The following is a 133,448-nucleotide window of genomic DNA, read 5'->3' as shown; positions in this document are numbered from 1 at the left end:
CCTCACTTTGCAGTGTTTGGATTGTGTTACTGCAAAACACAACATGAACGAATTTCAGTCATGTTTGTATTTCACATATACATTTTATTTTTCACAACCTAAAGCGTTAGAGGTCAAACTGTCCCATCCATAGGACCCCTCTTGGGCTCCACTAGGACATTATTAGCAATCACGTTACCAGAGGACTGAATGAATGTCCATGAATATATGTGTATTTACTTTACAATACTGTTCAAAAGTTTGGGGTCACTAAGAAATTTCCTTATTTTTGAAAGTAATGAACTGTTGTTGTTTTTCAATGATAACACCAGACTCATCAGAAATACACTACATAGACCGCTTTTGTGGTAAATGACTGTTCTTGCTGCAAATGTCTGGGTTTTGGTGCAATATCTACATAGGTACATAGAGGCCCATTTTCAGCAGCTATCACTCCAGTGTTCTAATGGTACAGTGTGTTTGCTCATTGCGTCAGAAGGTTACTGGATTAATAAACATTAGCCTTAGTAAATGCTTGTGCAATCATATTAGCAATAATGAAAACATTTTAGCTGGTTAGAGAAGCTGTAAAACTGACTTTCCTATGAGCAGGTTGAGTATATGGAGCATCACATTTTTTGGGTCACTTAAGTGCTCAAAATGGCCAGACAAAAAGAACTTTCATGTGAAACTCAACAGTCTATTCTTGTTCTGAGAAATGAAGGCTATTCAACCAGAGAAATTGACAAGAAACTGAACATTTCCTTAAATAATGTGTCCTACTCCCTTCAGAGAAGATTGCAAACAGTCCCTAAGCGCAGTAGAAAGAGAACTGGAAGAACCCGCTGCACAACTGAGCAAGAAGATAAGTACGTTAGAGTCTCTAGTTTGTGAAGTAGACGCCTCACAGGTTTCCATCTGGCAGCTTCATTAACTAGTACCCCAGTGTCACCATCTACAGTGAAGAGGTGGCTTTGGGATGCTGGCCTTCAGGGTAGAATGGCAAAGAAAAAGCTATATTTGGATCACACAGAAGGACATTCGTGAGAGGCAGAACAACTGAAAGGTTGCTGGAAGACTGCCTGACACCATCGGTCAAGCATGATGGGGGTAACGTGATGGTCTGGGGCTGCTTTGGTAAGGTAAAAGATATGTTCAGGGTAAAAGAAATTTGGAATAAGAAGGGCTATCACTCTATTTTGAGAGAGAGAGAGAGAGGGTGGGGGATGGTTCATGGTGTTACATTTGTGATGTAATAAATTCACGTTGAATCAGATCTTCCTCACCACAACATCTCCCACTGGTGGGAAGGACGGAGCTCTGCTGCAGGACAGCTGCTGCTCTCTGATTTGACAAGACACCTGCCAGTCTCCAGATTGCCAACCCCCTAGATCAAGAACACACATTCAGTTATGTATATACATACATCTGGTACTTGTAGGACAAGCAGTTTTGTTTGTTGAATCCAAGATACTTGTGAATGAACCTCATATTGAATCAAGAATAACGATCATAATAATCAATAACAATCATTCATTCCACTTGTGTTCAGCAAGATAAATGGAATAAATTGATCGTGCCAAATATTTTCTGTTCAGCTCAAGGACAAGGAGTATATTGATTTACTGTAGATAGAATCATTTGACGGCACCTGTGAGTGACTCAGTTCTTTCACCTCACGGGGGACAAAAGTAGGGGTGAGGTGAGGAGGTATGGAGGGAGGAACCTCATGGGTGGGCTGCTCCTCCTGCTTATGATGCACCTGCTCCTTTAGCTCTTCTAAATGCTGACCAAACAAAAAGATCACCTCCTCCAGCTTCCTGTTACAAACACAAGCATTACAAAACAGCAGAAACAACTGAGTGCTCGTCAGTACAGAATGTTAAATTTCGTCTCTGACCCCCTCATCTTACCTGTCAGGGTCAAACTTCCTCTTATCCACATTTTCCAGCTGCTTGGTTTTCTGCTTTTTCTGCAACAACAGGTATCCTTTTTCCAACCATTTGAGTCCTTTGCCAAGCTCTGACAGGCTCTGAGACAAGAGTTGTTCAGCAGTCTGAATGTGAGGTGGGTTTTTAAAGTGCGTCCGTCTATTGACAATGACTCGAATCAGTTCTTACCTTCACCTGTTGAGCAGGCTTAAGTGACTTGTTCTTCAGGAGATCCTCAAAGCTTTGTAGCTAAATGCAGAAAGACAAACCAGTCATATCTCGTTTCTTTTCTGAGTCGCATTGTTACAGTAAATTTGTGACTTCCATCCTTCTTGATAGCTTTAAAAAGTGCCATTTCACCTCCCGGACAAACCGGAACGCCTGATGGTAGAGGATCCTGTCTGGCTGGTGTACTTGCTGAGAATCTGGGCCTGTTTTGGACATTGAAGAAACTGATATTTCTATTCATTTGACAGACAGATCCAGATGTCACAACAGCCAGGTGATAAAACATAAGCAGCAACGAGGGTGCCGCGATTAGTCAGTTGGTCACAATTACATCGACTATTAAAGACAGTAGCAGACAACTAATACGATATCTCTTGTGTTCTTTTTTCTCTCTCGATACTGCTGCTGCACCTTCCACTAGTGCTTCTGCTTTTCTGTGTTTGACACACATACGCAGTTGTGGTAATCAGTGTCAACGGTGATGTCACCTGAAGTTACACCACACAGGCTCTGGTATCATGGCTACCCGGGAGCAATGTAGCTCAATGCAATCCAATATTTGTAAGACAGAACTTGCCTTCCACTGCAGCACAACTGTGATGCACGAGCATCTCGAAAAGGAAGCACCTTGTGGATTGTGATAAAGATGAAAAGCGAATTTCATTTCGGTAACCTAGCCAGCTAGTTAGCTGCAAATATTAGCGAAAATAGAAAGCTTACTTACTATATTAGGAATGAAGATTTGATTCTTTATCCAATCTTAATGACAATAATTATTAAGGTTGGATAATGACCCTTAATAAGAATACCTTATGTTGCTGTGTTTATGTCAAAGAAAATGTAAGGAAAGAAAAAACAAACATGAAATATATATTTTTGTGTTGTTTGCCTTTTCCTTATTTTAATCAGCTGTTTGCTGAGTAGTCCAATGGACTCACCCCCTATCGAGGGAACCGGACAGGACTGGGGCATTGGGATTTGGGTGGAAGCTCGATGACCCAATCCCTAGGCACAGAGACTGGCTCTTGAGATATAACATTGCATGGAAGTCAGGAACAGTACCTCTGGATTGGCAGATTGGTGTAGTGGTCACCCTTTTCATGAACTGGAGGGTATGGTTCAACAAAAGGGGGATCACAGTCCTCAGCCTCCCAGGGAAAGTCTATTCCAGGGTACTAGAGAGGAGGATTAGACCAACAGACGAACCTCAGATTCAAGAGGAACAATGCAGTTTTAGTTCCGGTCGTGGAACACTGGACCAGATCTACACTCCATCGAGTGCTCGAGGGTCCTGAGGAAGTTGCCCAACCAGTCCATATGTATGAAGTTGGAGCTTGGTTTTTCATTGCCGGCAGTAAGTCAGGCTCGCTCCAGGTGCATGTTGGACTTCAGCAGCACTGACCTTTATCATTGGTTCTGTTCATAAACTTCATGGACAGAATTTCTAGACCCAGCCAGGATTCTGAGGCAGTCCGGTTTGGGGATGAAAGGATTTCTCCTCCACTTTTTTGCAGATGATGTTGTCCTGTCTTGACCGGAAAAACGCGGTCTGTCTTCTTCAGGTCAGTGGGGAGTCTTTGCCCCAAGTGGAGGATTTCAAGTATCTTGGGGTCTTCATCACAAATTGGTAAAGACGGACAGTGAGATTAACAGACAGATAAGTGCAGCTTCTGCAGTGATGCAGTCTTTGTGTAGGTCTGGGTAGATGTTGATTGTTTAGGTGGTAGTAGATACAGGTTGTGTAGGTAGTGATTTACCGATTTACTGGTAAATCTACGTTCCTACTCTCACCTATGGCCATGAGCTTTGGGTGATGACTGAAAGGACAAGATCCTGGATTCAATCAGTTGAAAGGAGACATCTCCGTAGAGTGGTTGGGCGTACCCTTAGAGACAGGGTGAGGAGCTCAGTCACAAGGGAGGAACTCAAAGTAGAGTTGCTACTCCTCCACAACATGCGGAGCCAGTTGAGACGGCTTTGGCATCTGTTTTGGATGCCTCCTGGACGCCTCCCTGGGGAGGTGTTCTGGGGCATGTCCTACCGGGAGGAGACCTCAGGGAAGACCTAGGACACGCTGGAGAGACTACATCTCTCAGTTGGCCTGGGAATGCCTTTGGATCCCATGGAAGAGCTAGATAAGGTCTCTGGGGAGAGGGAAGTATGGGCATCCCTGCTGGGGTTTCTGCTTCCGCGACCCAGTTCTGCATAAGCATTCGATGGATGAATGGATGGATGGATGGATGGATGGATGGATGGACAGATGGATGGATAGATGGATGGATGGATAGATGGATGGATGGATGGATGAATGTTTGCACTTTATGCTACACTGTTGATCAAATGCTAACATTTATTTCATCAAAGGTTTAATGAAATATGTTCTTAATTGTCATTATTTTTAGTTAGCATGTACCTTAAACACTTCAAGCTGAAAACTAATGATGGTTAAATAAGAGCATCTTCGTGCTGGAGGGAAAAGGTACATGTATGGCATTCAATTTACATATGAACCGATTCGTCGACTAACTGAAAAAACATTAGTGATTAGTCGGCACGGATGCACAGTGGGTCACGCTGTCGCCACACAGTAAGGCAGTTCTGGGTTCGCGTCCCTCTCTGTCTGGAGTTTACATGTTCTCCCTGTGTATGCCTCGGTTCTCTCCAGGTTCTCCGGTTTCCTTCCCACCTCCAAAAACATGTCTGTGTCTGTGTAGCTCCGCTGTGACTGGCGTTGCCCCTGGAGTTTCCCTCGCCTCACACCTTAACCCAGATTGGATAGACCCCAGCTCCCCGCGACTCGCGATAGCGGATGAAGCGGTGAGAAGAAAATGGATGGATGGATAGTTTAGCTTTCAAAACAATTGTTTGTGACAGCCCTGGCAGTTATGTGATGATCTATCAAAGCCAGGTGACTTGTTAGCATTCAGACTTTGAAGAGTATTTCAAGAAAAGTATCAAAGCATTAATTCGTTGATTTATATCCCATGTGATGCATGGATCTCAAAGCAAAGAAGAAATGAAGAGCCTGAACGTACCCTGAGTAGTGCTGCGTGTGTCTGGATGAAGAGAGTTGCTCTCTGCTCTTGGACGCACCATGTGGTTTGTGGTTGGAGGATCAGAGCTTTGTTTCATCTGTGGAAGGGACAAAACATTCCAACATGTAAATAAGTCATGTTAAATGACATGAATTACTCTTGGCTCAAACACTGATCAAACAGCTTCTAGATTTACAGGTCTGCTGGTATGTACTGTATATATGTTACAGCTATTTACCAAGGCTTTCACACGCAGCTCATCTATGGAGTTCTCGATGTCAGCGTTGTCACTCAGCATCCTCACGCATCTCTTCTGCAAGGACAGGAAAGACAGAGGAAATAAGTGGGCAAGAAGGTGTGAAGTTGATAAAGACAGTGACTAAGAGAAGAAAAAAGGCAGAAAGCAGAGCGAGTGGAGCGTGGAACCTCTTTGGGTTCCCCAGCTTCCTCCCACCTCCAAATAAATGCACTTCAGGTGAATTGTCTCAAATTGTCCGTAGGTGCGAGTGTGTGCATGTGTTTGTCCGTCCTATATGTGGCTCCGTGGTGCACTGGCATCGTGCCCAGAGTGTAGTCTGCCTCACGCCCTAAGTCTGCTGGGATAGGCTAGGGCAAACCCACGACAGCGGAAGAAGTGGATACTGAAAATCCTGAAGAATGAATGAACTGACTTTCTGTTCAGTTCGAGGGCAGATTGCTTCATTACAGGCACAGTTATTTGATTGTACCTCAACTTGATCTGTGATTTGCAACTCAGAATGGAGAAACAAAGAGGTGGTTTGAGGACGTCGAGCAGGAGATGGGGTTGGTGTAGAAAGAGGTGGACTGGGCTGTAGCATGTGATCCACCTGCTCCTTCAACTCATTCAAATGATGATCACACCGAAAGATCATTGCCTCCAGCTCCCTGTTACACACACCAACACAAATCAACAATAACTGAGTGCACATCAATACACAATGTTAAATGTCATCTCAGGTCCTCTCATCTCGGACATCACCCTTACCGGTTAGGGTCAAACTGGCTCATTTCCACATTTTCTCTTGTTACCAGGTATGATTTTACCAAAGAGACAAGCATTTTGCCAAGCTGTGACAAGCCCTGCAGACAAGAATTATTTTTTTATCAATCTGAATATGAGCCGGACATTTAGACTGATTTTTTCTCATGATCATGACTCTAACCCGTCCTTACCTTCACCTGTTCAGCATGCATTAGCTTCTTGTGCTTTAGCAGGTCATGAAATGTCCAAAGCTGTTTGAAAAAGGCCACAACAGTTATGTCTGTTACTTTGCTGAGATGCATCATGTAGTAAATCTACAGGATCCCTGCTGATAGTTCCAATAGGTGTCACTGTACCTGCTGGACGAACTGGTTAACCTGATCAAGAATCTGAGCCGGCTGCTGTCCTGCCTGAAGATCAATACATCAAAACATAAATTGCGATGATTTGTTAATGAGGTTGCTCATAGCACCATAGCAACTTCATGTTGTGTTTGTTTTTTAAGACTAGATGACATACACACAAACTGTTGTGTAAACTACACAAATGAATGAGTTCTGTACGATATAAATCAAATGCCCTGGGTAAGGCAGGGAGAGATGGATGGTAAAATATGGACCAAGTCAGTTTTTAAAAAGTATAAATAGCTGCTCTCCTATGCCATACTCCAAGAAAGTACAAAAAGCTCAAAAGAAAAAAAGAAAGAGAAGAAAAAAAGAAAGAAATCGATTAGGGGACATGAGTCATCATCACTAAATTACATTGATTCATTCATTCATTCATTGTCTACCGCTTCATCTGCTGTTGCGGGTCGTGGGGAGCTGGAGCCTATCCCAGGTGACTGATGGCGTGAGGCGGGGGAAACTCCAGGCGCGATGCCTGTGCACCGCAGAGCCACCTGGATGGTAGTCGTGGGGTGTCCATGTGTGTCCTCCAACTTGTGCAAAGCCGAGAAGGATGAGGTGGTGATGGAGATGCCACTTGGGAGAAACACTGAAAGGAAAGTTGAACAATTCTAGACAGACAAAGCGTAATACAGTGTGCCCTCGTAATGTGTTCCAGGAACCCCACGCGATTAACAAATTCTGGGATAGTACGACAAACTTTATTTTATTATTTACGGTAAATCAAAACGTTTATGAATCCTCCCCATACTGATATTAAACCACATTCTATCTGTATTACCCTTTCCAACACTCTTATAGACTGTTTAAAGCACTTTTGTGTCTCACGAAAGTCTGAGACTCACAGAGCAAAGCGCATTTCCGGATGCCGTCAGATTGCGCGTACAGAATCACGTCACTGCCTACCAAAAATCTGCGATGAGGTGAAGTCACGAGCGTTGATTCACGAATAGTCAAGGGCACACTGCACTTTAAAACTCCATAAAATATCTCAATAACTCTCATAGTCGATGGAATACGGATGCTATAATTTCTATATTTAACAAAGAACTATCACTTTGCATGTATTAAAAAAAATAGCTAAATAGACTAGTCCATTGATTAAATAGTCACACAAAAGGTGTAGTGTCGCATGAAGACAGTTAACCGGTTATACAGTCTGGAAACGCTGGTGCAGGAGAATCAACTTGCTTTCTGTCTCTCTAGAAGTCATCCTGTGTGTCTCGGTTGAGCTGCTCTCTGTGTGAACCCCTGCTTTCGTACTGGACTACTGGTCCAGTAGAACCAGCGCCTCTGTCACGGAGCCTTTGTCATCAACAACTTCTTTTTTTATGTGGCTTTAATGTGTTACCTAGCAACACTAAAACACAAAGATCAATCAGAGCAACGGCACTACAAACTTTGATCTTGAAAGCAATTCTCCTGGAAAACTTACGCATATACTGTAGGTAACTGGTGATTTTAATCTACATGTTGATGATACTTCAGATACATTATCCAGAGAGTTCTCAAACCTTTTAAATTGTCTTGATTTTAAGCAGGACATCACACGGCCAATTCCTCTGTTGTCCTTGTGGCTATGTCTGAACATTACTGTGTTTTTAACATCACTATTTATAACCTGTTGGAGGGCCCGGTGAGAACAGTGAGGAGATCTCATTTCTCAAGTGGCTGCAAATTTTATTGAAATTTTATGGAGCACTCCTGCTGAAGTTTTACCTGCATCCTTGTGATTTTATCATTAATAATTTTAACAGTAGACTCAAGTCAGCTCACGACTCAGTGGCTCCACTAGTAACTAAAACAACAATACCCTTCAGCTCCATGGAGAAAAAAAACAATATTAATAAACTGAAAACAAAATGTAGAAATACTGAAAGAAGAAGAAAGAGCAAACTGACCATTCCTTATGAAATTTTACGCCAACAACTCCAAACCTACAATAATGCAGAAAAATCTTCAGGTTCTTGAATACTCATCACCAACCATAAAAAACAACCCCCAGTTACTCTTCACTTCTATATTTTGATAGGTATTGACTTTATTAAAATTCTTATGACACCAACAAGTAATCTTTGTCAAAATTTTGCAGACCACTTCAGAATGGAAATTGAAGACATTAGATCCAGCCTATTATCCAAGAAAGTTGAGTTTGTTGTTTCTGTTGACACGCGTGCACTTTTGTTCTTGACGAGGAAACACTGGAGTTTTTCCCTGGTTGATGCAAAGACACTTGGTCAAATTTTCTCTGAAGTACACCCAACAACCTGCCTTTTAGATCCCATTCCCACTGTCAAAGACATTTTATGGTTTCATTGAGGAGCAATTTTTAAACATCACGAATTGCTCTCTTCAGATGTGTGTCCTTCTCAACACCTGTAGGACGGTGATGGTGAGACACGTTCTGAAGAAGAGCAAGCTAGTGTTCCTAATAATTATCAATTTGTTAATTAATTACTTTTTAAATAGTAATAGCATTTTAGAGAAACATCAATCTGGTTTTAGGAGGAACCACAGTACCAAGACAGCTCTTTAAAAAAAGTGTGTTTTTTTAAGCAACATCAAGTAGATTTTATAAAATGAAAAGCTTACAGTGTTGGTTCTACTGGATCTAAGCCCTGCTTTTGATAAGATCATATTTTATTAAAAAGACTCAGATATCTGGTTGGCTTCTCCAGTATTGCTCTCACCTGGTTTTGTTATCTCACAGACCGATGCTTTTAATGATCCTCAGGAAAACCATGACATTGGATGTGGGGTTCCCCAAGGCACAATTTTGGGCCCACTTCTTTTTAATCTGTATATGCTTCCCTTTGGAGGTGTCATCAGCAGACTTTTCTGGTTAGGTATTGTTTTGAAAAAAGAATACTTCAATAAACCAGAATCATCCCTCCTCAAGCTGCACACTCATATCAAAAATATCAAAAAGGCCTTTGCTTGCTTGCTTGATAATTAATGACTAATTTTTTTTTTTTAAAAAGGGCCAGTTGTATTTCAGTATTGTATCCCTTCAGAATAGGGCTTGTCTTTGGTTAGTAATGATGATTACCTGGGCCATGGAATGAGGAGTGTTGTGTATGTGGCATACGTTGCTGTTTTAGTGTCTCACTGTTGACTGGTGATCTTTGAAGTAGTGATACTTTTCCTTTAAAAATGCCAACGTGAAGCCAATGTTTAACTGTAGCTGTTAATCCTGTGAAAAAGATACGTCCATCTTTTCTTTATCAACATTCTCTGGTGCAATGCAACACCCTCCAGTGATGAATGGCTTCGTATAATTATTTTAAATCCGAAATTTCCTCTTTTTATTTTTATTTCCTGTTTTATATTGCAGTACAATGCATTTTCTATGAAGCGAAAGCTTGACTTTTTTCTTTTCTAATGTAATTTTCTGTTGTTTGCATGGGTTTTCTCTGGGTTCCCTAGCTTCCTCCCACCTCCAAAAATGTGCACTTCAAGTGAATTGATTGTTTTGAAATTGTGAGTATGTGTTTGTCCTTCAGGTGGTTCTGCAGTGCACTGGAGTCGTGCCCAGAAGTCCGCTGGGATAGGCTCCAGCAACCCTACAAACCGCGACAGCAGAAGAAGTGGGTACTGAAGATGTATGTATGTTTTAAAACATGACATAATATCCCTAAATAAGGGCGGCACGTTGGCGCAGTGGGTAGCACTATCGCCACACAGCAAGGCGGTCCAAGGTTCGAGTCACGCTCTGCGTGTAGTTTGCATGTTCCCCCTTGGTCTGTGTGGTTCTACCTGAGTTCTCCGGCTTCCTCCCATCTCCAAAAACATGCGCTTCAGGTGAATTGGCCGGTCTCAAATTGCCCATAGGTGTGAGTGTGTGCATACATTTGACTGTCTTTCATGTGGGTCCACAGTGCACTGGCATCGCAGTCGGAGTGTACCCTGCCTCACGCCCCAAGTCCGCTGAGATAGGCTCCAGCAACCCCACAGGCCGCAGCAGTGGAAGAAGCAGATATTGAAGATGAATGAACATCACTTAGTGACGGAACATTCTGACATCCCTTTTGCCTCTACAGTGTCCAAAAAGCTTGTCAGAGGAAACTAAAGTCCCAAAAGGCACTAAAGTCCAAGACTGGAGTTTTCATGATGGGTTCAAAGTGTTCAGTCCTCGTCTCTCCATCAGGAGATGACACTGGCTGCAAGCTGCTGCATGTTGAGGAGTCTGTGGATCTGTGACTGTCTGGGGATCACAAACCATGAACACTGAATGCTGTGACTGTGCTGAACAAAAAACTATAGATTACATTAACAAGGAGGAAGGTCAGATGGACTTACGGATAACACGTTGTGGTCTCTGCCTGTGAGAACAGGGTGATTTGTCATCAGCTGTTTGCCTCATTGGGTCCAACTCAACTCTTGTTCCCCCGCTGATGTCTCTCAATCTGTCCCCAGACCTGAACAATGGGAGAAGACTGAATCACTCAAAAGCTAGTGTTTAAACACAGATAAACAGTCAGCTATGTGCTGGATAATCACCCTGCTAAGTGTTGAAGGACAGGTGGACTGAGTGGTTCCAAGTAAAAGATTGAAAACCAACCTGACATGAGCTGCAGATGTTGTACTGTGAGGAATATTCAACTCATCTGATCTCACAGAGGTCTGAGCTGATTCCTCAGTGCTATGAGACAGCGCATCTCCTGCAAATCGCTGCATCATTTTCTTCACTTCAGTCACCTCGTTCTGCAGCGTTTGGATTGTATTACTTTGAAACACAACACAAAATAAATTCAGCGTTCAAAATCACATCAAACTATCCAGTTTGAAGTCGTGTCTGTACTTAACAAGTATGTTATATACAATATTTCATAACCCAAGTGTTAATGGTCAAACTGTCTCATTCATAAATTGTGGGATTTATTGCTTTATCAATGGGGTTGGTATCATCAGTAGCGTTGTGCAGAAGTCAGGTCAATACACAGCCAACAGCCCAATTGGACAACTTTTAGATTTCATATTATGGCAAGAACCAATCAGCTCACTAAGAAAAATGAGTGGCCATCATGACTTTAAGAAATGAAGGTCAGTTGGCCAGAAAATTGCAAAAACTTAAAACGTGTCCCTAAGCGGAGTCGCAAAAACCATCCAGCACAACGAAACTATGTGCTAGCTTCAAGAGTCACCTCTGTTTCCGAGGATAAGTTCATCTGAGTCACCAGCCTCAGAAATCAAAAGTTAACAGCAGCTCAGATCAGAGACCAGATGAATGACACAGAATTCTAGTAGCAGACCCATCTGTAGAACAAATGTTAAGAGGAGACTATGCGAATCAGGTCCTCATAGTCGAATAGATGCTAGGAAACCACTGCTAAGAAAAGGCAACAAGCAGGAGAGTTTTGTTTGGGCCAAACTTGAGATCTTCGGTTCCAACTCTCATGTCTTTGTAAGACACAGAAAAGGTGAACGAATGGATTCCACATGGCTGGTTCCCACTATGAAGCATGGAGGAGGAGGAATGGGGGTGTTTTGCTGGTCACACTGTTGGTAATTGGTTGAAAATTGAAGGGACACTGAACCAGCATGGCTACCACAGCATCTTGCGGCGACATGCCATCCCATTCGTATTGTGTTTAGTGGGACGGTCTTTTGTTTTTCAACAGGATACTGACCCCAAACACCTCCAGGCTCCAGGTGTAAGGGCTATTTGAACAGGAAGGAGAGTGATGGAGTGCTGCAGCAGATGACCTGGCCTTCACCGGACCTGAACTCAATCAAGATGGTAAGGAGTGAAGGCAAAAGGGGCAACACCTCTGGGAATTTCTTCAAGACTGTTGGAAAACCATTTCAGGTGACGGCCTCTTGAAGCTCATTGAGAGAATGCAAAGAGTGTGCAAGGTAGTAATCAGAGCAAAGGGTAGTTACTTTGAAGAAACTAGAATGTAAAACATGTTATCAGTCATTTCACCTTTTTGTTGTATTTAAACTCCTCATGTATTGATCATAGTTTTGATGTCTTCTGTGAAAATTGCGGGCGGCAGTGGCTCAGTGGTAGAGTGCGCGGTAGAGCAGGTCGTCCAATGTTCTGTGATCGGCGGTTTGATTCCCGCTCCCGCCCAAAAACAATCACCCTCTGCATGCATACAGGCCCCTTCTGTGTGTGTATTTGTTTGTTCAGGGCCTGTACACACTAACATTTGCATGTGATCTTACTGGACTAACTATAGTTTGCCACTAGTTTCCCTTCCGGGATTAATCGAGTATATATATATATATTAAAAAAAAAAGATCTTCCTCACCTCACCATGTCCCACTGGTGGGAAGGACGGAGCTCTGCTGCAAGACAGCTGCTGCTCTCTGATTTAACAAGACACCTGTCAGTCTCCAGATTGCCAACCCCCTATATCAAGAACACACATATATATATACAGTATATATATCCATAAATTTGGTATCTGTACGACTAAGCAGTTTTGTTTAATCTGTGGAATGTTCTAATGTTTAAATGCTTAATATTAAAATAATATAATATAATATAATATAATATAATATAATATAATATAATATAATATAATATAATATAATATAATATAATATAATATAATATAATATAGTAAGGCTCCGCGGTGCACTGGCGTCGTGCCCGGAGTGTCCCCCGCCTCACGCCCTATGCCGCCAAGATAGGCTCCGGCTCCCCGTGACCCGCTGCGGCGGATAGAGCGGTGGTACTCTGAACATGACTGACTGATAATACAGTAATAGACATGCAGTAGGACCTAAGACCTGAGTCATTGTATTGCTACCAACATACCCCAGGACATGGCTAGTAATATGATCTGTCTTACATAACGTGCAAGGATGACCTGTTAAGGAAAATATTCTGCGTACACATATGGTCAGTTTCCAGTAATTCCAGTAACTGCCCACTCACAGACACAGCAGAGAATTGGAGCTATAAACACTATTGAGAGTTCAGTTTTAAGCAGTACCACGCCAGTGATGTCCATATCAGAGATCTCGTTATATTAAATAAGTAGCTGTGGAAATTGTGTTTTTATCATCAATGATACAGTTGGATTTCTCCTCAACCCATGCATGATTTGAATTGACAAATAAATATTTTGTACTTATGTACATTGTCTTGTCTTAAGAAAACCTCTCTCTACCACAAATCCATACAAGTTATCTGTGAATTGTACCTCATATTGTATCAAGAATAATAATTATAATAACAAACTAGAACCAAAGCAATCAGACTGTAACATCCCGCGACACCCCTGAATTCAAAATTTTACCCTGACCTACTTGCATAGGTCAAAGATCAAAGCTAGTGCTCTGACCTACTTCCATAGATCATAGCACTAGCTTTCATCTATGGTCTTGCTTGCACTGGCCTTCTCACTCGTCTTTCTATCTTATCCAGTTCCTGAGTGTACAAATGTTTAAATTTGACCTTGACCTAGTTTTATCAAGGTCAAGGTCATCATCTAATTTTCATCCCCTTTGCCCCCCAAGTAATATGCTTTTTGTTTCATCTTTCTGTCTGCAACAGTTACAAAGAAAATTGGTAGACATACTAAGGAACGCACAGATGGATGGATGAACGGATGAACACGAACACTGCCAATTACAATACAACACCGCTTTGAAGCGGTATGTAATAATAATTATTCATTCATTCCACTTGTGTTCAGCAAGATAAATGGTATTTCTCATGCCAAATAAGAGACTGATTTTCTGTTCAGCTCAAGGACAATATATATATTGATATAGACAGAATCATTTGACGGCACCTGTGAGTGACTCAGTTCTTTCACCTCACGGGGGACAAATGTAGGGGTGAGGTGAGGAGATGCAAAGGGAGGAACTTCATGGGTGGGCTGCTCCTCCTGCTTATGATGCACCTGCTCCTTTAGCTCTTCCAAATGCTGACCAAACAAAGAGATCACCTCCTCCAGCTTCCTGTTACAAACACAAGCATTACAAAACAGCAGAAATAACTCGTCAGTACAGAATGTTAAATTTCGTCTCTGACCCCCTCATCTTACCTGTCAGGGTCAAACTTCTTCTTATCCACATTTTCCAGCTGCTTGGTTTTCTGCTTTTTCCACACCGACAAATATCCTTTTTCCAAACATTCAAGCGCTATGCCAAGTTCTGACAGGCCCTGAGAAAAGAGTTGTTCATCAGTCTGATTATGAGGTGGGTGCACGCCTGTCTATTGACAAGGACTTGAATCAGTTCTTACCTTCACCTGTTGAACAGGCTTTAGTGACTTGTTCTTCAGGAGATCCTCAAAGCTTTGTAGCTAAATGGAGAAAGACAAAGCAGTCATGTCTCATTGCTTTCCTGAGTGACATTGGCACAGTAAATCTGTGAAGACTTCCATCCCTGGTGATAGTTTCAAATAGTGCCATTTTACCTGCTGGACAAACTGGTCAGCCTGATGGTAGAGGATCCTGTCTGGCCGATGTACTGGCTGAGAATCTGGGCCTGCTGTGGACATCGAAGGAGCTGATATTTCTATTCGTTTGACGGACAGATGCAGAGGACAACAGCCAGGTGATAAAACATGAGCAGTGACTTGATGATACATAAAAGCGAGGTAGGCAACTTTAGACTTTGATGAGCATTTCAAGCATATGATTAGAGCACTAATTCATTGACTTATATCACATGTGATGAATGAATCTCAAAGCAGTGAGGAAATGAAGAGACTAACGTACCCTTATGAGTGCTTCGTGTGTCTGGATGAGAAGAGTTGCTCTCTGCTCCTGAACGCACCATGTGGTTTGTAGTTGGAGGATCAGAGCTTTGTTTCATCTGTGGGAGAGACAAAACATTTCAACATGTGAATACATCATGTTCAATAACATGAATTGTTCTTGGCTCAAACACTGATCCAACAACTTCTGGATTTACAGGTCAACTGATATTTATGTATGTTACGGTTATTTACCAAGGCTTTTACACGCAGCTCATCAACAGCGTTCTGAATGTCAGCATTGTCAATCAGCATCCTCACGAATCTCTTCTACAATGACAGGATAGACAGAGGAAATAAGTGGGCAAATATATGGGGTGATAAAGACAGTGACAAAAGAGACAAAAGGCAGAGCGAAGGGAATGACAGTGTATTATAAAGGTCACAACTGACTTTCTATTCAGTTTGAGGGCAGATTGCTTCATTACAGGTACAGTTATTTGATTGTACCTCAACTCCATCCTTGACTTCCACCTCAGAAGGGAGAAACGAAGAGCTGGGTTGAGGACATCGAGCAGGAGATGGGGGTGGTGCAGAAAAAGGTGGACTAGACTGTAGCATGTGATCCACCTGCTCCTTCAGCTCATTCAAATGATGATCACACCGAAAGATCATTGTCTCCAGCTCCCTGTTACAAACACAAACAGAAACAAGAACCAATGCAGTCAGAGACTGCAACATCCCTGAATTCAAAATTTTACCCTGACCTACTTGCATAGGTCAAAGATCAAACAGACGGACGGACAGATAAACGGAAAAACACACAAACGCTGACAGTAACAATACATCACCGCTATGAAGCGGGAAGTAATCAACAACAACTGGGTGCACATCAGAATGTTAAATGTCATCTCAGGTCCTCTCATCTCGGACATCACCCTTACCAGTTAGGGTCAAACTGGCTCATTTCCACACTTTCTCTTGTTACCAGGTATGACTTGGCCAAAGACACAAGCATTTCGCCAAGCTGTGACAAGCCCTGCAGACAAGAATTTTTTCATCAGTCGAAATATGAGCTGGACATTTTGACTCATTCTTTCTCATTATCATGAATCTAACCCGTCCTTACCTTCACCTGTTCAGCATGCATTAGCTTCTTGTAATTTAGCAGGTCATGAAATGTCCCCAGCTGTTTGAAAAAAAGACCACAACAGTTATGTCTGTTACTTTGCTGAGATGCATCATGTAATAAATCTACAGGATCCCTGCTGATAGTTCCAATAGGTGTCACTGTACCTGCTGGAGGAACTGGTCAACCTGACCCAGAATCTGGCACAGCTGCTGTCCTGCCTGAAGATCAATACATCAAAAAATAAATAGCCACTTAGTGGTCACCATAGCAACTTCATGTTGTGTTTCTCTTTTAGACTAGATGACATACACACAAATTGTTGCTTAAAATACACAAATGACTGAGTTCTGTACAATATAAATAAAATGCCCTGGGTAAGGCAGGGAGAGATGGATGGTAAAATGTGTAGGAAGTTAGTTTTATAGTTGCTCTCCTATGCCATACTCCAAGAAAATACTTTTTTTGTGTGATTCTGTAATTAAGCTTCCAGATTTCCAACTACGTTGTATTTGAAATGTTTTGTCCCAATCACAAATCACAACATTTGTTAATAGTTAAAAAATAGTCAACTTTTATGGTGTTTCTTTGGCTTTGAAAGTATTCTACCTGGCTGATATTCAGAGGGTGTCCAGTTTTGTCCTCCAACTCATGCAAAGCAGGGAAGGAGGGGATGGTGATGGAGATGCCACTTGGGAGAATCACTGAAAGGAAAGTTGAATAATTTCAGACAGAGAAAGCACAATACTTTGAAACTTACAAAAATCTCTCAATAACTCAGAGTGGATGAAATATGGATGTTATCATTTATGTATTTAACAAAGAACTATCACTTTGCCTTAAAAAATAACTAAATGAACTAGTCCATTAAGTACAGGTCCCATATCATTCATTCATTCATTCATTCATTCATTCATTCATTCATTCATTCATTCAATTTCTGCAATGCTCATTCCACGTTGGCAGGTCACGGAGGTTTGTGGAGCCTATCCCAACAGACCTACAGGCATTAATCAGGGAGATGCTCCAGACACGTTGTGAACACATCAAGGAGGAGATACTGCAATACCAGGGATTTTTTGAAGTTTTATATACAGCAATCACTTCCTTATTTGTGCTTCAATATGCACGGCTTCACTACATGGCAGATTTTTAGTAGGTAGTCACGTGATACCATTCGTGCATTTTATTGGCTGACAGCATCCAGAAGTGCGCAGCGTTCCGAGCCTCACGAAACGTGGCGTACTTCCGGAAACACAAAAGCGCTTTAAACAGTCTATAAGAGTGTTGGAAAAGGTTATACAGATAGGTGGTTTAATATCAGTATGGGGAGGGTTCATATAGATTTAAATTACCGTAAATAGTAAAATAGTTTGTCACTATATCGCGGGATTTTGTTTTTTGCAGGTGGTTCTGGAACGCATTAACCACGAGTAACGAGGGATTACTGTAAACCACATGATAGTTGTTGGTAAACATGTGTATTATGATCCATGAACAAAGCAGCTGTTGCTCTGATGTTGATGAGCATCTTCCAGTCACATCTTCATTTAAACTTAGATTTGAAGACCATTCCACTCCCATTCCAGCCACAAGTCAGTGGTCCCATATTATGCTTTTTTCATTAATGTCATTCAGCTGCCAGATGTTCAAATGTACTGCATTTGAAATGTCTTTCCCCAAACTGATTTCTGGTCCTCAATACCTTTGATTGAAAATTGTGACCTGAGCTCCCTGTTGACACAGGGTTGACACAGGATTTGACACAGGGTTGACACAGGATTTGACACAGGGTTGACACAGGATTTGACACAGGGTTGACACAGGATTTTTGGAGAAATACACTGTTTACAAATGAGACAGAAATCAGTAGAGTAGACATCGGATGAGTATGGAGAGGAGATAAGAAAGGCCATGTCTCCCGATAACTGTTTAGTGATTAGCTTTCAGCCAGGATGGGGCAGCAGTGGCTCAGCAGTAGACTGAGCGGTAGAGCGGGTCATCCAATGTTTCAAGATCGGCGGTTTGATTCCCGCTCCCGCCCAGTCACTTTGGAGTGTGAGCTGACAGTGGGCGGTGTCAGCTCACCTCCCAAGCACTGCCGAAGCACCCTTGAGCAAGGTGCCATCCCCTTTACACGCTGCTCACTGGAGGCGCACCACGAAGGGGCTGCGTGCCACTCTACCTCCCCCTCACCTGCATGCCTACAGGCCCCATGTGTGTTACGGGCCGGTACACACTATATATGCATGTACCCACTAACCTGTAAAAGAGAACCGCTATGTATATGTAAAAAAAACCCAAAATTGTATTGTTATAATATGACCCCTTTAAATAATGACACAAAAGGTCTAGTGTCACATGAAGACAGTTGATCAGTTATATAGTCTTATCATAGATAGAAACACTGGTGCAGGAGAATCAACTTGCTTTCTGTCTTTCTAGAAGTCATCCTGTGTCTTTTAGTTGAGCTGCTTTGTGTGAATCACTGCATTAATGCTGGACTACTGGTCCGGAGAACTAGCGCCTCTGTCACAGAGCTTTAATATACTTTATATCAGCAACAACTTCTTTGTTCTGCAGCTTTAATGTGTTGCCTGGCAACGCTAATGCAAAAATCAATCAGAGCAATGGGACTACAAACTTTGATCTTGGAAGCTCTTCTCCTGGAAAACTTGTGCTGGCAGTTTCAGGGGTTTGTGCTGCTATTGTAATTATAATGGATAATGATAACATTGGGAAAGAAAGTTAAATGCTTAAAATATTTTGATTCATCTCTGAAAGTACCATTATCAGCTTATCTTTGCTAGCCTGAACTTTTAGCTTGCTGTATACAGCAGCTCTGCTAACATCAAGTACATTGCGGCTAAATATTTGAATAACACACAGACCAAAGCAAAAAAGTTGATGTTAGTTTTATACAGTGTGTCCTCCCTCATAGCCTTCACGTGCAGCTTCTGGACAGAGCAGACATCCTTGTCTTATCTTACCTTACCTTACCTAATATCTTATGATGTGACAATTCTGGGCTCAGGTCAACCATCAATGCAGAATTTTCTTAGACATGACGGTCCCTCTTCCATCTACTTCCCAATTGCATCACTGAGGACGGTCCTTCCAGAATTTGTCAAACCTGTTCTTGAAGGTGTTTAGGTTTGGGGTTGTCACTTCTTTCGGGAGACTGTTCCATACATTAACATCATGAACAACACAGTATTTGAATAAATGATGATGAAGTGTCTGTCAAGTGTGCTTCTTTTGAGATGATGATCTTGACCTTGAGAAAGCTAGGTCTAGGTCAGATTTCAACTTTTGTATATTCAGTGTGCTCTCGGTCTTTGCGATTAATGCATTTCAGGAACCACATGCGATTGAAGAATCTGCGATCGAGATCGCAATCTATTTATCTTATTATTTACGGTAATTTAAACATTTATGAACTCTCCCCATACTGATATTAAACCACCTTCTATCTGTATTACCTTTTCCCACACCCTTATCGACTGTTTAAAGCACTTTTGTGTCTCACGAAAGTTCGAGACTTACGGAACGAGCGCACTTCTGGATGCCGTAAACGAATAGAATACGCGTACGGTATCACGTGACTGCCGACCAAAAATCCGCATTGAGGTGGAATTGCAATCATTGATGCGCGATCGCATGAGGGCGCACTGTGCATACCTATTGCCCTCTATTGTATGTGAATGAATTTGTAATGCTTTTAATATATATTTGTAATAAAATGAACTGAAATGAACTGAACTGCATATATCCATCCATCCATTTTCTTCCGCTTTATCCGCCTCAGCGGGTCACGGGGAGCTGCAGCCTATCCTAGGTGGTGCATATATATATATATATATATATATATATATATATATATATATATATATATATATATATATATATATATGCGCACTACATGAACCAAACCCAAGATTAAAAAGCCTAGTTCAAACCAATGGATGTCAATCCAAGATACTTCTTCAGTTCTGAAGAAGTCTCTTGGTTGAGAGACGAAACATCTCTCTTTCCAAGTGAATTGACTTACACAGCTTTGGATAACCATGACCTGGATAACTGAGAACCTACACAGACAGATAGAAAGATGAAATAAAAAGCACATTACTCGGCAAAGGGGATGAAAATGAGATGATGACCTAGAGAAAACTAGGTCAAGATCAAATTTTAACTTTTGTACACTCAGGAACCAAATAAGATAGTGAAGGAAAGGCCGGAAAACCTGGTCCTGGAGGACGGCTGACCTCGTGGCCTTTTGGCGTATTCGTTGATCTTGAACTAGGACAATTTCTTTTCGAAGTTAAATAAACAGGACAAAACCAAGTAAAGCTGCAAAAGCAAAAAGTACTTTATTTGCAGAAATTTCTGGGCACAGAGACTAACAGGAAAGAAACTCCAAGCTGTGTGCAAAGAGCCATAATATACATACAATATTTATACCCTTTCTAGTAGGTGTTCACATGGGATGATCTAACTCTCATTCTATCAGAAGATGCCACCACAAGATGTTCTACATATTCCCACATTGTGGCCAATTGTGGGGAGGCTCACTCTACTATCTCGCAGCTGCAGGATCCACTCAAGGACATGCTGGCAGAATCACATAATTCTTCAGTCAGAGGTCACATTTAGGATGTTGTGAGTTATTGTTATCTGTAAGGTAAAGATGGTTTAACAGGCACACTAACTAAAAAGTGGTGATTTACAATAGTGAATTATAAGATGTGATTCAAAGTGTTAAAAATGGTGCAGTTGTAATGCAAAGTGTCAAAAATGGTGCGTTAACATATATGTACAGCATCAACAGAAAGACGAGGGGGAAGGCCAGTGTGAGTAAGACCATAGATCAAAGCTACTGTTTTGATCAATTACAGTAGGTCAGTGCAATAGCCACGATCTCTGACCTACGCAAGTAGATCAGGGTAAAATTTGGAATTCAGGGGTGTCGCGGGATGTTACGGTCTCTGACTGCATTTGTTTTGTTTTTGTTTTCCACCTGTAGAATATTTGAACCTGCAAGTAATTTTTCCACAACATATAATTAAAGGGCCAGAATTTTGTTTTATTTCAATTTCGTATACATTTGTCTTCAGGAGAAACGAACAATGACTTAATTTGTGACATTAGCTCCGGGGTTGAATAAACCACTATGAGTGAGCTAGCTCGCTAGCTGTTAGCTGAGTGACGCAGCCAGAATTCACTTCCGGTTCGGACAGCCGTGGATAACGAGTAAGCGCGCGCCGGAGTGTCGGACTCGCGGCGGCGCTGTGCGGACAGGGCTGCCGGTGGAGAGGGCCGCTGGGCCGGGGGCGAGCCTCGGTGGTGCGGGGGGGCCGAGTGCGTCCGCTCCACCAGCATCACCCGTGAGCGTGAAGGCGCTTTGTGAGTCGCTAATCCGCTCTGATGTCACGGCGCGAGAAGGAGGAGCCGAGTTCTCCACTTTAATCAGACCAGGCTGTCAGCAGGGACGAGCCGAGCCGAGCCGAGCCGAGCCGACCGGAGACAAGCGCACAGCCCCGGGATTGGGGAACGATGTGGACTGCGGCAGCCGGAGCCGGGCCTCTCCTCCGCCTCTGACCTGCAGGTAAACGGGGAAACACCGCGTCCGGCGGCCGGAGACAGGTACCAGCGTTCCTGGTGGTGGTGGTGGGGGGGCTGTGTTGTTCTGATGGCGGATCGGACACCTGCGGGAAATGTAATGCCTCTGGATGAGGAGGTCTGACCGGCAGCAGCTTTTACTCCACTTTTTAAAATGGATGTCAGGGATTGAGATGCGGGGAAATATTTGTACATGATGTATCACTAGAGACACAGCAATCAAATACCACCAACACCATGTTGATCCATGGCATTACATGACTGATGTTTAGCATCCACAAATTAAGGTTTTGTCCTTTTAAAGGTACTGAAATCACCAAATTAATGGGAAAGGGTTTAAGAGGGCCTTCAAAATAAAAGCATTTGCTAGTGTGGTGCGTGTTGATGGATTGGGCTGTTGATGGAGCAATGGCGCTGTGTTAAACATTAAATATAAACACAATGTAAATAATAACCACTGGTGTATATCATTCCAACATGGGCCTTAAGCTGGATGAGTGATGTCTAACAAAAAGGTCTGAGTCGTATGTGTGAGAAAGGAAGAACCATCCTCATGAATAAAAAGATGAGTATGTGTTGACAATGACATAAAATTATTTATTCTCTTTAATGTAGTCCTCAAACAGGACCATGTCTTTTTCAAAGATATCTCACTTTGCTTGTTTGGCCCAAAAAACCCACAAGTTTTCAACTCATTTCACCACTGGTTCACATTCCATAAATGAAATCCATTTTTTTATGATGATGTGCTGCAAGATTTGAGTGCATCTCACAGCCTGAGAGAACCTGATCTGTAGTCTGGTGGCACGCCAGTGAATATTAATGTTCTACCAGACAGCAACAGAACGACTGACATGAACATAGCAGTTCACGCAGCTTTACCATCAAGCTGTATGTTGCTGTTGATTTTATATTAATGTAATGAAAACATCGCAATACTTATCGATCGATCTATCTATCTTTGCCACAAACAGGGTGAGTGTTTTTCTTATTTGATTTGTAGTCATGTCATATAACAGACATATCAACCATCTATTCATTCTCATCAGGTTATTGACATTACACAAGAGATGGGAGAGATTGTGATGTTCTTTCAAAAGGTTTTCTACCATTTTACATTCATTCTTTTATTTTACAGACTCAGCTAAAGTGTTGCCCACTTAAAATATGCTTGTTTGGGAGAGTTAATCTCTGACACTTTATAATTTACATCCTTAGGTCTTGAACAGTGGGCCGTTACGAGCAAACGTATGTCACAAGTAAAGAATGCGACATGTTGCTAACAGTAATCTGAGTTTACTTCAAGCAGGTGTAGTACATGAGTGTTATTGTCAGTGGGTGCTTGTCTGTGACTGTAAGATCAACCAGTTAATGGGCTAGTAAATCCCCCGCCCCGCAGCTTTCACTGCAGCTTGACAGATGGAAGTGCAGCACTTGGTTCACAGTTCTGCAGGTCTTTACTTTGCACCGCAGGGGTTGCCAGGGCCATCTGTGACCCGGGCAACCCCTCCGAGTCACCCAGCCATTCTCATCCAGTCCCAAACTCCCAGCAAGGAGGAGTCCATACTCTCGCTGCGTCTGTTGCTCTTCCCTGCCAAGCAGTCGTGGTTTGTGCTCAGATTACAGGAGCAGCATTAACCTTTGCCCCCCATCTCCTTTCTGTTCTTGGTTTGGATTTTTCCGTTCAGAATTAATGTCCCTGCCCAAGTAAAATTACAACAACGGGAAACTTTGTGATGCCTTTTAATCCAATCCTTCGCTTTCTTTCTTTAAAAAATGTTCAGTATGCAGTAGGTACACTGTTCAAGTGTCAATGCAGTCACGTATTTATACGTTCTTCTAAAATTCAATGTCAGAAAAATAACGTATAAAGGCAGCTTCAGCGACATTTATGGAGACGAAATGATTAGAAATGCTTTTAAGCATTCACATTGGCCTCCCCAAAGGTAGCTCTGGAGTTTTTTTAAATCAAATTATAAACATTTGTCTGCATCATTGATGTGCTAGTACAATTACATTCTAGTGTTCCTTTTCAGCTCGCTGGCATAGGACATGGTGAAGCCTAAGAAAAGGAGATAACTGACATTTACCCTGATAGCCTTGTCTTATTAAATGCATTTCCAAACTGTGCTCCTTGCTCTCAGAGGACGTTTATTATTCAGATCGCTGCCCTATACGTCTCTTTCTGTCAGCTCTTATCTGATGCCGGAGAGATGTCCCTCCTTGTCCTTCTGCCCTACCTACTCCTCCTCTTTTTCTCCTGCTGCCGTCCTGAGCCATCTGCCAGCTGTTGGTGGATGGGTGAATGTGGCTCAGATTAAAGTACACGGCACACTCAGGCCAATCCAGAGAATTTAGATTTTTGCTGTGAGCAATATAGTGAGAGGAACTCGCGTGTGTCTGCGTTCACGTCACAATTTAGAACCACCAGTTAATTTAACCTGTGGGGAGGAGAAAAAGAAAACACTGATACCATTGAATATAGTAGTGTTAAAATTTGTGGGTTTGAATTTGGTCTATTTTTTATTTATTACATTTTTACCAACATAGACAGTTGCTATACAACATCCTCATATAGATTGTCTTCTCAGAACTAAAATCCACAACCAAAAGTAGTCATTTATCATTTGAGTTGGCTGATGATGTGATTAAGCGTTTTATAAATAAAGGTTGATTGATTGATTGATTTGTCAAAATCAGCTTACATATAGAAGTTTTGAAAAATGGAGAAAGGAAAAATATTTATATATTGTGTTTTGTTTGCCATTTCTGAAACCCTAATGATGATAGTAATCATACAGTAATCCCACGTTACTCGCGGTTAATGCATTCCAGGACCATCTGTGAAAAACAAAATTCTGCGATATAGCAACAGACTATTATTTACAGAAATTTAAACGTTTGTGAACCCTCCCTATACTGATATTAAACCACCCTCTGTCTGTATTACCTTTCCCCCAACTCTTATAGCTTGTGTAAAGCACTTTTGTATTGACGAAAAGTGTTTCTTTGATACACAAAAATGCTTTGCGTTTCATGAGTCTCAGAACGCAAGTGCACACACGGATGTTGTCAGCCAATAGAATGCACGTACCGTATCATGTGACTACCTACTAAAAATCCACGAAGTAGTGAAGCAATGCAGCTTGAAGTGCGAATAAGTGAGGGATTACTATATTATAAACCAAATACTAGTGATTGGGTAGATTTGACTCTGTGAATGTGTTGATGATCAATATCCAGCCCTCATAAGGTTTCTGTTTTATATGCAAATTTTTCTTGGACTTTTCTCAAGTGTGAGTCACAGTACATCCTGTTTCCGTCACTCCCAGGCTGTGCTATGAGGATTTTCTGGGAGACAAGAGGAGCATGTTCTGAAAATTGGATCACGCCCAACCATGAGTCTCAGCAATCAGGGAGGAGCGTCTGGGGACGCGTGTGAGGAGAACAAGGTTCTCCAGAGGAGCAGGCAACCCAATGGGGCAACGTTGGCTGATCCCCCCGTACGTCGGTCTTGGCGGCCGTGTCAGATGCTCAATCAGGATGGGGAACCAGATCCCCATCATCATCATCATCATCACCACCCTCCTCACCGTTACCACCACCCCCAGACGGGCCGTGGACCACCTCGGTATCGACGGCGACCTCCCTCAGGGCAGAGCCAAAGTCACCCTCAGCATTCTGGGCAAGTCCAGACAGTAACTCCTTCAAGGCCAGATGGTACAGAGAGTCAAGATACCGAGCCTCGGCCCATCCAGCAACCCCGTCCTGCTGTTGCCCGATACCGTCGTCATGGTGACCCTAACCCTAGACTCAGAGGTCAAAGGCGGAGGCAACAGGTTGAAGAGGTGCAGAACTCCTCAGATGGTGCAGATAAGGAAGGGGTTTCGTTAGAGGTGCAGAGGCAACAACAATCCTCTCCTGATCCTATAATGGACCAATCACAGGACAGGAAATCTCCTCACCAGACTCAGGATGGTGCTGTCACCCCCGTTCACCTCTCACTGGGTCCTTCAAATCAAAACCCGCCCACACACCCTGGACAGTCTCCCTCTGTGGAGAAGGAGAACATCCAGGGGTATAAAACTGAGTGCGGAGAAGAATTTGTGGAAGTTAAGAAGGAGGATGAACAAGAGCAGGCGGACGACGATGGCGGTCACCGCTCGGACACATGTCGCTCCAGCTGCAGCCATGAAGACATGCAGGCAGCCAATGATGAAGCAGAGATGTGTGCTGAGGGGGTGGAGGGGGATCAGGAAGCGGTGACGGAGGTAGCAGAGGATGTTGCAGCTCAGGGAAGTGAAATCACCGATCTCTGCTCTGACACAGAGAGCGCCGCCTCGCTTAGCATGGACGGACCTCTCCATAGCCCGCCGCCACTCCACTCGCCCACTCCTCCTTCATCCCCCGATGTTCCAACGTTCCCCCAGCTCCACCACTTCAGCGAGGACGCGAGTTTGAGCCCTCTGCCCGACAATGACCTGCTACCCGAAGAAGAAGAAGATGATGATAATGAGGATTGTGCTGAATCATGCTCACTATCTCATTTCACTTCCTGTCCTGAATCGTATCCAAAAACCTATGCAGATTTCTATTCGGAGTTGCACCAAAAACCATACTCTGAGCCTGTCTTTGAAGCAAAATCACACCCTGACTCTTTTCCTGAGCCCCTGAAGACCTCCTACCCTGAGCTACACAGGGAACCTCACAGGTCATCTGGTTGGAGGACTGAGCCCAGTGAAGTCCAGCATGAGTCCCGCCAAGAACCCTTCACCAACCATAGACATGAGAATGTACAGAAAGGAACTCCATCCTCTCATCATGTCTCAAGGCAGGGCAGAGATCGAGCTTCCCATCATCCCCCTTTGGACCGCTCTGTCGGCTGCCGCCTTCACCACTACGACGGGAAGTCAGAAGGCGAAGACAGTGCCGACCAAAGTCCTGTTCACAAAAGTCACAGACTGACCCACAGACAGGCAGAAACACAGGTCAGGAGCCCCGAGTCTGGGGAAAACGGGCCAGACGTGGCCCGGGAGGAGCAGAACACGGTGGGTCCGCAAGACGAGGAAGGTCCAAGGGTTTCAGGAGACGCCATTACCCTGGCAATCAAAGACATCAAGGAAGCGATTGAGGAAGTGAAGACTAAAGCTGTTCGCTCCCCCTACACACCCGACAAGCCTGTGGAACCGATTTGGGTGATGAGGCAGGAGTTCAGCCCCACTGAGGATGTATACCCATTGCAAACTGCAGGATGCCATGTAAGTGCGACTTAATTGGTGATCATTTATGGATTACATCCTGTTTTTATCATCAAAATAAGGACTCAGTTGTTTTGACACGTGAGTTTTAAAACACTTTTTTTCTTTTTATTCCACATTTCTTGTTTGCTTCCATCAGTCTTCACCTCACACCCCGTCCCAGTCAGAGTCTCCATCCCGCTACGCCTCATTTCCTACCCGGGAGCCGGCTAGTCCATCGAGAGACGAGTCAGCCAGATCTCTTCATCCTGAACATTATCACCACCAGCAGCCCCAACACGACCCCCAACACCACAAGAGCCTCCATTCAGAGCAGAGGGACACTGCGAGGCCTCCACAGCCTCACGCACACACTCCACAACAGATGCAGCATCAACAGCAGCATCAGCAGGTTTCAGCCCACCAACCACAACCACAAGTTCAGCCGCGCCCTCCTCCTCAGCAGCCATCGCTCCAGGAGGTGCCAGTTTCAGATTAACATTCGTGAATTCATTAAAATGTAGAAGTTTTCTTTAGTATTAAAGTAATTCAGTGACAGTTGCCTGCGTATCCATGGATACTTTTGCAAATAAGAACTTCTTATAGCAAACTGATCGTAGGTTTAATGCTGACAATTTGCCAAAAAGGTAAACAAATACAGACAAAAATAGCTGAAGTTGCAGACTCCAGCATATCTCAATGAAGCTACAACAGCATGGACAATAAATCTTGCAATGGCAGGCAGGAATCTTTTACTAGGTGTTTATCTGCCAGCAGCTAAACAGCTGACAGCAGTAAAAGTCTCGTAGAATTTAAATGAGACGGGAGAGAAATAAAATGGAAATTGATTTTAGTTTTTCTCTTTTGCGCTTCTTCAGATTCGCAGATCCCTTCCCCAGTTTCCGACATTCGTGGACGGTCAGTGAACTTAACATTTTAAATTTCAATCATGCTTATTGGCCTTCCAGTTGCCAAATGTTATCTTCACCTGAGGAGCGTATGTCTAATAAAGATGTTTGATTCATGCAGTCCCCGGACCATGTGACCCTGAGGACCTGATTGATGGCATCATCTTTGCAGCCACCTACCTGGGCTGCACCCACCTGCTGTCAGAGAGGACGCCCACAAAGAGTGCTCGCATGCAGCAGGCACAGGAGGCCATGAACAGAGTCCGGGTGAGTGCGGAGGATTTCATTCAGTTAAAAAGTGGCAAAAGAACAGAAGAAGATGTTTGTTTGATTTGTGACTATCTCTTACATCAATATACTGTATATCAGTCTGAACTGAGTCCGTACACCAGGGGTGTCTCATTGTTACTGAGGGCCACATCAGTATAAAGCAGTGGTTCTTAACCTTCTTGGAGTTACTGAACCCTGCCGGTTTCATATGCTCACTCACCAAATCCTTCTTTAGTAAAAAAATTTTTATTTTTTTTTCAAATTTAAGACATTAATATATGTTTTACTGGTGTTTTTATTAATTTTGAATTAATGTCACCTTTGCAGAATGCTGACTCCCATCACGTTCCGTTATACAGTACATGTCAATTCACGTTGCACATATACGTCCGACCACTTTCTTTTTTTGCTCAACATACTGTAGTTACTATGAATTAAAATATTAAGGAAGCAATCAGATGACGTACCATCACGACAGGCATAAATCGACTACTGAGTGCGCAAAATCCCATGTAGCACAGGTAGGCTAATCGATGTAGCGTGATCTCCTGCAGCCAGTGACGTCTAAGGGGGGCGTGTCTTCGCGAATTGACACGATGTGTCAAACGAACACAGTGATTCGTGTATGTTCGGCAAAAACACCCGACACATTGTTTTGTCTTGACCTTCGTCTCCGCTGAACCCCTGAGACCGACTCACCGAACCCCTAGGGTTCGATCGAACCTAGGTTAAGAGCCACTGGCATAAAGGCTGTCCTCGAAGGGCCAGATGTAACTGATAAATGTAACTCAGTGTAATGTAAAATAAATGTAACTACTTCTTAATGTTAAATAACTAAATTTATTTCTTATGCAACTTACAAATATTACATTTTCACAGAAAAAAAAGTGTTTTTTTCTCTGTTATAATATAAATCCTTAAAAAAATTTGTTGGGTTATAAGTCCATCAATCAAGGACTAAATTATCCAGTGAATAAGGAAAAATAACATCAAACACGAGTTAGGACATTTGCTTTGGTCAAAACATTTTTGTCAATGTTAAAGTGGGCTTAATTACTGTATTGTGAGAAATGTAGTGTTTGCTCAAAGCACAGTTTTGACCTATTATTTTGAGACACTCTGACCTTTTATGCTCTCATGGGCCACATAAAATGATGTGGGGGGCCACGTTTGGTCCCCGGGCCTTGGGTTTGACACATGTGCTGTACACGGTCAAGGGTTTGAGATCATTTTCATAAGCTGTATATTTTGGGTTCACATTGTTGAAATAATAATAATTAGCACATGTAACAAAGATCAGGGAGCTCAAAGATTATATCCAGTACGTTTGCCTAGAAACTACATTTTATTAAGTAACAACTCTCGCACACATCATCAGTGGTGTAAAGTTTCCTTCATACGCCTACAGATCGCTGCTCTTGTTCCAGCGTCACACAGGCCTTCCTCTGCAGCTCCATGGATGTTATATAAAGTCTCGATCAGGGCTGTGAAGCCCAGGAGACTGCTCACCCTTCCTGCTCCAGTGCCAGCACACAAAGTCAAATACGTTAAAAGAAAAGGAGGACAATCACAGCAGTGGTGTAGCAGTAAATGTCAAACAGAAGAGGTCAGCTAGTCATTGGTGGATAGATGATGTCAGGGGTAGGTGGCTCTCATCCAAACAGAACCGTGTGAGCGGATAAGATGAGCAAAGAGATTCAGAGGCATTTCTACTGCATTCTGCAGTCTGATATATCAATGTCACATAGCCGCCAGATGTTCAACTACACTGTATATGAAATGTCGTGCCCCAAACCGATCCATGGTGCAAAATATCTTCTATTGAAAATTGATGAATTGAGCTCCCTGTCGACATGTTCTTTTTATCTGGGCCGGCTACTAAATGTTAATGAGCTCTTTCTGTCAGCGCCTGCGACACGCTCCCGTTGATGTGGTGCACATGTGCAACATTCATGCGCCACCGTCCACTCACGCTTAGCACTAACTCCAGAGCTTTTAAAATTTTAGTATTAGTATGTGATTCCCTTTTTTTTTCATGTCTCATATTCATACTCATATTTTTCATTATATAACTTAATTTCTTTATGGTAATCATGCAGCTACTTCCTGAGTCAACCAAACGCAATTCTGTGGCTCTATTGTGTAAACATGAGATCAGCTGATCTCATGTCAGCTGAGATCGACCGGTGAACATCACGGAGAATTTACCGGTCGGTAAATGACAAATGAGAAAAGAATCAGCGGAGGAGACAACAGAGGAGGACGGAGGTGATAAAAGCTGTGTCTCCCAACGATCGTTACGGACGATGAGAGATGGCTGGCTAACAGGAGGGGGGCGCTAAGCTAACGCAGTCTGATGTGCTTCGGTGAAACATGAGTCACACACAGGAGTCACACACTGAGGAGGAGGAGTCACACTGAGGAGGAGGAGTCACACTGAGGGGGAGGAGTCACACATTGAGGAAGAGGAGAAGTCACACACTGAGGAGGAGGAGTCACACACTGAGAAGGAGGGGCACACACTGAGAAGGAGGGGCACACTGAGGAGGAGGAGTCACACACTGGGGAGGAGGAGTCACACACTGAGGAAGAGGGGTCAGACACTGAGGAGGAGGAGCCAGACACTGAGGAGGAGGAGTCACACTGAGGGGGAAGAGGAGTCACACTGAGGAGGAGGAGTCACACTGAGGGGGAGGAGTCACACATTGAGGAAGAGGAGAAGTCACACACTTAGGAGGAGTCACACACTGAGAAGGAGGGGCACACACTGAGGAGGAGGAGTCAGACACTGAGGAGGAGGAGTCACACACTGGGGAGGAGGAGTCAGACACTAAGGAGGAGGAGGAGTCACACACTGAGGAGGAGGGGTCACACACTGAGGAGGAGGAGTCAGACACTGAGGAGGAGGAGTCACACACTGAGGAGGAGGAGTCAGACACTGAGGAGGAGGAGTCACACACTGAGGAGGAGGAGTCACACTGAGGAGGAGGAGTCACACACTGAGGAGGAGGAGTCACACACTGAGGAGGAGGAGTCACACACTGAGGAGGAGGAGTCACACTGAGGAGGAGGAGTCACACTGAGGAGGAGGAGTCACACACTGGGGAGGAGGAGTCAGACACTGAGGAGGAGGAGTCACACACTGAGGAGGAGGAGTCACACTGAGGAGGAGGAGTCACACACTGTCTTCGGGGTCGATTGTGTCACATTGATGGAGACAAAACTTTTGAGGAGGTTTGCTGCTGAGGCCTCTGGCTGCCTGCTGTTGTCAGATGTGATAGACAGAAACGTTGCTGTCCTCCCACATGCGCACACACACACACACACACACACACACACACACACACACACACACACACACACACACACACACTTAAGGTTCCTTTGTTCCTCACGTTGTCGTTTGACTGGAGACAGGCTCCGGTGGACGAGGCGAGCGCTTTGGGTTTTCTGTTGCTGTCGTCCTGACTGGTGATTTGCTCTCTGTTCGCTGCAGGCAGCTCAGAAGCAGGCGAAGAACAGGAAGAAGGTAGGTGGGGTTGTGTTTGTGTATGTAAGTTAAAAACAGACTTTTGTGTGCAGAACTCACGATACTTAATGAATGATTTTTATTTTTACATTTCTCTTTTCTCATGTAATCATGTTTTTCTGTCTGTCCTCCATCTGTTACCACCCCGTCGCTCCTTCTCTTGCTGTGCAGAGTCCTGACGGCGAGGTTCCGTCCACAGCCGAGGTCGATTTATTCATGTCCACTCAGAGGATCAAAGTTCTCAACGCAGACACTCAGGTATGAAACCATCCTTCACATCAGCAGCGTCACCCCAGCGTGTAGAACCGTTTGACTGAAGAACCTCCTGTCCTGGTCGTCAGGAGTCTCTCATGGACCTGCCCCTGAGGACCATCTCCTACATAGCCGACATCGGTAACATGGTGGTGCTGATGGCCCGGGGGAAGATGGTACGCTCCCGCAGCGCGCAGGACCACCTGGATCACACGGCCGAGCAGACCAGCATGACCCACGACGACAGACGGCTGTACCGCATGATCTGCCACGTGTTTGAGTCTGAAGACGTGAGTCCCCGATCGTTCATTCGATGCGGTCGTGGTAGTAAATGAAAATAAAATCTAAAGGAGCAGACGCAAACGGGCCACGGGCGGCCGCATATCCTCTATTGACCTGAAGCTACATGTTCTCACCCCATCCAGGTTTTGTGCTAACCTAAACTAAATTTGTCATGACCTCTGCGAAGAAAATACATGCTGAGAAAACAAACAACATTTCCCCGTAGGCCTCAATATCCGTCATGTGTGTTCTAGATGGATAGATAGTGTTGTGTTTGGGATAGTGTTGTGTTTGGGATAGTGTTTTTTGTTATTTTTTTTGATAGATAGATGTACAGATGTACTCTCTCTCTCTCTCTCTCTCTCTCAGGCCCAGCTCATCGCTCAGTCCATCGGCCAGTCCTTCAGCGTCGCCTACCAGGAGTTTCTCAGGGCCAACGGCATCGACCCCGAGGATCTGAGCCAGAGGGAGTACAGCGACCTCCTCAACACTCAGGACATGTACAACGACGACCTCATCCACTTCTCTAAGTCGGAGAACTGCAGAGATGTAAGCCGACCAGCAGGTGGCAGCACAGGGGTCCACTCTGTCAGTACACTACCTTGAAAAATGATTTCTTTTGGTATTTAATCAAATCATCCACTTTACAATTCGATCAGACTCATTTGTACAGATTTTATACAACAGAACATGTAAGGACGAGCTCAGGTCAAATCATGATCGTATGAACAGAACTGAGTGTTTTTCTGGTCGTTCGCCCTCCGGTGCTTCAGCTGCTTCTGAAGTCACAGCTGCTAAACCCCGAGACCTGGTGTGACCTTTGACCCTCCTCCTTCTGCATGCTTGTGGTCTAAATCATTCATTTATTCATCGATTTATTTTGATTTGTTTGTATATTTGACAATGGAAAAATGACAATGAGGAGCTGACTGTCACAGCCAGTCGTGTCTCCTGGCAGGTTTACATCGAGAAGCAGAAGGGGGAGATCCTGGGTGTGGTGATAGTGGAGTCCGGCTGGGGGTCCATCCTCCCGACTGTCATCATCGCCAGCATGATGCATGCTGGTCCAGCTGAGAAGTCCGGTCGACTCAACATCGGAGATCAGATCATGACCGTAAACGGGACGAGTCTGGTGGGTTTACCTCTGAACACCTGCCAGAGCATCATCAAGGTACGCGGCTGCTCTCAGATCAGGTTTTCTTCTGCTTCGACGAACCAAAAATGAAAACCAGATTTTTTGCAGTGTGTCTCATCGGTTTCTCTCCGTCCATCAGGGTCTCAAATCTCAGTCCAGGATCAAGCTGAACATCGTCAGGTGTCCCCCCGTTACCTTGGTGCTCATCCGCAGGCCGGACCTCAGATACCAGCTGGGCTTCAGCGTCCAGAACGGCATTGTGAGCTTGATTATCCTCAGAGTCACTGTTTCTGGTGTTTGGAACGCTATCCTGTGTCTACCGGACCCAGTTGTGTTTTTTTTATCGGTGTGTGTGTGTGTGTGTGTCCTCGCAGATCTGCAGCCTGATGCGAGGAGGCATCGCAGAGAGAGGAGGCGTACGAGTCGGTCACCGCATCATCGAGATCAACAGCCAGAGCGTCGTGGCGACGCCTCACGAGAAGATCGTTCAGATTCTGTCCAACGCGATGGGAGAGGTAGGAGGAGACTCCGCCCTTCATCGTCCAGTGAAGCATTTCCTGTTTCACAGGAAACGGCGTATTGAAAATGTCCTCCTGTTTTTTTTTTACCTTTTATTTTTGTGTTATTTGAATACAACAGGTTAGGGGTATTTTAAGCCCCTTCAGAAAAAGAGCGCTTTCCTTTTTGTATTTCATTAATTATTTCCTATGATTCTATTCTGTGTTTACTTTTTCAAATCTCTGCGCTGTCACATTTTCATTCTAAATCAAAAAAAATTGATCAAAATGGGAATATTTATTTGTTATCTGAAGTTTTTTTTCTCTACGCTTTGATAAACTTGTGAGTGAAAAATGAAAAGTAACCGACTTTGGTTTTCCGACTCCCTTCCTCTCCAGATCCACATGAAGACGATGCCTGCAGCGATGTACCGTCTGCTGACGGCTCAGGAGCAGCCCGTCTACATCTGAACACGAGCTCCATCCATCCGTCAGCTGACCCAACACTTCCCTCGCCGCGTCCTGTTTTGACATCACTCGACTTGCCTTAATCTGTACAGTGAACTGTCCTGTAAACATGAACATCAATGTGTGACAGCAGACAGATTATCTCATCAGGCTGAGCTGATATCTTTAGGACCAAAGAGAAATGGTTGGGTTTTATTGTGCATATCTAGGTGGAAAACAGAGTAAATGTTCCCTTCGGTTAGCTGTAATATCTGAATGTACTCTAAACGTGGACCTATAAACTCATGTGATAAAGGAACTGTTAAACGGAGGTCAGGTTGAAGGGGGGTGCATGAACAACACGGCTGAATAAACTCAGATGGTCAGCAAAATCTGGTTTGTTTTGTTCACCATTTTAAACAATGAATTTTGATGTGAATTTAGAAACTAAATTCAGCTTCATCATCTGATGTCATCTTGGAATCAGCCTGTGATAAATTCTTAAATTTAAAGCTTCTCTTCACGGTCAGTCGAATCAGTTTGTTTCTGAATCAGGAGGCGGCAGAAATGTTAGTTAAATGTTAGTTTTGAGGTCATTTAAAGAGAATCTTTGTAAATATAACTTCAACTTGGATGTTGACTTTTAACACATAGTACATAAACCAAAATGTTCCTGTATTACCCCAGACTGCTTGTACAACAAATCTTTAGGACATGATGAATTGAGCTTTTTTTTTTGTAGACATCCATCTGAACTTTTAATTTACCTGGATCAGTTCCTGCATCTCTGACATGACCAAGAAGACAAGCCGTTAAAAAAGAGTTTAAAAAAAAAAAGATTTATTTAATCATTTGTTTTCAGCAACACTAAGTTGATCACACACAAACAAAAGAAATCACAAACATTTAGAATGAAGACCATCAGCCAACAGGATTGTCGTCACACTTCCAGTAGAGTCAAGAATATAAAAACAATGTATGATTGTCTCTGGGTGGAAGCAGCGAATAAAGACCAACATGTATGAACATCGGGTTGAGGGTTTGCTGCACACCTTCAGTCTAATTCCAGCTTCGTCGTTATCATCGTCATCAGAGCATCGTCAAAAAAACCCCCAAAAAACGGCTTTTGCAGGGTCAGAATATGTAATCAGTTTAAAAACGCCCTGCAGTCTGTGGATGTTTCTCCACAAGCCAACAACAGCAGCGAGGCACTTTAAAATCTTTACAGTTTAGTGTCTTTACAGAAGTCGTTTCAGGGGTGTGTGTAACAAACCAGTCGATTTGAGAGCAGGAGGAGTAGCGACAACTGTTTGACGTCAGAACAGCTGCAGGAAGACACAAACACACACTTTGATTTTTACTCTAACAGCTAGTTTACAATAAAAAGGAAGAGGAGACGGGTGACACAGAAAAGGCCAAAATCTGCTCACTAACTGGGTGTAAAAATCTAAAAACTGAACACGGGCTACAGTCCTGGTTCGACCACAGGATGGCGTCAACGCCCGTTTCTGCCTCGCATCACAATTCAGTTAGAAAAACAAACTCATTTAAAGTCAAAGGTTGTCGATCAACACTTTGTTCCAGGATCCTAAAAGACTCACGGATGAAACATTTTATCTGCTGCATGATGAAGACTAACTTCAACATCTGACCTCATACAACATCAATTCTATCATTCAATCCGTGTTACTCTTCACCATATTCACAAAACATTTCAGGATTTTCCTCTTAAGGGTACTCCAGTTACCAGATTTGGGTTTTTTTTCTTATGAAGAGCACAAAATAGTTTTTTTGTGGTTTCTATTAAACTAAAAAAACTGAGTTTCGTTAAAAGTCGTCGGTGCAGCAGCAGCACACATCAGGAAAACACATACAGCCAGAAATCAGAGGAAACGTGGTGTCAGAAAATCTGTCCTTTCTTTTTGTTTGTGATGTTTGTGTCTGGTTAAGATGACGTGACGAAACATCAGGGGAGAAACACCTTTCTTTCCTGGGGTGCAAAGTTCTCAAAGTTTACAGCGAGCCACTGTAACCAAAGGCAACAGTCTTGTGTTCGTAGGGATGCGCACTTTGATGACATCACTTCCTGGTTTCCCCCCGCCTACAGCTCAGTGTCTTTGTATTTCTGGGGATTGTAGTATCCTTTCTTGGTCTGCTCGGCCAGCTGTCTGCGGTACTCGGCCTCGTCATCCTCGTGTCCTCTGCTCTCAGAGAACGGGGGCCTGAAGGGGGGCGACTGCTCGGGATTGGAGCTGGAACTGATAACACACACACAAACACACACACACACACAGACAGACAGACAAACACAGCAGTTTAGCTTTTCCTCTGATAAGGCTAAAGCTCTTAAACACGTCTCACGTTGATGACATCAGAGGGGCGCTCTAACCCGATTGGCTGGGGGCGGTTCAGGTTGGGTTTTGGGAGTTTGACTGGGATGGCGTAGATGTCCGGATGCTTCTGGGCGATTTCCAGCTGCAACGGAGACGAGAGCAGACCCAGATGTGTCACGACTAATAGAACCTTCAGGACAGACAGCAGCTTCCAGCTCGGTTTACGTAAACAGTCAACAAAACCAAAACCCTCGTGTGTGTGTAGAATCAGTGATTTTCACTCATTCTATCTTATTATGACCAAGTTAGACAGACTGTAGCCTTTAAATACCTAAAGTACTTTTGAGTTTAATTTATTCATTGAACACTCAGTAAATAAATCACAACACGTGAACTCTCCCTGTTGCGTCGACATGACGGATCCGCGTTGAGACGAGCTGCTTCAGGCCCCGGACATGAACAGAAATGGTACTGACCCGAGCGCTTTCTGCCTCCTGCAGCTCCAGCATCCTCTGGGCTCGGGCCTGGTGGTCCATCTTCTCAAAGGCTTTAATCTAAGAGGAAACAAAAAAAGATTCAATGAAGATTCATTGCAGAAACTGAGATTCACATGAAGATGATTGTGACGTGAGACAGCAAGTTTAAAGATTCTATTCATTTTGATCAGATTACTGCTTTTCAAGAATGTTTAATGTCCAAAGAAAATAGAACTTGTTGGGTCCAGATGCTGATTCCTTTCATTTTGACTCAAGATATTTACAGAACTGTTCTGGAGAAATCCTGCCGACAAGCAAGCAAACAAACAAACAAACAAACACACCAGCGGGTGAAGACAGGAAATGCTTGGTGGAGCTGATGATGATGGAGAGACGTTGTCACAATAATAAATGTTAATGGATTCATAAAGGAGGGTGACACAAACATGGATGTGCTCGGTTACCTGCTCACCCATTCTCTGCTCATATCAGAAGCGTAAAGAACAAAGGATGAAGGTAGAAGAATGAAAGCGATCGATTAACTGAGGGAAAAACCTGAAGGCTTTAACAGCGATTTAACGATCGATCACGTGAGTCCTCTCACGACGCTAACCTTTCCCAGGAAGGATTTGTTAGCAGGATCCTCCTCCTCCTCCACCTCCTCCCTCTGCTCCTCTGGAGGATGGTTCAGACGGGTGACGCTGGGCTTCGTGGCTACGGGTGGAGGGGGGAGAGGCTTGTTCACACCCACCGCGTCGCTGCTGATGGTGCTGCTGGAGTGCGAGTCGTAGCTCCGCGTCGAGTCAGTGCGAGTCTGAGAGCGTACCTGTCGCAGGAGAGGAGAGTCAGGTAGTTCAGATGATGGGCGGCTGCTTCATGGGCGGGGCGGGGCGGGGTGGGGGGGTGGACGGTGGGACAGCTCACCTTTGGGGGTTCAGGGACAAAAGAGGGGGGAGGGCTGGGATCTCTGTTTAGCATCTCTCTGCTACCTGACCTTCTCATACGAACACGGGGTTCAGGCCTCTACACACACACACACACACACACACGGGTGGTCAGACTACACAAACACAGTGAGATCTGGGAGCTTCGTTCTCGGCGGTCGCCCCCCCCCACCTCGTCAGGAAGGACGGGCTCTGACGACCGGCCGATGGCCGACACCGGGTGCGACTCCTCCGGCGGCTCATCCAGCTCGTTGTCGGTGTAAGCCCCGCCCTCGTCCGCCGTGTCCTCGTAGTCGCTGGTCAGACGGCTGTCCATGCTCAGGTAGTCGGCGCTCATCGCCGACAGGTAGGACATACGGTCGTCATGGAGATCCAGGTCTTCTTCTGAACCGTCCAACTGAGAACGGGAAGCAGATGCGTTCTCACACCGAGCCAATCGGTTCCGTTTGATTCTTGAACGGCCTATCAGCAGCTGGAGGCGGGAACTCACCTTGCCCTCGCACACCCACACGGCTCTGTCCTGCTGCTCCCGGATGGAGTCCTTCACGCTGCCGTACCACGAGTCGTTGGCCGAGTTCAGGTCGATCGTCGCTGAACAAACAAGAACAAAAACATCAGAAAACGGAGATGATGCCCAGGTGTCGTCACGTCATCCGACACTGAAATCCTAGAAAACATTGATTTTAACCCTTGAGCACTGTTTTGGCCCAAAAGTGACATTTTTGTTGTTTTTATGCGTTTCTCTCCCAATAAATCAGTCAGTTAAAAGGCTAAATTTATTAAATTTTGCCAGTAATTTTCTTTCATCTTTATGCAATTTCCTCCGGGATTAATAAAGTATCTATCTATCTATCTGTTTTATAAATTCCTTAATGTCTGTCATTGGAAGTGTATAGAATAGCAGATTTTCACCGTCTACACACAATACCCGATAGGGTCAAAAATGGTCCAATGGACTCCTATTATAACCACATATTTTTGATATACTATAAGCACACACACACATATATATATAATAGTCACAGACCCACTGCCTGTGTTCACACACCTGTAAAAACCTTCATCCAATAGTTGTATTATCTTCATCAGAAGTATTAAACTGTGCACTAACTTGGAAATATTACATATTTTGTGTTTTTCCCATTTTAACGAAAACAGGCAAATTCTAAAGGCAAATTCCATATAAACATATATCATAAAATATATATGAAAACCTTTATATCTATGGATAGGTCTGGAGTAATGGAAAAGATTTGATGCATTGAAAGAAAAAAAAAGAAAAAAATGCAGTACAGAAATAAACACTTTTATGAGACGGCCCTTTTGTGACCCAACTAGGTAATGTGTGTAGCCTTTTTAAAAGGTCCCTGAGGATGAATGACGACAATCTGTCGGCTCGTGTTAGCAGCGTTACACTAACTCTGAAGCTAGCGTAAAGGGTTAAACCCACCAGTGAAGAGATGGGAGCAGGTCTTCCTCAGCTTGACGGCCTGCTCGTAGAGTTTGCGTGAGCTGCGACTGGAACCGGGGACGAGCCGGCTCCTCATGGTCTTCACCCCCTGCTTGCTGTCCGGGTTGAGGAAGATGACGATGGGATACCACTGGGTGTAGTTCAGAGTGTCCACAGCTTTGGGAGTCACGTCTAACAGAGCGTGGAGGTCCTGACGGAGGAGGAGAGGCGACTGGATGTTGGAAATCAGTTCGTAAATAATTTCATAAAGCAGAATTTGATGTTTTTTTACCTGTTCGATGATTTGCCTGATGGTGTTGAGCCTCACGACTCCGGACGATTTGTCACTTCCTGCATCCTTGGGCTCCGTTTCTAATGACAGACGAAATGAATCACAATAAGATGACCGACTTTACCGCGTGACTTAAAACAACTGATGTTAGCACTTACTGGCGATGACGAATTCATCAGGCATGTCGCTGGCTAGCTTTTCATTCACCCCATCGGAAATGGGCCCAAATATGACGACAGGCCTCTTGAAACCAGCTGAAAAACATTCAAGGGATCCAAGTTCAGTCCCCAGCAGACGGAGAGCGACTCCACAGACGACCGCTGCGCTTCTCTGCTACCTTCACGTAGGACCACTCGCTCGTACGCTGGGAAGCGCGTGGCGAGTGGAGCGGCGCTCAGGTCCTCCCGGCTCTTTCGTAAGTCTTTCTTCTTGGCTGCCCTTTGACCCCTCAGCCTCCAGAAGTCTCCTCTGTCGTTACCCGCTGCTGCCCGAGCAGCATTCTGCACGTTGGCCATTTGTTCCGCTCTGTGAGACGAAGGGAAAAAGAGCTGCGTCACTTTCCTTTTTACCTGCAGGGACTCTTGACGACACGGGACCCTGTAATGTCTCTTGATTTGGTCACATGACTCCAACACAACACACGCTACCAACACACCTGCTCTTGTTGGGGATGATTCCCTTCTCCAGCAGCTGGTTGTCGCTGCCGGTCCGGATAGCCAGCCAGTTGCCCAGTTTCCCATCATACAGCGTGTCCGTCACTTTGAAGATCTCCCCTCGGTTGAAGGCGAGGCACTGAGGAGCCTCCTTCTCAAATTCAAAGTGAGTCCTGACGAAGAAAGAGTCTCCTCTGCCGGACGAAAACACGTCTTTGTAAACTGAAACAGACGACAAAGCCAGGACAATCGGTGCCAATCCTTCCACGGAGTCACAACAGTTCTAAACAGAGTCTTTTTCTTCAAGTGTTGCTGAGAGAAAACCCAGGCGTGAATGTGTGTGTTCAGTTGTAATATTTTATCCTGTATTTATTTGCTAAGATACTTCCAGTTGTGTTGGTGAAAGTCTTTCTGCAGTCGGTCAGAGGGTTTTTGAAATCAACACCAAACACTTCTGTAACGTTTACAGTTTGGTGACTTGAACGCATCACGTCATCCGAGGTGACTCTTAGCTTCTTAAGCACTGGTTAAACTTGCTAACGGTAGTTAGCTGAATCATTTCTGTTTTAGGTTGTTTTAGGGGATGATTGCTTTTAATTTCACCGAATACAAAAAACAAAACTCTAGAGCCAGAGTAATAAACACGGTTACACGACTGTGAAAATGTCTTGTGTGCATGTTTAGAGAATTTCATCAGTTTCAGCCCCTTGTAGCCGGTCGTGTTGCTGATGGTGTTCAGAGCGTCACGCTACCGTCAGGTTTGCTTTGTGCAAGAATGGTCACATCTTCTCCTTTGGGAATCTCCAGCAGGTAGAGGACAGCATCCTCACGCACCATGCCTCTGAAGTCCACGTTGTTCACCTGAAACAGACAGAAGTAGCTAAAGAAACAGTCCAGCCCTGTAGAACACATGGATACATCACCATCCCTGTAACACCACTGGAGCAGACAGTAAGTTACACATCATTGTGAACTGTACATTGTTGTAAAACAGTTGTTCAGTCCTATTGATCCTTCTCTAATGACTGATCGGGTTCTGATGCGGAACAGATCCGAGCCTCACTTTCATGATCTGGTCTCCCGTGCGGAGACCTTCCTGCTCAGCCGCGCTGTCCTCCTGAACGCCAGCGATGAAGATGCCGACATCGTTTCCCCCCGCCAGCCTGAGACCCACGCTGTCCCCTTTCTTGAAATGCACCATCACTGTGCTCGGCCTGCACGAGGGAAGAAAGCTCTGTGTAACCTCAACACAGGAAGGAGGGTGGAAGATGGAGACAGCATCTCTACATCACGACACAAACGGACCCGTATAGTTCCAGGTCTTCTGCGCTCGGCTTCATGGGCACCTTAGGAGGAGCACGAACCTTCGGCACCACGGCAACTGCTGTCAAGGAAACAGAATAAACTTTCCCGCTTGTACAATCGCTCCTACGTGAATCCAGTATTACAATCCAAACAGGTCTACCTGGTGGCGTCTCTGATCGCGGCACTTCCCGCTCCGCTGGCGAGGAGGGCGTGTCCTCCGGGGCTCTGTCAAGACCTCTGAATGGCGTTGCTCTTGCACCCATTTTGGCCAGCCTGCTGGGCGGGTCATCTCTGGAAAAAAAAAATTAAATGATCAAGAATTGACTCAAAAACTGAAGTTTGGTTGGGAATTTTTAGTCGCATGTCTTCCTGAATCAAACTGCTGCCTCAGAGGGTTTCCACCAGACAGTTGAGAAATAAATGCAGAGACAAGTTAATGATACCGCTTTCAGTTAAGAGGAAACTCATTTATTTAATGCAATGGATTGATTCGGCTTTGAGAGACACACACATCAACATAATCCTGCATTATCCTGATCCACTGCTGTTTATAACAACGAAAAAACGTGGAAAGATGTTGTGAAATCTCCATTGAAGCCCCTCAAGTCTTACCTGGGAATAAAAAAGTCCTTGTCGTGACCTAAACTCTGACATCTCACCTGGGTTTGTCTCTAAGCCTTTCATTTGAGGAGTGGGAGGAGAGGTCGGAGTGGGGGCCCCGCCTGTCGTCCTGTGGAGAGTAAGAGCGGTACGACTCGATCTCTGAGATATCTGAAACAAAACAGGTTGGACAACATCACGACCTTTCTGGATCGACCTTTGTAAGGGGTGGGTGACCTTCATGTTCAGGTGACAAAAACATGTGGAGGAGGAGCAATCAAAGGACACACACACACACACACACACGAAGGTTCCATCAGGGCAGAAGGTGGATGACGACCATCAGGAGCATCACAGGGATGATGAGGACAGAGAACACACACATTCAGGAGCTTTGACTGATTTTCCTTCAGGATTAATGAAACAAAACCAAATTGCTGCAAAGATAAATTAAGAAGATGTACTTCAGCTAAAAGTCTACACACACTGGAATGTGACGACTCGTCACAGCTGCTCAGAGCGAAGCTGGACGCGGCCCGGGGAGGGGCTGTGACACAAACCTTCACTTAATGAAATTTTGTCACAGGAGGATTACGACGTGAGATTAAATCACCCTGTCTGAAGCAAGTCAGCTGTTATGCACACACACACACACAGTCCCAAAACCAGACAAAATGGGTCACAGGTCTGCCCCCCACTCACTCACACACACACACACACACACACACACACACACACACACACACACATTTGGTCAGCGAACATAAACAATTCTCTCATACTCAGACCAATCACAGCATGTGATTTTGTCATGTGACATTAAAAAGGGTATAAAGGAGTCAGGAATGATGGGTGAGGGAGGGAGTGATAGAGGTGAACGACCCCGTGGGGGTCGGGTTAGCTCCTGCCGCTGGGACAACGTCGTATAATGTTAGTAGACATTTAATCAAATAATACTAAATACTGATGTGTGAGTAAAACTTTATTTATGAAGGGTTTGCGAACAAATACAACAACAATGGTTCCACAGTTGATTCTTGTGACATTCACATGGATTATATATATATGTATATATATATGATGATGGCGGCTACTGTCCAGGTTAGCTTCTACACTGGATAGGACCGGCTGCTTTTCAGTGTCGAAGGTGTCTCACCATCGAGCTCCGAGTCGCTGTCCACCATCGGGGGGACGCGGATCAGCACCTGCTGCTTGTCGCGCTGCACCACCAGCTGCAGCTTCCCACGAGACTTCTCGATCAGCTTCCCGGCGTCACTGAGAGACAGATTCTCTGTCGCTGTTCCGTTAATCTGACCCAAAAAAAAAAAAAAAAACAGTATAAATTCTGAGCAATCACTACATGTAAGAGTTCTGAAACTTCTTGTAAGTGAAAGAACAATCCTTTCTTTGGAAATCTTTTTGAAAAGCTAGCAGCTAAACTAAAGATGATCAACTACAAAGTGGATCAACTCCATCCTCTAACTGAGAAGGTACATCATTTTTTTGGTCACGTTTATCCATTTCATAAAACATCACATGTTTTAGAAGTCAGGATCCTTTGCTCGTGAACGTCAGTGTGTTTATTAAAGCATCACACCAGAGAAATCCTGTTCCACTCTGCTGCAGCGCTCTTCATCATCTGCTCAAAAAAGGCTGATGATTATAAACATGGAGTTTCATTTTGCTTCTGTAAGACGCGTTTCTTGATCGTTTGTGAAATCAGAACACCAGATGTCCACTCTCTTTTACATTCCGTCAGGTAATCCTCTGGATTAAAATTCCTCACTTTGGTTAATTAATCTCAGTCTGCCGTCCTGCTGCTCTTATACTGATCTGTCTCAAACCATCAAGCTAAAACACAGAAGTGTGTGGATCTGACTGACGAGAAACCAACACATCAGATTACATTACTTCAGTCATCAGATTGTAGTCACACAACACACTGAGTCACAGGGGGTTCACTTTGATCTAATACCAGTCATTTTTTTGCTGAGGAATTTTTCCTCGGTTCAATTTCCAGTTCTCAATCCTCAATATTAGCTCTTTAAGATGAAAATATTACACAATACTATTAAAGATGTAACAATAATAATAAAAAAAACCGCGCGCAAAATCGATACCAAGTCAAAGCTTCACAATATGCATGTTGAGATAAAACCTTAACTTTACCTTTAATATAATGTCTCCTTCCTGCAGATTCCCGTCTCTGCTGGCCAGTCCAGTGTTGGTCATCTCTTTGATGAAGAGTTGGCTGCCCAGACGAAGACCATACTCTGGAGAAAAACAAAAAAGAATCAGCTTTAGTAAACTGACTATAAAACTCATTTTTCCAGAGTAAATGACTGATCGGTTTGTGTTAACACACAATCTCCCTTCCACAACAGCAGCAAGAAGAATGGACGCCCTTCAGAATCATGTGGATTTCCATATAAATCGGTTATAAAATGTGTTCTGATCTTCATCGAAGTCACAACAATAAACAAACCCAGTCTGTGTAAATTGCAAATTGACCTATTGTAGTGATTTTATTGAACATAACATGTAAGCATTCACAGTGCAGGGTGGAAAAAGTATGCAAACCCCAATCAGTGTGATGAGATTGATTGTGTTGGTTGAAGCTGCCCCGCTCTATAAGCAGCACACACCAGTGTGAGCTGGCTGCTCTCCAGTAGCATTGATTCACTGATGTGAACCATGCAGCACAAAACAGCTCTCAAGACGACCTGCGATCAGGACCTGTTGACTCGCATGAAGCTGCTAAGGGTCAGTAACTCTAAAAGCCTAAAACCACCTGTGGCCCAGTCAGAGTCCTGACCCCGACCCTCAATCAGGTGTTCAGGTCTGATCTGAACCTACAGAAAAGGTTTGGTTGAGGTTGTTGCTGCAATGAAGGTCAACCAGTCACTAAATCCCAGTATTTGCATACTTTTCCCACCCAGCACTGAGAATGATTACATGTTGTGTTCAAGAAAACATAAAAGCAACTTTTTGTCCATTGGGTTTGTCGACTTTTGTAACTTCGATAAAGATCAGAACGCAGAAGAACAAGTAATCACATTCTTGCATACTTTTTTTTTTGCACCTGTATCCGGCTGCTCAGGACTTCACCCATCAGCCATTGATTAGTAGTAATTGTTTCTGTTTGCAGAAAGTAATTCTTTGACCAGACAGATAGGGACTCACAGGATGTGAAAATGAAAACTTAATTTCTTCTGAGCTGATGTTCTTAAAGACTTCCAAGACAATAATAAAAAACAAAACTTCCTGTTTTTCGAGACAAACTGCATATTTCAAACTTTCCAGATTGGTGAAAACACAGATCTGCGACAAAACGCCTTCAGTTCAGATTCAGTGTGACACTTAGAAGTAATAACTTTGTTGGTTTCTCACCTTCGTTGGGCCGGTTCTTCAGCAGCAGCACGTTCAGAGGTTTCTCCAGCGGTTCCACGTCCCGGGCGGCGCGGGGCAGAGGGATGGGCACGGCCACGGGCGACGGCGAGCGTTCCAGACGGTCTCTGCTGCCGCTGCGCTTCATCGGTTCCTCGTACTTCCTGGGGTCGGGAGGGCCCCGGTCACGTCCTCGCTCGAAGCTGTGGTCGCGTCTGTTGCCTCGCGGCGGGCTGTAGCTGTCACGTCTGCGCCGCAGGTCGGGGCTGTTGGTGCGGTCCAGCGTCCGATCGCTGCGGTAGCGTCTGTCTGGGCTGTAGCCCCGGTCCAAGGCGCGCTCGCTGCGGTAACGCCGATCAGGACTGTACTCTCGGTCTAAAGCTCGATCGCTGCGGAACCTCCTGTCGGGGCTGTAGTCGCCGCGGTAGGGGCGGTCCGGGCTGGGCTCGCGTTCCAGAACGCGGCCTCTGCTGCCGTCCCTCCTGTGCCGGTCCGGGCTGAGGTCTCTCTCCAAACTCCTGCCGCGCTCCCGCCGGTCGAAGTCCCTGTCGTAGTCGCGCTCGCGGGTGTGATAGCCGGAATCCATGTAGCCCCCGCCGGCTCGCTCCCTCTCCAGGCTGTGGTCCCGCCCACCGCCGCCCTGGCCACTGTACACGCTACGGCGGTCCTGGTCGTAGTTGTAATCGTCGTTGTAGTCGTTGCTGAAGACTCTGTCGTCGGGTGACGGGGGGCGGTTCATCACGTTGACGGGGACTTTCCTGGGTCTTTTCACCGTCTGTTCATACGAGAAATAATGTTTCAACACAACCAAAAAATAAATCCAAGCTGCACCATGATCAAATCAATCGTCCATAATTAATCAATAACAAAACAACAAGACTGAAAAGGTTTACTCACAATTTTGGCTACTTTGCCACATTTCCTGAGGGTGTTAACGGCAAAGGAGTGGATCGCCCCCTCCATGGGGATGGCGTTCACCTGTACCACTCGGTCTTTCTCACTGAACACACACACACACACACACACACACACACACACACAAGTTCATTTAAACGTGCAGACGGTCGTGTTTAAATGATGGTCAGATTCACAACCAGCAGCCGTACGCACAACAACAATCCATCGGCCGGCCCCCCTTGGAGAACGTCGGACACCACGATGGACGTCTCGCCGGTGTCCTCGTTCGGGTTGTCCCGGCCCCCGGACACGGCGATGCCAAAGCCCATCTTTGGATCCTGAGAAAAAGAAAAATCATAAAAATCCTTTGTAGCCTCCAACTATTCTGCGTCACAAAGGTCAGATAATCCCTACGTGTCCGACTCCTGCAGCGTGTGATTAAATATGATGCTGATCCTTCTTAAAGTCGCCATTCATGTATGAGAATGAATGCTGGTGGAATAAAACCGCTCCACGGACGAAAGGTCATGCCGTCAGACGCTCCCCGCTTCTTTGGAACAGGTTTGGGCTTTAAGCAATTCCACCTGCCACTGCTCCAGTTTGGACAGATGAGATGAGGTCAGAGATTTGATGGCCCTATCTCTTTATCCTCCCCCCTTCCATCTGTAGTCATACCCCCCCCACCCTCACCCTCACACACACACACAACTCCACACTTCCCTGTGTGCAGCAGACGGCTGTAGAGGCAGATGGAGGGAGAAAGTACAAGCTGAGAAACAAACTGAGTTGAATGAATCTGTGTGGTTTTAAGCGGCTAGAATATTCTACATCAAGTAAAAATGAGCATGTAGTTTTTGAACCGGGGAGAATCCAAGAATCCAACAGTCATAGACAAGATGACATCAGAAATGACATCAAAGTCTCACATTACTGTTCCCACCACAGGTCCAGATCAGACAGGATGGACTTTAATGCTATGAGGTGACCTTCTGCTGCCTTACTGTACATCAATATTCAGGTGCAACCTGCGATGCTACCTGTGAAGTGTTGTCTTACATACGGCAGGTAAATGTGGAAACGCTGCATAACCTCCAGTAACTTGTCTTTATTTCATGATTATCGTGTAAGATAATCTCACCTCACGCTCAGGGAGGACTCATAGACACATGCCTTTCCGTAATAAGCTGAGAAAAACAAAAATGTCTGTCGTTCATTTCCCGAACGCTCAACGAGGATAAAACCTGACGGCCAGAGCGGAGCTCGACAGCTGGCCTCGCTGAGGTGGAGAATCCGGGGTCACAAGCCCGAGGCGGGAGACCTTTCTGCGCTAAATCTGCTTTTCTGGCTTCAGTGAACCTCTGCACGAGACATTGGGCTCATCATCGTGATTGCCTGATTCATTTTTTTTCTTATAAAAAAAAAAGAGTGGTACAAAAACACAAAACTGTCAATTCTCGGAATGATTCTACGAAGGACAAATTAGATATTAATATTCTAGTTAATTTTCTTACAAGTATTCACTGGGCAAAGCAAATATATTAAGAATTGTTAAGCTTACATTACACAAAATAAAAAACTAATTCATAATGTTTACAGAGATTCTGTCAAACAAAACAATTGGTTAACCTTTTAGGATGACTAAATGTTGGATTCAGAGCCGATGCCTGCCTTTCTGAGACATGACTGTCACAAGTCTAAACATATACTGTAAGGAATCTGAAGATAATTTAAAAAAAACACTAAAGTTGGTTTTTTTTAATCAGTTTAAACTTGGATTTTCTGACACCTGGACCAAAACAGCATCAACATTAAACCACTTAGATCAGGAAACTAAACAAATGTGACTGTTTAGCTGTCGAAGTCTTTCTGCGTTCATAATATTTGATTTGCTGTGTTTTTGTTCCTTCATATTTAATTTTCCTGATTGCGTGAGGCGACTCTGGCTCCCGTTCAGTCGACAGGAGCGTCTGCCACATCTGTAATCTGAGCGTTCTGAACTACTATCCGACCGCAGCGTGACAAACTAATCACCTAAATGGCCCCCCCGTGTCACCGCGAGGCTTTGCAGCTGTGGAGGGAAACACTGAATGAGATGAGGTGCGTTGTGTTTGGATGCGTCTGGACTCACCCTCTGCAGGGTCACGGTGTACTGCTCCCACACCGTCTCCTCCATCACCGGGTTCTGAGGAGAGACGGGGCAGATTACTGAGGGTGGTTTCATTTCACTGGACAGATTAATAATGTATTACATGATGTAACAAACAACGACCGTTCATTAGCCGATGCCGTCGTTACACAACCAGGAGATCCCAGACGAACAATGATGAGACACTGCTGGACTGTTTACGACAACTTACAGGCTGATCAACAATAAATATACTGCTGTTAGTTTGCGAAACAAGCGCTAGGAAGCAATATTTCACGATGGGAGTACAAACGCAACATAATCGACACCCACAAATCAACTCAGTAAAGTCCAGGGTACATTTACTAATCATGTTTTGAATTATTACCACTAGAGCCCAAACGCTCCTGATCTGATCATGAGTTTGGTGTCCAACAAAGCTAAAAATACCCAAAAGGTGTTCAATCCTGACAAAAAAACAGGGATAATCTGTTTATATGTCATTATTTTTAGATCATTAATCAAACCAATCCTTCCATCAAACTCATGTTAAAATAACACTTTAACAGATCAGGTGAATGTTTGCTTTCTAACATCCCAAGATTCACAAGTCACACTTCAGAGCGCAGCACCGATTAATTAAAAAGTTTATTCTGGACAGCTCAGATCTCACCGGCCTTACTTCAACAATTCTGTTAATAACCATCAAACAATCACTTTACAACCCATGATGCCACTTTCCTAGATCCCGCCAGTCACAACAAAACTCATCGCAACTCGTTTCAGAACCGCTGGAGTCCGACTCTTGCCCCAAGAGTTGAAGTGGAGAGCTGGTTTGAGAATCACTCACGAGTCCCTGAAGGATACGTATGGTCTTGACGGCGTGGGCCCATTTCCTGTGCAGACTGAGGACAGTCTTCATCGTTGGCGCTCTCCGTTTCCGATCCGCGTCCCTCCCTGTTCACAGCCAGCGGCGCACTAACAGACTGATGTGCGCCACTGCCTCCTCCATGGCCACAGCTGCACCACCACCAGCAGCTCCCTTCCTGCATCTGCCCGCCCGCCTTTGACGTAAGAGGGATTCTGCTGGCCTACATTCAGGACAAATCCCACCGTCTGCAGGCGGTGCAAACACACTGACACACCAACTCCTCACTGTTCACAACCACAACGCCAAACAAAACCTACACACACTTTGGGTGTCATGTTTGGTCACAAGGTTTGTTAGCAGAGATTCACACGTCAGCAGAGACAAGCTGACACTGAACACGCGTCGAGTGGAGGTTGGGGTTAGTGACGGCACAATGGGGGGGATGTGAGGGTACTGAGGTTTTTCAGTAACTACACAAAAGTGAAATCTGTGTGTCAATCAATTACCCAGGTGTAAAGAAACAGAGGAGTGGCCGCCTACTTTCAAGACTTAACTTCAGGTGAGGTTAGGACAATATTAAATTCATGACAAATGAGTCTTCAAAAATGAGCCTGATTCCAGTATTATTGAGGTTCCACTGTCATTTTTGTCCTTTACATTTTAAGCTTGTAGTTTTGGGATGAAAACTGTGCAATGTTTTTCATTTCGTTTAAGCAAACTAACAGCCTAAACATTGTTCTCTCAACTTAATCAACTGTCTTTAGTGACCTGAAACAAACATGGGATTTATTCAGGGATGATGACTTGAATGGAGACGCACAATACACTCCTATTCTGTAATGATGTAACAATCGTAAAACGGCACCTAAAGATATTTTTTGGTTCCGTAATTGTAATTTATGCTGCTGACAGAACACAGCAACATCATCCCTTTAATTCAGGTTCATCCCTTCATTCTTGTTCAACAAGAATGAGAGAAAACGGTGTAGGCAGTTCTTCAAAAATTTGTTGTTTTTGAAAAACCAAACCATGACAGGTTTGGGTTAAAGCAGATTACCTTTTTTTTTTTAAATAAACAACTACTTCTATCTTTTTTGAAAAAGCTCTGACTTGACATGATCCAAACAATGACTTAAAAGCATTCCTACACTCCCCGCAGTGAAATAACAGTAATTAGGGAAGCATAAAGTGCATCTGTAACAGCTCAGAATTACCGGGTTTACCCTTCAAAATAGTGAAAAATGATGCATATCACTTGAATGCTGATTTTAAAGCTTGTAGCTACTAGCAAAGCTCTGAAATTTATATCTTCTTTCAATGTAATAAAAGTACTTCTAGTATTAGATTGATATGTTTTGTTGTCCAAAAACAATTGCCTGGATAAATTCCAGATTGCCAGTGGCCTAACAAGATGTAACATAACCCATGCAGCAGAGCAGAATGCAACTACGTGTGGACAGAACAAACATTTCAGCTCATGACAGTCAGAGAAACATCTTGGAAGCCTGATGTGAGGCAAACCAGCTTCAGCCGGGTCATCTTGTGCTACACGATACGACTGTGATGGGTGCCTGAGGCTAGGCTAGCTGGATGAGCCTTGGCTTCCGGAACGCTGGCTGTTACATAACAAAACACACATTTTCACTAATGAGGTGAGAAGCTGAAATAATGGGCTTTTGAAAACAAATTATTCAGACAAATTATTCAGAGCAGGGGCCAAAAAAACCCCCATACAAATACTGTAAATACAAAAATCATTCTATCAATTATTTGCATGTCTGAAATGGTCTGTCTCAGAAATTCTGAGAGATCTCACTGATTTTCTTTCATTTCTTTTCTTGGAAATGTTGATAATTCTGAGATGAGAACTAGATGAATTCATATGATGCACAGCAAAATTAAGTGCTTACGTATTAATCTTAACACAGTACTTATGGCATATGCAGTTTGTTAGGGGAGTTAGAGTTGCTTTTACTGTATGCCTGCACCACCCAGCAGCTGTCCATCAAGCGGTCCGGCTGACTGAACATTGCTGCCCCCTGCTGGGAGAACAGCTGCTCTGCACGCAGCTTCAGCGGAACCACACGATAGATCCCCGACAGTGATGTCCTTCAGGATACTATCAGTGTCACTTTTTTTTTTTTTTTAAATACATTTATTGAAGAAAATTCAGTACAGCATACAAAAACAGTATACAATACAAACAGAGAGCATATAAAAGAGTTGCCAGGGGGTATGACCACATGTCCTTACATTACACAAAAACACCTAAAGCGGAACATATGTTTAAGGTCTTCACAGCTTTTTTGTTGTCAGAGCCGTCAATAAGCTGTATATATTGTTCGACATCTTTAAGAAAATGAATAAAATTAGGGGTTTTTTTGCTGAATTTACATTTATGAATAAAAAATTTAGCCAGAATTATTAACAGATTTATAAGAAAATAAGCCTTTTCCTCTTTCTTAGAGCACTTATAAAAACAAAAAACAACATTTTCCCAAGATAGGGTAAAGTCCTTGGAAACATAGTCTATAATGAATCTACTGACATCCTTCCAAAGTTTTTTCGTATAAGGGCAATGCCAAAATAGATGTAGCACAGTCTCTGGGTAGTCCACACAGAAAGAACAGTCTGTATTTATGTCCCTTTTGAATTTAACCATGTAGTGATTTGCAGGATAGTATTTATGAATAATTCTGAAGGAAACTTCCTTCACCTTATTGTAGATGAGATATTTGTGTGGAATCATCCAGACCTTGTTCCAATCAATGTTATTCACAAAACGATTCCAATAAGAAACAACATAAGAAACACAAACAACATCTTTCTGGAATAGAGCACGTATATGTCTGTTGTTATTACGGGGAAAGGTCGAAAAACAAATTATCCCTATGTGAGAATCAATTGGATTAGGTACGGAGATTGAGGGGGGTGGGTTGGGAAGATTTCTGAAAAGCATTAAAGTACCTGATGGGATAGCGTCAAACACTATGGCGAATTCCCTGGGAGTAACAGGAAATTCATACTTGGATAAAAATTCCCTATAAGTAAGCAAAAGTCCCTCTCCATTAAACAGCTGACTTACCAGAAGAATTTTGTTCTGAACCCATCTGTCCATAAAAAGTGATTTATTCTTGAAAAGAATATCTCTATTATTCCATATTAAGTACCTGTGAGGAGAGAAGTTATGTTTATAGATTAGAGACCACGATAGAAGAACTTGCCTGTGAAAAGCTGACAATTTTACAGGAAGTTTGTCTACATTATAATTACAACTGAGAATAAAGTGTAAACCACCAAAGCGAGAGAAGATGTACTGAGGAATGAAGTTCCAAATTGAGACAGGATTTTTGAGAAAGTGTCGAGCCCAATTTATTTTAAATGTATTATTAAGAGTATCAAAATCTAGGAAGTTAAGCCCCCCATGTTCATAGTCGTTCATAACAACTCCTTTCTTGATATAATGTGTACGATTTTTCCAAATAAAATCAAAAAGTAAACGGTCAATATTTCTGATAGTTTTATTATCCAGATGTGTGGGGAGAGCTGCATAGGTGAGCCGAGAAATACCTTCAGCTTTAGTGAGAAGGACTCTGCCTTTAAGGGACAGGTCCCTCTGCAACCACTGATTTAGTTTAACTTTGGTTTTTTGAATGATCGGGTCAAAGTTCAAAATACATCTCGAATTCTGGTTTTTAGAGATCAAGAGCCCTAAATAAGTGACTTCCTCTTTGACAGGAATATTACAAATGGAATTTGCGTTACTATTTTTAACAGCTAATAGCTCACATTTATTCAGATTAAGGCATAGGCCAGAGGCCTTAGAGAAATCATTGATTACATGAAGAGCAACGGGGACTTGGTTAGCATTTTTTAGGAAGAGAGTAGTATCATCAGCCAGTTGGCTGATAATAACAGATTTGTCAGCTATAGAGATTCCTCGCACTGCACTGTTAGTGATACGGTTCGTGAGAATCTGAGTACAGAGTAAGAAGAGGTAGGGGGAGAAGGGGCATCCCTGGCGGTACTATCAGTGTCACATTAGTGGGACACACACCGATGGTGACATGGTAACTGAGAACATACGAGAATTTTTTTTATTTTTTTATTTTTATTTTTTAAAGATGAGCCTCAGTTATGAACACAAATGTCACCTTGTAAATTAGACCTGGTGGAAAAAGACAAAAGTCGATGAATCCAAACGAGTTATCAACGTTTTAAAGGAGATGTTAAAAACTCTGAACGCGACTGAAATCACCATCATGATGCTAGCTGCTACCACAACAGGTGGAACCGGGGCTCACCCACACTCCAGTCCCCACAAACTACTTCCAAGACGCCGCAACAAGAGTTTCACCGTAGTCTCGGGTACTTTTTTTTATTTTTAGTAAATATAAATACTACAGAGTTTACTATGAAGTACTTACGGTGAAGTAGTGAGTCGCATATCTGCTGAGGGAGAGCGGCCCTCCTCCGTTCACTGGCATCCCGCACTTTGAACTGTCTGGTACCAAAGATTAAACCAAAGCTCCACCGCTGAGTTTACGTGAGGTTATAGACTTGAGTTTGAAAACAAAAAAAAACAGTTTCAAAGTTCTGTAGTCCGTGTATGTCTGGTCTCGTTAACATTAGATATCACCATAGAACTTTCTAAAACATGAAAATTATACATTCGGGACAAAAGTTAGCGGCGACGTCTCCCTGGGTCGGTGCAGACCGAACCAAAGGAGAATGGGGGTGACGCCGGAGGCTAAAATTAACAAAGAGTACGTATATGACAGGAAAATACGACAAAGTGTTATTATATAAACCACGATTGAGTCATAAAATGTATGTATTTGTGTAACTGCGATGACGAAACGATAATATTATTGTAGATATATAACAAAAGAAAAAAAGACCACACCCGTACTAACGCGGAAATGGATGCGTCCAAAATTCCCATCGATTTTCGGAGCGCGTCCTGTGAGACGGAGACCGAACGCATTTCACAAAGCTTAGCGCAGAAACCAGACTAGTACTGCAAATGTTATTAGTACTTTTAAAATATTTGGTGAATCTAACAAATTTAGAAACAGGGACAAACAACAACTGACAAATGCAGTTCACCCAAAAGATGCTGAATGAGGTAGTGAGTAGGAAAAATGATTGCTTGATGTACTGCGTTTCCCCTTGAGCAAGACAGCATTATCTTGAAATAATAAAAGACTTGAAATAAATAAATGCAGCAAAATTAGAAGAATCAAAGAGCTGAAGCATCATTATTTTCAATGAAACTAAGATGCTTAAAGAATGCAAGGTTTCTTTATATATGGGCAGCTGAAGGAAAGACCTGATACAACTAGACAGCAAGTACAGGTTCTGCACAATAGCCTATTGTTTCTGTGTGAGTGTGTATTCAAGTCAGCCTTTATCTGGTTTTCCATCAGCTGCACAGAAATTACAGAGAAGAATGCCTGCTGTCTCCACACAATGTCAAACGATCTCTAATGAAACTGAAGTTTATTTGGAATACCACTACTTAAGCAAGAGTGGAAGCTTTTCTGTTGTATTTCAACTTCATAACAGCCGTGACTTACTTAATGACAAAAAAACAACAAGCAAACAAACCAATAAATAGTGTCATTCAAGTAAAATCACCCGTTTCTAATCAACTGAAACATGAGACATATATTTTTAATAGGCCATCAAAATGCAAAAAATCCCTCGTAGCACAAATAATTTATGCAAGCAATTCACCAGAACAATGGTGCTTCCAGAACATGGAATGTCCCTCTGCTTAATCATCATCCTGGATGCAGGAGGGGTGACTAAAACAAAGCTGTGTCCACATAATGAGATAAGTCTGGGAAATACTGACTTGCTAAGTTTCACACTGCCAAATCCCCCATGTTTCAGGTGAGGGGGGAGCCTTGTTTGCAGATTACTATTTTTGGGGAACTAAATTTATTCTTAATCCACTGACAAGATTATAAGAGTTTCATAAGATAAAAATTCATGAAATTTAATATGAGAAAAACACTGTTTTTCAAAGTGTTATAGCATGAAATATCACCACAGCTGGATGGGGACGTGAAGGTGTGTGATGTTCTTCTTCAACAAACCCATGTTTCGCTATTTGCATTTTGATTTAACATCATGTAAGCCCGTACCATCATGATAGCTGAGAAGCTGCGTGAAGACAGGCGGCGCAGGTACAAGTACTGGGCTTCTCTAGACCAGCGGAACTTGCGGCCGGACTTGAGGAGGTCAGTGCTGGTCTGATCACAGCCAGGCTGCTCCCTGTACACACAAAAGCACAGAGGCAAGTGCATTGTTAGGAACAGATGGAACAGATTGTTTGAAAGACAAAAGTGGGGCTAATAAAAGACCACGTGAATTGTGGGAAAGGCGGAACTCTGTACGCTAGAAACCTGACCCCTACCAAGGACAAAAGATAAGGATGTCTCAGTCTCCGCTGCATCACTTGGAGAGAGTGAAAACAAATAAGAACACTCTGGAAACTGTCTTGTGTTTATCAATTCGGTAATCAGCTTCTGTCATGATAAAACTTTGATGGCAGGAGTCCAAAGGTACGTTTTTAATGTTTATACTGTAAGTAGAAAAGATGCTTATAAAACGCAAAATCAACAGCAGGCACCTTAAGTCAGTTCAGTTCCTTACAGAGTTTTATTTGAGCAACTCTGTTTTTAAGTTGTAAACCATCTATACTTTACCTGAATATTTGTTTTTCTACTGTTTCTCTTTCACTCCTTAGATTTTAAAAACAAGCACTTGTAAATTTTACTCCTTACATTTTCAGAACAAGCTTGTTACTGAAGAAGGTTACTCTCACATTACATCATTGCGCGCTGTTGTGACATCAAGAGTGATGTCAACCTAAATGGAAGGACATCAATTTGACTATTTAAGTAAACAAAACAAAAAAATGCACACAAGCTGCAGCTGCGTTAACTTTACATTAGGACAATACCAGGAGGAACCTCCTGGAACCTCATCTCAAAACAACAGCAGAATTACAATGTTGATGTTAAAACTGGCCTCTGATATGAAATGAGCTTGACCAGATGAAAAACTCTTGCTATGAATGGTCAATAAAATACCAACCCAACTACAAAACATCTGCTTATTGCCTAGAGTGCCGACTACATGCAGTTGGGACAACAAGTACTTGGCCAATTTGAGCTATTTCCATTCCAACCATGCCATCAGTTTCTCACTAAGCTGTTTTCCGATTGTTCTGTAGCCCCTCCCAACCTTGTGCATGTCTAAAAATGTGTCCCTGATGTCCTCACACCCCTCTCTGATCTAGCTCATTGTGGAGAGGTTGGAGTCTTTTGGAGTGAGTGTGTGGACAGGTGTCTTTTATATACAGGTGAGTTCAAACAGGTGCAGTTATAACAGGTATTGAGTGGAGAACAGGAGGTCCATTAGAGCCGGAATTCTTACTGGTTGGTAGGTGATCAAACACTTATCTCATGCAATAAAATGCAAATTCATTATTTCAAAATCATACAATGTGATTTTCTGGATTCTGTCTCACAATTGAAGCCTGCTTATGATAAGAATTATATACATTTAAATGCTTTGTCAGTGGGAGAACCTACCCACTGTAAATGAAGTCTATTTTCCGAGGCAGAATACGTGACCTGAATGCTAACAACATGTCCAGACGTGTGGTGCGCTCGCTGTTTCTCAACTTATGGTAATGACTCAAAGGCTTGTGATTCGTTACGGTGTCTCAGTGGATTTAGCAAGAACAAACTTGTGGGGCGGGATTGTCAAACTCAATTTCACCGAGGTCCACATCAGCATAATGGATGTAATTATCAAAGGGCCAGACATAATTTATAAATGTAACTAAATGTAACTCAATGTAACGTAAAATAAATGTAAAATATAACTACTCCTTAATGTTAAATAACTGACTTTATTACTTAAAGCTACAAACATTAGTTACATAGAATAAATGTTTGCTTGTTGCTCTGTTATAAATCCTTTTAATCTGTCAGGTTATGAAATCCACAGAACTCCATCAATCAAGGATCAAACTATCCAAATGAATAAAGAAAAATAACATCAAACACAAGTAAAGACATTAACTTTGTTCAAATTTTTTTTGTCAAAGTTCAAATGCGTTGAATTACTGCTTTTTGGGAAATGTAGTTTTGGTCAAAGCACAGGTTTGACCTATTTATTTTTAGACACACTGACCTTTTATGCTCTCATGGGCCAATTAAAATGATGTGGGGGCCACATTTGACCCCCGGGTCTTGAGTTTGACACATGTATTGTAGGGGGTTGTTGTCTTCAGCAACAGTTAATCATCTACATTAAAAACTACGTAAACCGTAAAACATAGTGTTTTAGTCAAGTAAGTCAGTTCTGAACTTCCATGAGATCGAAGATTCAGAATTTTATTCTAAATTGTATTCCTGTAAATGCTCACGATGCAACATTTTGTTGAAACAAGCTGTGTTCATGTGACTGTGCACATTTACAGGCCTCTTTACACATAATGAAGTACACTACGAGCTGCTCAACACACAAGTCATATGAGATACAAGCTGTCACGCTGTCCATATTTTTGTTCAACATACAAGCAAATCTGAGATATGTGCTTCGTGACACCACCACCTTCTTCTCTTTTGAGGCTTTTCCATTTCTTTTCATTCATTCTTTATATTAAAGGGGGAAATGTTGTTTTGAGTGAGGAGTTGTTGGACTCACAAGCTCGTTCACAGAACAAATTAAACTCGTATCTCAAAGTACTACTGTATTAATCTGCAATGTCATGAACATCAGTGACATAAACTCAACATGTAGATTTAGTCTAGATTGAGTTAAACATAAACATCACAGTCAATACCAGTAAAATGCAAAACAGTCGATGAAGTGGTTCCAACAGCAGTGAGTCCCGACATAGAGAGGTGAATAAATGAGCTAATGGTAGTGTCACAAGAAGAGCTAGAATGAAGTTACCGACCAAAATATACAAAACAAGTGAATACAGTTATGCAATATCCAGCAACAGAGCAAGTCAGTTTACAGTGCGCACGGTCTAAACATCTGCGTGAAACGTATACGGTACTATAATGTGTAAAAACAATCATGCCAAGAAGCAGCTTTCTTCAGGTCAGATCCTCAACTAAATGAAACCGATCTCAGACCAAAAACTGGATCTAGTGACTTCCTCTCCTCTCCTCCAGTATCATCCAGAATCAATGTCCCACTTGTGACTTGTTCACACCTACTGGACTGTTGAAGGGACACAAGAACCAACCCCATAACACCTCCATCATTGCCCCTGCATTCATATATGACCAAATCACTCTTAATTTTCATCCTGTCAGCCTCAGTCTTACCACAGTTGCCACGTTAATCATGGTCGCGTCTGTGCAGTCATGACCGATAAAATTGGGAAGACTTCCGCGCTTCCGATGGGCTTCAGAACATTCTTACGATTGTGTGGTGTTGCTTGTGTCACAATCCCAGCGGCAGACAGCCTCAGACTGTCAGGCAGGAACTTGATGTCAGCTCATATTTACAGACAAAAGGAGCCAAAATGTTTGAAAGTAAGTTCATCAGCTGTGGAATGAGGAAACCGCGGCGAGCTAAGTATCTACATGTCACTTCTGGAGACTTGTTTATACCAACGACTACATTCTAACTTCGATGGGAAAACATATTCAGGGGGTCCAGTTCTCAACTGATTGGTTAAATTTTCCTTTGACGACTGGAATGTGAAGATTTTCACATTCACCTATGTTGTATATTTCTGGGAGGAATCTGGAGAAAACAGAGGGAACATGACAACTCAACAGTAAAGTCACAGGGTCTCAGGTGGAAATGAACCCAGGACCCGATTGCTTTGAGGTTTCCTGAAAACTTGGTGTTTGGATGTGATGATGGAACATCTTTGGCGCTCGCTTGGTAGAACACGTCTTTACTGAGGACGAGTCCTTCAGTCTAGGCTCAACACCATCCTGTGGGTCTTCGCTGAGTGTCCCCCTGCCTCTCTCACCCACTTTCTGCCTCTAAAGCTGTCACAATAATAAAAACTCAGAAATAACTTAAAAAATGTTGTGGAAAAAAACACAAGGATCTAATGATTGTTAAGTTAGTATTGTTAACTTCTTTTAATATAGGAGAAACAAAACAAAAATATGCCATTAAATTCATTTTTATGTTTATCGATGCAGGTTTGGAAGGATAAAATGACGCAGAAACATTAGTCAATGCTGTGAGGACCACGAACTGAATTCCATTTATCTCTGTGTGACTGTCAAAATAAAAGCACAACTATCTGAGTGACCAAACACCAACAGTAGTAACAATGTTCTGCTGAAACCCATCTTTTGCTTCTTTGACTTAGTCGTTAAAAGAGGAATTCAGAAACATTCCTGATGGATGTAAAGACCTGAAGCACTTCTTACAACATGCAGTTCACTATGTTTTTACACTATAAGATGCAGTGACGTCACTCACCCTGGGGGTCGCCACAACTTCCTGCCAGGAGGCAGAAGCTCCCGTTTGTTCAGGGGTACGACCCCTATGGCTGCCTGCATGATGGTGATGAACTTCTTAAACTTCATCTTCTAATTGTCCTCCGAAAATACGGCGATATCACACAAAACGCCCGGCTCTGGAAGCTGCTACCCCTCCATGACTCATCCTCAAACAAGGTGTGAGACCAGAGCGAATTTCACGATTTCCACATCTCCTCATTCCTTCATCATCATGGCAGCAAACTTGCCTCTTCATGGCAGCGGTTTCCCAGAGAGGTCCACACGCTGTGGCTACTACGGGTCCTGTCCATGAGCGCAGACTCGCACAGATGTCCTTTTTGGCATTTCTGAGTGAGGGAGGATAAAAAAGGAACACAAAACGGCCACGTTCCTGCCAGGCGGTGGGCCGGGCAAAGAGGGGATGACGGCACGTCACTCTTGCGTAATTCTAGAGCTTCTCTGGACATTACACTAATGAAAACGCAGCCTCAGCCACCGCCACCCACTGTTGCTGCTGCAGCATCCACTGGGATAATGGTGGCACTAAGCCCTGACAGATCAGGCATTCTCCATACCCCTCCCCCTATAATCCCCCCCCATCAAGAGTTAGTCTTCCCGCAATTCACACCCAGACAGACTTCACCATTACATCCTCACACCTCCTCAGGTTCACCAGGGCTAATCTATAATGGAGGTGAATAACATTCAAACTGTAATCTATCTTAACGTCCAGATTTGAATGTTCCCATGAACAGATTTGTGACTATATAGGATGCTTTCAGTGCGATGTCCAGATGTGGAGCACACTTCTGTGGCAATGGTGTCACTGTGTTCGCCGGCTGCCAGTTGAATGTCGACAAAAGGAACTTGAATTTGAAGCACTTTCCTTTTCCTTCATGCAGATTTGGGTCATTTTGTGCCACAATATTTACAAAAAAACAACTAATAGGGTGATGAAATGAACTAAAAGGTCTCTTTGTAAGCAAACACATGCTTACGTCTATTAAGTAAAGACCAGAAATGTCAATGAATCACCTCAGTCTTATTCCAAACTTCTTCGTTCCCCCTTCATGTGCAACCCTAGCGTGCACGCCACACCGCCACACGGATTAAATGTCTGCATCAGACAGCAGGCATGAGAGGTTGGAAATAAATAAATAATCTCTGTGGCCTCTTGATGAGCTGCCAGCCAATGCAAAAGCTGGACAAGATTTATATCCTAGCAGCTTGGAACGTTTGGATTACGCTTCTGAACGTTTGTGCCATGGGAGCTACTGCAGATTTTACTGAGCAGCAGAAATCCCACAGCACGACGGGGGGGCTGAAAATAGCACAAGCACAGTAGTGGGGGGGGGGGGAGACACAGATACATAACAAGTGTCTATTTTTTAAATGTAAAAAAGAAAAGGAGATTGTTTAAATTCCCCCTGTGGGTCTTTATCAGATTAGAAGCCGTGTCTGGGATGAGGAGGAGTTGTGCAGCACTCAGACAGCAGCATGCCATTCACAGGCAGTTAGCATAATCCAACACGTTACAATAATCTCAGAAGGAGCAGGCTGGGTACGAACATGAGCACGTCAAACTGACAGTGCTTTAGTTTCTCCAGGACAAGTTAGCATCCACTTCAAATAATCCCTGAGTTTGTGGTGGGTGCGTTCACGCCTGCACTTCAACTTGTTCACTTGTGATCAGATAACTCAGGTTTGACTTAACTGTATAAATCAAACCTGAGTGGCCCATAAACAGACACTAAAGTCAACTCTGATGAACTCTGTCATTTCATTGTTTCTTTCACCACCACCTGCACACGTTCTTCCCACGCATCCAGTCAGATGACAGCCACGTCTACATGCTTCGCAGTTTAATCTGTGATTGTAGCACCAAATTCAGAACATTAACGATTTATTTAATTACCATGACTATTCAAGATGATCATGACAAAGTTAGGCCAAAAAAAAACCTACAGCAACTTTGACACTATTATAAAGTGACTTTGCCCACTTTGGTATAGTACAAAGTTTTTCTCCTCAAAACATGTTTTTTTTCTTCTATATTTACAGTACAGATATAAAACTAATAAAACTTGTAAATGAGCTTCAGCCACATGCTGATCAGAGAATCCCCAATGAAAAAATGTCTCTTTGAAACTCAACTGTGCCTGAATGAAAAAGTGGTGATACAATTTTGAATTATATTTCCCCAAACAAAGAGTCATTTTATGACCAACACCGCTAACTTTGAGCCTAAATATTTGCTATCACAGCAAACGCACAGTTTGCTTCGATCTCTTGTGAAATTTTCTTTCAATAGCAGGCAGTGATTTTCAGGAAAAAACAAACAAACACGAATCCCCATCTGTCCACAACAGATTCATGCCAGGTCTCTGACGATCAGCTCCAGGGAAGGACGCAGTGTGTAGTGACAGTATGTCCCTATAAACAAACCTACAGCACAGTAAATGTACTTCAAAATAAAAACACTCGTATTTGGTCTTGATCTAAAGTAAATGCTTAAAATGTTAAACTTTTTTAAAAATTCTGACACCGACAAATAAATATTTCAGGTAATTGATGGTTTCCTACTTATATTATAGACATTGGACATATGAAGATCTATGAAGATACAAGCTACCAGAGTCACAAATCAGTTCATGTGGTGGTTTCTACAGAAGCACAGACACTAAAACTGTAAAACTCTTGAGCAGAAACAACAGTTTTTCCAACACAGACAAGCTTTAATAGAAAAATTCTCTGCACACACAATATTTTGGTTTTCATAAACAGACTTTCTGATTTGGCGGCTGATGAAATCGTAGTTCAGGCTGAGCTCAGCTGGCAGTAAATCCCACCGCATGACAGAGTTAAAGCATTTTCAACACTGTTAAAATAAGTAAACACAGAAGTGACAGAGTCGACTTCACAGAATATTATTACAGACTGTTTGCTTGTGCTCATTCACCATTAACAACCTAATGAGCCAATAGTGCTCTTTAATAGGGACGTCAACAACCATAACTGAACTACTTTGTTAGAACAGCCGTCTGCTTCAGTCTGCACAGACCAAATTATTGATGAGAAGCTGTTTGTCAGTCCAGTCTCCACTCACAGCAACATCTTTTTAATCTTTCAGTGAACGCCTTCAGACACAAACATTCATGTTTTGCACCATCTAATTAGATTTGTACAAAATAAAACACTTTAATGATGGTGACTTGTAGTCGCTTCCTGTCCCACATTTGAGCATGTTGAGCATCTTTTTGCTTCTTGGCCTCTGCTGCGCTGCGTTTTCATAGACATTACATTTTAACCAATTTAACTTTTTGAAACTTTGCAGCCAATTACCTATTCCCACATGTTCCCCTCACTGGAATCAATGTATTATATAAATACAGAGCAGACAGCCATAGTTTTAATGGAGTAGCTATTAATAGGTTTATAGTGAGGCTTAAAATGTCTTGAGTAAAATCAACTCTTTAGTTTTTTACACCGTCAAAACTACTCAAATACATACTATAAATTTGACGTGCATCAAATCTATGAGGAAAGAGCTTTTTCTTTTCAAAGTGAGTCACATTTAAATTATGAAGGAAGAAGAGAGATTTACTCTTTCAGCTAATTCCTTTGTCGCAGCATGTCATCATTATTTTATAAACCCTGAGAAAGCCAGAGGTGTTTTCTAGTTTCACCGGGGTGAGAAAACGTCGCTGGAGCCGTTTGGTCGTCTTAATGCTTTTACATAAGCGGTTTGTTTATCTGGCCCTTGTCACTTCCTCACGTGTTGGTCCAGCGCTGTAGTGCAAGCGTTACTCAGGCCTGAGGCCATTATGCAATGTCCAAATGCAATGCATGTGCAGGCCAGATGGTGGGACGCATGCCACTCACAAATCTGTGATGAGACTTGTAAGAAACAGACAGACTGATGGATAGCCACACGTATAAACTGGATCATCAAAGTGTAAGAAGGACCCTGAATAGACAAACTAGAAAAAACACACATTGTAGTTTTGCATGAACAAAGCCTCTCCTCACTGCTGTGGGGTTTTCTTCCCCAGAGACGGTAAAGAGAAACTGCAAGAGGAAGGAAGAGCGTCTCAGGTGACATGAATACAGGTCTGTCCCGTCTGCTGAAGCCCACCTCAGCAAGGGCCGCACCTGTAGCTAACACACACACACACACAAACACACACACACTCTATACGAGCTAATAGAACTGGGAATTTAGGCTTGAAGTACCCGAAGCACAGTTTACATTCCAATTCTGTGTGGGGTTTTTTTTTATGCTGATACTGATTATTTCCTGGAGTCTGCATGAACCAGATGTTCAAGGATTCCCTTACGTTGTCAGTGCCTTTATATTCTAGGGGCGTAGTGAACATCTCTACTTAAAGATCATCATGATGCTACAGTCACACGGTATTAACTCTATAACAGCTGCACTAGGTTTTCATTAACGGCTCACACGCAAAGATTTGTGACTGCGGATCATTAACATGTTGTTGTTTACACGCCTACTACTGAAGCTCATCCTCAATGATTTTACTCTTACACACCAACACAGTGGTACCTCTACTTACGAAATTTTCTACTTACGTAATTTCTTCCGTAAAAAAAATATCCCAGAGGAAAATTTTACTGCTCAAGGCTTGGTCTTCTATAGATCAGGAGATACATTTGAGATTGTCACCTCAGTCTCATTTTAGTTTCCATTTCTAAAATGTTTCTCGTATGTTTCTCCTAAAATTCACTCGGAGAAATAGGTGAGAAAAGAAAAGTTGTCTAGGAGACGTAAATGAAACATTTTTGAGATCTCTTTTCAAATTTTATTTCCCTCTGGGATTCCCCATTAAATCCTGGAGTGGATCTAACATCCACTGGTACGTACATGTTGATGGGATCAGGATTAGGGAGCTGAACAACACACCTGACGGTAACAGGTAAATCTTTTTGTAGTGTTTAAGCCTCACAGGTGACTTCAAACAGGAAACAGCAGCACTAAAGGAGTCCTGACCCACCTGTGGATCCACACCTGTGTGTGTGTGTGTGTGTGTGTGTGTGTGTGTGTGTGTGTGTGTGTGTGTGTCACACACTAGCACAATGCTAACCCTCCTCTGTGTGTTTACACTGGAGCCCACTCGGTTACAACACACACCTGTGCGTTAAAACACCTGTGCGTCACGTCAGAAGTCACGCAAACACACCTCACCTGATGAAACCGTTCGGGCTTCGCGTGTCTTGCGGGTCCAGTGTGGGTTCGATGCCCCACTACGGCAGTGAGGCGCGGTGGAAACACGTCGACGTGCGGGAGCAGAACAGAAAGCCACTCACCTGGTGGACCTGCGTGTGTTTCCGCCGCGTGGACCACGTGGAACCGAACGCGGACCGGCAGTGGACGATGAGACGGAGACACAACGGACGTTTGGGTCGTGGCGTGTTTTCGCTGAAACTATTTCCTGGTTCTCGCAGGTATGTGGGCGTGGTTTAGAAACTGCAGGTGTGCCGTGTGGAGTTTCTGTCTCGTGGGTGCGGCCGGAAGTGACGTAATGTCCACTGAGTCACCCTCTGTGGAACCTGGTAAAGTATTTTCTCATTAAAAACACAGTAAATAAAAAATATATTTAAAAAAAAATCTGTGCGTATTTTATATTTCATTTTACATTATAGATTAATTTTTATATTTAGATTCTATTATTATTATTATTATTATTATTATTATTATTATATTTAGATTATTTATTATATTTGTAAAATATACCTTTAAGATGAAACAAAAGTTAAGTTAAATTCACCCTAATTTTCTCAACTTAATTTCATTCTTACAAGTCACTACTCACGAATAAAAATGTAAATAAAAGACACTTAGAGTAATATTAGTCACCTGAATGGTTTCCACCTGTTTATTTGTCTTTCTGTTTGTTGCACCATCTGGAGTAAACATGGATACAATTTGAGCAGTGGGCTGGGATGCTGCTACTTGTTGGACTGGTTCAACCTGTCCTGGTTTTGACTCTCTTGGCAGCTCTTATGTTAGAAAAGTCTAAAAAAAAAAGAAGGTAACTCTTTGGAATTTGTCATTTTTAGAATGTGTTTTGAATTAGGTAAGGACAGGAAACATGAGGTGTGTCCACAGCTTTGATCATCCTGCATCATCTGATGCTGAAGTTACACTCCCATAAAGAGAAACAAAATACATAAGAATACCAAGAATAATTTTGTCACAAAAAGTTTGTCCATGTTTACTTGCAGGATTTCATGTTAGTAATATAGTTAAGAAGTGAGTGTTGTTTCAAAATCCCACAAAAATAATTAATTGAAGAGAAGTCAGCTGACGGATATAGATATATGTGTGTTAAACATAGACCCACAAAGTCTATTTATCTATACCGTAGAGTAAGTAATCAGAGTGAGTCTCATAAACCTCAGACATTCAGTTAATAGCATGTTAGTAATGTAATAATGGATGGGGCAGGTGTGTGGACGACCTCACTACGGTCATCTGTGTTCTACCTGCGCCCCCATGTGATTAAATCTGTTTGTTTTCTGCCAAGTAAGTTTCATTTTATTTCAATTATTTGGTTAAGTCTTGTATTTGCAAATTCTGCTCATGCTAGATATGTTAACTATTTTTGCCTTTTTTAAAAACAAACAAACAAACAAACAAACAGCCAAAAGAGTTTCTTCAGATGTAATGAATTCCAAATTTCTCACTTTCAAGATGACAAAGCCAGCTAACCAGTTGTATATGTTTCCCAGAATCATCACGTGATGTATTGAACAATGAAAATTCCTCTTACGGAAGGGTTGAAGATGAAAATAATTATATTAATGACACATTCTATATTCAAGTTTATTTATAAAATTCAGTGAACTCCACAAAAAAATCGACACTACCACTTACTGGTAAAATTTGGGTCAAGAACATCTGCTCTACACTGAGTTGTCAAATAGTGTTGATCAGGGTTAAAACACAAATATGTTCAGCATCGTTTGAATGTACTTATGATGATCTACATCTGCCATGTTCTGTTTTGCCTTTTCCATACGTTCCTGACTTTGTCTTTTGTTTATTTGGTTTTCAGGTCATGTGTTTTCTGGTTTTCTGTCACTGCCACGTTCATTATTCTTTGCACCTGGTTTGTTTTCCCCTGATTGTTCCGTTTCCCCTGAGATTAAGGGCTGGAGCCCATTTTGTGTCGAGTCGTGTCTTGTTCAAGCAAGTAATCGTGCTCTTGCTCCTCGTGAAGAGGAGATTCCTTGTCTAGATCAGGTCCCCAAAGCGTATCGGGACCTGAGAACGGTTTTTAGTAAATCTTGTGCAACCTGTTTACCACACAGACCACACAGATCTTATGACTGCTGTATTGACCTGAAACCTGGGGCAGTGCCTCCTAGGGGTCGCCTGTTTTCTCTCTCCCATCCAGAGCACCAGGCCATGGAGAAGTACCTGGAGGAGTCGCTGGCTGCCGGGATCACAGACCCTCATCGTCACCTGCTGGAGCCGGGTTCTTCTTCGTGGGCAAGAACGACAGTTCCTTCAGACCCTGTATTGATTACCGTGGACTGAACGACATCACCATCAAGAACCGGTACCCCCTCCCTCTCATGTTCACTGCTTTCGAGCTGCTTCAGGGAGCCACAATCTTCACTAAGCTGGACCTACACAATGCTTACCATCTGGTGCGTATGAGGGAGGGGGACGAGTGGAAGACTGCGTTCAACACTCCCACATGGCACTGGGAGTACCTTGTGATGCCGTTTGGACTATCTAATGCTCCAGCAACCTTCCAGTGTCTCATTAATGATGTGCTCCGGGACATGTTAAACCGTTTTGTTTTTGTCTATCTGGATGATATTCTGATTTTTTCTAGGTCCACAGAGGAACACATCGAGCACGTCAGGCGGGTGTTAAAGAGACTTTTGGAGAATCGTCTTGTTTGTCAAAGCTGAGAAATGTGAGTTTCATGTTTTGGCCACTACCTTCCTGGGATCCAATATTACAACCCGGTGCATCAGTATGGACCCTGCCAAGGTCAATGCAGTCTCGGAGTGGCCGACACCTAAGGATCGTAAGTCTCTCCAACATTTCTTGGGCTTTGCTAACTTTTATAGACGCTTCATTCGGAATTACAGCTCGGTGGCTGCCCCTCTCACTGCCCTCACCTCCACAAAGTTCCGGTACTGGTGGACAGAGAGGGCGGAGGAGGCATTTCGAACACTGAAGGAGCGATTTGTCATCACTTCCATTCTCATCCACCCTGACCCGGAGATCCAGTTCATTGTTGAGGTTGACGCCTCGGATGTGGGGGTAGGGGCAGTCCTTTCTCAGAGGGCACAATCAGACAATAAACTTCACCCTTGTGCCTTTTTCTCCCGTCGTTTGAGCCTTACGGAGAGGAATTATGACATAGGTAACCGGGAACTTCTGGCGGTCAAGCTGGCGTTAAGAGGAGTGGCGGCACTGGCTCGAGGGTGCCAAACATCCATTTTTGGTCTGGACTGATCATAAGAATCTGGAGTACCTCCAAACGGCCAAAAGACTCAACCCCTGTCAAGCCAGGTGGGCCATGTTCTTTGCTCGCTTCAATTTTCACCTTGCTTATCGTCCAGGTGTCAAGAACATTAAGCCGGACGCTCTATCCCGACGATACGAGCAGGAGGGAGTTTCCCCTACGGACGACACCATCCTGAGACTGGAGGTTTTCGCCAATGCTGTCACTATGGACATAGAGAATCAGGTGATAGCGGCCCAGGGGGTGGGGGTGCTCCCAGTAACTGCCTGGTGAATTGTTTATTTGTTCCAGTGTCAATGCGTAAGAGGGTTTTAGAGTGGGGTCATGCATCTAATTTGTCATTTGTCATCCAGGGGTTCATCGTACTGCTATCTTCATTTCCAGGAGGTTTTGGTGGTCTGACTTAAAAAGTGATGTACGTGACTGTATCTGCCTGCTCAGTCTGTGCCCAAGCCAAGGACTCCCACCAGCATCCTGCAGGTTTGCTCCAATCGCCCATGGTCCCATATTTCACTCGATTTCATTACTGGTTTGCCTGCTTCCAATCATCACAATACTATATTAACTGTTGTGGACAGATTTTCGAAAAGCCGTTCATTTCATTCCCCTGACCAAACTTCCGTCCACACAAGAAACTGCCTCTTTACTTATCCAACATGTTGTGCGATTGCATGGCATCCCTTCGGATATTGTTACGGATCGGGGTCCTCAGTTCACTGCCAAATTCTGGAAAGTGTTCTGTAATTCTCTGGGTACTTCAGTTAGTCTTACCTCTGGTTACCACCCCCAATCCAATGGCCAGACTGAGCGGGCAAATCAGTGCATTGAAACGGTGCTTAGATGTATTTGTGCTAGGAATCCCTCATCTTGGAGCCAGCATCTAAAGTGGGCTGAGTATCCCATTAATAGTCATACATCTGCGGCTTCTAACTTGTCTCCCTTTGAGTGTTGTCTGGGGTATCGATCCCCGCTTTTTCCGAGTCAGGAGGAGGCTATAGCCGTGCCTTCAGCGGGGGCAGACGCACCTGGACTATGGCCCGTCGATCTCTTTTGAGGGCGGCAGCATGGATGAAAAGACTGGCTGACCGCAGACGCAGAGCGGCGCCCTCCTATCGAGTGGGACAAAGAGTGTGGTTGTCCACTAAGGACATTCCTATCCGTGGTGGGACTCGTAAACTCTCCCCCAAGTTTATTGGTCCTTTTCTCATTGTTTGTGTAATTAGCCCCACATCTGTGAAACCAAGACTGCCGCTGATCGTGTGCAAGATCCACCCCACCTTCCATGTATCCAGGATAAAGCCAGCTGTCGCCCACCACCTGAGTTCTGGTCCGGACCCCACCACCACCCCCCTGTGTCATCGACGGAGGTGAAACCTATACGGAGCATGCTATCTTGGACTGCCGTCGTCAGGGGAGGGGAGTCCATCGACTTCATCGACTGGGAGGGGTACGGACCAGAACATCTAAGCTGGGTTCCTTCACGGTTCATCCTGGACAGGTCCCTTATCAGGGACTTTCAGGGACCGCCCATTGCCCAGGAGGTGAAAACATCCGGAGGCGTTTCCTTGGGGCGGGGGGGTACTATGATGATCTGCATCTGCCATGTTCTGTTTTGCCTTTTCCATACGTTCCTGACTTTGTCTTTTGTTTATTTGGTTTTCAGTTCATGTACTTCCTGGTTTTCTGTCACTGCCACGTTCGTTATTCTTTGCACCTGATTTGTTTTCCCCTGATTGTTCCGTTTGCTCTTTAGCCAATCAGTGTTTACTTCTTTCCCATGGTTCACACTTAGCCAATTAGTTATCATCAGTACCTAGTTTAGCACCCTGCTCTATTTAAGTTCCTCCATTTCAGTTCAGCGCTGTCACAGTGTAGTTCGTATTTGTGCAGAGGTCCTTGTATGCCAAATTGTTATTCCTTGACCATCTCCTTACGACCACATGTTTTGCCTCGCCCTTTTCGTAACTTTCTGGATTTTGACCTCTGCCTGTAGTGTTTTGACCACAATTTTTGTCTTTTGGTACCCTGTGAATGACCTTGGCCTGTTTATTGGATTACATCTCTTGCCTGCCGCCTCCGTACTGTCTTTATCCTGAACTTCTAGTTTTGCCCCCTGCCCGTTCCTGACATTGGAATAATTAAAAGTTTATTATTAATTGACATTCTGACTCTCGCGCCTGGTTCCTTTGGAATCCGTAGCAGTACTGGTGTCATAATTACAGAACATATTCCTTTACCCAAATTTAAAGCTTGATATCTCATTTATCTTTTGAGCTATATAAAAATACATGCAGACGTCTGCTCCTACAGACGTCTGTATGCTATTCTCACAACAAAAAGTCTGATTCAGGAATAATACAACAGGTGGGTGGAGAGAGGAAGTGCTGAGGATGTACTTCATTGCTGCGGAACTTTGCACTTCCCCGCCTGGTTTGCATCACTCAACATGTTTATCATCTGTTTTTCACTGACTTGAGTTCCTCATCATCTCCATGTCATCATGCTTGTTAAGGTAAGGAGGCAGAGAGACGTCTTTTCACTCAGCACCACAGTAAAATGAGGATTCCGTATCTTTAACTTTGGTTTCAGTTTCTGCACATTCACCTGCAGTTGTTTATCTCTAAACACTGCAGCCCAAACTGGTGTCCTGTGTATGGCCTAAGCAGGAGGATGAGAAGATGATTAGATGAGGAGGAATTCAGCTTCACTTCCCGACAGTCAGAGGAAGAAGATCACATGTCAGTAATATGATAGACGAGGTTGTTTGTGCATGCAGAAGAGCTGAAGAACACATGTAGTGTGTGTTCAGGCTTAAATATTCACCAAAATCTGACAAGTTACATATAAACTAACTCTAACCTTAAAATAAACAGCTATGGAGGTTGTAATGTTCCCTTTTTGTTGAAGTTCTTTGCACGGGGGTTTTAATTGAAAGTGATCATTTGAAGGTTGTATGTGTGTTTATATTAAACTATATTTATTCTGTCTTTATTGAAAGAATCTATAGCCTTATGAGAGAATAATTTATCATTAGACACATGAAACTTGTGATTATTACAGTCTTGTTTAAGATTATGTTAGCAGTTTACGTACAGTACAACGATGTGATCATCAATTCTTACTGATGATTGAACACAAAAAAATTATAGTTGTTAATTAAGGTTGTCCATGAAGGCAATTCATCCCTAACCTAAAAAAGGCAACTTGTGTTATTCTGTCAGTGAATTGTTTTTTAAATGTATTCATGTTTTTCAGTCTTGTTTATTGTCCAAACTAACTCTAAAATTACACACACCGCTTAAGACAAACTCAGAAATGCTTAATCCAACATGATCCTTTTGGTCGTGCTGTTCTGTGAAATCACTGTGCATTCATGCAAGTATATACTAATGTTGAATACATACAAAATAACACAAACACACAGTCCGGACTGCAGTCACACAACATTTATTTCATATTCTCATTTTTCTTAGAACAAACCTCAAAACCACATCCTGAGACAGAGTTTAAGATAAACAGGCATGTCTGCATCTGAGCTGTAGCTAACATGTGTGCTTATTACACACAGGAATGCAAAACTGTTCATGTTGATGTTTTCAGAAATGGAGCTGGTAGGTCGCCAGAAATAAACGCTTCACTTTGGATGCTGATTTTCAAAATACCTTAGAAGGACAGAAGTAATTTATTAGTTCTTATGACCGATCCTGTAAGATTTTGGCCACAGAAATAGCCTGTTTTATCTTCTATTACTCATTGCTGATTGTAAAAAAATAAACAAAACTAATCAAACTGCTGCCTATTCTATATCATTCACTGTCTGGTGTGACATAATGTTCCTTTGGGGTAGAAGAATACAAGTTATGTAGATTTTCATTTTAAGTGTTAGTAAGTGTAATAATTTAAACAATCTTTCTGCCATGCTTTTAATTGTGTAGCTTATATATTAAAAACCACCACTTAATGTTTTTATGCTTAATTCAAATTGACTAACATTTAACTGATTTGTGATACAATTAAACATTGTTGATACAAGATTCAGCAGCTATGACCACTCTTAATCCTCTGGAAAATTCATTTTTGTCTCTTTGTCTATTAATATCTTCAGTCTCGTATTCTCATTTGTTTTTAGTTGGATATGAAGGTAAGTCAGAAAGCTCTGAATCGCCTCTACATGCTGTTATGCAACGGGGGAATTTGCAACGTAATGATTTGCCAATCCTTCTTAATTAGGACCGAGGGTTATTGTGAGGGAGTCTGGAGCTAAAGTCTCACACAAACCCTGGAGGTCTCTCAGAACCCAGCAGTCTGCTGCAAAGAAAGGTCTGCACATGTTGGAGGATTCTGTTAGCCACATGATAAACACACTATGGAGCTCTGAGAGACTAACACAACCATTAATAATAAGTCTGTACAGCTGTTTTTCTTGGTGATGACATGCATACAAATGCATACATTGATCATCTCCTCTTCACTTTGTCTACAGGAAAAGCAAACCTGATAAAATGCACAGGTAAAGGTCGTTCAAGGTACATCACGGAAGTTGACCATCATTGAGAGGAAAAGGGAAGTGAGTCCCAGGTGGAGGAAGGACAGCCGAGCTTCTCTCTGATCAAGTTCTCTCATTCTAAAAGATGTCCGCCACCGACGGAGGGATCACAACCTCTAACGCCCCAAAGGCTCACAAAAAGGTAAGCAGCCGTTAATTATTAGTGATTAAATCATTTTCAACAAATTATCAGAAAAATCCTCTTTGAATTTGTAAAAACTACTTCAGTAATGAGACCGAAGAAACTCGTGTACCTTACATGTTTGGATTTCAGGACAAGAAACAACATACTTACTTGTATTTACTGGTTGGAAAGAAAATATGGGAATAAAAAATTTGGTTTTCCTCGTATGTTGATATATACTAGTAATCTAAGGGGTCATAAAATTTCATCAATAGAAAATAAATGTATTATATCCCTATTTTAAGTAAAACAAAAGGCCATACTAGGCTAAGTGTGTGCCTGTCAGCTATGATGGAGAGAGTTCTGGTGTGAAAATTCCATGTTTGTATGTCAGGACTTAATTTTCCACATTTCTCTTTCTGAAGAGTTGGTTTTAGACATATATAACAACAGCAACTCTCTTATTAATACATTTTTTGAATCATTACACTATCATTACATATTCACTTGGTTCTAGGCCAGTAAAGGTCCGTCAGGCCGTATTCCAGTTCGGTGCAGGCTGAATCTCAGAGAATGGATCCTTATGGCATTTTATTTGTATTAGTGAAACATTTTTATAGCTACCTTGATGAATTTCCATAAAATTAAATGTAAACATTCATGTTTCTATGCCTCGCCACAATGTCTGACGTTCCCTCAACCCATCTATTGTCAGCCAACTCCATCAGCCCTGAAAGGAGCCATCCAGCTGGGCATCGGCTACGCGGTGGGAAACCTCAGCTCCAAACCAGACAGAGATGTTCTCATGCAGGACTTCTCTGTGGTGGAGACTGTTTTCCTGCCCAGGTACACTCACAGTTGTTCAGATTAGTGCCATTATTGATCAGTGTTGAAGCAAGGAGGTGCTGTTCATCTGGATTTTAGGATGAAAAGATGTGCTTCCCACATATCTCTGCTGGTTTTGTATCATGGAATGAAATTAGAAATATACTGTACAAGCCTATGTTCTCGCTAAAATTGTAGGGCAATATCATGTTGTTCCTTCTGCTGGGGAAACAAAAGAATTAAAAACTCAATTTTCTATTCAAAAGAAACGTCTCTGAATAATAAATATTAGAAGTAATAAAGGTGACAGAGTCAAACAAGTGGAATGAGACAGCAAATGTAAAAGTCAAGCAGCTGCCATATAGGTTCTGTTCATAATGAAAACTTTCTCATGTTCTCCAGTGAGGGCAGCAACCTCACTCCAGCTCATCACTTCCCAGACTTCCGTCTGAAAACGTACGCGCCGCTGGCTTTCCGCTACTTCAGAGAGCTGTTTGGGATCAAACCGGATGACTATCTGGTTAGTGTGAAGATACACAAAATGACCTTTCTGATTCAGAGCAATTTAAAATGTGAACACTCTGTTCGTTATCGTTCTGAATTTCAGTACTCCATGTGTAATGAGCCTCTGATCGAGCTGTCCAATCCTGGTGCCAGCAGTTCCTGGTTCTATCTCACCAGTGATGATGAGTTCATTATTAAGACGGTGCAGCACAAAGAGGCGGAGTTCCTGCAAAAGCTACTTCCTGGTTATTACATGGTGAGCTCCTTTCTTGTGATCTTATTGTGTTCATGTTAGAGGAGGCGATTGCAATGGTATGGTCCACAAGAAAATGGATGGATGTTACTGGGTCACGCAGCGTTTGTGCATTTGTGACATACAGAGCTGAAGGGGCAAACGTGTTTACTATGTTTAGGCTTTTAGTCCAACCTCAAACTTTTATTGACTGCAGACATCAAACTAAAAGTCTGATGGGCAGAAACGTCCACAAAACAGTAACATATATAAAAATAAAAGAGCTAGAGACAGAGTGAACAATCACCACATAGCTCAAATGGGTCATAAGCAATGATTAATTTATGAATATTTACCCTATGTAAATATAGATAAATAAAGAATAAAAAAATATAACATTATTGTTCATTACAACTAAATTACATCTTGAAAATTTATAGAAAATTTCTCAGATAGGTGTAAGGAAGCCATAAGAAAATTCTGTATCTAGCTCTTTGTATTTATCCTGTCATGCCCTGTCCTCCCATCTAGTATGTAGAGACACAGCCAGCAGTTTCTACTGGATATTCCTGCTAATATGTTAGCCAACAATCCAGTGTACAAACTGTATTTAACATTTTATCCTGAGTCAAAGACCTGCTTTGTCTTTGTTGTTGAAGAATCTGAACCAGAACCCGAGGACATTGCTGCCAAAGTTCTACGGCCTTTACTGCATCCAGTGCGGCGGCGTCACCCTCCGCGTGGTGGTGATGAACAACGTGCTGCCGCGCGCCATAAAGATGCATTACAAGTACGACCTGAAGGGTTCCTCCTACAAGCGCCACGCCTCACGGAAAGAGCGTACTAAGTCCTCGCCTACGTTCAAAGACCTGGACTTCCAGGAGATGCATGAAGGCCTTCACTTCAACCCAGACACCTACAACGCTCTGATGAAGACACTGCAGCGGGACTGCCGGGTGTGTTCACGCAAACTTTGTATGATTATCAGTCATCTGCTAACATAAGCAAACCAACTCTGACACATTCAAACAAGCTGATAGCTCATTAAGGTTAAGTAAAATGAACGTTCAAGTTGGTCATCGTCATCATCAATCTTTAATCCTGTTTTCAGGAGGGAATAATAAGCAGGTAGAATTAAAATGACAAAAAGAAATTAAAAAAAAAAAATTCCCATAGAGGATTTATTTCAAATATCATCTCATTTAGTCTTGTTCAAACCTAAAACATATTTCAATTTCAATAGTAGAAATAAGGAAAACTTCCTATCCTCACATTTAAGAATCCTGAGATTATTCAGTATTTTTGTTTGAATTATTAACGTGATTAATCCAATCCCAGATCTGTTGATTAATTTGTTTATCAATTGTTTCAGAGGCCAATAATCTTTAACAGCCTGAACTGAATCCAGTCAGTGATTATAGCTCCTTCAATAACTTTATGTAACCATGATAGCCCAAGAAAACAAGTCTCTGCTGTTATGATGGCCTCATTAGAGCATGCCTGTTACCTCACTGATACAGAACAACAGTAGCCACTTAATGGGGGATTAACACTCAGCAGAGAAAATCACCTGACTCATGATCGGGCTGAGCAGCTGGAGGACAAACTGTCCCGCCTTGGAGCGTCAAGGACTCTTTGTTTACGGGAGGCACCTTATGACATCAGCGCTCGGTCAGAGGGACGGCGGCTCATGGTACTGTGCTACTGGCAGGCAGATCCAGATTTAGCACCTTTAACTGGGAGATCAATGTATAACCTGCTTCCAAAAGCTTACTGTGGAGATTTTAAAAACTACATTTATATGTTATTTTTTACTGAACAGCTCAGGTATTTGTTTTTAAGGGATAAATGAGTTACAGACAATACCTTACATGTGGTTTAGTTCCTCAAACATGACTTATTGAGATGCTTTATGTTGCTTGCATACCATAAGTTCTGCTGGCATTTGGTCATAGATGAATTTTGGTTTGGTGCCCTGTTAGGTCCTGGAGAGCTTTAAGATCATGGACTACAGTCTCTTATTGGGGATCCATGTTTTGGATCGAAAGCCGCTGAGCAGAGGAAGCCGATGTGACAGCAGGAAAGGACAAAAAGTTCTCTACTCCACCGCCCTGGAGTCCATTCAGGGCAACGTGAGGGACCCAGAACCGGTGGCTGATGACGACACGTGAGATTACATTTTGGTTCAGAGTCATAATTTTTTTGAAATTAAAAATTTGTTGAGGTTATTTGTCACAGCTACCTGAGAGCAGATGATTGGCAGAGAGGGTTCTATTCAATAGACAAAATCGTTACGGTAGATGGTTATCTATTGGTATTTTGATTTAAAAGTACCTTTTCTGCTCTTCCCTTGCCTTTTTATTAACTGCCTTTCGATGAACAATAAAAAGATCAGCAGTGATCTAGTTCAAATGATTCTTGTTACCATTCAAACACATTTTAATGTCATAAATTTGAATGTCATTTAAAATCAACCATATATTATGCCAACCCTCTGCCATCAGAGGTTTTGGGGATAACTGGAGTTTCATCATCATTGATACTATGAGAACATTTTTTTTGGTAATCTTTTTCAGACTGGGTGGAATTCCTGCAAAACATAAAGATGAGAACCTCCTCATCTTTTTAGGGATCATTGACATCCTTCAATCGTACAGGTGAATAAATAGTCTCACACACAAACACGTATTTAAAGTGTACAGTCACATTTACACTCAATGTTTGACTTATATTCATCAATAATTGGTTACATCTGGGTGATGGGATCTGGTCTTGGGAAAATCCAAAACTGCAATTCTATCCCCAAGCATCACCATCATCACCTTTTGGGAGGATCAAGTCATCCGTGTGATGTAATCCCACCAGCTGGGTCTACCCCAGGGTGTCTTTCCAGTCGGACATGTCTGGAATATCCCCCCTTGGTGGTGTCAAGGTGGAATTCTCTTCCCAATTGACTCTGCTCCTTCCCCTAACTCTAAACTTGAACCCAGAAACCCTGCAGAAGAATCCCATTTAAGTAAAAAACGAATGATCTTGTTCCTTCAGCCATTATCTAAAGCTGGTGACCGTAGGTGAGGGTAGGAAGAAAGACTGACTGGTGAAAACTGAGACGTTTGTTTGTTGCTGAACTCCTCTTCACCACAAAAGACTAGTAGAGCACCCATATCACTGCAGATCTCCTCCCATCAATCTATCAATCCCTGCCTTGCTCATCAACTTTACTCTGAGATACTTCAACTCTTTCACTCGGGGCAGGTTCATCCCTTAACTGGAGAGAGCAATCCACCCTTTTCCGACTGAGAACCTCAGACTTGGAGGGTCTGATTCTCATCCCACCTTCCTCACACTCAGCAGAACACTGTCGCTTTGACAGACAGAGTTCACAACGTGATGAAGTCTTAGGAGACCCACAGGATAACCGTACAGGTGGGACTTTTTCCTCAGCTTTGGGGCCTCTTTTGCCACTGATGTTCACCACCACATCCTGGGATTGCCATCTTACAGCCACAAGGCAGCCGCCGGTTTCATTTGGATTCAATCTCCTCATCCTCCATCAGAATACAATCAATGTTTGGTCGGAGGTGAGACTTGAAGACCTTCCTGAGAGGAGTCTCTTCCAGATTCCAGATTTTCCCAGATTCCAAAGCATATGATGGTAGATCTGATGATAAAACTACAAAGTTGATCATTTACCTATGAACTTGGGTGTCCTGGTGCCAAATGAACTTATGGACACCCTTATCTTCAAACATGATGTTTGTGATTAGTACAGATCAGGCAGGCCTTTTCTCTCAATCACATTCCCCCAGGTCATTGGTCATTGCCCAAAGGCCCCCAGTAGAGCACATCCCCAAGAGGGCCCCCCTGCAACACCTCACTTACGGAATCCAAGAAGGCTCTAATCAGTACTATCATAGGCAGAAACTATCGTCAGGGCCTGTTCCCCAACCTGAAAGCAAAGGGAAGGAACCAGACTCACACACTGGAGAAGACCCCAACACACAGGCGTTGAGCCAGGGAGCTACAAGTAGACCAACACCTGCCTGGAATAGTCCAGCCTGGAATAGTCCAGCCTGGAATAGTCCAGCCCCTCTCTGGGTAGTTTGGTTCTAGAACCTGTGCCGTATGTCTATCTGGTACCAGTTAACCTGACACACTAGTTCTGCTCAGCCCATGAAGGCCTCCACCTTTATCTGCCCTCTGATAGACGTAGCACCACACCCTGTCAGATTTCAATTAAACTGAATAAAAATTGAGAATTTTTTTGTTTTGCTTAATTTGGTTTACTGTTATGTTTAGAAAAGAATTAACTAGATTTTACATTTTGAAAGAGAATTGCAACTTAATTTTAGTTCTCATGCTTTGTTTCTTTTCTTAAGCAGTTAATGTTTTAACTTTATGGATTTTTAATATTCATTTAAGTAAATTTTTTCATCAAATAATGTCTAATTTAAAATCAATAAAGTATCAGTCCACAGACATGCATTATGGGATATGTTTGTAGGTGCGGTCAGGCCACACAGACATCTGGTTTGAACAGTATTTGACTGCTAGAGGGTAATAAAACTAAAGTAATTGGAGGATTCTTTTGCTTTTTTGTAATATTTTTAGATTCATCAAGAAGATGGAACACTCTTGGAAAGCTCTTGTTCATGATGGGGTATGTAGCGTCACATCCTTCAGCCAAACTAAGTAAGCCTGCAGGGTGTTTGCCTCTGATGGGTTCTTTGCTTCCAGGACACAGTGTCGGTGCACAGGCCCAGTTTTTATGCAGACAGATTTCTGAAATTCATGGGCTCCACCGTATTTAAAAAGATTCATTGTAAGTTGTTGCGTCATCGTTACTCTCATATTCTATGTTTTGCAACTTCAATTTTAATTCTTTCTTCTTGTGTTTCTTAGCTTTAAGAGGTGCGTCCACGAAGAAGAAGAGAAGCTCCCTTCATGTGGTGAAGGCAGCCTCTCAGGAGTTCCTGTTTTCACAAGTAGAGGAAAGGAAAAAAGAGAAGAAGGCCCAAAGTCTGGACAATTTGGATGGAAAATGTAAGATAAAACACCTTTAAATTATATATTAGGAAGGACTTTACAGTTTTGAGGGAGAGTTTTTTTAAGATTATATTACTGATTCACGTCTGTGTGACAGTTTCCAGTTCATCCAAGCGACCAGACCTTCTGCCAAGATCTGTAGTTTCATTTGAATCCAGCACAAATCATGAGGAGGACCCTGAAAACAGGTGCTTTACCTTTGCAGTTAGAAAAAAGAAAAAGAAAATCGTATTTAGCTGAGCTGTATACAGTATTACATACATACAGTTTACAACACAACGTACAAAACATGAGAAATGTCTGCATAGTAAGGGGAAATCTTCATTGTGTGTGTGTGTGTGTGTGTGTGTGTGTGTGTGTGTGTGTGTGTGTGTGTGTGTGTGTGTGTGTGTGTGTGTTCATGTCACAGTGAAGACCGACGAGCTTCCACTTCAACGATCGCTCTGGACGATCCTCTGCCTCCTCTTAGCAGGAGCCAATCAGACTCTGAGCTGGACGTCTACTTGGTATGAAACTTCAACTTTTTCCGTTGTAGGCCGGCGAGCGCTTTCTGCTTATCCTACTGTCATACAAGCAGGTTATTTGCTGACCTAAATGCAGTGAAGGGAAAGACTGAAAGCTTCTATCTTAATACTGCACCTGTAAAATTAGGGTCGTGTCCCCTGAACCCAACCCCCTCAGTCCTTACATCTGTGTCAGAATAAGAAACCTCCATGAATCCCCTTTTCTGCAGCTCTTATATAACCTCCAAATCCTCAGTCAGGCTTATGTGAATTTGTTCTTCATCCCACATTAAGCAGTTCTGCTCGGGCTCTGTGGGAAGCCTGCAGACGTTGGATTTAATCTGCTCACGAACCCTTTGAGAAATAACAGTGGAATTCAAAACCTCGAGTGAGGTAAAAGTAAAATGAAGGTCTCAACCGGATCAGACAGGAAAACTGCTCTCTTTATGATCTTGTTTGATCAGAGGGGTGATGTGAACATTCCCAGCTGTTTTTAAACTGCAGCCCTAAAAAAGATGAGGTCAAATGAAAGGTATGAATGATGTTGACTCTCGCAGCATATTTTAATGTTGTGGTCAAATCAAATCAACCTGCATCCATGGAATCTAAATAAAATCAATTGTACTGTTGTGATTTTTGTTATATTACCCAACATTTACAGAATACTTCCATATAAAATGACTACTCTGACGGACAACCCAGCTTGATTAAAGTTTTTCGCTTAACATTTGCAGTTTCATACATATAAAGAAAAGAACAGCCTTGTAAATCTACCTTCAGATTATATTATAAAATAAAGCTGTGTGGCCTCTTAAACACAAAACAGTTTAAATAGATCACAGACTTTAAATGATTTTTTGATAGAATCATCTCTTTTTGTTCTCCAGTGAGGAGGAGTCGTGTGAAATCTGCTCTCCAGCCACAGATACTTCTGACCTTTGACCTTCCACTCCCACGCTGTCAAATAATCAGGTCCTCACAGGAGTGTAAATGTTAGTCTCCATCCAAACGTCCCGTCATCAAGAGGTTGGGTACAGTCCACATCTACTGTATGTGTGAAGATCACTGAACAACCATGATAAAAGTAAAACACTATGAAGTTGTGTCTTGTTCTCGTTATAATAAACTGCTGCTATTTCAACAATCATGCTAAACATTCATTTTCAGATGTGTTATTTTATGTGCAAATGTAAAAATTTGTGAGTGGTTGAAGAAATAAATCACGATTTTAAATTATCAGCTACAGCAAATTTCGCTGTTTGGTTGTTTGTTTTAATTACATTCAATTACATTTGGAAGACTTTGTGTGAACATTGCAGTTTGTGTGTTTTACATCATAACCTAAACATTCTGACAGATTTCAAAGAAATCTTCTTTCTGGGGGATGATTACATTATCATTTGAGGCTTATCGGATGTTGTAATGTGGCACATTTCAATGTTTTGTCATGTAACAGGAAGTTGTAACACCACTGTGTATGTCGAACACCACAAGTCCTGATCTGAAGACATCTGCATGTCAATATTTGGTTATTGAGTCTGTTGCTTGTTTCATTTAGTGATAACTACCATTAGCAATTTATTTTTCTAGATTTTAAAAAACAATATATATAATTTCTACCAAGTAGCATGTGTGACACACACGTGCCAGTAAAGTCCAGTATGAAAGATAACTTGTTCACACTGACTATTGATAAAAGCATCCAATAACCCAAAAGAGTAAGTACCTCCAACCCAAATCTTCATACTGTCTTTATAATAGTCTTCATTTGAGGATCAATAAATCTTCAATGTGCAGTAAGTGACAGATTTTTCCTTCTACATTTTCCTCTGAAACCACTACAGTTTTCACCTTTGGTTTGGATAAAAGTAGATGACGCAGGAAAGCAAAAAAAAAAAGTTATTTTGACATGACATGTAAAATCTGAATTTACAGGGTGTTAATGGTTCGTTTTACAGATCGTTAACATTATTCTAAATCCTCTTGATGCGATCAATCCTTATCCATGGACCTGAATTTTTTTTTACAAGCCCCACCTTGCTTATACTAACGTTACACACCTCATGCTGCACGTGGTGTGACTTTTAAAACGGAGACTGAAAAATGTTTTAACCTTGACTCAATCCAAGAGCTGCAAAACACTGAAACGCTGAAATGGGCCATCTGCACATTCATAAGGTCACCTCAACGCTCTACTGGCTTCTTCAGCTCGTGTCACAGATCTCATAATTAATGCTGAGTTCAGCTCACTGTTTCTATTTGCAGGGAATATTTGAATTATTTGTGGTTGGTTTGCATAAATGGATGAAGATATATGCAGATCCTATTCTGTTGTTAGTTATGTAGCACGCAGTAAGCAAAGACCAATCCATTAGTGGAGTTAGTGCACATTAAAGTTTCATCACAGAGCGTTATCTCATGATGCAGAAAATTCATGCTCACAATGTAAAATCCACACTCTGTGCTCTGATGTGTGGATGAGACAGACACACATCACACATCTAGGTGATTTCCTAGTGGGTTAACACCTGACCCACATTATTGACCTTTATTTATCAAGGAAGGTTTCAACGAGAGCCGTGCATTATTTGATCAAGAACACTCTGTTCACACTCCCAGTCACACAACTCAACCTGTCAAGGGGAATGGCTTCATTGATAGATTTCTCTCCACCTCTTCCAGCATGGGGAGCATTGCTTTCTGGGAACCTGGATGACAGCGCCACCAAGAGGTTCACATTTGTGTTCCTGTTCCTGACTGCTCTGAGGTTTGTGTTTCATGCTAATTGGCTAAGCTTAGCCTCTGCTAACATTCTGAACTAAGACAGTAATAATGTGATCATAAACCCATCTTAACACTGAGACTGTCGGAATATAACCCAGCCTTGTTTGACTGGGATACTGAGGTATGGGATGTACCCGATGCAGGGGTTGAGATGAAGTATGTTAAATACCATCATTCATTCATTCATTCATTCATTCATTCATTCATTCATTCATTCATTCATTCATTTACTAGAGGGACCCATGTCAATTACATGGGTTACTTTTCCCTCTATTCATTCGCATGAAAATTCCTGTACATATCTGTATGCGTGTGTGTGTGTGTGTGTGTTCGTGTGTGTAAATGTACATGTGTGTATATGTATGTATGTATACACACACACACACACATACAGAGAGAGAGTGTGTGTGACTGTACTTTTTGGACAAGCAACAAAGCAATACTGTACTCTTCGTTTGTTGGTGCAATGGCGCGCATTAGCCTGTAGAGGGCGGTAGAGTCAAGGTGGACCGGGTCTCAGAGGAAACGAAGACTGTGTGTACAGTATCAATTAGTTCAACATTCATTCATTCATTCATTCAGTCATTCATCTGGACCTGTGGAGCAGATGAAGTTGATTTTTCTGACTTCCTTACTCATTCTCGACCATCCCACACAAATTCACTGAGATTATTTGAGTAGTTTTGCTGCAATCCTACCATATAACAGCTCCATGGTGACATTAATAAAATAAAATGGCATTTAATAATGCTGAGGGGAGCTGTAACAGAATGGGCTGTTTTGTCAACCTCAAATATATATTTTTTTATCGTATTTATCCAAATAGATAATACAACTCAATTACGTCTCGTTTATCTATTTGATATGGGGCCCAATGTGCTGCCATAGTAACTAATCTATAATCAATAAATACTTTTATCAATAGCTCCCAGGAGACAGAGTCAAAACGCAATAACTGGGATATGCAAAAACAGAAGTGTAAAGTGTTTCCCATCACTGCGAATTCACAAAAATTTGACAAATCAAACCTTGTATTAAACATAAGATAATAAAGTTTTTTGGCGGAGCTGGAGGTCTGGAGTATTCCCAGATGAAGGGTGGAGGTCCAGACGGGTTGTAACCCACTGAGTCATCTGGCGCTCTGTGAGGACACCATGTCATCACCAGAACACACACTGCATGTTACATGTTCTTCACTGGATCGCTGTCTGTACAGGAACAGATGACTGGAATATCAAACAGATGAGTGATGACAGTTTATAACAATTGTAAAATGATTTTCCATTGAAATTAATGGATGTATAAATTCCAGAACATAATCCTTTGAACAAAGGAAAAAACTATTTATAATCATGGCTCTGCTTCCTGTTATTGATTAAACCTTTTATATCGTTTCCTTGAGAACTTTTTCCTTGAGAAGTTTTTTAAAGTTATAAGTTGTCTCCCCAAAAATGAGATGGTGACGATTCAAGTCCTCACTATTTCCTGCATAAATAGAGAAATTATAGTTGCGGGGATGATTCCTGAAAACTAACGGGAGAAACGTGACCCTGTATCTAGTCTGAAAAGGATCCTCAGTGGAACATTGATGGCTGGTGATCCACACAACAGCAGAGAGGCGGTAACGGACAGAAAACACATCTGACAGATGGATCACAAATGTGGACGAGTGTTCCCTCATAAAGTTTCTAGCATCCGTCGTCAAGCACACAACATTCCTCTCGAATCTCAGATCCACTCCCTTCCTTGACGAAAGTGAACTCAAGGTGTCTCACATTTAGAATTCGACTCACATTCTTTAAATCATTCATCTGTGAGCATCTGGTTTTTGTCAACACTTCCACACGGTTCATTTATAAATAATACTGGTACAAACTCCACGAGCATATGTGCAGTTTCACACGTGCTGCGCAGGAGCCCTAATGGTGTGATGTAAGACGTGGTTTGCTGATTTTTTTTTACACTTTCAGGCGCATTCAAATCCAGTGGTGGGGGGTCAGGGAGAACAAGGCCTTCTCTGCTGCCCTAACATAACCAGAAATAATGATAATATTTTTGATAAAAATTGTATTTTAATGTATTTTCCTTAAATAAATATATGTATAAATACACATAAATTGGGATATATTATGATACGGGTCAAAACCGGATCAGTGTTCCGTTTTTAGGGTTACAGATGTTTTATCCAATCAGAATTCAGCTAGTTTGTGTTGCCAGGTTGAGTGAAATCTACCCAGGACCTTCAGAATTTAGAATGCAGGCCTTCCTGCCCTGTGAGTGAACGGGCACATGTAGTTGATAGACAAATGCGATAGCCAATCAGATCACAAGTTGTTCTGTGACGTAGTTGTGTGACTTCTAAAAAGGTGTGGCCGTGGGTCCGTCTGTATGAGTGACGATAAAAGGAGTGCGGCTGACTCCTCTTCAGAAGTGATGGTTTTTGTCCCATTTGTGAGAAGTCGTAAACGCCTTAGTCCTCCAACTCTATATTAGTGGTTAAAGTGGGAGCCGCTTAAAGTATTATGGGATGTATTTATGCAAGTTAGTAGAACATCACTGAAAGCCTAGGTGTAAATTGCACGGGCTGTCAGTGCTCAAATCTGTATTTGTGATTATTCTACTATGGCAAAGGTTTTGGCCTATCTACATCCAGACAAATGGAGGTTTTCCAGCAGGAGGAGCATTAGACAGAAATATTCTGCTTTAGTTGTTGTTAATCTTATTCGTATTTTGTTACTGACAGTAATAATGTGAATAGAAGCTCAATAGTTTAGTGTTTCGAGGTGGCGCTGAATGGAGGTGGTTATTGGTGAATTATTATAATGTCAATCTTTACAGCACATACACAAATGTTATAAGCTATACAACTCTTAATTGATTATTTATGAGTGTCAAGGCATTACTCAACGATCTGGAACCTTTTTTTGCAGGGATTCCATCCCAGCCGGTGTCTGAGCTCATCTAACCTGTAAATATGGTTCAGAAACTGTTTAGTGATTGGATAAACGTGTCATGCTTCTGTGACACAAAAGATTGTCCCAAAAAAAACATGCTGAATCTCAACACCTTTGAAGTTCAACATCCCTTAAATATATTTTAGTTCATCCTCATGTAATAGTTAAAGTCTTCCTGGTTGTTCTGCTTCACAAACATCCACTTCTATCATTCTGGTGCTCAACAAAAAGCCGTTTATTTTCACTTCTTTAACCACCCTCACATCTCACCCTTCCTCTTTTCTTTTTGTCGCCAGCCATCCCTCTTTCCTCCTCCCACCATCTTATTTCCTTCTTTCCCTTCCTCCCTTTCTGGCCTCCCACTACCTCATCACTCTCCTCCTTCTCTTCCTCTCCCTCTCAGAGCTCTCTCCTTCTCCTCCTCCCTCCTTCTCTTAAATGCACACACCTCCCATCGGAGGCTCTGCAGTGTGCTGCCAGTCTGGGAGCTGGAGAGACACTCAAATCGGCCCACAGGAGAGAAATCTTTAAAAGAAAACTTCTCAAAATTTTTTAGGACTGAATGCAAACGTAAGACAAACTTTGTTTTTTCCTTATTTTTGAGAGCTGATTTTTTTCTTTCTCCCCCCACAAAAAGCTGCAATGCTTCTGCTGTTTGTCTTGACTTTTGCTGGTGAGTATGTTTTAACGGTTGTGGAGTGCTGGTGCATGAGGGCATGTTTCTGCTAATGCCAGTTGCTATGATTCATTCTTACCAATCCCTCCTCTCTTCCCCCTCTTCCTCTTTATGTGTTCGAAGCCTCCGTCCAAGCCAAGAGCCCGTTGTTGCCAGGCTCCTGCGACTTTGAGTCCAACACCTGTGGCTACACATCGGAATCATCCTTTACTAGCTGGACCCTGCACAACGATGGTACTGGAATAAAGATGCACAAAATATCTTCACACCTTTGTAGTTTAGGGGCTTTTCCCAAACAGATTTTTCACTTATAGCAGTTGCAGGTTTAGCTGTGTTGTAGGAGTTGATCTGGTTCTGCCACTGGGACACACTGGGGGAAGCAAAAGTCATCTGGTCCACATTGAATCTTGCATTTAGGGACATCTGGAGCGAGTAAAGTGTCTCAGGATTGCGCATTCTTGCTGGTTTGGTACTGCAGAGGGTGCAAACAACACTGAGGACACCCATATAGGTAACATCTGCCTACATGTACAGCATGTGAAGCAATCTTTAAGGTCCATGGACAAAACGCTGAGGGTCTTGCTGCAAACGCATCTCAGAATGTGTGCATCTTCATGAATGTGGCATCATGTTGCACCAGCAGCTGGAACCTCTCATGGTGATTGAAACGTGAAAAAAAGGGGGGCCTACTTTTAGAGGTAAAGGTCACGTCCGTGTTAAGAAACACTCCCAGATATTTGACTGGACCAATTCCAATTTTTTTCCCCTGACAAGGTTCACCCCAGAGTTCAAAAAGTGACATGTAGAAATGTCAACTTGAGACCTCAGAGGAGAAATGTGTTAAAACATAGTCAAACAGTTGAATCCTGTGCTGAAGTCCTACTGAGATAAACTGTGTATAATCTATAATTTGTTCCAAATTGTCCAAGAATATCAGTTTGAACCAGAACTAATCAAAGAACGTTAAATGTTTGTTTTTTATAATGTCGCTCTATGAATGAAATAGTTTCTCTGCAGTTAAAGGTTTGTCCAATTTCTACTTTTCATTTCATAAAAATATGTTAACCCTGAGGTAAAAATAGATGAAGGTAATTGTAAATTATAGTTAATAATAACTCTTACACGATGAACTTAAAACATGTTCCTGCAGCTTCCTGGAGTCTGTCCCTTTTGTCACTGTGGGCAGTTCAATGCTGGCAGCGTTTCCTTGGTAACAAATACATTGTGAATAAACAACGTGGGACTCTCTGGAGATTTATATGATGTTGTGTTAAGTCCTGTAGTTTAATGTCTACATCTGGAGCCTTCGATGTAAAGATGGCCACAAGAATTGAAAACAAAAATTTTGCACTCCACTGATTGGTGTAGAGTGTTTTTTTCCACACTGCATCATTTCTGTTGGCAGTTGTTTGGGTTAATATCCAATCCCACACAAGAATAAAGAAAATATTGTTTCTTCATGCATTTCTGCTGCTGGTTATTTGAGAGACATCAAACCACATCTCCAAGCAGTGCTATAGTCTAAAAACTTTTCCTGTACGACTCCTTATTTGTATGAAATTGACAAAAACATGGAAAACCAACCTGTGGTGGTCTACTCCAGTAAAGCAACAAGGACAATATTCTGTCTTTGTTAAACAAAATGCTCCCCCTGTTTACACAGTTCAACTCAAGACCTTTCTGTTTCAGGTCGATTTATCGCCTTGGAGGCTCCCCCCACCGATGGCCAGGCTGATGAAATGGGTGCAGATGCACAGACGGAGACCAGAGGGGTCCTGCTGAGCCCACGTCTGGAGACGGGGGAGTGGAGCTGCCTGAGGCTCGTCTACCAGATCATCGGACCTGGAAGTCTGGAGGTCCTCCAGCGCACGGAGGGAAAGAGCTTGGACAGGCCGCTGTGGAGCAGCCAGACGCCCTCCGAGAGCTGGAAGATCTCTAGCATGGACCTGCAGAACAACACCGACCCTTACAAGGTAAACCAGGAGATCTCTGTCCGCTCAGCGGAAAGAGGAGATGGGCATTAAATGCCAAACCAGGCTGCAATATAGTCCGTTATTCAGATTATCAATAGATGGCTGACTGGTGATTTAAATATATACTGCTTCAAGAAAATCTGCTTTTTAGGCAGTGGTTTAGATGTACTTGAAATTAAACTGCACTATAAATGAAGAAATCAACTTTTTTCATACTTGAGCCTAATATACTGGGAAAAAAAAGGAAATAAAGTCCTGCTACATTTCAGCGTTGATGTTTGGATGTAGAATGAATGAGACATCTGTCCTCACTCCTCCTCCAAATGGATGTGTGGTTGTTGATTGTTGTGAATGTGGTGACTCAGTAAACAGAGGACCAAAGACAGAGTTGGTCAGTACTCATTTATTGGTGACGTAACACATTACAGACCCCTAAACTTTTAACCTGACACTGAAATTTAAACATCATACTCAGGAAATTTGGATCTGATGCTGACCTAAAAATGATGGGGACGTGGAAATCACTTGATCAGCCAACACACAATAATAGACACTAATGCAAACACACACCTCACAATCACATTAACACCTTACAAAACAAATACTACCACGTTCACACGTTGTGCATCATTTGTCCTACAAATGAAGAATCCACCATGAACAGTCAAATGGTTCACTAGAGTTGATCCACCGCACCAGTCGCACGTGAGAGGTTTAATGACCCGGTTAATCAGGATTATCCTAAAACACAAACTCCAACTTGTTCGGATTTACTGCGACACCTGAACGTGTCTTAGAGCTTCCTTAACTCATCATAAATGATCATCGATTGATTGATCAAGTATTTCTGCGAATGCGGCGCTACCTGTCTGTATGTGAGCGCCTGTGCCTCGCCAGTTCAAAAGCAGAGCAGTAAGATTTCAAGCAGATCTTGCAAACATACGGCTTCTCCCCGGTGTGGGCTCTTCTCATGTGGACCGTCAGCTGACCGTTGTGTCGGAAATCTTTCCCACATATTTTACAAATATAAGGCCTCTCACCTGTGTGGATTCTCATATGGACTGTCAAGGCGTTGCCGATGGTGAAACTTTTCCCACAGATTTTGCACGTGTACGGCTTCTCCCCAGTGTGGGCCTTTCTGGTGTGGACTGTCAGCTGACCGCTCTGGATGAAATCTTTTCCACAGGTATGACAAACAAAAGGTTTCTCCCCTGTGTGGATTCTCATGTGGACCGACAACTCCCCCTTTGTTTTAAAATCTTTCCCACACGTATGACAAACGTAAGGCTTCTCTCCCGTGTGGATTCTCATATGGACCGTCAGCTGACCTGTGCGTTTGAAGTCTTTCTCACATATTCGGCAAACATACGGCCTCTCACCTGCGTTCATTTTAATGTGACATTTTTGCTTGCAATTGAAATCTTTTGGGAATGTTCCACCTTCCTGATCTTGGTTTCTATCTGCGTGAGGGTTGTTGAGGAGTTCCTGCAGTTTGCTGCTTGGTTCTCCTTCCACCATCATGTTGACTACAGACTCAGTCTGTGCTGTTGTCAGAGGTTCATCAGGAGTCGTGTGTGGAGTCCTGTCTTCACTGTGGTCAGTTTCTGTACACTTTGGACTCAGCGTAAAGGTATCAGCCTCCTGCTTCACTACTAGCTGCTCTCCCTCCTGACTGATACCCAGTTCCTCCTCTTCCTCTTTCATCCGTGGAGCGTCTGGCTCCTCTTGGTCCACACTGGAGCTCTTGTCCTGGTCACGGAGCTGCAGCTTAGCACCCTCCTCCTCCTCATGGACATGCTGCTGTTGGAGGTCTGGATGGACGGAGGAAAAAAAAACCTACCACCTGTTACCAACTTCAAGCAAATGTCATCTTCACTTTATACAAGCTTTTAAGAATCGGCCTTGTTCAAATTACAGTATATGATAAAAACTATACTTAATTTTTAATTTCATATACTGATCCCTGCAGGGAAATTAGTGGCACACTGTAGTTAGTTGAATATATCATGTGTGTACAGGCCCTGAAAATAAATAAATAAATTTATATATATGCGTGTGTGTGTGTGTGTGTGTGTGTGTGTGTGTGTGTGTTGGAAATTATGTGAGGAGAGATATTTGTCATGTAATTATGATTAAGTAAATAATTTCTGTTGAACAGTTCATGTGACAGATATTAAGTTAAAAGAAATGAATGAATGAATGTTTCACTGAATGTTTGTGTTGAATTAAAAACAGACTATTTCATGATAACGTTTATGTTGTCAAAAGACTACATTACCCACAATGCTTAGTGAAGGCGTAAAGGAAATGAGGTGTTGACGTAATTGATTTAAGCTTTTGATGTTAGCGCTTAGTGATAAGTCAAGTTATGATGTACTCCTCAGGATCACAGTTCGCATGTATTTAACCTTTTCTTTTTTGTTCACTAAACTGTTTTAAAGTTCAGTCAAGTTCTGTCTCATCATTTTTTTGATGATGGAATAACTGCTACTCTATAGAAGTATCTATAGGAATAAGTCAGTCTTCCCTACCGACGCCGTGTGCCTGTGTTCCGTGTTTCCACACGTCCAGCTGTCCGCGCTGACGCCTCAGCTCTTCTTCATATTCCACGATTATTTTCCTAAAAGCTGTGAATATTTCCTCGGCAGCAGCGGTCAGACGTTCCCCCACGAACCCCCTCAGACACTCAACCGAAGACATCGCTGTTAACGACATACGTAGAGCGAAAACAGAAGGAGCAACTCAGTTAATTCATTACACACAGCGAACGCGGAAGACGCTTGTATTGTTGACTTCCGGTTATTGTAACGCGCTTAATGTTCCGACTAGGAGCGAGAGAGACTTTTGTTCCGCAGTCATCAGAAGACAGGGGATGGACGGATGGATGGATGGTTGGATTGATGATGGATGGGTGGTTGGATTGATGATGGATGGATGGATGGATGGATGGATGGATGGATGGGTGGATGGATGAACAGATGATGGGTGGATGGATGGATGGATGGATGGATGGATGGATGGATGGATGGACGAAAAAACATCAAAATGCATTTTGTTGTTTGCAGGAAATGCGTAAACTTGAAAAAACTATGGTAACTTCTGATGTTCCTTCCTTCTTCCAATCAAACATCATTTTCAGGCACAGGAAGTATTTCATGCTGTTTAGAGCGACAGATGTAGGTTGATAGTATATATGAAACAAGGTCAGTCTGAAGGGTGTGGAGAAACACACCAGCTACTCCCACATATTATCTAAACACTGTTTCAGTCAAGTAAGGCACATGTTTATGTTGTATGCAGAAGCAGGGCTGCCTCTGACAGGGTTATGACCCTCACTATGCTCCATCAGGCGCCCCTTAATGCACAGACATGTCTCAGTCCAGACTTAGAGTAAAGAACAAATGTCTCAGAGGTTCAAACATCACACCGATCACTAAAATGCTCTGCAACGGAAACGTCACTATTTTAAATTAGAGTCAATAACACGACTGTTTTAGCTCTACTCTTTAGTCATTTTATTTTCCTGTCAAATAAATACTTCACTAGTTTGTAATTCAGATCATTCATTTCCCCCCTCAAGAGTCAAGAGAGGATCAATCTATCTCACATCTGTTAAGTGTACAGTTGGAATCACTTATCTTGGCATAAAGACTGGAGGCAAAGGAAACCTGGCTTGTCTGTTTGTATATGTAATACTTGCCCAGACCTACTTCACCCACATAACTCCTCCAAAAATAATCCAAGTATTCTTTTCCAAATAACAGGAAAAGTGATGAGTTTTATGTTCTGACATTTAGGAAACAAAGAGTATATTTTCCAAAGTGTTAAATTATTCTTTTAACAATTAAAAACCCACTGAGTTCCAAGCAGCCACACCTAAATATGTTAAAATATGTCTTCCTATTGCAGAAACATAAGTATTTATCATGATTTATATTTATGTAAAGTTTGGTGCAGCTAGTACGTATGGTTTTCCAGAATGATGCAATTATTACAGATGGGAATAGACTCCTGGGGGAATCAAATGGAGAAAAATTAAAATTAAATGTACCCCATTCATGAACCATAACTCATTCAAATTCCAGAAGTAGCAGGCAGCTGTTCCCTGCAAACAAAACTGATAAACTACAGCACGACTCCTGCCAGGAATCAAACAGACAAAGTTACAAATAAATGTGGAGTCACATGTTTCCCTCAGGAGTCAGTGGAGACCGAACCAAATGAGTGACCTCTGTTCTTAAATACATCAGGTAAACAAAAATATGACTCCAAATGAATGAAGATATTGTTCCGTGGCTGCTGGATGTAAAACAAAACTATTTTTCATCACAAAACTGGTTAGTCCTGGTCCAGAAAAACACCATTTAATCAAATAATTCCCAACTCACATGCTCACACATGTGACGCACTCCACCACACACATCCTGACCTCATGTTTTTACAAATGTTTCCTCTTTGTCTTCCTCTGTTGTTGATTCGAGTCTCCTCTCCTTTGATATCCCTCCTGTGTCACTCCACCTCTCTGGGGTCAAGGGGTCACTAAACATGTGTTGCTAATTAGGTTGTCATCGAAGGTAAACCTGGACAGAGCGCCGGGAGCAGCGTGGCCATCTTTGAGATCCACATAAGCTCTGGATACTGCCTGGGTTAGTTACACACACACATACACACACGCACACATACACACACACGCACACACGTACACACACATACACACACACAGTTCTGCTCTCCTGACTGACTGTTTTCCTGCGTTTAGAGTGTGACTTTGAGGATTCTCACCTGTGTGGATACAGTAACCAATGGAACGCCAATGTGAACTGGTTTGTGGGAGGAGGGGGGCTCCACCTCCTCCAAAACAACATCCCCAATGACCACACATACAACAACAAGACAGGTGAGAGGGACTCGTGCAGATGTGCTAATGCAAAAATAATGAAGTCAGCCAGTATTCACGTAACACACAGACAATCCTTACGTTGGGACCATTTTGACATTTAATGATGATGAAACAAAATCAGAAAGAGTGCCAGTCTTGCCAGACACTAAAAAAAAAACTTTAAAACAAACAAACAAACATTGAAGTTAAAGTTTACAGAGCATAAAGGACAAAACTGTCTTTCATGTTGAGCAAACTTTTTTTTTTTTTTTATTTAATTTTATGCACTCGATTAATTCCTGAAGGGAAATTAGTGCCACACTCTAGTTTGTCAAATCACATGCATATGTTAGTGTGTACAGGCCCTGAACAAACAAACAAACAAACAAACAAACACACACAGGGGGACCTGTACGCATGCAGAGGGAGGTAGAGTGGCAGGCAGCTCCTTCATGGTGCGCCCCAAATGAGCAACTTGTAAGGGGGGGGCGGCGCCTTGCTCAAGGGCGCCTTGGCAGTGCTCCGGAGGGGAGCTGACACCTCCCACTGTCAGCTCACAGTGTCTTTTGAGTGGGAGCGGGAATCGAACCGCCGATTTCAGAACATTGGACTCTACCGTACGCTCTACCACTGAGCCACTGCCGCCCAAAAAAAGTTTTGCATTGGCCGGGAATCGAACCCGGGTCAACTGCTTGGAAGGCAGCTATGCTAACCACTATACCACCAACGCCATGTTGAACATAAATAAATTAAAATACATGGGTGTTTTTAATTACAAAGACTGAGAAATGTATTGATATTATCACAAGAAGTTTGTATTAATTCAATTAGAACACATCAGTTAATTTATTCACAAAAAGTCAACACAACAGAAAAATATTGATTCAATGTGAACTATTCCCCTGAAAATATGTTCAGGTGAAGAAAAGATGTCTGTGTACCTTTACTGATATCACCTCCATCTCAGGTCACCTGATGTACGTTGACTCCATCTACGCCAAGACTTTCCAAGAAGTTGCCAAGCTGGTGTCTCCCATGACGACGGTCGCCATGTCCGGCTGCCTGAGCTTTCAGTACCATCGAAGTGAAGAAAAAGGCAGCCTGTTCTCCGTTTACACCAGGGATCGTCTGGGTCAGTACCAGGAACTGTGGAGAGCGGAGACAGAAGTCCAGAATGACTGGAGCGGGATCCTCGGAGAATGGATACCTGTCCAGGTGGACCTGAAGGCACCGTACTCTGTCCAGGTCAGTGTGATCAGATCACGCCAGTGTCATCTACGTTGTATCTATAGCTCTGGTCTATAAAATTGTATTATTATGTGTTACAACAAACATGTAAACAAAAACAAAGTTTCACAAAAGTGTAAATTCTATGATGAGATTTTCTCTGATCCCTTGTTGGCTTTGTGGGCAGTAACACACATCCACCATGAAGCAGCTTCAGAAGACGCGTTTAAAACTTCATTGAATCCTTCTGTTTTAAATGTGCACCTAGTTTAGCTTGTGTAATTCATAAGGAATGGTCAAAGCTAGAACTTCAACCCGTCAGAGTGTGTTCTCGTGAGCACCTGTTCACATCTGCAGGTGGTCTTTGAAGTGGCCTTCAACAGCCCGAGTGGAGGACGTGTTGCTGTTGATGACATTTCCTTTTCTCCAGAGTTTTGCGGCACAAGCACTGGTGAGCTAACAGTCAGTTCCAAACAGGCTCGTTTTCATGTCGCCATCACAGTCATACTCATAACATACCAACATTACATCCTGAATATCTTGAACATAAATATTTTAAAAGGACAAATAGCCCTATTGGTGTCACATAAAGGTTGTTGATCTCGAAGGATCAAACACTGGATGGTTTGGATCAACCAGAAGGTTTATTCCTCAAACATTTGTTCCTTAGATTTCCCACTTATGCAGCTTCTAGATTTTGATTTGCTGACAGTGAAAAAACTGAGAATTCAATTAATTTTTTTATTTATTTAATAAAAAACACTGAATTTATTCCTTATTGTCTGATTTCAACTTGCATGAGAATGTCAAGTGAATTTTAATTATTGTTCAAATTTAAAAAAAAGAAAACCAGTCACACTGAAACTATACATTTGCACCACAGAGCTGACCTTTGACCCCTCCATTGCAAACTGCAATTTTGAGACGGGCCTCTGCCAGTACACCCAGGACCAGGTGACGGAGTCGTCGTGGAGGAGAGTGTCTGTGAAGCCCAACATATTCAGGACTGGAGACCACACCACGGGGGCAGGTGGGGTAGAACCGCTGACTGAGTCCTTAAATCTGCTGTTCATCACTGCTTGACATGCTAGCAGTGAGTTACAGATGAAATTAAAGCTGAATTAAAACCAGATGGCAGCTAAAGACGGGGTTCTTTTTTTCTTTTTTTTAAAAATCTTGACATTACCTGGAGATGCAGGTCTTTTCCTTCATGTGAGGGAAATGCAGGGCTCTACCACACCATTATGGGCAAAACATTTCAAACACTGTCATTGGTCGTCTGACAGCTGTGTGAAATTGATTAAAAAGAGAATCATATGGAACCTGTAAATAAAAATTGGATTATTGCTTGTTTTTATGGTTAAGATAGATAGAATGTGTTCAAACTGGCTGACCTGATGTGTAACAACACAGAACATAAGTGACTGTGAGTTCCTTGCCAGAGATACAGCTGCTCTGTTTGTAATGTTTCTGTACAATCCTGGATGCATTCACTAAATCTGCACATTTGAAAGTAGTTAAAATGGAGATTAACAGCAGATGCAGGCAGAGATGGGAACAAGCATGACAAGCAGATTGAGAAGAAGAGAGGGTTATGAAAGGAAACAAGGCTGCCTTCTCTTCACAGGGTCTTTCCTGTTGGCCGACTCCCGAATGAGTCCACAATCTGCTTACATTAACCGTCTGATCGGTCCGGTTCTGCTCGGGAACACCAAGTTCTGCCTGAGATTCTACTTCTCTCTGAGGGGTGAGTGGCACCGAGAAAACCCCACAGAGGAGTGGTGGTGGTGTTCATTCGTTCTTATTTTGTTCGTCTTTGTGATTTATGTAACGGCCTCACCAAACGCGAGTGTCTCTGCAGGTTTCAACCAGACGGACCGAGCTCTGTCCGTCTACCTGCAGAATCAGCAGAGCAGCAGCCAGGAGAAGATCTGGACTCTGGGAGAGAAGTCCAGAGGAATCTGGATCGCCACCGACGTCACTTTCCAGACGTCCCAACCTGCCAAGGTCAAAGGGGAGGACGTGGAAGTGTCACATGAGTCAGGATCGGGGCGGTGAAAGAAAAATGGAATGAAGGAGGGGAAGTGGAGGAAAAGCAGAAAAGAGACTGAGTGGCTAAGGAAAGGAAAGAAGAAATAAGGAAACGGCAAAATAAGTCTTGAATTGTAGAAGAATAAATAGATCAAGTGAATAAATGAATGAATAAATAAATAAATAGCAAAAGTAGGAAACAGGCAACAGAGAAAAAACATAAAATCATTAAAGAAGTCAGGGAATAAAGAAAAATAAACTGATGAATATATGAAGAAAAAAAGCAGCATAAACAGTACAAAAGATTAACCCTGACCCCAGAACACGGGACATAACTGATGATAAACGCTCTTTCCTTCAGTTCAGTTTTCACATTAGCAGGCTGACAGTTTTCGAGTGGTTTCAAACACAATGTTTTGGCCTGATTAAAATTTTAACTACATGATCACATCTGAGAGAACACAAACGCAGTAAATTTGTCCCAGATTGCACAACATTGTTTCCCAACATTCACAGAGTGAACATTTTCAGTAAATTCCTACCTGTTGGTGGCGCCAGAGGACAAATGAGGATCATCCGTTGTTCATAATGAAGGAAACATGAATGATGAAATAGATGTTGGGGTTATTCTTTGTGGATTAGAGTCATGCACCAACCAACAGACTAATAACAAGGAAAATAATTCCTTTAGAAGGAACTTAATTCAAGAAAAAATTTCAGGAATAATCTGAAAGGACTCCCGATGATCCCACACATCTGTTTGGCTTGTCTGACTCGGGCCCGACCCTCTCACAATGGTTCATGGGAATTGTTTCAGTACTTTTTTTTTTTTACATAATTAGAAAAAAAATAACAAAGGACATCATGTCAATAAAAGAGAAAGAAAAATCTTCCACCCTGGATCCATTGCTGCTGTCAGAGAACACAGTGTCGTCGACATATGGCAATGCCTTCAAAGTCTGACTCCTTTTTTTTTTTCCACATCTTTACATTCTGAAGTTCTAAGAAAACATTTGTTAGATGCTTTTTTTTTTCTTCCTCAGAAAGGATTTCACAACTCTATTCCTTCTAATCAGGGCTAATCTGGAAATGATCACTGATTGTAAGAATGTACAAAAATTCAGATTGATGAAGAAGTCTCTTTTTTTTTAATGCTGTCCTTTGCTGCTCAGGTGGTTTTCATCAGCAGCTGCAGGAGCATCTGGGACTGCGGGTCCGTGGCGCTGGACGACATCAGCGTGAGCCTGGGAGACTGTGAGCTGACAGCAGGTAGAACAACATCCACCCAAGTGTGGAGACAAACAGGGATTAATGGGAAAATAAAAGGGTTTCACGTACCAGAAACTGTTTCAGATAATTAATCAGCATCAAAATAAATAAAACATTAGACAATCATACTGATGTGAGAGTATGAAAATAACTTATCCTGTCTAGTAACCGAGGCAACAACCCCAGAGGGTGGCATTAACGACAGGATCCCCTGACAGATTTTTTTTTTAAAATCCCACAACATGAAAATGGATTTCAGGGAATATAATTAACTATTAATGAATATTTATTGTTAGCGAAGCTATTTGACTAAAATATAAATATGAAATATGGTTATTTCCCTCTTTGTGTGTTCTGTGTTCAGGAGGCTCCTTCTCGTCTCTCCCGGGACACTGTGACTTTGAGGTGGGTCTCTGTGGTTACACTCAGGACCACAGCGATGGGGCCAACTGGGAGCGGAGGAGAGGCCCCACCCCGACCTCCTATACCGGGCCAAGGGGAGACCACACCACAGGACTCGGTGGGGGGCTTTCACTGAAGTTTTCTCTGGACATTTATAGTAATTTACTGGCAGCATCAAAGTACAAAGATTATTATTATTAGAAATACATTTAGGGTTCATTTCTGTATTTTTTGTAAATTAAAGAGACAATGTTACACCCCATGTACATAATAGCATTTCTTTGAGTGATGTTATCACATATTTCTCCCAGACTGCATTGCAGTTTTTTTTAAAACAATGTTTTTAACCTGATTGACAGGATATTACCTGCACATGGAGGCGTCGCCCATGCTGCCTGGTCAGAATGTCCGGTTGCTGTCGCGTCCGCTGAGGGGCTCCAGGGGGCCTCAGTGTCTGCGCTTCTTCTACCACATGTACGGCTCAGGCACGGGCCAGCTCAGCGTTCACCTCGACAAGGGTGGAGATGACGTGTTGCTGTGGCAACAGAGCGGCGAGCAGAGCATCACCTGGCTGAGGGCCGCGGTAGAGTACAGGTGTGACAGCCAGCATCAGGTGAGAGCGCAGCAGAATGTTGTGATGGATTATCTTGTAATTTGATGCATCAGTATTTATTTAAAGACATAAACTAGACAACAGTGAATCAGTCACGTTTCTGCAGATTGTGTTCTTTAAAAATGCTTCTACATTGTTGTGTCGGTGCACTTTTTCACTACTGTCCCAACCAATGACAATAAGCCTCTTCTCATTGGTTCAGATCGTGTTTGTCGCCACCCGGGGTTCATCAGTGAGGAGTGACATAGCCATAGATGACATTATCTTGGAAAGTGGGCCTTGCTCAGGTAAACAATCTATTATTGAGCTCATTTTTAATTAATTCTGGATGAATTAAAATCCAGTATTGTACAGGAAATTATCGATCTGCAGCAGCTTCCTGATTTCTGTTCATTTCCCCTACAGAAATGCAGATCATAACCAACGTGGGAACCTCCAATGATATCGAGTAGAAGGCAATAGGAGAGCAGCTGTGCACAATGCATGAACCCTGTTAGACGTAGTTTTTTTCTTATTTGCACATTAGAGTCCTGACTCCTACCTGTAGGTCTGAACATGAAGAAAAATGAATGTTTGTGTAGTTTTCTTTTCATGCAGCTAAACATATCAGTTGTGTCACAGTGTGCATTTCTGTCTCTGCACTGTGGCAACAGATGGGTGTTAAACAGTTTGTCTTAACATTTATATGCATTAGATTAATGCTCATTGCTCAAATAAAGCCAGAAGTTTATTCAGCATTTGGTTTGTGTTTTTTAATTTAACGTGACTTCATGGCCACCTGGTGGGGAAGTGTTTGCTCAGGCAGGGACACAAATACTGATGATCTTCCAGGCCCACATAGAAATATTTTATGATTATTAGTTTTTATTTATAAATGATTTATAAAAAAAGAATCAATGATAATATTAATACTTCTATAATATTATTGTATTATTATAGATAGATAGATAGATAGATAGATACTTTATTAATCCCGGAGGAAATTGCATACTGTATTTATGTATTTAATGTAAATTTATACTTTATATTATTATACTGACCATTACATAAGAAGGGAAATATTTTGTATCCAATGCAAAAAAGAACTTCCAGACTGTATTAATATTTAAAACTGTGTGACACCATCTGGGTGCCGGACTTTTTACGGTGAATTACATTAGGGAATCACAGTTATGAGACATAGCTGACATTTGCTAGTATTTTCGGGCCACCTGTACGAAGTGACCAGCTGGTGACCGGCTGAGAAAGTCTGAGCTAGAAAGTAACGGAGCCCAGAAGTGGACAGTACTTCACCAAAATAAAGGTAAGACTCCAAATGTGTATAAAAGTCTATATAATCCTGAAACTTTGGAGCATAAAAGATTCAGAACACTTAATTTTCACACAAACGCTAACATAACATTTTTATATGTTTTTTTTTAAATTTTATACACTATTTAAAACTCCGAAGGGAAATTAAGAAGTACTAAGAAACATTTTTTAAATTAAAAAATGCATCAGACCTGAAGATTAAACCAACATATTCAGATTTATTCAAACCACATACATCCATACATAAACTGTACATTTCAATGAAAAATAAGTCTTTAATGTTTCGTTTGGTCCTGCAGACGATCTTCACATGATTCGCGTCCCGTCTTTAAAGTACTTCATGGTCTCCATCTGCTGTGTCATGGCCAAGACGTCCTGAAAGCCGGTGCTGAGGCCTGACATGTGCTGGAAATACGCCTCTTTCTCCACCTGAACCGACAGATTATTCACGCCGGCATCTTTCAAAATAGCCGTCACCTACGAGTCGGGAGGAAGACGGTCAGAGGTCAAACAGAGCAGTTGATGATGATGGATAATATCCACAGCATTTAAAACTAAATGAAAGAACAACGGAGCCTAGATCGTGGGTTAAAGGTCGTTTTCTGGTTGGATGGGGTCTGCATCGAGTCCTTGTGTTCCTACCTGCTGTATGATCCTCTGCTCCACCACATCCGGCATGATCTGGAGGTGGATGGTCCCAGCAATCATACTGGCTGAATGCCTCCAGAAATGAGGGTCTCTGTACGATAAAACTCCCTCGATCTTCTCGATCTGAAACGACATCAGTCATAAAAGCGATTTCATTATCTGCTGGCGGGGCCTTTAAAATGACTACAGTTTGATGGTTACAAGCTTCTTTAAATGAGGCTGGGTTAAACCGGTTTCACGTCTCCTGACTCCTCACCTTTTCCAGGGCCTTGTTCAGGTCCTTCTCATGCTCTGGAGGCGTTCGCAGGAGAAGAACCTCACAGGCGTCCTTCAGCAGAGGGATGACGCTGAGAAAAATGAGCGTGGCGATAAAGAGGGAACAAATCGGGTCGGCAATCAACCAGCCGAACTGACGGATGAGGACGGTGGAGATGATCACTCCGACGCTGCCCAGCGTGTCGGCCAGGACGTGCAGGAACACGCCTGGAGGAGAACGTTGGGGAATTTATTTGGTTTTCAGCTGTCTTTTGGTTTTGTTTTTTAAAGTTGGAAACACGTACCTCTCATGTTAGCGTTCATGCCTCCACCCCCAGAGCCGTGAGAGTGGCCGTGACCTCCGTGACCTCCGTGCCCATGCCCGCCGTGAGAGTGACCGTGACCTCCGTGGCCGTGCTCGCTGTGGGAGTGGCCGTGGTGAGAGTGACCGTGATCGTGCGACGAGCAACTTTTACCACCGTGGGAATGAGCGTGGCTGAAAGCGCAGATCCCCACCAGGTTGACCAGCAAACCCCCGACAGACACCGGCTGCAGGAGACAAAGATAAAACGTTCCGAGTCCTCACATCCTTTGTTTCACCACTATGTCCTCGTGTTTTACAACACAGGTGTTTCAACACCCGCTTTGCTAAAAGTCGCTACAAAGAAACTCACAGTCAGCATGTCTGTGTTAATATTAGGAGGATCCAACAAACGGGTGACTGACTCGACGAAGACAAAGAAAGCAATGACCATCAGGAACAGGGCGTTGATGAATCCAGACAGCAGCTCAACACGACCGTATCTGCAAGAAAAAGCCTGTTCTTTTTTAACGCGCCGGGATGAATTTAAACTTTTAAAAACCTTTTCAGGTTTTCTTGGTGAGTATTACCCGTAGGAGAAGATCCTGGTGGCTTTCCAACGGGTCATGAGCGCAGCGAACAAACCCAGGACTAAAGCTGAGCAGTCGAACAGCATGTGGAAGCCATCGGAGATCAGACCCAGGCTGTTGGTCCAAACACCGTAAAACAGCTCCACGAAGGTGAACGCCTGTAAAGCAGCAGAGCAGCAAACCTTAAAGATCTATTCCAAGTCAAACCCAATTTAAATATCGCGTTCAAATCTCTAAACGTCCGAGAAGATCCAGGTCTCAAAGCTGCCTCGTCTTCTCTCTACGATCCTCTTCCTCGCGCCACGTACCAGGTTGAGACACAGGAAGTAGAAGATCTGTCTGGAATCGTACTCCTCCAGGATCTGTTTCAGGGAGTCTTTGATGAACCGTGGGAGGGATTGCGAGGTGTGCTGCAGGGCGTCGCCCATGAAGTTGTACAGAGGCGTCCCTTCAGGTGAGTAACCCACCAACGTGCCCTTTTGCCCTTTCCTCGATGGAGAGGAGAGAATACTGGAGGCTGCAGAGGGGGAATCAAAAGAGAACGTTGTTAGAACGTTCAGTGTAGCTGCCATCGGCCTCTCAAGGCCGTTTGAAGTAATTCTCAAATTTAACATTCTACACAAGTTAAAAGAAAAACTACAATGAAGATTAATTTTACTGTTAAATAAATTAGCGTTCTCATCATTTCACTGCGACTGATGCTGCCGACTCCCATAGCCGGTACTCACACATGATGAAGAAGATGGCGCTGACTAGCACTCCTCCGGAGAGCACGTGCTCCGTGCTGACCTGCTGCGGTTTGCTCATGGAGCGCAGCTGACTGGTCAGCGGGTGAGTCCAGAAGTTGGCCAGCAGAAGCGCGCTGGACATGAGAGCGACGGCGCCGTAGCGCGAACACCTCGGCATCTCCATCTTTGCGCTGCAGACGGCTTCGACGTAGAACTCCAGGATCATCACAGAGAAGATGATCATCCCAAACGGCAGCATGAGCGACGACCACGAGTCGACTTTACTCTGAGGTTAAGATGAGGAGGGAAAAAAAAAAAGGTCATATAAATGGTTTGAATGACATCCATGTTTGAAGTATTGCTTGGATGTCATTTGATTTTTGGTGAAGTCGCGAGCGTTGATGCGCGAATGTGCGAGGGCGCGCTGTAGTTGGATCTGGCTATGCATGTTTGTTTGTTTCTCCGAATGTTTGTAAGTCGATTGTCCGTAAGTCGAGGACGATCTGTACTCCATATGAACACAAGAGTCGATACGAATGTTTTCCATTTTGTCACATGGCATGTGGACTTACTTCTGTCGTCAGTGAGAGCACTACGACCCAGGGCAGCAGCACCACGGCAGAAACCAGGTTGTCAAGGGCATAGAGGCGTTTCGCACCACCGATTTCCACTGATAGTTTTCTGGAGGCTGTATGGAAACCCACCTTAAGACAGAGGGAGACCACCAGCAGAACGACACCACCCTACCAGAAACAACAGGAAGGTTTTTGTATGAAAAGCAACCCTCTAACGGTTAACTTAAAATTGACTGATGCAATGGCTTTCCTTACCTTATGATCTGCAACCCCTAAAAATGCAATAGAGGTGTAGAGGAAATGAATGAAGGCGCTGTCATGATGTCCCTCAGCTGGACAGTGGCTGAGTCAAGGGAGGACAGTGGAAAGAGTGACACAGATGATGCGTAACACAAGAGACATCTGTGAAAACAGGTGGAAGTTCCTCCGCAGCAAAGGATACGGTGCTCGGCCATTTTCGCCATGAGGTCATCGTTGTCGAACAGGAGCAGGCAGATCACAGCGATGATGAACAGAGCAGCGCCTCTTGTCTGCAAAACAAGTGAAGACAAACAGAAGTTCAAATTAAATGTAGATGTTATATTATACAAACTCATTAGAGGCATTTTAAAATGTTTCAGTTGTATCATTCACAGAGTTTGGAGCCCTGACCTCCGTCTGATGACGATGATGCTGCAGTACATTTTAAAAAAGGTTGAAATAAACATTTAAATACTGTGGAGTGAGTGAGTGTAAACAGGCGGGGGTTGTTTCCTGCTCTATAACACCTTAACGACAGCTGCGGTGATCAAACAAGCGAGATATGTCATTTCACTAATAGACACGTCTGATTTCTAATAAACTATGAGTTTGTGGCCTCCTACCTTAGACGGACCCCCTCCGGAGCTGGTGAACAGGACGCCAAGGAGTGCGACTACCACCATGTCACTGTGCTCAAAAAGGAGCAACGTCCTGTAAAAGACACAAGCTGGGCTTAAATCACATCCCAAACACGTGATCACACACACATCCAGCAGTGATTCTTTTAACGGATGATAGAAACACACATTTGTGGTGACATTTTACCTTAAAGGCCCACAGAGAGTCAAACCAAAGAAACCCAGGAGGGAGATGACGCAGCTGAACACAGCATGCTTCAATAACTTTATCCACTGCGAAGAAAACAACAGGAGAGTAATCACTGAGCGCCCTGGCTTTATTGGGACGTTGATAACAATGTCATTCCAGTAGGTTTAGAACACGTTCAGTGTGAATCCCTAAAGACAAGTCTAAGGAGAAAATAGCAGCTGCACCACATCACACAAAAACATTTAGTCAAATGACAGAAGCACAGAATCTGCACAAATTAAAAAAGGAATCATTCTAACAGACCTGTCGTTTTGAGATGACTTTCCCAGCAGAGAAAGGCTTTTGAAAGAAAAGCAGAACAACAGCACTCCTGTGAAATAAGAGGGATTTTTGTCACCATGACTGAATGCCAACACATAATGTTGTATTATTGACACAACAGAAACCACGTGTTCCAGCATTGGGCTCCTTACCCCAGCTTTAGTATGAAGATGAACTGGACAATGTGAACAACTTTGAGAATGTCATACGACTCGAAGATCCCAAGAGCCTTGAGGACCTTTGAGACAACTAGTAAAACTAAATATCTGGTCAACCTGCAGAGGAACAGCACAAAGAAACAAACAATGCTGTCAGTTTGCACTAATACTGAATATAAATTCCAACGTCGATCACTTTAGATCCATAATTTCTCAATCAAGACTGACATTTATACCATCCTTATTTCTTTATTTATGGCGGTCAGACCCAACACAATCCACGTGGCACTAACAACCTGTATTTTTTCCACAATTTCGAACAATCCAACATATGTGGACTCAAACTAAAATGATAGAACCAACCAGTCAAACCTGACACAAACTTCATGTGAGTTAAAAACAAACAGTCTCCTACCTTGAGTTGGGAACCTCGACCATACCCAGTTTTCCTCCCGACAGGACGTTGCTGCTGTATTTCTCTTCCATTTTCAAGCATTCAAAGTAGACACGTTTAACGCGAAGCCCAGTCTAAGTTCATCATTACGTCAACAGTGAAATCAGCAAACATATCGAGGCTAAAAACTCATTTCCTGAACGAACTATTTACACCGAACCTCCAGTCAGCTGGCAGACTTCTCAGCCTGGTGGCTAATGCTAGCTAGCTAGCTAGCTAGCCATCAGGCATCCCAGTTGGATTTTATCAAGATTCCAGAGTCGAAGCTTCACTTGTGTCCGTGGAACGTCAAAGAAACAGTTACGGAGTCCTAGTCAGAGCCACATAATCAACAACATAAAATATATTTTAAATAAAATAGACTGCAGTATAAGATTACATCCCCCAATGTGAGGACTAATCACTCACTTGGCTAAAGATCCAGGACATTTCCGGACACGGTAAATGTTTCATGTCACGTGGGTGTGTTCGTCATTTCAGCGCATGCGCACTGGAGATATCTAGTCCCGATAATGACGTACGGTAGTCTAAAATAAAATAAAATCAGCTAGTTAAATTAATTTAATTTAATTTAATTTAATTTAATTTCAGTTTTAGTAAAAATTAAATAAAACAAAATAAAAAATAATAAAATAAAAGTCGATGCAATATGGACGGATTTGTCGTACGCGGGTGTTGTATCACAAATATTTTTCGTCAGCCAATCCAGGTCACATCACCAAATTGTTAGTAGTTTTTTATTGAATTCACTGAGAGTGAATCTGATAAAGAACAGAAGAGTGACTGGTCCTCAATCCACGATGTATTGTGACCCCAGGTCACACTTCAGGTATCTCAGTCTGTGTGAACCCAGAACCAAGGATTCACAGAACAGTTATCTTCTTGGGCGTCTCCACCCCCGTACAAAAGGACTGTCTTGTGCGGGTGTTGGATTTCAGAGTGTGTATCTGAAACAGTCTGAAATAGGTTAACACAGTTGAAGGATATATGTCAGACATGGTGTCTAATTACTGCAGACCAGAAAGCTGAGATGAATCTGGACTGGGACTGAGGGTTCCCTGCACAAGGACATAAGCAGTCAAGTTATTAAAGAGTCTAGAACTAAATCAGTTCTTTCTGTCCACTGTAGAACAATCTTTATGATGGTGTCAGCGACGATTTACTTTTTTCATTCAGAACATTCGGTCTTAAACTCCACCTCGTCTCACTCCAACTCCACAGATCTAAAATTTCCCAGTTTGGGATAAATAAGTATATCTATCTATCTATCTGGATCAAAACTGATTTGTTATTTTATAATTACTTGTTAATACACAAAGAGTCAAGAGTTTGGTGCTCATTTCACTGCTTTAGCTACATTTCATTTTTAAGCACTTAAGGAGTATGTTGTTCCATCAATTTCAAATATTTGAAATTCCCGCAGTCCAATTTTTTTGCAATTATTTTATCCAAATTTTCTAGTCCTGCTTTTCTCCCCATCTCTATTTAAGTTTTTTTCCCCCTATTCTTTATATATATTCTTTGTTAAAACATTTTTCACAGAACAGAATTTTTTACATTTAAGTGCAAAAATGCAACCTGCAGAATCAATCTTAAAAAATAATCAAAACACGTGAGCAAAAAGGTGATGCCAAACAACAGATAAACTGTTTATTTTCCACAAACTTACATTTTTAAATCACTTGTCAGAAAAAATGGACGACAGTAATTTAACTCAGTATAGATTGCAGTTAAGAATGAATTAATTACTTATTATGAATTAATTAAAACAGACTTAGTTGTAGTAATGTGGAAAAATGTGACAATTCAGGTGCATCTGAGACAGGTTTGCTTTTAATTTTTTTTTTTAAATAGGTCCACACAATGCAAGGAGGATGTCCCGGTAATGTCCCTCAGTATCTCTCTGTGAAGTAGAGACAAACAGCTCATCAGCTCAAAAAGGACAGAACAGAACAAAATAGAGCAGAGCTCAACAGAACAGACATTCAGAAAATTTGAAGAGTGTCATCTCACCACTATGTCGTCCTGCAGGCTAACGTCATACATGAGCCTGTATTGCACCAAGATCTTCTTTAAGTCGACCTCAGAGCGGCTCACCAGAATTCTGATCAGAGTCTCCTCACACGTACCGTGACCCTTAAGAGAAGACCAGAGGCTTGACTTCTGAGGGAGAGAGTGATCCGTGTGCACGCAAGTCAAAAAGGTGGCTGCAAGTCAAAATGACGATTGGTACAGCGAGTCACGCCAGCAAGCAGGAAATTAATGTTTCCCTCACAAAAGAATGCCCTGACACACACACACACACACACACACGCACGCACACACACACACACACACACACACACACACACAATCATTGAGATTCATACACACCTTCATGGCTTCATGTAGCCTCTCTGCAAAGAAAGCAGGTGTGTTCCAGCAAGCCTTCACTAAACACAAGAAACAAAGTCTTATCTATGAATGCAGGTATTTATGTGTTGGAAAGCAAACATCCCACAGACAATGCTGTGAAAATGGGCAACACATTTGCATTTTCTGTTTTTGTATTTTGTGAATATCAAATACTTTAACGGATGTAGTATATTCCAGGATCTTAAAAATATGCTCTACATGAAATTCTCCTTACCAGTATCGACGAGACAGTCTTCAATGTCTCCTTTCAGCTCCAGACCCAGGGCTACAGGTAAGGAGTTGTCGCTGATGATTTTATAATGTTGGAATGCTGGCAAAGCAAATGGATAACAGGCATTAATGGGTAAGTGGGCAGATACTTCTTCAAACCTAAAAAACGTATTCAAGGTACAAGAACATTGCATATAATGACCAAATAAGCATTGAGCTGCACTGTAAAGCATTTATTATTAGTCTGTTATTAAAACAGCACTTAAAAGAAAGCCACTCTGAAAACTTAAACAAGCTATTCTTGCCATTAAAAGTTTGTAGCACAAAGACATTTTCCATTAAATGTAACTTTCTCAGATTTAAGTGAGGAATCTGTTGGATTTTGTCCTCTATTATTCCTGCGCCGCTGGTTGTGTTGCACGTGTTTCAATGTGGTTTCACCTGTTTGTCCAGGTGTGTGTCTTTGCTTTGGGCGGCACCCTGACTCTGAAGAGTCAAAACCGAGAAGCTGAATCGCTCACAATGTTTCAAGCACTCACTCTTAGACAGCTGTGGCCCGCTGCGTGTGGTCAGGATGTCGATGAAGGCGGACACGTCGGTGCCGCTGTGATTCTCTCCTGCCTCAAACAGAGCCTGCCGGTACACAGACGTAACCCATAGTTACATGTTCGTGTTTTAAAAGGAGAATTAATCTGCCAGTGGAAACAGTTAGCAGCTATACTAATTTGGGGGTAATGTTTGGCAACTTTAAAGATTTGAAATGTTCTTTTTTCCTGATTTTACCTCGGCGTCCTTTACAGCCAGATCCATGTTGACATCAGTGGAGACACTTCTTTTAGCTTCCAACATGGCCAGAAGGGCTTTGGTGAAGTCCCCACTAGTCTCATCCTTGATAACCTCTTCAAGTTCTACATTGTACTCTGAGGAACAAAACACAAACTTCGATGTAGCCCAGTGTTGCTCGACTGCTATGAACACTGGAGGCACCGAAAACTGTCAGGTGAATACCTCAGATGTCACACAACGTAGAGACACAGACACCAGCTTGGACATGAACAACAGCAAAAATGGGAAATGTACTGAAGAACCACACCTTCTTTGAAGACCCTCTTGATTTCTTCAATCTGTTCATTTGTTCTCGTTGCCAGAACCTCCACTAAGACTTTTTCATTTGTGCCCCAATGCTGATTAGAGACAAAAGCAGTCATGTAAAGATAAAAGATTTTTAGAGGACTGAAAATGACAAAAATATTTCTTATTCAAGAGAAGAAAAAACAACAATACGTGGGGAAACTAAAACCCTTCAGAGAGGTGTTAAAAGTGTAATAAAGTGTAAAAGAGTAATAATCCATAAGTTGTTTCTCCTGGTCTTCAGGCCCGTTGGACGGAGAGAAGACTCCCAACAACTATTTCAATAAACTAAAGCAGCAGATTGTGAAAACCCATTGAACAGACCACTGACATTAACAGCAGACAGAAAGCAACATGTCTGAACGCTGAGATGTTAAATCTGCACCTTCGTGGCCTTCCTGAGCAGATGGGCGTCAAACATTGCCGGCGTCATGAGCAGAGCCAAAGACACATCTTCTAAATCCGACCGGAGACTCGACTTCAGTGCTTCACCCAGTTTCTGCAACACACATGAAGGCTTGACAGTGGACTGTTGTTCATTGTAATCATGGCACTTTAATGTGTGTGTTTAATGAATGAATCTGATGCAGGACCTTTTGTGATACGACCACTGTGGAGTACCATAGTGGTAAATGTTCAAATCTCCATTTGAATATTTAGTTATATTGAGACGTGATAAGGAGGTTCTCTTGCTGCTTTACAAAATATCTTTATGAACAACTTGAACAAGGTACGACAGGAAGGATGAAACAAATGTGGTTTGAAAGAACATTTATTTTGTCCTGACCTTTTGTAATAAAACCACTTTCAGTGTTCAGTTTGGTTTTTTTCCTGGCAGGACTGATTTAAATGAAACCAGGTGAAAGGATTTGCATCTGTACTACATATTTAAATGTGGGTCAGATGCAAATAATGGGTTGGATTCAATTTCTTCATGCCCGTCTACGGAGATTTTGAAGAAAATGGTTTGTGCACTTTTCTCGAAAAGTTAACAGAGACTCCTGAATCCATCCCTTCATCTGGATCTACCAAGGCCCCATCCTTTCATCAATTTTTTTTTGTAAATCTATCAAGTAATGACAACTTAAAGTGAAACATGGGTGTTTATTTAATTGACACAGGTTATGAATCACTCACCTCGCCAGCAGATGTTTCATAAACTACTTTAATCTTCTGTCTCTGATCGTTGCTTCTCTTTGCCAGGACAGAGATGATCACATCCTCGTCCACACCTGTGAAGGACAATATATGTTGCCCAAAGCATTTTAGGAAACTCTTGGTATAGCATTTTAACCTTGAAATAACTCGAAAATTACAATAAATCATGTACTCCTTTCAAGAAGACTTTAAATAACCCTAATCTTAACCCAAAATATGGAAAAGAGATGGGAAGGCAAAGAAGGGAGGCGACTATTTTGGTCCCAACATCTGTGGCACAACCTTCTGAAGGCTTTTCAATGAATTCCTTATATTCATCATCCTTGGTTTCACCTACGTTCTCCTTGGTGCACTTTAGGGACTCATTTCCTCAATAACCAGCTCTCTCATCCGATGATTGGGGTTAACGATAAACAAGACCTTTTTCAGTTGATCAGTTCTACTTCATCTGTCATCCCAGATGTATATCTGGGTAGAGTAATATTCTGTTTGATTCACTTCATCATAACTTCTTAGGGTGAGCTATGCAGAGGGACACTTTAAGACAGAAACATGACATTTATGGTGTATCTGAATGCTTATGTCAAAGACTGGCCAGTGCCACATTGAAGGCAAGACAAGGGATTTCACAGACGTAACACAATATCTTAACCCTGTACACTGCACTGGTTTGGTAATTGGTTGTGAGTACTTCAGACTAAAATAGAAACAACCCAACAATCCAAGCATGAGGTCATTTATAAGATAACAAGTGAGCCTACACACCTTTAGTTTTAATTGCGTCCTCAAGAACCGAAGCGTCACTGCTGGCGTTAAAATCCGGATATGGGACGACTGTTCCATAATACTTGGGTTTTTTCACACCTCTCACCTAAAACAGCACACAGAAATACAGGCTTGTTTGCTTTTGTGTTTTTTATGGCTCAGTATGAAGCTGACTTCTGAATCTTTACACAATTTTACCACAGGCCAGTATGACACCAAAGATGGAAGAGAGGGCAATAAGGTCTGCAAACCAAGCTGTAGGGTTTAACACAGCTACAGAAACTGTTCTCCAGTCACTCTAAACAAATATCATTGAGAATTCTTGGATAAGCTTTCTTTTTACATTCCAAACATACTCTACGTTCATTGTCTAGAGGAGTAGTCAATCAGCTTATGAAAGGATTGATCTAAATAAACAGAAAACTGAACTGACATCATATGATAAGTAGATCTGCAGAGATGTTCTTAGATGCGTCCAGTTGTTGCTGGACGATCTGATACTCACAGTGACAGTGTCATCATCATCATCATCATCATCTCTGTTTTTGATATTTCTGATGAGTTTCTTGAAGAAGGCCATTTTGGATTGGCTGGTGATGTAAATCCTTGCAGAAAGAGAAATAAAAATGAAGAATTAATCTCGGTCTAAGTTTTCCTTCTTCAAGTTGCAACTCGCAACAAAACTCACTTGTGTGACTGGCGATGACTGTCACACCCTGAATATTAAACGCTGGTTTCCATCCGCAGTGTCTCCACCCATCTCTGTGCAGAAGATTTTCAGACAGGTTTATTTTTCGCCTGTAGTCAATTGTGTGTCGCCGCTCAGGGACAACATTCCTGTGACGTGACAGTCAGAGGCCGACCGACCGGTTGGGTGAGTGTTGTGTTCAGTTGGACTGAAAACTAATGAGCGCTAGAGAGATATAAGCAACTCCCTAATGTAATGGAGATATTTCACACAACTCAGACAGACATACAGTTAACACCGACAGCAAAGATGAAGGAGATGTCAGTTCATAATGAAAGGAGTTGCTGAAGTCAGCATTCCTAGACCCTGACCTGAGACAGGATGCTTTTTTTTTATGAATGAACTCAAAGGTCAACATTTGTCACTTGAATCGATATGTATTTCATGTGTCATTGTCTGTTTAGAGGCGTTAAGGAGTGCCACTGAATGTGTGAGAAAGGTTGGATGAAACGTTACCCTGGTTACTCTCTCCCAGCTTGCTATGGTTGAGAGGCGGGGTACACTCTGGACGCGTCGCCAGCGTATTGCGTTGGCCACACATAGACAAACACGCTCAAACAATCAGACATGCTCACACACTCACGGACAATTTAGAGTGGCCAATTCACCTTGAATGTTTTTAGGAGGTGAGAAGAAGCTTGAGAACCTGGGAAGAACCCACACAGACAGAGGGAGAACATGCAAACTCAGCACAGAAAGGAATTGAACCACAACCTTCTTGCTTCAAAGCAACAGTGTTACCCACTGCGTCACCATACCATCATGCTAAGTGGTATGGTGGCAAAGAGACACAGAGACAACATAATTATACAGTACAGATGCACAACTGAGAACACACCGCTCCACAGTCCCCCACCAGTCTCTGATATATTTTCAGCCTCCCATGTTCAGTTACATTTTGTCTTTCATGATGATCAGTTTAGTATTTTCTCATTTATATTTATTTTCATTCATTTTACAAACGACACAGAAAGTACCTGGTTTAAACATTTATTTATCCTCATTGGTAAACATATAGATGTGGTACTTACATCCTGTTCTGGTCTGATTGGCCAAAAAGAGTCACTCACACCTGACTCCTTTCATAGGGAGGTGAATGGGATTGGAGCATACCACTGTGACAGGGGTGATTTATTTGTGTTCACGAGTGCATGTTGTTGATATAAGTAGTGGTGTTGCTGAGATTAAGTACAATACTTATCTTGAGAATGGGAGTTATGTTCCTTGTTGTTTTGAAATGTTTTTCTTGTCATATTCTTGTCATAAGTTATGGCTGATCTTGACATGTGTTCCTTTGTTAGGACCGTTGGTTGGGAACAATATAATGGCCCCGGCCTGAAGTGTTTAAGAGGAGTCTTTCTTGTCTCAGATAGGGACCAAACAGGATGTGCTGCAGACAGAACTTTTCTTTTTTTAAACTTGTAATGTTTCTCTCTAGCAATGATGAAACTTGGGTTCTTGATCTTGTTCTTCTCCTTTCAGCTTTCCCTTCAGGGGTCGCCACAGCGAATCAGTTGCCTCCATCTAGCCCTGTCTTCTGCATCCTCTTCTCTCACACCAACTACCTTCATGTCCTCTTTCACTACATCCATAAACCTCCTCTTTGGTCATCCTCTAGGTCTCCTGCCTGGCAGTTCAAAACTCAGCATCCTTCTACCAATATATTCACTATCTCTCCTCTGGACATGTCCAAACCATCTCAGTCTGGTCTCTCTGACTTTATCTCCAAAACCTCTAACATGTGCTGTCCCTCTGATGTACTCATTCCTGATCCTATCCTTCCTGGTCACTCCCAGAGAGAACCTCAGCATCTTCATCTCTGCTACCTCCAGCTCTGTCTCCTGTCTTTTCCTCAGTGACACTGTCTCTAGACCAAACAACATCGCTGGTCTCACCACAGTTTTGTACACCTTTCCTTTCATTTTAGCTGAAACTCTTCTATCACACATCACACCTGACACTTTCCTCCACCCGTTCCATCCTGCCTGTACACGCTTCTTCACCTCTGGAGGGCGGCAGTGGCTCAGCGGTAGACCGGACGTCTTAAAGGACAGACATCACCCAGCCATCGGTGGTTCCCGATTCCTGCTACCACCAAGATACCCTCCGGAGTGTGAGCTGACGTCGGGTGGTGCCAGCTCACCTCCCAGCCACTGCCGAAGCGCCCTTGAGCAAGGCACAGTCCCCCCCACAAGCTGCTCATTTGAGGCACGATCCCTCACGCGACCCTTCACTCTGCTTCCCACTATACTGTTTGCTGTGATTGCATGCCCACAGGCCCCTAGTGTGCTGTGTTTAGGGGCCCGTACACAACAATGTATGTCTATATGCATGTAACTGTAAAGAGTGTAATGCATGGAGTGTAAAGATAATTTCCCCATAGGGATCATTAAAATTGACTTTCTTTTCCACACTCTCCAGTGCTCTGGACTTTTGACCCAAAGTACTTAAAATCCTCCACATTCTTGATCTCTTCTGAAGATGGAGGAAACTTGGGTTCTTGATATGTCACTTTATTTAGACTGGTAGAGTTGGCAGCATACAGGTCATACATCCTATCTAAGATCTGGGGAAATGTTTGAGGTGTGGGTTGGATATAGCTGTGGCATAGTCACCAACATTGCCATCTAGTGGCTACTATACATCACATCACAACATCCCCTTTCCTTTAAATGTAAAAATCACACAATAACAGCACTCCATCCATCCATCTTCAACCGCTTATCCGGGGTCACAGGGGCAACAGTCTCAGCAGGGATGCCCATAATTCCCTCTCCCCAGACACCTCCTCCAGTTCCTCCAGGGGGAGCCCGAGGCGTTCCCAGGCCAGCCAAGAGACATAGTCCCTCCAGCATGTCCTCGATCTTCCTCGGGGTCTTCTCCGGGTAGGACATGCCCGGAACACCTCTCCAGGAGGCATCTGGAACAGATGCCCGAACCTCCTCGCCTTGCCCCGCTCGAGGCGGAGGAGCAGGGGCTCTACTCCGAGCTCCTCCCTGGTGACTGAGCTCCTCACCCTATCTCTATCAGCCAGTCTACGAAGGAAACTCATTTCATCAGCTTGTATCCAGGAGTTGTCCTTTCAGTCATGACCCAAAGCTCATGCCCATAGGTGAGAGTAGGAACGTACTGTAGATTGACTGGTAAATCGAGAGCTTTGTCTTGCGACTCAGCTCCTTCTTCACCACAATAGACCTGTACAGCGACCGCATCACTGCAGAAGCTGCACCGATCCGTCTGTCAATCTCACGTTCCGTCCTTCCCTCACTCATGAACAAGACCCCAAGAGACTTAAACTCCTCCACTTGGGACAAAGACTCTCCACCAACCTGAAGAGTGCACGCCGCCCTCTTCTGGTGGAGAACCATGGCCTCGGATTGAGAGGAGCTGATCCTCGTAACACTCACGTCACACTCAGTTGCAAACCGTCCCAGTGCACCCTGACGGTCCAGTTTCGATGAGGCCAACAGGACAACATCATCCGCAAAAAGCAGAAATGAAATCCTTTGTTCCCTTCTGTTAAATTATCTCTGTGAAATTACACAACGCATTCTATGGATTTTGTTCAACTGTTCTCTTTACAAGAGCCTATGAAACTGAGGAAGTAAAGCAAAAAGACAGTATTTGTCACACAGGATTAGCAAATAAAGACATTCTGTGTCACTTATGTATTACAGTGTCCTCAATTTATTGGAATCCAGATTGTGTGAAATCAATATTAGAAAAACCATGGATCAACAAACTTCAGTCATTCATCTTAAATGAATCAAGACGAAACATTTTTACAGCAATAAATTGTAAAACCCTCATCTAGATTGCAAATTAGAATGTAATTTTCAAAATAATCTCTGTTAAAGTATGAGGGTGTAATGTAGGTCGATGCGTCTGTTCCTCTGGGTTTTGATCCTTTTTAAAGCTATAAGTCTGAAAGGTGAACACTGTTATCTTGGAGGGGGCCCTCTTCCACGGCCTCGACCCGGTCCAGCACCCGGCCCCGGCCCGGGTCCTCTTGCCCTTGGGGCCCGGCTCACTGGTTCTCGAACGTTGGGGTTAGGTGAAGCCAGAGTCACGTCTTTCTGCAGATTGACACCTTTTGCGGCTGAACCCGGCTTCGTCTTTGTTGGCTTTGTCTCCGGTTCTGGTGTCTTTTCTGTTTGGTCAGGAGAAGTTATTAATTGGCAGAATGTTGAATCAAATTCAATTTGCAGCCTGAGATTTCTAAATTCACATTATCAGAATTATTACTATTTAACGTTCACAAATATCAAGACTGAAGACAATTCAGGTCAGCTTGAAAGTTAAATCCATCAATGTAGACTATAGACTACCTGTAAGACTGCCTTGTATAATTTTTTTTAAATTATTGATTGTTTTGAAGAAGAAGATTGTTTTGTCTCCCTGTAGAAGCTAAATGATGTAGGAACCAATGTTTACAGGGTTAGGTTTCTGCCCAAAAACATTAACCGCTGAACGCTGAACTGTGAACTCTGAATGTTTTGCTATTTGATATTAATGATTGGTTAAGTTAATAAAGAAACTTAATGGAAATAAAACAGATTAATTACGCATAAGGTGTCAGGTTGAACTTTTAACGACCAGGAAACGCATCAGTGCATCATTCACATGTTTTATTATGTGTTGTTTTTATGTCCTGTAATTGTTTCTGGTCAGTCTTGGGATATTACTATTTATAGCAGTAATGACATTTAAATGATGACTATAGATTGAAATCTAATAATGACTTACGAATAATTCTAACAGCCTTTTTTGGGGGAAAAAAAGTGTTCGTAGGTTGATGATTACCTGTAGTTATGAAACTCTTCTTTATGGAATAAAAATACTGAACACACGGTTACCATGGCGTTGTAATTAATGTTATACAGTTGAGGAGTTTACTGACCAGGCTCTGGTGGAGGAGACGGAGGGATGAGGGATCGGTTCGGCAGCAGGTCCTCCAGGTCTTTCATGACTTGGTTTGTGCTGTCTGTGTTGTTCCTCCTGTTTTTCTCCTCATCTCGAGCCTGAACACACAGACATAGGGAGAGAGAGAGAGAAACATTAGACATAATCTCTTTTTTATTCTTATTGGAAAAAAATCAAATTAAAAAAGTGCATTATGTGTCAACACATGGTCTTTAAGTGAGTAGTAGTGAATAGTGTCTGCTTGGGTTCGCTATCAGTTCTCCAGCTTCCTCCCTTAGCTAACACATGTTATATATTGCATGCACATTGCAACTTTATTGGCAGTGGATAAATTAGTATTCATCCGCCGCACCGTAAAAGCCATGAAAATCTAGCCTGACATTAAATTGACATGGTGCAAATAAGGTGGGGGGAAGTTACAGATATTTTGTGATGCTTTGAAAATGAACCTGTGCTGTTTAGGAGGTCCCACAGAGTTAAAATGATTTAAAAGTCATAGTTTAAATAAAGTCATTAATATGTGGTTGTTTCTTTAGTCTGCAGTTCTGTAATATAACCCCCTACACAAAAAGAAAAGGCATAATTTTCTACTTACCATCTGCATTTTCTTCTTCAGCTCTATGTTGGAGTTTTGGTAGGCTTTAGACACTGAGTTCAGGTAGTAGATGGCCAGACTGTCAGGGAGAAAAGACAGCAAGTGTAGTTTTACACTCAACGACATGATTGGCTGTGTCGCATGTGAATGAACAACGTCATGCAGTTTGAGATGTAGCTCCTGATAGCATGAAAGAACCGACAGGATGCTCATCAACAAAATGTAACCTCATGAGTATAATGAGACATGAGAATAAAACACGTCAGGAGTAAGTAGCTCAAATGTTTAAATTAGTTTAAACATTGTGAGTGTGCAAATGTATATAATGGTCCCACTAGTGACTGTGGATGTGGGGTACACTCACACCATGAGCAGCACTGCTGGTATGATGAGGCCTGGGTTGGCTGCATAGCTGAAGAGTGTTCCCATGAAGGCAGGCAGGTCCAGGTCAATTGTCTCCATGACAACATCAAACATCTTTTCCTTCCCACTACAAATATCCACATGTATATGTCAGCATGCATTTACACACCTCTTCTCTACATAGACTGACACAACTGGGTTTTTGTTGTGTTGGAGGGGTTTTGTGACTGTTTTTACCTGAAGGGCCCACAGTCGAATGAAGGTGGCAGGGACATGATGGTGTAGACCACAGGTAACAGACTGAGGAAGAGGATGAGAAGCAACAGACCCATGTAGAAGTTGTTGGATTTGGAGGCCTTGAAGACGCGCTCGTGGGGCACGTTGGTGGCCATGACGGCCCAACACTGGTAGTACATGGAGCTGAGGAGGCGCAGCACGTTGATGCCCACAAGCCCAGGAGCGTAGAACGCACCCATCCTGAAATTCACCAAAACACAACCTCATGTGAAACATTTTCAGCACAAACATGTGTCTATTGCTTTAATAGTGAATACTTTAATACTGGCTTTAATATATCGGCAGTATATAATCATTTGGAATTCCCCATGAGTTGATCAGGGATGGTCTAAAGCAATGGGAGATATATTTTCCATTGCATTCGCACATTTGTAACATTAAATAACAAATTACAGCAAAGACTTATAATATTATATATTATTTATATGTCTTGACTGAATAAAAATGGAATGAAAATGATAATAAAACTGTCCATAGTGACACGGTAAGGTGATACACATGATGTAGCTTATTGTGATGTTACATAACACCATTTAATCTACTACAGCATGTAACATATTAATGATACTCATTTACAGTGATGCTGATAATCACCAAAGTCTGGCTCCAGTGTAACCTGAACCCCAGGCTGTATTGTTGATATTGATATCTTCTATACACTCAGCGATACTGGATATGCATGCAGCAACACACACTCATGCATGTAAATTCACACAACTCAGCATGTGTAACGAACGCATAAAATAAAGTTTGTACCATATCATCCCTTGATTGAAGACCAATCCCAGTACGTTTCCACTGATGTCAAACTCTCCATAAGAAGGCTAAGGGCGACCACAGAGAGTGATTACTGTCTGAAAGCTTGATAGCGTTTCAACCACAGTTTGGTGTACAGAGAAGTAGATCTCAGGTGAGCTGCTGGGGTTCACGTGTGACATGACTAGTAATGACAGGTCATTAACTTTAAACAGCTATCAGCACATAGAGATGCTCTGAAGGAATAAAATACGACACAAATCTCTCCAGTTCAGGTGGAAATTGTTTTGAAGATCATCAAACATGAGTCTACAGCAGACCTGGGCAAACTGCAGCCAGGGGGCCGCATCCGACCTTTTGTAAGTCTCTGTCTGGCCCGCATGAGGCCAATCATAAATTACATAAATTAAACATCACAATTTCACACAGCCTAATATAAATATTTATAGAGCGTTTTGTAGTGTTGATTGTCAGTACCAGCTATTCAAAATATTAATTTAGTGCATTTTACAAAGGAAAAAAGTTGAGCAGAATTATGTCCATGTTATCGTTGGTGTGGCCCTTTCTCATGTGGCCCCTTGTAAAAATTAATTGCCCACCCCTGGTTTACAGCCGTAATCCTGCCTCCTTATATAAACAACAGCGTTTCAGCATGGCATTGTGATCACACTGGACATGCAAAACACGTAAAAAGTGAGTAGATAAAATATTTATCATGCACAACATCTGGGTTTAGAGTGTAAGCATGTCAACGCACGTAAAGATTCCTTTTACTTTAATAAAGGTGTTTCTAACATCTTATTAACTGCTGCCTGTGCTGATAGGTCATGTCAGGTCTGTTCCTTTACAGCTTCGTGAGCTGATTTCTCCATGACGTCTCAACATCTTAACGCAGAGTGAAAACAGATGTTGCTCATAAACGGTAGAAGTTATGTGTTTCTGTGCTGCTGAGGAGCATTGACGAATTAGAACCATAATGACTAACAGACCAGCGGCGCCCACCTCACATTTCATGGAGGCATTTGAGAGACTTGTCCTCTCCTAGATCAGGACTAGTGTGCTTTGGCTGAGGCTTGTGGGATACCTCTATCACTCCCAGTCATGAAAGTGGGATTGTAAATAAGGTATTCAAATGACATTTGAGTGAAAACGTGCTTCAGCTGGCAGACTTACAAATCCGGCCTCCAGATCCCAGCACCAGCAGTAGTTGAGGAAGCGAACTATCACAGCTCTGGCGAAGTCACCGATCAGGATCGTCAAGTAGGTCACTTGGATGTCTGACACGGTCAACTTCACAAACTCCTACAACAAGGTCGGGAAAATGATGCAGTGAAGTAAAGGTTCGCGCCCCAGTTTGTCTAACAGCATGGTACCTCATTCTTACACAGCGTTTAGAGGAACCACAATGACAGAATTTACAGTGAGATTTATCTCGAAAAGGAAGGTCAACAATTACCTAAATGATGCCAAATAATTCTCCGTAGCTAAAATGTGTTTTTGTGTTATAGAATAACATCAGCTTGTATTTTTATTACTATGCCAACAGCAGTCTCCCAACACGGTCCTCTGATGACATCAGCAGGGTTCATGGGGGGTGGGGTAGCCTCGGTGTCATTTAGCAGACTTGTGTAGTTGGCATAGTACTCCTTCATAGCCCAGATGGAGGCGTTCTTAATGGACTGCTCCTCTTTCAGCTGCGAGGCAGAAGGGAGTCAATCCAGACTCTATGTGGGCACACCCGGATTAGATTAGATTAGCTGAATGCAGTAACCCTACCTTGGTGTTGACCTCGTCAAACAGGGCAAACAGAAAGGTGTAGAGGTTTCCCAGAAAGAGGGCGAAGATGCGTCCGAGCTGCCACTTGAGGGCGATTCGAGGATGGTAGTCCTCCAGCTCGGCGATGGTCTCGAACAGAGGAGGACACACCAGACCCAGCAGAGACATGATGAGCTCCAGCTGTCCAAACCACAGAAAAAACACCCATAACATATCCAGATCAAGTATTTAAGAACTCATGACCAGCAATCTGGTCATGAGGTTTTTTTTACATTCATAAAACAAACCCCAAAAGAAACAAATAGGAAATTCCCATTAGATGGGGATCTATGGAGAAAATCATCTTTATCATCACTGTATACATTTTTTAAATGTACTTTATTTCTCATTAAGCATTACTGTTCACAGGGACCACGTGAACTGTCTCACCACCATTACCTCGTTCTTCTCGTACCAGCTGAGGTCGTCGCGGTTTGCGAACTCCTGAGACCTCTTTACCACGAAGTAGATGAGGTATCCGCTGCCTCCGAGGCTACACAAGATCAGGAAGTTAGCCAGAACTCTGAGGAACCTCCGTAGGTGGATGTTCTCATCTTTCTGGTTCTCCTGCTCATCAACGATGGACTCCTGTTTTTACAAATCAGGAACAGTTGATTGACTTTATCACCAGTGTACAAATAGAACTGGAGACTTAAAGATCTAGCACACGTTTACTGCAAAATTGTTGTATTATTACCTTGAAGCTGGTGGTGATAGATGCGTATTTGTTGTCAGCAGTCTCTGCATTGCCTATGAGGTAATCCCAGCTGGTGAACATCTTCCAGGCAAAGGTGAACTCACCTTCATCTCCGTCTCCACCACCGACGTCTGCGTTCTTGGCCATTCTGAAAAAGCAAAAAAACAAAACAAAAAACAAACGACCTTCTCTATGGGGACATCTGAACAGCTTCAAAATGAACATTGATATTTGCATTGCTACCTGGTAAATTCACATATTTACAATTGTTTTATCTTCACGTCTAGTGCTTGTTTTTTTTTTTTTTTTTTTATATGTTAAATACTTTGCCAAAGCAAAAGCATTTGGAGCATCTCTAGTTAGGAAAAGCAGGAGGAGGAAAGGCTAGAATATACTCTATCTTCCTACATCGATGCTCCAGCAGCTTCTAAACCCTGGTGATCTACCAACCATCTATTGTGGGGTAACTGACTGTATCTCATAAAATCCCACTTTAAAAAAAAACCAGACACCCTTTAAATCAAGTGCTTTCTATTAATTTAAGACTTAGACTCTTAATAACCTTTGAATGAAAAGCAGCCACACCGGATTAAACCCCCGAGCAGAGAAACAGCTGCAGACTCACGTGCGAATCACAACCATCAGGCTGTATCCGAAGGTGCCGATCCCAACCATGAGGTAGGACAGGGGCAGCCTGAACTTCAGCAAGCCGATGGTCCTCTGGTCATTGTAATATCCATAGAATAGGACTGAATATTTGCAGTAGCCCTAAGGAAACGAGAGGTAAATGTCCTCATTTATGTTCTTCTTTTTCTTATTCAATAGCAAACAATCTGTGCGGTGCAAGGATTTTCCTGAAAAAAAGAGTTTAAACTTTTAACTTCTTGTTAAAAAGAAGACAAGACTGTGCAGTGGCTATTGACAGCACAAAAAACAATTGCCATGTGAAAGGAAGGTGACAGGTATTTGAATTATCTTGCGTGTTACAAACAGGTGGTAATATCAGACTGACATTGAAGTCCATGAGGACAGAATAATCTTGAGCTGTGGCCTGCTCAGCTCTGGGCACGGTCTTCCTGGGAATGGATCCGTAGGGAAGGCCCATCAGCACCTATCAACCGAAACAAATACATGGATCACTTGATAAAATAAAAGTTGCATGAAAAAAATTCACATTTTTGACCCAGAACTCTGCAATGACATTATTAATTTTTTTTCTTACAGTATTTTTTTTTATGGAATTGTTTTTTATACTAATGAAATATTTAGAAACTTTTTTTGACCAGAACTTTTAAATAGTATTTTGTTACAGTCTAGAAATCAATTGAAATCTTCTCACCTCTGGGATGACCACCAGTCCAAAAGTGAAACCAAAAAGGACCAGATTCATGCCGTACATCCAGCGCAGGAAGATAAAATAAGATGCCACCGAAGACCCGAAGTGGCCTGAGGACATTGAGGAGATATTTAAATGTGGCATCTGTCCACTTCCTGTTCTGTTTTTCCAGGCAAGAGCACTGCTGCAAATAAATAAATTAATTAAAAAAAGACTTACTCTCCACCTCTTTTATCTTCCTCTCCCAGGGGATGCAGGCAGTTCTGAAGTTCTCAAAATCCCTCTGGAACTTGATCCATTTCTGGCAGCAAATTAAAAAAAAAGAGATTATATGAGGAATATACACTCAAACACAATGAAAAAGAGAGGATAAAATGAGTAAGTTTTATGCCTGACCTTTGTCATCATCACTTTGTAGGCGTACCATTTTCTACCTTTTCCTTTTCCCAAAGCTCCTTCAAACTTGTCCACAAATTCTTGAGCCTCCCTGGGAACAAAAGAAAGAAGCAGAATTCACTATCTACTAAAGTCCACTGGATTTATGTTCCTCCACGCTCATTCATGTCTTGGGTCGTAATTTAAGGACATGAAACATCAAACAGCAACAGCGATTTTTTTTTATTTTTTTTTAGATTTAAGATAAACAAGTATGTACTCGTCAGATTCAACAATTTAGACATACTTGATGACGGAAAAGATTTATATAAAATTTGGAGGGAGGATATGTGTTTGCCAGATTACACTTCCACTGGATTAAGGTGGGCCTCTGGATAAAGGGTTGAATCCTATTTTTGAGTCCTATTTTTCTTTAACATTGAAGACAGAGATTCTTTCCCCACCTATTTCTCAGGGAATACTGCGTAGATATCCTTGAAAAACAAAATGTAAGGGGTTTATCTGTTCAATTTGGTGCAGGTCAAAATAATCCAGACCCACCAGATTTAAACAGTTGGCTGTTCCATCCAACCATCTGAAGATTTAGTTGTAGGACGATGAATGTGATTTCTGATTGGACAAGTTTAAAATAAAGGAGACTAGTGGACCGGCAGACATACTGTATTCATGATACTCAAATGTATTATAGTTTCTTCTTTCTTTTTAGATTCCACATAATATCACATATAAAACATTCCATGGAATGAAGAGGGAAAAAACTTGCAAATAATTTATGTCAAGTATTGGAATGGGTCTGTGTTGTGAGGCGGTGGAGAAGAGGCTGGATCCTGGGACAGGTGTAGGACACAACCTTAAGTGTGTGAGCCTCTTCTTCATCCTCCATGGCTTGTTCCTGATGTTAGTGATCAGCTTCTTCTTCTCCTCCACCTCCTCCATGAGCTTGGCCATCTCGCCTTCTGACATGGACTCCTCCTCTTCATCGGAGTCAGAGTTGGAATCAGAAGAACTGGGGGGGGGGGGGAGAGACAGATGAGAGTTTGTGGAGGGGACATCTTTGTAGACTGGAAATAAAAATCAGTTGTGTTTGCTCTGACCCACCTGTCATCCTTCTTCTTCTTCTTTTTCTTCTCCTTCTCATTGTCCTTATCTTTTCCTTTGTCCTTTCCTTTAGCACCCCCCTTCTTGCCCTTAGTATCTTGTGTATCCTCCTTCCCTCCTTTCCTTCCTCCTCCCTTCTTCCCTTTATTTCCTTTCTTGTCGTCGCTGTCCTCCTCATCACTATCCTGGGCTTTGCCTCCTTTCTTCTTATTGGCTGCTCCTCGTTTCCTCTTGGGAGCCTCATCCTCGCTCTCATCCTCAGCACTACTTCCACGCTTTTTGGACTTCTTGTTTCCTCCCTTGCGTTTCCTGGGAGCTTCATCTTCCTCCTCGTCTTCATCCTCGCTGGCTGCTTTTCTGCCCCGGCCTCTTCCTTTTGCACCTCTTCCACCTGCCTGCCTCCTGTTTCCCCGCCTCTGCTTGAAATCATCTAGATTAGAACCAAATATTAAAGTACATTAGACTGAAGAATAATTATGTTTCTGAAACAATCCAATTGAATGTTTTATTCACTCACCGTCACTGTCATTCAAATCTGCATCGATCTCAATCCCAACTGAAGAAAAACACAGAAAAAAAGCATTCAAATAGTCAACACAACATGTGAACATCAGTCAGACCGGCAACAATCCTGTTCTACCGCAATCACTCATCAGACTTTATGCCAATTTCCACCTTAAAGTATAATATAATTTTACAGTCCGATTTAAATTTTGTACAGATGAGTGACGTCTGTGTTTGTGAGCATGAGCAGACTGGAGGAAGTTGCAGAGGTCATGTCATTTGGGTTAATGTGCACAGCAAGGGCAATGAAATGTGAGACAAACCAAGAAAAGCTGGTTTCACCAACACTTGAGCTCCAATGTGGTTAGTTTGAAGTGTGAAACCAGCCTCCTTGATTTTTTTGTTGTTATAATTTTACAAAAATGTGAACTAAGTAAGCAATCAGTAAGTATTCAGTAAGCCCTATGAGCCTAGAATTAACATTCGTATTTAACACAAACTAATACAAATTTGAAAAGACATGAAACATTTCATTTTCTTTGCACTGTGTGGAAGATGACAAGAGGATTTATCCCAACGCTAGCGGTCTGTAAAACGTAACGTTAACAACCCATAGATGAAGATTTCACATCACGTCAAAGTAACTCAATAGATATCAGACGAAGTGAACAGTTTGCTCTGATGTCAGATTTCCTGTGGTCTTTCTCCGCATCTCTGCAAACCTCTGAGCAGGGAACGGATGCACATTGTGTTTATGTGCATTTATGTTCAACAACATGTAGACTTTGGATCAGGCTGAGAGTTAATGCCAGCGATGAAGACTGTGAGCTCTCTGTAAGGAAACTCTGTCCCAACCTGCCTGTTATTTCATATTTTATTAATTACTGACACGCTGTAAAAAATGCTCCACTTTAACCCTATATATATTTTATCAGTTCATCACCAGGCATGAATCATTACTGTAAGAAGACGGGTTCGTTTCTCCTTTTTGGATCATGTGGTATAATAATATACTAATAGTAATACTAGTAATGTTTATAATCACCTGAGATGTCTTTGTCAGAGCTGTGTGATACCAGAGAGGAGAAACATGTACATCAGGAGAATTAAAGCGCCGCAAACTGAAGTTCAGGCGTTCCAGGTTGATAAACGTACCCTAACCCCCTGACAGTAGCACAACCAGTGATGATAAACTTCATATAATTCCCTTTATTAAGTTCATGCTTGTGGAAAAGACTCGCACAAGTCTGGAGTTTGCATCTTTTGTCATCAGGGCAAACATAATGCTGTCAGTACATACTGAGTGTAGAGAAAGGTAACTTGTGTTAAGGGACAAGGAAAACAAATTATTGTGATAAATTTGATATGAAATGAACCACACTAATATCATCTACTGTATTATTATAAACAACACAACTTATAATGTACAGAACTCAACTCACTTTCTTCCATAGAAGCTGTTTCACGTTTTCTCGGCATGATGTATATCAATGACAGAATATCCCTCCGTCCTGTGCGTCGGCCCAGTCTACCTCACCAGCAGGATGGCTGATGTTGTCGTCACTATGACGACTGTTGTATGTCACCCCCTTTCAATGACGGATAACTGCAATATCTTTTGAAAACCAAAGCCGACCCAGTGATGTCTCTAAAACAGCAGCGGTGGAGTCCTACCAGGTCTGCACTGATGGAGCTGGAGTGGTGTGTCCTGCTGTGGTTTCTCTAAATGGCCAAAGGACCACATTGTCTTAAGTTCCTGCACACACTCTCACTCCTTCTGTTATCTGAGACAAACACACACATATAAGCACACACACACACACACACACACACACACACACACACAGGGTGAGAGAAGAAGACCAGACGCCCTAAACATTTAATGACGGTTTGGGTTTCTCTCACTTGGCCAAGAGTAAATACCCAGAAATGACCTTGAAGCTGCAGCATCTTATCATTTTGCTGTCTTGTATCCCAGAGCAGCAGCTTCGGAGTCAGGCTACCTGCAGCAGATGCCGACAGCATCTACACGTTTACGGAGCGCTGGACGCCTGATGAGGCCTCATAGATGCACAGACACATCGCAGCCTCATTCAATAATGCAACAGAGCTCATTTTTCACCTCCAAAGTGATTCCATTACATGGTTGTCGGTTCCCACATGACACCTGTTTATCACACCCTGTTAGAAGACTTCCCCTCTCCAGCTGGAAACACACACAGGATGTTTAAATGTGTAACATGCTGTCCAATATGAAAGAATACTCTATATGCTCCATATTATATACTGTATATACTCTACATTATATACTTGTTACCTTATCTACTAGCTAATATTTTAAATATATTTCACAGTATAATATAAAGTACATTATAAAGTATAATTGTATTATACTGGATTTTGATCACAAGTATTCCGTTTTTAAGTTACGCCCTATTACTGAAATTTTACTGATCGTTTTTTGTCAAAAACAAAATTGATCAGTAAAACACACACACACACACACACACACAGTATATATATATATAGTGTATATATATACAGTGTATATATATATATATATATACAGTGTATATATACAGTGTGTATATATATATATATATATATATATATATATATATATATATATATATATATATACACACATACAGTATATATAAACTTTAAAAAATTAAAGTTAAGTTTCATATATTAAATTTGTGTCGAGAGAAGAGTCAATAATTCTGATGGCACAGTGGCTGCTGCGACCGTATCCTTTATATCATCATATTTGAACATTTGGACATAAATTAGAACTTTGCATCAGAAATAGTTAACATCGATCTTCTGCTCAACACATCAGTCATTTTAGGTCAAAGAATTCACGTAAACCTAAATGAATTTGCTCAAAGATGCATTTATTCTTTGGTTACTGTGAAATATTAGAGCCTAAACACAACACATTTTCTCATTTTAAACACAATCAAACATTACAAAACCTTAAAATCCCGCTTCATCACTGACTATTTCCATTGTAAAGTACAACTAAAAACCTGCTCACACCATTCGATTGTCACACAGCGCCACCATGTGGAAGATCTGTGGTCTAGCAGAGATGTACTCCAAATATAAAGACAGTTTCCACTGTTTAAATCCATACACAGAACATTTTATTTTAAACATTTTAATGTTGAACTAAATTTACTCGTGTGTCTTTCTGTAATTTGATTTGAGTTCATAAAGCTGGGTAAGAACACCCAGCTCTACTAATTCTACAGCTACAGACAAATTTCCAGCAACCAGTTCATCTATCTTCCTATTTGTCAGCCTGTCTGTCTCTCCATCTGTCTGTCTATCCCCCCCCCCTTTTTTTTAACAATATATATGCAGCATAAATGAAAGATCTTATCACATTCAAAATTTAAATTCATATTTACTAATTATTTACAATATACTTGCAAGATTTTCAAAATATATTTACATTTGATTTATTTACATCCCTTGAAATGAAACACAAGTTCTATCAAAGTACTAGCCTGGAAGCAATTAATTTTATAAAGTCCTGTTATTTTATTTTATAAAACATATTTATATTTATAATATAAAGACATGATAACAGTCATTGAATCTGTATTTACAACATACTTACAATCTGCTAACTATTTCTTACATGCTAACAGTTATATAATTTGTACAACATAATTACGATCTACTCAATGCCTGTGTTAACACACTTAAAATCCATTAATTATAGATATTAATATGCTTAAACTCTAAATATAAAATCTCCATCAGTTGCTCCAGGTTTCTGTCACACCTGTAAAGAAACAAAAACATGAAAATACATTTAAAGTTAAGTGTCCTAATGTTCTTTCCACAAGCTGGAATGTAAGCAAATGTTAAAATCATTGCATTGCATTGAGTGTTAAAATTACACTTTATAAGTCTGTATGACTTCTCAAATGTTAGATATAACATTAACATCTATGAAACCCATGACATACTCCTCCTGCTCAGCTGAGGATAGCGCCATTCACGATAAAAACACAGCCACACGCACCAACACACAGGAGGAAGTATAGTCAGGAGAAAACTAGACATGAGTAAAGGCTATCCTTCTTACTTCTGTGAACATTGAAAACCATAAAAGATATCTTGGTAGATAAATAACAACAGCAATCAAACAACAGCCACTAGAATTTACAATTATCACACATTTGTGTGTTTATTATGTCACCAGCTGACCAGTAAAGCTCAGTGGGAACAACAACAACAACAACATCTGGACTCCAGTTTGTTTCCTTGACCAACATGGTGACATTCTGTTGATGACTATTCCTAACATTCACTTCATGTCATACCTGCTCCTGGCTCCGGTGTGGAAGAAGAATAGGTGATGGAGGAGGGAGTGTAGGTGGTGGATGGGAAGACACAGGAGATGTAGGAGGGGGATGAGGAGGAGAGAAGGAAGAGGAGGAGGAAAAGAAGGAGGAAGAAGAGAAGAAGGGTGGAAGTGGAGAAAAATGAGAAAAGGCAAGAGAAGAAGGAAGAGTAGGATTAGGAGTAGGACTATGAGTACGGACAATTAGGGGATGTAGGTGTTCCTCAGATGGTCCCCAACATCCACCTCCACCTCACAGTCACTGATGATCTCCTTCAGAAGACGGCCCAAGTCGATGGAGTCACACACCTGATTGGAAGAAGATTTTATGTGATTACAGAATTCCAAACACTACTGGTAATAATAATAATAATAAATTAGTAATAGCAACAATAAAAGTAATATTAGTAGTAGTAGTAATAAGCTAAAATTACTAAAACCTTTATGGGAGTTTTTGTGGGGCCTGTGGGCCTCCATGAAATACCCCTCCTGCTCAGCCGAGGACAGCGCCATCCATTGTAAACACACAACTACACACACTGTCAACACACACACAGACACACAACTACACACCTGCACACTGCCTGCTGGACATTAACACAAAACCATTACGGGTGATTTTAAAATGCTGTCAAATAAAAGCCATCACTGATCACAACAGAAACACGAGTCGTCTGGAGAGACCCTGTTTGTTTGCGTGGAATCCTCAGTAACGCTGGACAATGTGATATCAGCCAATAGAAACCTCTCCATCTGAGTAAGATTTACAATTTAAGTTTTATTATTAGCATTAACGTTAGCATTATTAGTCCTGTACAACATACTTACCATCCATGAGTTTTAACATGGTAACATTCATTTACTTTATAAGTGCAACATACTTACCATTTACTATGTCTGACATGCTAACAGTCATATAATTCGTATGTACAACATACTTACCATCTGTTTAAAACCTGTGTTAACACATTTAAAATCCATTAATTTTAGATATCTATATACTTAAACTCTATTATATAAAATCTCCATCAGGAACTCCAGGTTTCTGTCACACCTGCAAACAAACAAAACATTGATGAGATTACATTTAAAGTTAATTGTCCTAATGTTCTCTCCACAACCTGGAATGTAAGCGAATGTTAAAATTGATACGAAGTGTTAAAAACGACACTTTATGAAATCTGTATGATTTCTCAAATGTTAGGAACGCTGAGATGTTAGAACACAGAAGACATTTTTCAGTGATCGGTTCTGGTGTTAGTGATGGAAATGTGTTAGATCACAAACAGATACTTACGCTGTTGGGGGTCCAGTTGGCGTACTGCTGCTCATGGAGCCTTCTCAGTCTGTGGGCCTCCATGAAATACCCCTCCTGCTCAGCCGAGGACAGCGCCATCCACTGTAAACACACAACCACACAGTGTCAGCACACACACCAACACACAAGTACACACCTACACACTACCTGCTGCACATTAACATATTAGAAGATGCATAAATACACACACAGATCCTGATGACTCGCTACAACATCCTGCACTGTTTTTTTGTGATGAAATGCTGTAACTCATCAGTTTAAATATCTTTTCTGTACCTGTGACACTAAATCTAATCACTCGTGTGGACAAACGGACTGACCATCTCTCCGAGGACTGTGGTGATCCTCCTGCTGTCAATGGTGTTCAGCTGGGCTTTGACACTGGCTCGCTGCTCTTTGCTGAACAGCATGAAAGCATTTGGTGGTTTCTTAACGTAAGGCTTGCTGTCTTGATGTCGGTTCTTGGCCTTTTTTCTTCTTCAAAAAAACAGAAAAACACAGAGAAGGTGAACACTTGCATACATGAATACATTTAGAAGGAGAAAGTAACAAACCATCCTTGCCTGTTAACTGAACATTGAAAGCCATAAAAGCTGTTAACTATATGAAAGTATTCTTTGTGACATCTTGGCAGAGAAAGTGTGTGTGGATGTAGACAGAGAAACTGTGTTCACTGGTGTTTGTATTTATGAGTGTGTTACTCACAGTGAACCAACAGGAGGAACTTTTGGTGTTACTGGTGGAGGGAGTGTCATCAGTGGAACAGCGTTGTACTGGAGATACAAAAACACAGAACAGCAGATCAGACAAACAGTCAATTATCAAGAAAATTAACAAAACGTTATCTTGACATTGTCAGTGACAATCAATCAATGAAATGGATTTCTCTAAAACTATACGAGTGCAGCTGCTTTACAATGTGTGTTTTAACACGGTCTTACTGGGTGAAGAGGAGCAGGAGGGTAGAGGAAAGATGCTGCATTCAGGGGCCCCTGGTACAGCACATACTGTGGAGAGAAGGGGAGGGGTGTTAGCCAGTCATGACACACAATTAAAAATTAAATTCAAAGACATAAAATCATGTTAAATCTTCAGTTTTTACCATAAACCAATGAAGACATTTTCAATCACACATTTGTGTATTTATTATGTCACCATTCCTAACATTCACTTCATGTCATACCTGCTCCTGGCTCAGGTGTGGAGGAAGAACAGGTGATGGAGGAGGGAGTGTAGGAGGTGAGGGAGGAGGTGGAAGGGAAGACATGGGACGTGTAGGAGGAGAAGGAGAAGAAGGAGGAGAAAGAAGAGAAGAAGGAAGACAAGAAAGAAGAGTAGGAGTAGGAGTAGGAGTAGGGACAGTTGGCGGGATGTAAGTGTTCCTCAGATGGTCTCCAACATCCACCTCCACCTCACAGTCACCGATGATCTCCTTCAGAAGACGGCCCAAGTCGATGGAATCACACACCTGATTGGAAGAGGATTTTATGTGATTACAGAATTCTGAATACTGCTGTTAATAATAATAATAATAATAATAATAATAATAATAATAATAATAATAATAATAATAATAATAATAATAATAATAATAATAATAATAATAATAATAATGATAATAATGATAATAATGATAATAATAATATAATGATAATAATAATAACAACAATAATAATTGTAGTAGTAGGAATAATAATACTAGACGACTAGTACGACTAGAGAGAAACAGGAAATCCCAATCTCACACTGCAATGTCACTATTATCAGAAATAAACACCAGCCCACATTTTACTTCATTAACTTTATGCGACAGCTACAACTACTAAAACCTTTACGGGTGACTTTAAAAGCTGTCCAATAAAACCCGTCACTGATCACAACAGAAACAACAGTCGTCTAGACAGTCGTCTAGACTGCTTGTGTTTGTGTGGGATCCTCAGTAATGTTGGACAATGTGATATCAGCCAATAGAAACCTCTCCATCTGAATAAGATTTAAGTTTCCTTTATTAGTCCTATAATGCTAACGGTCATTTAGTTTATCTTGACAACATATTTACCATCTACTAACTACTTATGACGCGCTAACAGTCATCAATAGCTGTCATATTACACACTACACACAAACACACATTCCTAACATTCACTTCATGTCATACCTGCTCCTGGCTCAGGTGTGGAGGAAGAACAGGTGATGGAGGAGGAAGTGTAGGAGGTGGGGGAGGAGGTGGAAGGGAAGACATGGGGGGGGAAGGAAAAGGATTAGAAGGAGGAACGAGACTAGGAGAAGAAGGAGGAGAAGGAGGAGGAAGAAGAGACGAAGAGGGAGGAGGAGAAGGAGGAGGAAGAAGAAGAGAAGAACAAGGAAGAGGAGGAGAACAAGGAGGAGAAGGAGGAGGAAGAAGAGAAGAACGAGGAGGAGAAGAAGGAAAAGGAGAAGAAGGAGAACAAAAAAGACGAGGAGATGGAGGAGTAGGAGTAGGGACAGCTAGAGGGATGGAGGTGTTCCTCAGCTGGTCTCCAACATCCACCTCCACCTCACAATCATTGATGATCTCCTCCAAGAGACAGTTCAGATCGATGGAGTCACACACCTGATTGGAAGAGGATTTAATGGGATTACATAATTCTGAATATTGCTGGTAATAATTATAATACTAATCAATGAATCA

At 42.3% G+C, this 133,448-nt stretch overlaps 9 protein-coding genes and 1 non-coding gene across 23 annotated transcripts; 3 read left to right on the top strand and 7 right to left on the bottom strand.

Moving 5' to 3' along the window:
* Nucleotides 1-21,611: 21,611 nt before the first annotated feature.
* Nucleotides 21,612-34,931, top strand: LOC137609004 (amyloid-beta A4 precursor protein-binding family A member 1-like). Of its 3 annotated transcripts, none has more exons than XM_068335715.1 (13): nt 21,612-21,976; nt 25,323-27,248; nt 27,388-27,639; nt 28,106-28,145; nt 28,257-28,402; nt 31,902-31,934; nt 32,106-32,192; nt 32,276-32,476; nt 32,838-33,017; nt 33,427-33,639; nt 33,743-33,862; nt 33,978-34,118; nt 34,500-34,931. In XM_068335715.1, the coding sequence occupies exons 2-13, from the start codon at nt 25,389-25,391 to the stop codon at nt 34,569-34,571; spliced, it is 3,345 nt and encodes a 1,114-aa protein (XP_068191816.1). In that variant the 5' UTR covers nt 21,612-21,976; nt 25,323-25,388; the 3' UTR covers nt 34,572-34,931. The 3 variants fall into 3 exon arrangements, with proteins under 3 accessions (XP_068191816.1, XP_068191814.1, XP_068191815.1); XM_068335713.1 differs by having other exon boundaries at nt 27,388-27,708; XM_068335714.1 differs by having other exon boundaries at nt 21,612-22,014; nt 27,388-27,708.
* Nucleotides 34,932-35,172: 241 nt separating this feature from the next.
* Nucleotides 35,173-65,846, bottom strand: tjp2a (tight junction protein 2a (zona occludens 2)). Of its 7 annotated transcripts, none has more exons than XM_068335707.1 (25): nt 60,369-60,549; nt 56,033-56,162; nt 49,013-49,066; nt 47,098-47,222; nt 46,885-46,987; nt 45,991-46,762; nt 44,770-44,873; nt 43,757-43,910; nt 42,660-42,771; nt 42,161-42,291; nt 42,001-42,076; nt 41,759-41,909; nt 41,448-41,556; nt 40,698-40,917; nt 40,380-40,567; nt 40,201-40,296; nt 40,043-40,122; nt 39,751-39,961; nt 38,791-38,891; nt 38,473-38,697; nt 38,281-38,379; nt 37,970-38,182; nt 37,357-37,434; nt 36,937-37,022; nt 35,282-36,805 (listed from the first exon to the last, which is right to left on the bottom strand). In XM_068335707.1, exons 1-25 carry the CDS (start codon nt 60,473-60,475, stop codon nt 36,649-36,651), a joined length of 3,882 nt encoding a protein of 1,293 aa, XP_068191808.1. In that variant the 5' UTR covers nt 60,476-60,549; the 3' UTR covers nt 35,282-36,648. The 7 variants fall into 7 exon arrangements, with proteins under 7 accessions (XP_068191811.1, XP_068191809.1, XP_068191808.1 ...); XM_068335709.1 differs by lacking the exon at nt 60,369-60,549 and adding an exon at nt 54,308-54,439 and having other exon boundaries at nt 35,283-36,805; nt 42,001-42,079; nt 56,033-56,157; XM_068335712.1 differs by lacking the exon at nt 60,369-60,549 and adding an exon at nt 65,714-65,846 and having other exon boundaries at nt 35,285-36,805; nt 42,001-42,079.
* A 5,481-nt stretch (nt 65,847-71,327) lies between these two features.
* Nucleotides 71,328-81,910, top strand: pip5k1ba (phosphatidylinositol-4-phosphate 5-kinase, type I, beta a). Of its 5 annotated transcripts, none has more exons than XM_068335733.1 (16): nt 71,328-71,407; nt 71,529-71,633; nt 73,126-73,215; nt 73,379-73,583; nt 74,281-74,411; nt 74,793-74,910; nt 74,998-75,150; nt 75,786-76,082; nt 77,109-77,293; nt 77,703-77,783; nt 79,738-79,786; nt 79,864-79,948; nt 80,029-80,169; nt 80,270-80,360; nt 80,582-80,678; nt 81,563-81,910. In XM_068335733.1, the coding sequence occupies exons 4-16, from the start codon at nt 73,527-73,529 to the stop codon at nt 81,563-81,565; spliced, it is 1,488 nt and encodes a 495-aa protein (XP_068191834.1). In that variant the 5' UTR covers nt 71,328-71,407; nt 71,529-71,633; nt 73,126-73,215; nt 73,379-73,526; the 3' UTR covers nt 81,566-81,910. The 5 variants fall into 5 exon arrangements, with proteins under 5 accessions (XP_068191834.1, XP_068191839.1, XP_068191838.1 ...); XM_068335738.1 differs by having other exon boundaries at nt 71,529-73,215; nt 73,379-73,405; nt 73,527-73,583; XM_068335737.1 differs by having other exon boundaries at nt 71,529-73,215; nt 73,379-73,421; nt 73,527-73,583.
* A 4,933-nt stretch (nt 81,911-86,843) lies between these two features.
* LOC137608337 (MAM domain-containing protein 2-like) lies at nt 86,844-100,220 on the top strand. The gene is made up of 15 exons (XM_068334635.1): nt 86,844-87,086; nt 87,213-87,323; nt 88,779-89,062; nt 93,624-93,708; nt 93,822-93,959; nt 94,909-95,186; nt 95,526-95,619; nt 96,052-96,198; nt 96,796-96,915; nt 97,030-97,175; nt 98,372-98,468; nt 98,833-98,988; nt 99,230-99,483; nt 99,686-99,770; nt 99,889-100,220. Exons 1-15 carry the CDS (start codon nt 87,056-87,058, stop codon nt 99,933-99,935), a joined length of 2,073 nt encoding a protein of 690 aa, XP_068190736.1. The 5' UTR covers nt 86,844-87,055; the 3' UTR covers nt 99,936-100,220.
* On the bottom strand, nt 89,083-93,617 carry LOC137608338 (zinc finger protein 565-like). The gene is made up of 2 exons (XM_068334636.1): nt 91,594-93,617; nt 89,083-90,873 (listed from the first exon to the last, which is right to left on the bottom strand). Exons 1-2 carry the CDS (start codon nt 91,775-91,777, stop codon nt 89,924-89,926), a joined length of 1,134 nt encoding a protein of 377 aa, XP_068190737.1. The 5' UTR covers nt 91,778-93,617; the 3' UTR covers nt 89,083-89,923.
* trnag-ucc (transfer RNA glycine (anticodon UCC)) lies at nt 94,600-94,671 on the bottom strand. The gene has a single exon. It is a non-coding gene; the product is annotated as a tRNA-Gly (tRNA).
* Nucleotides 100,221-100,992: 772 nt separating the features above from the next.
* On the bottom strand, nt 100,993-106,315 carry slc30a5 (solute carrier family 30 member 5). The gene is made up of 16 exons (XM_068334627.1): nt 105,854-106,315; nt 105,433-105,555; nt 105,263-105,329; nt 104,957-105,042; nt 104,755-104,842; nt 104,334-104,421; nt 104,147-104,223; nt 103,889-104,059; nt 103,317-103,602; nt 102,897-103,105; nt 102,589-102,746; nt 102,372-102,501; nt 102,003-102,246; nt 101,699-101,925; nt 101,437-101,565; nt 100,993-101,271 (listed from the first exon to the last, which is right to left on the bottom strand). The coding sequence occupies exons 1-16, from the start codon at nt 105,922-105,924 to the stop codon at nt 101,101-101,103; spliced, it is 2,325 nt and encodes a 774-aa protein (XP_068190728.1). The 5' UTR covers nt 105,925-106,315; the 3' UTR covers nt 100,993-101,100.
* Nucleotides 106,316-107,528: 1,213 nt separating this feature from the next.
* On the bottom strand, nt 107,529-112,390 carry LOC137608601 (annexin A1-like). 2 transcript variants are annotated; one of them, XM_068335097.1, is made up of 12 exons: nt 112,260-112,390; nt 112,077-112,176; nt 111,572-111,677; nt 110,786-110,880; nt 110,034-110,147; nt 109,611-109,701; nt 109,301-109,437; nt 109,057-109,150; nt 108,522-108,617; nt 108,266-108,324; nt 107,906-108,055; nt 107,529-107,795 (listed from the first exon to the last, which is right to left on the bottom strand). In XM_068335097.1, the coding sequence occupies exons 2-12, from the start codon at nt 112,149-112,151 to the stop codon at nt 107,739-107,741; spliced, it is 1,074 nt and encodes a 357-aa protein (XP_068191198.1). In that variant the 5' UTR covers nt 112,152-112,176; nt 112,260-112,390; the 3' UTR covers nt 107,529-107,738. The 2 variants fall into 2 exon arrangements, with proteins under 2 accessions (XP_068191198.1, XP_068191199.1); XM_068335098.1 differs by having other exon boundaries at nt 107,906-108,028.
* Nucleotides 112,391-116,052: 3,662 nt separating this feature from the next.
* tmc2a (transmembrane channel-like 2a) lies at nt 116,053-125,846 on the bottom strand. The gene is made up of 20 exons (XM_068335417.1): nt 125,822-125,846; nt 125,113-125,151; nt 124,596-125,025; nt 124,348-124,503; nt 123,498-123,588; nt 123,321-123,402; nt 123,105-123,211; nt 122,778-122,876; nt 122,391-122,533; nt 121,766-121,913; nt 121,468-121,656; nt 121,030-121,209; nt 120,789-120,947; nt 120,427-120,555; nt 119,254-119,321; nt 118,438-118,677; nt 118,202-118,327; nt 117,838-117,916; nt 117,220-117,340; nt 116,053-116,469 (listed from the first exon to the last, which is right to left on the bottom strand). The coding sequence occupies exons 1-20, from the start codon at nt 125,844-125,846 to the stop codon at nt 116,261-116,263; spliced, it is 2,820 nt and encodes a 939-aa protein (XP_068191518.1). The 3' UTR covers nt 116,053-116,260.
* Nucleotides 125,847-128,648: 2,802 nt separating this feature from the next.
* Nucleotides 128,649-133,062, bottom strand: LOC137608834 (transcription factor 7-like 2). Its single transcript, XM_068335425.1, has 9 exons — nt 132,936-133,062; nt 131,961-132,245; nt 131,719-131,784; nt 131,483-131,550; nt 131,098-131,254; nt 130,757-130,858; nt 129,900-130,513; nt 129,440-129,768; nt 128,649-128,895 (listed from the first exon to the last, which is right to left on the bottom strand). The coding sequence occupies exons 1-7, from the start codon at nt 133,017-133,019 to the stop codon at nt 130,508-130,510; spliced, it is 768 nt and encodes a 255-aa protein (XP_068191526.1). The 5' UTR covers nt 133,020-133,062; the 3' UTR covers nt 128,649-128,895; nt 129,440-129,768; nt 129,900-130,507.
* Between the last annotated feature and the right edge of the window lie 386 nt (nt 133,063-133,448).

The sequence above is a fragment of the Antennarius striatus genome, chromosome 15, assembly GCF_040054535.1.
Source record: "Antennarius striatus isolate MH-2024 chromosome 15, ASM4005453v1, whole genome shotgun sequence".
Taxonomy (NCBI): domain Eukaryota; kingdom Metazoa; phylum Chordata; class Actinopteri; order Lophiiformes; family Antennariidae; genus Antennarius; species Antennarius striatus.
This window is presented reverse-complemented; position numbering and strand designations above follow the sequence as displayed.

What these genes read in the sequence shown, in the direction of transcription:
- LOC137609004 (XM_068335713.1), top strand. Translation starts at nt 25,389, where the DNA reads ATGAGTCTCAGCAATCAGGGAGGAGCGTCTGGGGACGCGTGTGAGGAG. An exon ending in GTTTCCGACATTCGTGGACG is followed by an intron (nt 28,146 to 28,256) that starts GTCAGTGAACTT and finishes TGATTCATGCAG; the next exon opens with TCCCCGGACCATGTGACCCT. An exon ending in ACGTGTTTGAGTCTGAAGAC is followed by an intron (nt 32,477 to 32,837) that starts GTGAGTCCCCGA and finishes TCTCTCTCTCAG; the next exon opens with GCCCAGCTCATCGCTCAGTC.
- tjp2a (XM_068335706.1), bottom strand. Translation starts at nt 60,475, where the DNA reads ATGAAGTTTAAGAAGTTCATCACCATCATGCAGGCAGCCATAGGGGTC. An exon ending in AGGCTTAGAGACAAACCCAG is followed by an intron (nt 42,292 to 42,659) that starts GTGAGATGTCAG and finishes TTTTTTTTCCAG; the next exon opens with AGATGACCCGCCCAGCAGGC. An exon ending in TGCACAAAGCAAACCTGACG is followed by an intron (nt 40,918 to 41,447) that starts GTAGCGTGACGC and finishes CGTCTGTTTCAG; the next exon opens with TTTACAAAGACGTGTTTTCG.
- pip5k1ba (XM_068335735.1), top strand. Translation starts at nt 73,527, where the DNA reads ATGTCCGCCACCGACGGAGGGATCACAACCTCTAACGCCCCAAAGGCT. An exon ending in TACTTCCTGGTTATTACATG is followed by an intron (nt 75,151 to 75,785) that starts GTGAGCTCCTTT and finishes TTGTTGTTGAAG; the next exon opens with AATCTGAACCAGAACCCGAG. An exon ending in CACTGCAGCGGGACTGCCGG is followed by an intron (nt 76,083 to 77,108) that starts GTGTGTTCACGC and finishes GTGCCCTGTTAG; the next exon opens with GTCCTGGAGAGCTTTAAGAT.
- LOC137608337 (XM_068334635.1), top strand. Translation starts at nt 87,056, where the DNA reads ATGCTTCTGCTGTTTGTCTTGACTTTTGCTG. An exon ending in ACAACACCGACCCTTACAAG is followed by an intron (nt 89,063 to 93,623) that starts GTAAACCAGGAG and finishes GTTGCTAATTAG; the next exon opens with GTTGTCATCGAAGGTAAACC. An exon ending in GTTTTGCGGCACAAGCACTG is followed by an intron (nt 95,620 to 96,051) that starts GTGAGCTAACAG and finishes TTTGCACCACAG; the next exon opens with AGCTGACCTTTGACCCCTCC.
- LOC137608338 (XM_068334636.1), bottom strand. Translation starts at nt 91,777, where the DNA reads ATGTCGTTAACAGCGATGTCTTCGGTTGAGTGTCTGAGGGGGTTCGTG. An exon ending in AACACAGGCACACGGCGTCG is followed by an intron (nt 90,874 to 91,593) that starts GTAGGGAAGACT and finishes CCGTCCATCCAG; the next exon opens with ACCTCCAACAGCAGCATGTC.
- slc30a5 (XM_068334627.1), bottom strand. Translation starts at nt 105,924, where the DNA reads ATGGAAGAGAAATACAGCAGCAACGTCCTGTCGGGAGGAAAACTGGGT. An exon ending in TAGGGGTTGCAGATCATAAG is followed by an intron (nt 104,060 to 104,146) that starts GTAAGGAAAGCC and finishes TGTTTCTGGTAG; the next exon opens with GGTGGTGTCGTTCTGCTGGT. An exon ending in CGCCATCTTCTTCATCATGT is followed by an intron (nt 103,106 to 103,316) that starts GTGAGTACCGGC and finishes CCCCCTCTGCAG; the next exon opens with CCTCCAGTATTCTCTCCTCT.
- LOC137608601 (XM_068335097.1), bottom strand. Translation starts at nt 112,151, where the DNA reads ATGGCCTTCTTCAAGAAACTCATCAGAAATATCAAAAACAGAGATGAT. An exon ending in GGACGCAATTAAAACTAAAG is followed by an intron (nt 110,881 to 111,571) that starts GTGTGTAGGCTC and finishes TGTCCTTCACAG; the next exon opens with GTGTGGACGAGGATGTGATC. An exon ending in ATGAAACATCTGCTGGCGAG is followed by an intron (nt 110,148 to 110,785) that starts GTGAGTGATTCA and finishes TGTGTGTTGCAG; the next exon opens with AAACTGGGTGAAGCACTGAA.
- tmc2a (XM_068335417.1), bottom strand. Translation starts at nt 125,846, where the DNA reads ATGTGCATCCGTTCCCTGCTCAGAG. An exon ending in AAGAAGAAGAAGGATGACAG is followed by an intron (nt 124,504 to 124,595) that starts GTGGGTCAGAGC and finishes CCCCCCCCCCAG; the next exon opens with TTCTTCTGATTCCAACTCTG. An exon ending in GACTGGTGGTCATCCCAGAG is followed by an intron (nt 122,877 to 123,104) that starts GTGAGAAGATTT and finishes TTCGGTTGATAG; the next exon opens with GTGCTGATGGGCCTTCCCTA.
- LOC137608834 (XM_068335425.1), bottom strand. Translation starts at nt 133,019, where the DNA reads ATGTCTTCCCTTCCACCTCCTCCCCCACCTCCTACACTTCCTCCTCCA. An exon ending in CTCCTGCTCCTCTTCACCCA is followed by an intron (nt 131,551 to 131,718) that starts GTAAGACCGTGT and finishes TTGTATCTCCAG; the next exon opens with TACAACGCTGTTCCACTGAT. An exon ending in GTTCCTCCTGTTGGTTCACT is followed by an intron (nt 131,255 to 131,482) that starts GTGAGTAACACA and finishes GTTTTTTTGAAG; the next exon opens with AAGAAAAAAGGCCAAGAACC.